This window comes from Pungitius pungitius, chromosome 15 (genome assembly GCF_949316345.1).
Source record: "Pungitius pungitius chromosome 15, fPunPun2.1, whole genome shotgun sequence".
Taxonomy (NCBI): Eukaryota; Metazoa; Chordata; class Actinopteri; order Perciformes; family Gasterosteidae; genus Pungitius; species Pungitius pungitius.
In genome coordinates, this window is record NC_084914.1 from 18,421,206 (window position 1) to 18,565,384 (window position 144,179).

Here is a 144,179-nt window from a genome sequence, read left to right on the forward strand (position 1 = left end):
CAAATAAAGAGAGGCTTTAGTGGAGGCCTCACGGCCACTTCACACACAGGGCGGCAGCTCATATCTCACCGTTTGCCAGCAAAATGATAAGTCCCGCCTCTCTATGGAATCGTCAGAGCCAATGGAATCGAGCCAGACCCACGTGGGATCGAGCGCACGCTTTCCTGGTCAGTAGAAGGAGGAGACGTGTGGAGCGAGAAATGACGCTCCGCTCTGAGGGTGAAGCCCCCGGGAATTATGGGAATTCTTTCATTGAAAACTCATAAAAATAAGGCAATTTATGTTTAAAAAGTCATAATGTGATACAGTTGCTTTGTGTTTGTTTTGTTTGGCGATTAGTGGCTTTAAGCCTGAACGCCCCTTTACGGTAACGCCCCCACCGGAAGTGCTTTTTTTTAATAATGCGCCGTTAAAGGCGTTGCGTAGCCACTCATTCCCAAAGAGACACTCAAATCTCCACAGAAACCAATAAACGGAAGGTCTTCTACAGTCTCTGATAGAAGATTATGAAAGAATAACGCATACTTCTCGCTAGAAATGCCATCGAAATGCATACAGATGCTGATGCTTTCTTAAAATATAGTCTTTTTCACAGATAATATGCCGACCGTCCGCCATGATTTTCTTTTCGCTAACGGGAAACCTGATAGTCACGTGACCTATTTGCAAAGCAATGCAAATGAATTGGCCAAAAGAAACGTAACATGGTAATGTTATTTTGGGGGAAAACGTAACACGACTACGTCTATTACGGTGGACCAAAGGAGCCATTTCACGCCTTTTTTTGAGACTGGGTTGTCACACCTCTGAATTATGGATCATGTGTTTTTTTGCTTGTGCATGCAATACCTACTGTCTCTATAGGGGTTGAAGGGAGTGGATTCAGTGTAAGGGAACCCCCCCACGTCATGGTTATTATCATAGTCATCAATATCAGGCTCTGTTTGGATCTTTACAATGTAGGTCCTGTCAATCACAAATACATCATTATGGGCGGGATATAAGTAACATACATTCAACATGCATACTGTTTGGAGTTGTTGTTGTAAAACGAGGCCAAAGGTCAGAAGTCTCAGTTACTATACTACCAATATACTGAGATTATTCTAAAAGACAAGATTTTCCTCAAATTAAATAAGGATGATGATGTTAAAGCCAGTTTATAGAAACGAGAAGGAGTAAGAGGTTATGTAACTTACTTAGGGAACCCACCTAAGAGATAAGCTCCAATGAAACGTTACAGAGCAATTATTCAGGGCTCGAAGTGACAGGGAGGTCCTACCTGTCCCAGGGCCGCAGCTCGTTGGTCAGATCACATTCTGAATGTGACATTGCAAAGCATTGTGGACTCTGATTCCAGTCCATGCCCTCACTGATAGACACAAAAACACAGAAAGACAGGAGAACAATGACACGAGACAAAGGCACAGACTTAATGATGCTTTCTGTTGCTGACATGTAGCACAGTACAGCTTGCATTACATTCCGAATAGATAACAAATGGAAGGAATACCTTAAATATATTAAAACCTTTGGAAAAATCCTATCAAACCTATTTCCTCTCTTGTGTTCATGACTTACTGAATGAAAAGGTTACATCGGGAGAATCTTTTGAAGCTGCATAAACTGAAGAAACTCGGTTGGTGGAGCACTTCGGCCTCCTGTGGCCAGAATAAGTATTGCAACAACCATTTTTTCCCCACATGTTTTCACACAGAAAATAAATTAAAATTGGTCCTGGCAAAACTTTTCGCCTCGTCTTCTGTCATAAGCTTTGGAGAGAAGTAACTTGGATCAGACTTTTAAAATAAAAGGAATCTCACAAGGCCCTCAGGAAGGCCTCTGTAGAAATGGCTTTGTGTTATTGGAAAGATCAAGTGAAGTTCAACACAATCCAAACAAGCCTGCCTTTTTCCTCAAAGCCCTCAGTGTGGGTCCACTACTGCGAGCACATTGTGGTCTCATTGAAATAAAGGAGGGAGTATTTCTACCATCTTTTTAGACCGCATCAAACAGCCTGAGGTCTGTACCCCTCAAAAGTAAAACTAAGTTTTAACACAATGATGAAAAACCCTTATATCATCCATTGTTTTGTGGAGCATCTAAAGTAGCATTGGTTTAAAAAGAATTATTGTCTAGTCCAAGCAGAACAATTCTAGGGTGCAATGTCTTTTTGGGTCACAACACAATGTTTTAAAATAATGAGCAAGAAGTGTAACGGGACCGCAATGTAAAGTGTACTTTAATACAATATAAGTGCTATTGTATTTTGTAAAATTGTCCAATGTCCAAAACATGTAAAAATTCTGAATAAGAGATGCATTGTGTGTGTGTGTGTGTGTGGACTTACCTATAGTACGACACAGTGTATTTGTAAGCAGAAGGCTTGACAGTCCAGGTGACGATGATTTTAAAGTCCACAGACACCCAGCGCACGTTCTCTGCTTTCGGCAAAACGTTCTCATCTTTGGAAACACAACATTCATTTGGATCTTTGTGATCTTCTTTCCTGGATTTGTTTTTCTAGTGAAGTATCACAACACAAACAATTCACATCCACTTCGATGGATGTGTTGGAGAAAACCCTGATCCCACCTCCCCTTGCTCCTCTTTCTTATAAACAGACAATAAATGAGCCAGAAGACCAGCTAGTGACCAACTTCTAAAGTTTGAGATACTGGGTGTCCCGCACCTTCCTGTGACATTTTGTTCTCATAACGTTCGTTTGTTGCATTGTCAAAAACATGTTGTGGAACATTTGCTTTGACTCATTCCTTGCTTCATCTTTTCCACACGTCTTGAGAAAAACGCTGCGTCATGATTAGCTAAATTCCATCATGCCACATTTACTGATTACAGGTCAACTGAAGAATTTCGCAACTGTGCAGGTTATTTTTTAAGAGCCTTGGTTGAACAATATGTCCAGACTTAATACATGACAACTTCACTACTTCAACATTAGTTTCCAGTATGAATAAACGTCTCACATGGATTTCATCTGCAGTGTTCACACCTGGAATTTTATTGCATTTGTCTTTTATGTCTCATAACCAAATGTGTACTACTGAACAGAAAAAAACAAGTGGTATCTTCCGAGGTAAATAGCTCTTCTCTGTCTATTATATATCTGATTGTGGTAAAATACAGCGTATTAGAATATGTGACGAGCTAAATAACGTTTAAGATGACCTATGGTTGCCGTGGCAGCGGAGACTCAAGTCTGACAATCAAACAAAGTCTAATACAACGTCAGAAGGATAAAACACTGGTGGTTTGGGGTGGGGACAGAACTTGACTCTTTTTTTCAAATTCGAACTTGCAGCATTGCTCTATATTATTGGTGACTGTTTAGCCAAGCCTGACGTATGTGTAGCCTGAAATACGGTAACATGTATCCGCACAGGCCCCTGTAGAGACATCATGATGCTGTGGGTGCCCTCCCAGTGGACAACATTTGATGAAGGGCTTTACATGTTTCCCATCTGGTGGAGAAAACGCAGCCTTTGGGTGCCCCTCCAGTGTAGAACACCTTCAAGAGTTTCCTTCCAGTGGACAAGACATAAAGACGTTCCCTCAAGAATTTCAAGTGCAATAACAGGAGTACCTTCTCTCCAGGGTGCCCTCCCAGTAGAGAAACATGAATCAAGTGCCCTCCACAATGCAGCAAGCCATAGGAACCGAGATGTGCCTTCCAGAGACATGTTCCAGTGGAGGAAGCATGATGCTCTACATGCAAAAACCTACTCCTACACCATTTATCTATCTATCTATCCATCCATGCATCCATCTACTTATCTATCGATCAATTTATCATGTTCTTTTACCTGCAGTAGTGACGGTCCAAGCAGACAAACAGACTCCCAGGTAAAGCACATTTTTTAAAGATGCCATGTTGAAACAACTCAAAACCTCCTTGAATGCCGGATGATGTCAGGGCTGCCTCTAAGCCTGCAGAAGTAGCTGTAGATGAGATGCTCCTCTGGCTTTATGCTGCTCAGACTAGCTGGTTGTTTTCCGGTGAACTGGACAGAGAGTCTGGGAGCCTCAAATGGGGGAACTGGGGGACGGTTCACGGTTCCGCCTCGTTCTGCCTACTGATCCCTCCTACTGGCCGGCATGCTGATGGGGGAGTGGTTACACCCACACTGAACCAAACAGTTGAATCCTGCTTGTGCCTCTCATGTAGTCCACTGAGTGTCTGTGAAAGCCAAACAGCTTGAGGCCGCGTTGCCTTGACGACGGATCCAAGAGGTTTATTCAAGATCTCTTCTTAGTTTTAGCTCAGCAGGAAACTTGCTCATGTCCTTCTAAACTTCAACAACATCAACATCAACACTTGAGACGGAACAATCTAGCCTGTTATGACGCAATACTAATACACATCATTAAAGGCAGACTGTGCAGGAATCTAATAAAAAAAAGTCCCTCTCAGTAATTAATCATCACTTTATGACCCACTTGATTTGGGTTCCGTCTTTGCAGTGTGCATATGATGTACCATTAGAACCAAAACTATAACCTAATTTCAAGTTTAGATTATTTTAGATGCATTAAAGATTTAAGAACTATTTGAGACTGGGTGAATACTTGGTTGATGCAATTAGTTTGTTATTGTTAAATGAACTAAGGTTTTTAATGTTTTGCTGTTGTACTCTTTAAGTCTGCTTTGTGTTTTCATGTGGTGGTTTTGTGAAACTTTTAGAATGTACCACAGCGATTCAAATTCTCATTGGGATTATCTCGGCTAAACAAAGGTTAAATACAAAAAATGTGCCGGTGCTTTTTTCTGCATCCCACACCCTACATATTCTCTTTTCTTCTTACTTTGTGTTTTTTTTTAATTATATACACGCCCTTTAAAAAAAAAACATTTCAAGGATTTTTGCATTTATTATTAAAAAAATAGCCCCAAACCCCAAAGTTTCCGGCCATAAGTGGATAAACCCTTTTGCATTTATGAAATATCCCTCAGCGCTATTGTCCCCTGGGACAGGAGAGCATCCAAGGAATGTGGGACTGAAGGAAACATACCAAGGAAGCATTTGCCTTCAAAAAAAAACTACCACAACACAAACTATACATCTGGATTCTGGATAAAATGATTGCATCTATTTAAGGTAATGGCTGGGTCCGAGGTCTGCAGTAAAACGTTGTGATCTGTACTGAGCGAGTGTGTGGGAACAGCGTCAGTGTGTGTCAAAGGGGGGGAAACCTCCTGGTAGCAATTAGAAACCATGTGACTGTTCTAGTTGGACACACACGTACAAAGAACAACACACGGTATCACGATTGTGTTACTCAACACTCATTCTTTAAAACTCCTTTTGAACTTGTTATGGCAATGATTTTTCTTAATGCTGCCCAGTTTTTTTAAGTCAACACATTAAAGAATGCATGCAAATATCACTATTGCAGAGAAATGGCCTCTGAGTCAAAACATATCTATTTTACTACATATTTGTATATACAGGTATGAACTATATAACTCAATAACTTTCTTTGCTCATATTTAAGCATTTAACTTAGTTGAGGTGCAGCACATTTTTTTCAGGCATATTAATCTGCTACTTATTGTCTCAATGTGTCCATGTTTGTATTATCCATGGGTAAATGTAGGGTAAAGTTTGTTTGGGCAGAATAGAATTAATATGAATAGGTCTGTTTTTGACCATCATCATGGTAAAAGTAAAACATGACAGCATTGTATACTGGAAATGAAAGCAAGTAACAGCTGCTTCGGATCAGTGAGGCATCTGGTTTTCTTACCACCATAAAGCATTTCCTAAGGCTAACATTTGGAGCCACTTTGCATCAACACTGTGGCCCCGAAAGTAAAGTGCATCAAAAAATAACCAATGCTGCTACCTTGCGTCAGAATACAAGCTTTATCCATGTCAGATCAGTCGTGTCTACCTACAATATCATCTACAGTTCATGAAATACCACACTATGCTATATATACAATTTATATCGGAATTGTCTCCCAAACGCTCATTTATTTTTGCCCGTTGTAGTTTTTTGAAAATATTTTTAAAGTTTCCCTTCCAAATGATGAACGACCTATGATGTAACCTGAGACCACATGCCCCAGAAAACTAATAGCGGATGTCTCCTCCACCCAGCCCTGTTAAATAAATACATCTGGTTACTGCCAGAAGTGCAGAAAGGTGGAAGTGTGAACAATTAAGAACTGAAAGTACAGTGAAGGTCTTAGTAGAATATTTAAACCACTCTCATGGTTTGGACCGGGCTAACTCGGCTGAAGTTGCGTTAGACTTAGTGATGAGCGTAGGTCAATGAGAGATCAATACTATAGATACCAGGCAGCAACCTCCATGTCTTTACAAGGGATGCAGGTACCTTAGACCTGCATTCTCACTACTGACCACCAGGGGACGAATTATACTCCATCTAGATCAGTGTCTGCAGTGTGGGTCGCAGACCCGTTTGTAGTGGGTCGCAAGCCTTTGCATGGGAAAATAATTAAAATGAAAAAAATTCATCCTGTGATTTTATTTTGAAGGGACTTGCAGCGGAGTTTCGTCTTTTTTTCCGGCTTGTCCGTCCATGTTTTCCGTCAGCGCGGCAATTAGAACGCGGAAGCACACCCCCCCCGTCGACACCGCTAGCGCAACTTCCCCCCCCCCCGACCGATCGTATTGGGTCGAGGCTTGTCATTAAGGGGTAAAGGTGGGTCCCGGAGCCAGACAAGTTGAGAACCACTGATCTAGATTTTAGAGTCAAATAGACCACTTTAGGGAGGGACTACTGTGATTGACAGGTCAGGAACTCAACGTTGTCCATTCTCAGAATTGTCTATGTGTTGGTGTTACAACTATCACCCTTTAACATTGTGTCTTAAAATAGGTTATATTTATGTTTCTTATGTTCAGCCTTTGTTTAAACTTCAAGCCCCTCCCACTTTTGGTTTCGGATGGCAAGGGACAAATACCAGGGTCGAAATGGTCAAAATGACAAACTCAAGATCTACAGACATAAGGATTGTTTTGTAAGGCACGATCACACTTACGTGTGAAGTTACAAAAGAAGTTGCACAAAAGGGTTGTTGTTGATTTAAGGCGGGACTTTGCTGGTCAAAGTGAACCAAAGCTGAATACTATATAGAAAGTTGCTTTGTCACCAAAAATGTGTAGCCCCTTTGCTTGCATTGCATGGAGGTGAGCGGGGAGGGGGGGATATTCACACACATCAGTTTTACGCTTGTGTGGCAAGGAGTCCAAATGCTTGTATGCACCATGTAGACATGGTTGTAAATTGGGCTCAATGCTAACACAAACATGCTTCAGCAACGGCTATCGTTGTAGAACATCCAGGAAACAACTAAAAAAGCTGGGTCTCACCTCCATCCTCGGGGATTCGGATCAAATGTCGTCCTGCTAAAGTTAAACAGACCGCCACCATCAGATAACAGGGTGTAAAGATGTCTGGAATCTATTGCCAGTCTGTACAGGATGGCGATTGGGATGGGACCCAGCACGCTGCTGTTTGTGTGAAACTCACAAATGTTATTGTACATCCTTTTCAGTTTTCCTATGTAATAAATGTTTTGTTTAAACTAAAACAGGTCACGTGCTGTGGACGACTGTGAATCAGTAGATGGTAGGTTGGATCTCCAAAGTCTGCATGGACCAACTGAGGGTGGACTGTAGGCTCACTCAAACACAGGAACCCGAGTCAATGTTTGCTTATTTACGCTTGCCAAGTAACTTCTCAACTAAAATGTTGCTAGTAGTTCAGTTGCAATTCTTGTTTCTTGTCAAGAACTTTGTTTCATGACTTAAATGTTTTTACAACAAAACAAAAAAAGTGGTTTCTGTGCCTGTCTTAAGACAGTTAAAAACTCGTCCAAACGTTCATCCCTAATTGAGCAGCTACCTTTCCATATTCCACCTGTGAACCCATTGTTCATCCACAGAGTCCCTGTTACGTCCCCCAGCTCTGGTGCTTGTTGCTACAAGAGTGTGTGTGTGTGGGTGAGTGTGTGTTGATTTGCAGATGAGCCACACCTGAGCGGAGCCTGTGTCAGGGCTACAAGAGGCTCCCTGGACCATCTGCACGGGGGGGGGGAACCCGCGAGAGCCGCAGCCCAACCGCGCTGGTGACGATCAAGGTTGCCGTTCAGCCGCCAACCCGGCAGCGAAGAACGTCCCGCACCCATCCATCTGTTTTGAGTAAACTAGTAAACTTCCGTTAATATGTATGAGTAATAATAAAATACCCCTAGTTAAGTGTTGATACGAGCTGATTTGTGCGCGTCTCTCCTTTATGTTAAGGGTGGTGTCCGACCGCCCGTAACATAGTGGGGGCTCGTCCGGGATCGGTTTGTGATTAAATCGGACTATAATGTTAGAAAGCTACAACATGGTGGGGACTATTCTGGTGGGCAATCATGGCTGTCTGTTTAGTCGATGTTTATTTTATTTTGGTGGATATCTCAGGAGAGGTACGCCACTGAAGATACATAGGTATTTAGAATTTGGTTTTGTTTTCTGTATAGTTAGTTAGGGTAGTTGGACAGCATTTTGCCTATCAGAATACCTGTGAGTTTAGCTGTATAGCTTGTGATATTGGGGCATATTGCCTAATTAGGGAGCGCTGGTATTCTGATAATACGAGCGTATTGGTTAAAAGTCGTGGTTGTTTGTAGCCCATCTTGGGCTTTTGGGTGACCACTTTCGATATTCGATATTCGCTACCTTGTAGCTTTGTTGCAGTTAAACTGCCCAGTGAGTGGTTTTTTTTTACTATTAAATTGTTTTCCTGATTTCGGTGCGCGTTTTAACAGTCGTTTTGCGTTAAAATGGCAACAGAGGAAGCATTTATTAAAGAACCCTCTAATGAGTTACTTTTGAAATTTTCGAAGGAGCAGTTGCTGAATTTGGCAGTGACTTATAAAGTTGAGCTCACTACTGCCGAAAAGCGCGGCAAAGACACAATCAAAGCCGCCTTACAAGCTGCTTTGGTTAATCAGGGCATTTTGCCTGTAAATACACAATCTACCGTGTCCACAGAAGCATTACAGCTGCAGATTCGGTTGAGAGAGTTGAGTATCAAAGAGAAGGAAATTGAGTTTGAGCGTGAGCGTATGCAAGCTCAGGCCCGTGAAAATGAACTTGGATATCAACTGGCTTTAAGAAAGTTGGAAATCGAGGCCCAGAGGGAAGGCGTTGCACCATCTGCCCCTGATTCATTTGATGTCACTCGCCACATCCGACCTGTGCCACCTTTTGTGGAAAAAGATGTGGAAAAATATTGTCCACACTTTGAGCGTGTCACAACCAATTTAAAATGGCCAAAAACTGCACGGGCATTCCTCCTGCAATGCGTTTTAGTGGGAAGGGCGCAGGAGGTTTACTCATCGCTAACAGTGGAGCAGAGCGGTGACTATGATGTGGTGAAAGCGTCAGTTCTGAGGGGTTATATATCGACAGAAGTTTAGGAACTTAAAACAAACTGAGCATCAAACTTTTGTTGAATTCGGTCGAAATAGAGCAGCTCTGTTTGATCGTTGGTGCTCATCACAGCAGTAGATAGTCAGGAGAAATTGCGTGAACTAATTCTCTTTGAAGAATTTAAGAACTGTCTACCAACCACTGTGGCAACCTATTTAGCTGAGCAGAAGGCAGAGTCTTTTTCTGAAGCTGCTATACTTGCTGACGAATACGTTTTAACGCATAACATTTCCAAAGAACGTTTTCGCTTAAGAGTTAAGACACGAAAAATAATGCAGTAAAACAACAAGAAGACAGACATTGTTTTTATTGCAAAAAGCCTGGACATGTTGTGGCAGACTGCTTAATATTGAAGAGAAAACCAAGAACATCCCGCACCCATTGATTTGTTTTAAGTAAACTTCCGTTAATATGTATGAGTTATAATAAAATACCCCTAGTTAAGTTTTGATACAAGCTGATTTGTGCGTGTCTTTCCTTGATGTTAAGGGTGGTGTCCGACCGCCCGTAACAGTCCCTCACACAGGCGCTGTGAGTGCTAACTATAACCATGTTTGTTGTACATTCATAATGATCATTTTGAGGGAGTTGCAATGGAGGAAGGCCTAAAAGAAGGCGAGGTCACTATTGCTGACGGTTCAAACCTCGGCTGATCCATGCCCCATGTCGAAGTGTTCCTGAGCAAGACACCCAACCCCCAACTGCTCCCCCCCGACGGCAGCCCACTGCTCGGTGTTAAAAGCGGAGAACAATTTCCTAAATGTGTAATGTAATACTCGCCAATTAAAATGGCTTGTGCACGAATCTCTTTTCTTTGAAAATGTGCTGGGAACCCTAGGATATGTTTTTGGGTTGTATACTTTTTAAAATCTATCTTAACCCTAGTAGTTTCTCAACATTACCAAATCAAGCTTAAATCTGCTAACAAGCCTTATAATTTTAATTCAAATCTTTATATTTCCTGAACATAATCACTACACTACATGTCATTTGGCTGATACTTCTATCCAAAGCGACTTACATTGCATTATAACACATGCGTTACATTTTGCCTGGGGCGCAATTAAGGGTTAGGTGTCTTGCTCAGGGACACTTCGGCATGGCACATGTGGCAGGCGGGATTCAAACCACCAAGGTTGTGTTTCCCAGTGCATCACACCACTCCATGCACCACCATCGCATACCTCACATACCTTTGTTTGATGTCACATCAACATATTGGAGCGTCATAGTTTAATGCAAGGTGTCGCATAGTATTTGACCCAGTTAAAATAAGACGCCACCAGGTTCTCGCCCTTTGCCCATGTGTGTCGAGTAGGCAGTGAGAACAGGTTGTACGACCAAACCCTGAAGTAGAACAAAATGTCCATGAATCTGTTCTGTTCTGCACTGCCTTGATTGTACTCCTGTGGGACTGAAGCTCTGCCTCAGTCTGGCTTGTTACAGAAGAGAAGGACAGATTCCAAGAAACATAGACAACCAGGGTGGAGAAACTCTGTCCTCCCTTTCTCTGTAATACTGTTGGAAGGTTCATGAAGGTAAATGCACTGTATGTATATACTTGTAGCATCCACATGGGCCAACTACAATCTAATCAATGAATTCATCTTGTTAACATAAACAGCCTTTGTATTGCCTGTGGTATCCTTTGTTGATGCAGTAACCAAAGTGAGCTTGTTGCATCGCAACGGAATGGCGATGAAATGTCCATAGCTGACCCTCCCAGTCGCTCATGCCTCTGACTCACACTCTGAATTACGCATCTATGTCTCATCTATGTAGTTTGACTACATGTGTACACCGACCTCAGCAGACATGACTCTGTGCAGTTCTGATGCTGTAACCTCGTAGTCATGGGTGGCTGTCAGCAGCACCTGGATTTTCCAGACAGTCAGGCCACTACAATAAATGACTGGTAGTAGTGGAATACTCATGTTTTAGCATACATCCTGTCACCGAGATAGAAAATGTATTTAGGTACAGATCTTTCAAAAGCAGCTTGTGTAATACAACCGCTAATGCCATATGGCGTTTTGAGAAGCCTCAAAGAATCCTCCAACCATCTGAATGAATAGAAAGCGTTTTTATGAATGAAAACGTGAGTACGGATCTCTCAAATATCTCCTGGCTAAGCCACAGATCTCCACTGACCCCTGACCAGCCTACAAAGTTCCCACACATGCAGCAGATGGTTTCTCCAGCGATTCATAGCAAACTAAAGCAAATATGTCATTTCTGGATTTGGGCTGCACAAAATAAAATTAGGTGAATTAAATTGATGAAAACTAACCCTGCAGCAAAGAAGTCAAAGAGTTGATAACATTAACAATATTACATATCGGTAAAGCACATCTCCAGATTACAGAAACCTCAAAGTTACCTAATTTACTTGGGATGATTCTGTGTAAGTAGATGCTTTTTGTGGTTGAGGCAGGGGTATAACCATAAGCATACTTTCTATTCAACTGTTCTGTTCTGTATCCCTTGCTTTTAGTCCAAACAGGCTCTGACACACACACACACACACAGACACAAACACACAGAGGAGTAAGAGACCTCATGACTGTATCAGATAAACAGGAACACGGACAAGCATGAGCAGGCCAAACCTACAGTATATTGAAACAGAAACTGAGCACTACTAACCAGAGGTGTGGACTCGAGTCATGTGACTTGGACTCGAGTCAGACTCGAGTCATGAATTTGATGACTTGAGACTCGACTCGACAAAACTTACAAAGACTTGCAACTCGACTTGGACTTGAATACCGATGACTCGTGACTTGACTTGGACTCGAGCCTTTTGACTCGAGAAGACTTGCTACTTCCCATGAAAACTGGGGGAAAACATTTTCACACCACCGCGCCGCTCTGATTATCTGCATCTGTCAAAAAAATGTGCGCCACCTGTATGCAGAGAGCGCTGCCTGCACGATATCCAATCACTGCAGTCCATTTCACCGTATCAACGAGGCAGCTCGTTCATGGTTACAAAAATCGGGATTTTTGAACCCGGATTCAGACTCCGATGGAAATCCTCGCCAACATTATGTCAACGTCCGTTTTAAAGTAGTGTAATGAGCTGAGTTAAAGTTATTAGTTAATCAGTTATGCAGATGTTGCATGTGTTCACGTTATGCTCTGTTACCAGCTGTAGTTACGCGAGACAACCCGAGTTTTGGGGGGCCGTGTATGCGGAAGTGTTCGTTCGGCGTGGTGACGGCCAACAGTGACCGAAGTTGAGTTGTTTTATATAAATAAATGCAGCGGAGTTGCAAGCCAGTCATCGCCTCCTTATTTACGCTGCAGCATTGGGGTGAGCGTTACAGTACTATAACACAGTCACCGTCGATCCACCATTACCCTTCCCTTCGTAGTCTAGGTCTGTGAGGCAGCGCACCATCACCCAGGGTTCCCTGTCCCCACTATAATAAAATGACTCGAAATGACTCGAAACTAAAATGGTACGACTTGTGACTCGACTTGAGACTTGTTGGCTGTGACTTGTGACTCGACTTGTGACTTGCTTCGTCTTTGACTCGACTTGACTTGGGACTCGAGGGCAATGACTTGAGACTTGCTTGTGACTTGCCTAACAGTGACTTGATCCCACCTCTGCTACTAACTAAATAACCAAACATGGCCATAAACATGGAGGTTTGGCAAACACTCACATTAACTCACATTATTAGTGCAATAGAAGTGTGAAATAGGCAGATCTATGATGGGTGATGGGTAAGATTGACTACTGTATTTTGCAACGTAATTTCGATGTGAAACATTTTACCAACATGGGGCATTTAAATGTAATATTGATTATGATTTGAAACCGTGACTGTAACAGTGAGTGGTACCGGTGGACAAAGGAACCCAAAAGCACGACTCGGACAACAATGGGAGATATAAGTGGATTTTACTAAAAGTTTAGGCAAGGTCAAAACCGGGAGATCCGTCAGTAGGCAAATAAATCCAGCGGGGCAGGCAGAGGATCCGTAGATGAGAAGACCCAGGGTCAGAACCACGAGGGTAATCAGACAGGCACCCGAATCCGAAAAGGAGCAGGCAGGGAACACGTGGTCAAAAGGCAGGCTGGGTCAGAACAGAAGGATCCACTCTCACTCTCTCCTCCCACAATCATCCATGTTTTATTAATGTACATCACTAATTAAGCTTCTTTCCGGGAGTTTTTTGTGCTTTCTCGCCTAGCAGGTCTTCGTGGATCATAGTTCCGTGTGGACCCCGGTTCTGACTCCTGGCATGGCTCTGCTGACACCTGCTGCTGCCATCATCATTACTTTAAATATGACTCATATTACTGTCATCATAAACCAACATCTTTCTGCTCTCCCTCCCCACAGAAGCCTCTGTGGATGGTGGTTCTATCTGATGGAGGTTGTCCCTGCAGTGGTCCTGCCGTACACTTGTTCTGCTACTTGCAATTACTTGTATCATTTATGTTGTAGGAATAGAATGTATTGTACATCTTTTACATTGTTGATTCTGTACACATGACATCCATTGCAGTCTGTCCATCCCGGGAGAGGGATCCCTCCTCTGACGTTCTCACTAAGGTTTCTTCCTTTTTTTCCCCATTGAAGGGTTTTTTCATATTTTGGGGAGTTTTTCCTGTGCCGATGTGAGGGTTTCGGGACAGAGGATGTTGCATGTGTACAGACTGTAAAGCCCTCTGAGGCTAATTTGTAATTTGCGATTTTGGGCTATACAAAATAAAATGAATTGAATTGAAGAACAGAATGCTGCAGGCTTTAATAGTGAGTGACTGACGAGGGGATGCGCTGCAGGTGAGGAGGGCAAGGAGAACCGGGTGAGGGTAATGAGCTGATGTGGGAGGATCTGAAATGACGAAGGAGGGTTAGTAATCATGCAGGTGAGACAAAAACAAATGAAGTCAAAGTAGTGACAATGACTGCATCAGAAGCTCAATTTCTCTTATGGGTAATGCAGCAACAGTGAGCAAATCCTTAAATATAAAATGGCAGGGTTTGCGATACTGGTGTTCCTAAACGGGAGGAAGTGTTTGTAGAATGATGAGGAATGAACCATAATTCCTCTACGTGTTTCTGGCATCATCGACGACTTCATCAGTGTGAGCTACTAAATACGCCTCCGTATGTACCTCACAGAAAACCTCCTGGATCATCCATCTGATCCCCAGATCAGTCCATGGTTCCTCGGGCTACACACAATCCTAAACCCCACAAGTAGGCTGCTCACCCCCTGGGCTGTGTGAGCGTTAGCTAATGATGGGCAGGTGTCACTGTGGATGCTAGCTCCTGTCATCAGGGTATTTTGGGGTTAGGAGAGAAGAGATAAACAAGGAAAGAGATACGAGAAAGACCGTTTTGAGAAATTGTGTGTTCAAAGAAGACCAGCAAGGTGATTTATAATAATTTTGCAAATCCCTGTCACATAAAAAATGAGCTGATTCCAAAGCTAAAAGAATAAAAAGGAAAAGGGGCTGAAGAGTCATTATGTGACCAATCTGAAACAGTTGTTGTTTTGGTTTCCAATGTCCCCAGGGAGAGATGACACATGTACCTTTAAGCTGACTGTAAAATATGAATCCATGACGTATTGAGCTGTAATAAGGGCTTAACCTCTCGCTGTCAGCCTGCTGATGTAAAACCTTTGCACACAGATCACATCCGCTCTGCTTCAGACTCTTCAAAGCACTTCATGGTTTTGGTCCCAGTTGTAGAGCAGAATTACTCTCACAAACCACATCTGCTTTCAGAAACCGCCTCATGCTGGTGAAGCTGTAACACCCAGACTGGGGATTTTGGTCACGAAGTGATTTTCTGTGTGTCTTCTGTCAATCACCCTTCCCTCTCGTTTCAGACACCGCCTACCTGTGTGCCGCCGCCCCCATGATTACAAGCCCCACCCTTATTGTTTACTCCTGTTTCTCGTTCCCCTGTGTATTTAGCCCTTGCCGACGAATTGTTCTGTGCCAGTTTGTCTCTTGTTCCCCATAAGCGTACCAGCGATCTTCTCCAGTGTGCCTTCCCGTATTTCGAACCTTTTCTGTCCACCCGCAAACCTTTGCCTGCCGACTTGAATTTATCTGCCTCCTCTGTCTGATTACCCGTGTACCGAACCTCTGCCTGAATTAAATACAAGAATTGCCCCTCACTACCGTGCATCGAGTCTGCTTTTGATTCCAGGTCCTTGTGGCCCTAGCCCCCCTGTCAGTTCCACACCGCCCCTGGTCCAACATCTCGCTGGATTTCGTCACAGGGCTTCCCCGGTCCGAGGGCAACACCACCATCCTCACGGTGGTGGACCAGTTCCCTAAGATGGTCCATTTCATTCCCCTGCCTAAGCTGCCCTCCGCCAAGGGAACCCCAGAGGCGGTGCTCTCTCACGTTTTTCGTCTCCATGGTTCCCCTGCAGATCTGGTGTCGGATCGGGGCCCCCATTTCGTGTCCAAGTTTTGGAAGGAGTTCTGCAGCCTCTTAGGAGCAACGGTCAGTCTATCTTCTGGCTATCACCCGGAATCTAATGGGCAGACTGAGCGTCTGAACCAGGAGCTGGAGACCAGCCTCCGCTGTTTGGTTTCCAAAGACCCAACCTCCTGGTGCAAGAACCTCATCTGGATTTCAGTATGCGCACAACACACTCCCCTCTTCGTCTTCGGGCCTCTCCCCATTCCAGTGTGCCTATGGCTATCAGCCACCCCTGTTTCCTGCCCTAGAGAAGGAGTCCAAGGTGCCCTCTGCGCTGGCCATGGTCCGGCGTTTCCGCCGCACCTGGGACCGAGTCCGCCAGGTCCTCCTCAAGAGCTCTGCACGTTTGAAGAGGACGGCGGATCGGCGACGGACCCCATTCCCTAACTATCGGGTCGGCGAGAGTGTGGTTATCTACGCGTGACCTGCCCATCCGCGTGGAGTCCCGCAAGATGGCGCCGAGGTTCGTTGGCCACTTCCCCATCTCTAAGGTGATCAACCCTGTGGCCATGAGGCTTAAACTCCCTAGACCTATGAGAGTGCATCCCACGTTTCATGTAGCCCGGTTAAAGCCAGCCAAGGACAGCCACTTGGTCCCTGCCACCAAAGCCCCACCACCCCCCAGACTCATTGATGGCGGACCAACCTACACCGTCAAGCGGCTCTTGGCAGTCAGACGCCGCGGCTGGGGCCTCCAGTATCTGGTAGATTGGGAGGGATACGGGCCAGAGGTGAGGTCGTGGGAGCCAGCCGGCAACATATTGGGCCCTAACCTCGTCAGGGACTTCCACCTCAAGTTCCCCGATGAGCCTGGGCCGTCTGGTGCCGGCCTTAGGAGGGGGGGTACTGTAACACCCAGACTGGGGATTTTGGTCACGAAATGATTTTCTGTGTGTCTTCTGTCAATCACCCTTCCCTCTCGTTTCAGACACCGCCTACCTGTGTGCCGCCGCCCCCATGATTACAAGCCCCACCCTTATTGTTTACACCTGTGTCTCGTTCCCCTGTGTATTTAGCCCTTGCCGACGAATTGTTCTGTGCCAGTTCGTCTCTTGTTCCCCATGAGCTTACCAGCGATCTTCTCCAGTGTGCCTTCCCGTGTTTCGAACCTTTTTGTCCACCCGCAAACCTTTGCCTGCCGACTTGAATTTATCTGCCTCCTCTGTCTGATTACCCGTATACCGAACCTCTGCCTGGATTAAATACAAGAATTGCCCCTAACTACCGTGCGTCGAGTCTGCATTTGGTTCCAGGTCCTTGTGGCCCTAGCCCCCCTGTCAGAAGCAACCGTGGAATGGGCTCCTTTATTGGTCTTCGTTGGGTAGCTGTGGGCGTCACACAGCGCCGGGATGCGTGCGGGATGTGCCTTCATCACTCCAATCGTTATCCGTATTGGTTGTAATGCTTCCCCTGCAAACAGGTGTTTTTAAAGGTTCAATCCGTGGTCATCACTTTTTCCATAACTAACAACCCAAACCTCTTCAAATGTACTGTTTCAGAGGTACACCCTCCCTTCCCGACTAGTGTTTTTTAGCTGCCTGATTGTGTGCAGTACTTCCCAATAAAACACATTCTTTCTGTTGATGTTGTCACCTAAGATGTATCACAACCTTCAAGTTGACTAAACAACTGTCAATGGATGGTGGACAAATGGAGACAATACGCACCTCACCTTTCAATTTTGTAAATATAAAATATGATTTTTTTTTTTGTGAAACCCTTTGTATTGTTAAAATATTTTTACCGTTTCAAATTGTTTTGATAACTCGGGATGAAGACTGATGGGCAGCTGAGTGCAATGCATTGAGGATGTTGAGAGATTCCGCGCTTGTATAAACAATGTTCCAGTCCAACTACAACATCAGACATCTGCTCCACAACCCATAAATAAAATGAAAAATGCGTGGGAAGACCTCTTACCGCTGCCATCTGACTATGTTACGCTTTCTGAAGAATACAAATGACCATTCACATTTAATCTCTGGACCTAAAGGGGGCCATTTTGAGTTACTATCTTCTATTACCTACCTATCTACCAATCAATCTAACTGTTATCGGGGTGACAATATGGTGGAGTATAGTTTCATTCTTTGATGTCCATATCTTTTGCTGAGTAACACTTCTAACGTTGTATCTGGTTCTCCACACACATCCATGGCACCTCTCTTCATACACGGTTACAATCATTAACCATGACAAGCGTGAGTCATTTTATGGTCAATCAGGAACATCTATTGCTAAAGTATGTTAGACAATGAATTTGAACATGGCGGTTGGTGCATAATATTGGACAATAAAATAATGAGACAATGGACAACAAGAAAAACACAAGAGAACACAGTGCAGGAAAATAGGACATACAAAGAAACAAAGACAAAGCACGTTGTGTCCCTGTGTTGGATCAGTCGAGGTCTTTACGATTACTTTAATTTGTGAACCATTTAATGACAATTTGACTTTGTATATAAAATTCCTCAATGCATCCTCACAGGAGGGAACATCACGAGTCACAAACAACTCTTCACTCAGCACTCAGCAGCCTGGGAGCTTTCCAAAAGCATCATTGACAGCATCCTGTGTCCCAAAACCCTCACATCGCCACAGGAACAACCCTTCGATGGGGGAAAAAGGGACACCTGAAATTCACATGCCAGCATACTGACTTGTGCACACAGTTTGGTACACTGGCGCTGAACATCGTCATCATTATGAGATCATTCCTGATGATGTGACCCGAAAATCTCAATTTATGTGCAATACTTAGTTCTAGAAAATTGTAGCTGCTGATCCTCCTTTGTTTTAGCAATAATAACAACACTGTCACTTACTGTCCTACTGTAACATGTCTGAATATATATATATATATATATAGACGACATTTGTTACCTACTTATATATATATATATAATATATATATAAGTAGTAGTAACAAATGTCGGATCACTGAATTCTAATTCTAATCTAATTTTAATAAGAATAAATGTTTTGTATATTACTTTCACTGTGAAACAATGTCTTATTGGATAAAGACCTATAAAATTCCAAAGAAATATAAGTAAGGACATTCAAAGACCAAAGATCGGTTTGGAGCCTAATTATGATTACTTCAAATGCTAAATGCCTTGGACACAGACTATATACCATTCATAGAAACATCTTAATAATTACAGTGGTTTAAGATGTAAAAAGGCCTCAATGAATGTAAATTAAGGAACATTATAAGGTAAAGCTGAATATGAAGGAGGAATCAATCGCCAACAATACATCTCATGTGAATTGATGCAAGAGCTGGGATGACACCACGTCCATATATTTCTCTGTGTTTGCTACACTCTTGTGGCTGCTCACTGAACTCCAACATGAGTATTTCAGTACATAATGAGACAGACACAAGTGGGTCAGTGACCGGGTTTAGCCAACCACTGTGTGACCTCGTGCTGTGTCCAAGCATCCTTCACTGTTCAGGTGGAACAACTTAAGTAAATACAACTAAATGTAAGTCAAAGGAAGTGATAGAGATACAGCAAAGGTTCGTGCCAAGTGAAGCAGTGACTCTTTCAGAGTCAGATTAATAAATATATCAACCAAGTAGAATAGCGTGAATCACCACAGAATTGGTGGCCTAATCAAAAGGTTCCGAAATAGAAATAACCAACTGTTATAGTGTGGGATGAGAGATGAGCTGTCCTAACCAATAGGGTAGCTCATTAAAGGGCTAATCACATACTCATCAACGCACACACACACGCACACACACACACACACACACACACACATACACACACACACGTGCACACACACACACTCATACACGCACACACGCACACACACACACACATACACACACACACGTGCACACACACACACGTGCACACACACACACACTCATACACGCACACACGCACACACACACACACACACGCACGCACACACAAGTTGTTTCTAGAGAGAATTACTCCTGGCCTCTCTTCGGAGCTTCTTTTTTTTGTGGTTGAGGGTCAAAAGCTCAGCTGTCATCAGCCTGTAGCAGCAGGCAGCGGTTTTCTATAAGAAAACCTTCTAATAGACCCACTTTACAGTTTTGCAGCAGTTAGCAGGAGGGACCGAACCAGCGATCCAAGAGAGTGAATGTTGGTGGGCACAAATAGGAATACTAAAGTATCTCTGTGTTTGCATCTCGTTCAGCAGCGGTCTCCTTAACACAAAACAATAACATCATAATAATTATAAGTATTTTTGATCAGATTTTGGTTCGATCCAAACAATCTAAACGTAAAGCTGATTGACAAGCGCTTACGCTCATTTCAGTAGATATCATTGTAACAAATTACATGGACATCTTTGACCCAACATGAACATTGTAGCCGCTTCACACTCTGCTGATCATGCAAATTCACTAAGCTTGTCGTTACTCTCAGGGAGTAATCAGCGTTGACCTTATAAGACAGATAGTGAACAACAGATGACACTGTTTCATCCCGAAATGGAGATGACGACTGTAAGTGTGTGGGTCTGTGTCTGTGTGTTTGTGTGTATTGACCCAGGACAAGCTTCACTCATCCATATGATCCCATTAATTCACACTGATCTCCCTGTATATATACGAGTTGAAGCACAGTGGGAAAACTACTAGGCAAGGGTGAAAGTTGTTTTACAAAAGCACAGAGAACTACCAGACCGGATAACACTGCTATAAAACCTGTCAATCACACAGTAGCCCCCCCAAAGCATACCATGCTTTGTGGTCTATTTGACTCTAAATAGACCACATCTAACTAAACCAGGAAAGGCATTTTCTGCAAAAAATGTGTTGAAGTGCTGAAAGCTGGAAAGAATTCTAAAAATACACAGTACACAATACACAACTGTTATAAAGAAAAGGTCTGAAAAAGCATAACAATCTGACAGTTCAAATACCCTCAAAAGCTCTAAGACCTGTGATAAAGACAGAGAGGAAGGGAAATAATGACTTACTAACTACCTCAAGTCATCTGTTTATGTGCATGAGTCCGCGCAGGCTAGTGAAGGCTAGCCACAAAGGCTAGCTAGCTCAGGGTACCCAAATAGTTAACCTATAGAGGCTGTCAGAGCCCCCCCCCCCCCCCCTGTCCCAGTCACCTGACTCTCACTCCCACCTGCCTGACTGATATACACACATGATCAGATATGTGGTCTCCTGGCGCAGATAATAACACTAACCAGAGCACGAAAATATGAAATACATAATAAAAGAGATGTTTTGCACACAGACGGGGGGTGGTGGGGGGGTGGGTGACTGTTCCACACCATGTGGGATGCCTGTAGCATTAGATCAGAGCATGACCGCGTGATGGAGGGCGCTCCGCTGCCTGTGCTTGTGGGAAAATCTTTTAAAATAATAAAATGGACTCCTGCCCCCTTGTTCTGAAGTGGCCCCCAGGAGCAGCAGCAGTGTCGTCCTCCTCCACACACACAGGCTTTTTGCACTTTATGTCCAAAACAAGCATCCACACGGCCTGGTCTTATGTGAGAGTCTGTGATGACAGGCCTAGTTTTCCACCGTTACTAGGTAACAGTGTGGGTGTTTGCCCACATGACAACACGGAGCCTCAGAAAGTGTGCACGTGTGTCTGGGTGTGCGCGCGGTGGCAGAGAAACAGCTCCGTCTTTGAGGGAAGCAGGCGCACACTCACCGACTCTCAGCTCCAGCTCCATCTGTGGAGAGCTCGCTGCTCAGAGCTGCTTAAGAAGGACCCAACATGAAGCTAGAAGGCTTCTAGTGGCTTCCAACCCGAGCTTAAAATCTGTTCCAAAAACACCTCCACAGTTGGGGAGAGGCAGGAGAGTGAAAACACAACCTAAAATAAAATATAGTTATATTTCCTTTTGAAGATGTGATTTGTTTAAAGGGAAAGGGGAGTGCGCGGACTTGACTTGGATTCTGACAGCATGCGCCTCAGAAAGCAGTCGAAGGGCTCCGTGCATTTTCCACCTCTTGGGCAGCTGTGTTGGATATTTTCATCCTAAAGAAAAGGACATTATTAACATCATTATGCTTCAGATGGGAGAAAATGGGCCAACTGCACCTAGCTTTTGCACAAAGCTACTCGTGTGTGTTTGTTGGTCCACAAGGTACTTTTCAACTAACCAAGTCATGGCTGACAGGGGGTGGCCGGCCGGTAAGTTGTAGCGGTGTAGCTCAAAACGAGCCTGGGCTGCTAATTAACGTGAAGTCATTTTACTTATCGACCTATTGGGCCCTGATGGAAGTTAACCTACATGACTTAAGTCAACCATAGTAGTTCATAAAGGACATTAAAACTGGGTGAACGTCATCTGTTTGTTTGTCGCGTCCTCCCCTCTTTCCCTCTCCCATCAGGGACTCCTTACAGTGTCCTTACCCCCCCACAGCCACTAGAGCTGTATCTGGGGATCCAGTTTACCAAAAGATGGCAGCCACAATCACAAGGTGGAGTCTGGCCATAACACCTCAAATCTATGCTCCCAATGACAACTACAAAGCTGGGCTGGTCATGTGACTATGCCGACAGCAGCCCATTTGCTGCTCAAGTGTCTACTGCGCATGAGGATGGAAGGAAGTTGGCTGAAAAGCAGGAGACGGGGTTTTGTTGAAAAAACTCGACCCTGACATATCCAACCTCCTCAAACTAGTGCAACGCAGTGCAAAAGCACTGGAGTCTGTTTCATGTGTTCCTCATGTGCTTCATTAAGGACAAAGACCACCATTCCTTTGTGCCTTGGCAGCTTGTAAGTGTGTGACAGAAGAGAAGGCCGATGTGCACATGGAACAGATGTATCTGTTTATCGTCACTGGAATGGAAAAAAAGGCATATTTGTATTTTTTTCTGACAGATGTGAGGCAAAGGTCAGCCCAGAATCTAACAAATCTCATTTAGCATCTATTTGTGAAATTATCCACATTGCAACCACACATATTACAGAGCAAAGAGCCTACTGTCCTTTAACCTTTCCTGTCCTTTCTTGTGGCTTTCTCTGTCTCTCTAACTTTCTCCCTCGGTGTGTCTCTCTCCCCCCTGTGTTCACACAGTAATTGATTTCAGAGTGTAAAGTCACTTATATTTTCCGTCCAAAGCATCCATCTCATTTGATTAGATTAACAGAAACACACACACAACCCCCTAAGGAGGCACATGTGATCACATTGGCTTTGGTTGGGCTCTCCGTAACACGTACAGCCGTAAATGCCTCCACATGGTGATTAACCGGGACTATGGGTAAGAGAGGGCGCCATGATGATCCAAAGCACTTGTATCAGGAGAGTAACTGAGAAGGCCCCCCTTCAAAGATGAATAATGACCTTTTGTCCACAGGTGCCTTTTATTTTTTGAAGGATGGGGAACAATATTTATGATAAGCTAAGCTGTTGCCAACTCTTTTACAATAAAAGTAATAGTACTAGCTCAAAGAGATGCTAAATCTAGCGAACACTGATGTGAGCCAGCCCTCTCTGCAGAACCGCTCCCCCTAAACCATCACAATGCACGCAAACAACATGGCTACTGCTGAATGTAATGACTGGAAAGGTGTATTATTGTGTGACAGCCAACTATCACATGGAAAGTCCTTAGTTTGCCAGGGTATTTGAGAACATCATTTGAATAATTATTTTCAAAAGATTTCTGAGGAAGATCACAAGCCTGCCTCTATATTACATTACATGTCATTTAGCTGACGCTTTGATCCAAAGCGACTTACAAGAAGTGCATTTCCACATAGAGATACACTGTGATTATATATTGAACTTTGGGATCTGAGGGCTGTGGACGTTTAGCAGACAGGGAGGGAAACAGAGACTGATTTTGGGGAGTAGAATTTGTGATATTGTTGCCTCATTGGCATTTTCTTATAAGGAGTATTCTTTAGGATCATTAAGTCCTCGCTAAACACATGAAAAACCAACCCAGAGCAAAAGGACATAATGATGTCCATTAAAAAAAACCAATAGTATTTGCTAATATGTTTTTATTTCCTAAACAGTAATGATTTGGCAAAGATGTTCCTCTTTACTCTGAGCTGTTGTCCAAGCTGTCAAAGACAAGACTTGCACTGGCCCTTTAATGACTGGACCAAGCCATCCGTCAGCAGAGGGGAGGATTAACAACTAGATGTACCTTAAATATAATGAAAAGACAAAGAGGCATACCGCTGTACTAAGAAGAATACCATAAAACATCCAGGTGTTGACATTGGAAATGCCTACAGTCGACATGTGACCTGCCGTAAAGGGCATCAGGCCCCGCTGCCCCCCCCCCCCCCCCCGCTCGGCTGCACCCACCCGTCTCATTCGCCTCATCGCAGAGACTAAGCTGGTGCCAGCTGTGTCAAGCTAGCCGGAGTGACTGGGATTTTAACCAGGAAATGTGCGATTTTTCAACACAAAAGCCTGAGCACTATTCCATTCACATATCGAAGGTAGTTTACTAGGTGTGTACACCATGCCGTAGGTTCTTGCATTAAAACCAAAATCAGTTGACTCACGTAAATATATTTTAATACCATTTTCCTTTTTGTTCAACATAGGAAATAACAACAATAGGCTTCCACTCAAATGTGTTTGCAAAATCCTCAAAAGTAGGACATAACTTATTTCAATAGTCCTACCAGCCATAATCGGCCTTTATTGTGAAAGTCTTGAGCGGAAGCACTTGTACTACTGTCCCGGAGCTTGATGGGGATCTGCAGGCTGGGAACAGGATGCTGACAGGCCGACCAGACGCATCAACGTAACGGGGAGAAACCGCAGCAGCATCCTTTGTTTTCCGGAGCTGGATGCCCAGGTAAGGACGCCTGACTGGCGGGTCCGCGGTGCTAACATGGCCCCCCCGTCCCACCGAGATGCTCTCGGGCGCCATTGCGGCCGTTGACGCTACGCGGTACCTGTGATTTCTTCTTGTTCTTCATTCCCAGACACGTCGAACACGGGGCTATTGTTCGGCGTGCGGTGATACACAGCAGCGTGGAGCCTTTGGGTTGGTCGTGTGGTTCGGTTCTGCAGAGCGGGCTGTGACACACATGCGTGCTGCTGAGTCGGGGAGGGATTGGCATTGTGTTGCACCAGCACCGGAGCCCGCGTGCACATGCACGCACGCACGCACGCACGCAGATGTAGTGTGGTGTTTGTGTCACCTGCTAATGTGCAGCTTCTGGCACGTGCAGTCTGTCCCAATCGTTGTTTTTCTCTTGTGTAAGAAATGGATTATCATACATTTCTTTTCTAGCCTTCTGTCTAAGGGTACATCCTATTTGTTATGATGGTGACAGTTATGTTTGTAGGTGAGTTGAGGATCACTACATCCATTACGCCTGGGCTTTGCTTGGAGAGGTTACAGACTGAAAAGCACATGAGATCGGTACATTGGGGGTGTTCTCCAGAGTTGAACCACATTCGCTCTCTAGTTCTGGTCAAAATGTAGCTGTAGATGACGTCCTGTATTCATTTTAGGTACTTGTTATAATGTCAACATTCAATATGTGAGCGGGCATGTGCACACAGTTTGATCCAAAAAACCTTTAAAGGTGCCAATCATGGCTGTATTCACCTGCTAGGGGTCCTGGGTAATGATTCTAGAAAACTAGAATTCTCTGTCTAATAGGCCCTCAGTACCAAAGAAGCTTCATGAGCATAATTGATCATAAAAGACCTTATGTAATGGATGCCTTACACAACTTACTCCTATCAGTTAATGTGCCCTAGTGCTTGATACTTCCAAACAAATGTCCAATGAGATCACCACAAGACAGTTGACAGACAGTGAGCCTGGAGTTGAGGGCCCGCGGGCAGTGGGAGAGTTTCTTGGTGACCGAGGCCCCTTTGACCCAGTTATTGAGTCAAGGAAAAGTCCTGGAATGTTTGCATCAGAGCCACGTGAGAACCTTGCTGACAGAGCACGGCTTCTGTCTGCAGTCCTGATGAGTAATGCTGGAGAATTAAGTCTATGCACCAACTGTCAGGCTTTTTCCTGGTTCTGACTGCAGCCCAGAGCCGCAGTATCCAGGAATACCACATCACAGTATTGTGAGTGGAGGATCAGAGGATTGTCAGTTCCATCCCAGGCCCGACTGAGCTGCATGTCGATGTGTCCATAGACAGCATTGCTCCTGTAGCTGTGACTAGTGTGTGAATGCTAGAAAGTGACGGGCAGGTGGCACTGGGTATGGTAGCTCCTGCTCCGTAGTCATCAGGGTGTAAATAGGTGAAGTGTTTGAGTAGTCAGAAGACTAGAAAAGCATAAGTGCTGTCCATTTATCATTGATAAATAAAGTTGTTGTCATACAGACACCAGTATTGTACAATGATGCAGCCTAAAGTGCTGGATCAGGTCAAGCCTGTGTAGCAATCTCATATCAGGTGGTCTCACATCGTAAAAAAGCTGTTTTGGGCAAAACAGGAAGCACAACATGTGTCTGCCTAATCCGTACCACCTGGTGAATTGCTACTGCATATAAGTCCTTACTACAGCTGGGCAGTATACCAGTATAAGATTCCTGTACAGTATGAATTGTACGTCTACATACCCGGCTCCACAATCAATTTCAAAGTAATTTAATCACAGCTTTTGATCAGGTTCCAACCTTAAGGTACTGTAATCATCCAGGGTTCTGTAGGGTTCCACTTAGTGTGTGTAATGTTTCATTGGTTCCAACTGAGCCTGAATAATGAATAGTGTGTTGTCTGAAGCAGGCTTGCTTACATACTTGTAATGGTTTGAGGACTGCAGTTCTGTTGAGTTCCTCAACTTTGCTTTGGTCATCTTAGCTTATTTACATCCGGTGAATAGAACCCAGTATGTTTGGAATTTGGAGGAGTGACGTGTGACAACACTAACGCACACCATGCTTTTGTGGTTTAGTTCACCCTAAATGGAACATCCTTTACTAAATTAACATGATGCTGTATTGAAGACTTTAAACTATAGACCATAAACTCTTGTTGGCAATAACTCAAGAGAGAAGTCGAGTCATTTAGACAAGGCATAGGCTTCTATTTGACCAGAGGAGTCGCCCCCTGATGGTCACTAGAGAAAATTCAGATTTTAAGTCACTTCCGCATCAACGCACTTTGTAGGGATCCCTGGGCCCTTTGGGGGGGCGCTCCCTGTGCGCTGGTGGGAGTGTGCTCACCTGTGTGCGTGCTTGTGAGGGTTCTGTTTGCCCATTGGGTGGATTTTCACCATGGTGACTGAACTCGCTTTCACTTCAGCTCAGAGACGTTTTTGTCCCCCACTTTCTTTCGAGTGAAGGGGATCATAGTTAGGCTTTAGTTCAGAAAAACATTCATCGAAAACTAAAGTTGACCAAACAATCATCAGCTCTAAAAACCTGACTCTTTTTGCCAGTTCTTCTAGCACAACACACCCTCCCCACACTGTTAGCCCGACTATTATCCCCCGGTCAGACCGGGTGGCTTTGGCCGATTGTTACACCCCTCCCCCCTGGAGTTACCTAGGAGAAACACTGTAATATATGTACAGTTATGTATTTCTGTAAATGAAGCCTGCATGAGCAGCTGTCTCATTGTCACTGACACCATGTTGTAGAGGACACATACAGACCGTTAGTCGCCATAAGTCACACAATGAACACACACAAATACACACTGGAGACTCGATGATGCTCTCTGGCCTTTGTGCTTTCAAAGGGGGAGTCTTTCAGATGGCTACCCCAATCCGATAAGAGACTTCTACTCTGCCACTGTTGCGCCGTGCTAAAGTGGGGCACCAAATGGTTACAGCAATTCTGCCTCCTTGACAATAATTGATGAAGAAATTGTTCCACCTTCCCCTCCCCAACTAGAGCTTGACACCAACTTAGTTAGAAATGCATCCAGAGGGACGTAGACTTCCAAACAAACAGAGGGTTTATCCCCTGGTGGACTGGAGAGAGAATGCGGCTTCATGGCACGTCAGCATCAGCTACAGCTGAAACACAGCTGGCCACTTGGGATGAACTGAATAGATTGTGTATAAGGTGTGTGAATTGATACAAGTCTAGTCTTGATGCATTCGAGTGTCTCTCCGGCCCTGGTAATGAGTGATGGTCAGCTACACAGACATTTTTAAGCAATAAGCTAACTACTAGCTAGCCAACAAAGCCCTCACTACTACTCGGCCACCTCTTGTGTGCTTAACAGTAAATGTGAGGGCATTAGCGTGGGGCCAAAGCTTGTAGGTAAGCTCAGAGAAGCCGTTTCTCCTTGGACACGTGGGACAGTGAACGCAGCTAAGTGTTTTAACCTCAGGGGATGATCCACAAGCTGTGACTTCCAGTCAAGGATCGCTGAGTTTATGAGTTCATCAGAGCGTGTTGGTGCCATTTGCGTGGCGGGTTAATAACGTTACATAAGACATTTTTTGTATTCAGTGACATCTGCCTTACGGTGATAGTAACATTTTTAGAAAGCAGGCTCTCCACTACGATTCCAGCAGCTGCCATATTTTTGGGAGGTTGGACTCAACTGCTACACTCAAACACTTTTAGGTTCAACCTGGATATATTGCACATAGACCAATCTTAATACATTGGATGAAGGTATTCCTTTATTTCCAAAATAAAAACATATTACTATTTCCTACCTGAATGTATGAGATATTATTATTTTTCATGTCATCTTTTATTTAATGAATACCAACAGAGGCTGTTGGCTTGTAACCAACAGACGAGTGAGAATTATTCTATTTTGACAGAGCACATCTAACTTAACCCACCAACCAATGATATATAATTATATATATATATAGCCATCAATGTTGTTTTACTTCCAATGCAAAAAGATCTGTGCGTCTTAAACAACCAGTCCTTCTGATTAGATATTTTTATTGCCATCATCTCACATCTGAATGAACTGAAACAAAAAACAAAAGCACACCTGAACAGTACCCCTAGTGCTACTGGGTCCAAATGTAAAACAGAAGAATTATACTACAAATCCTTTGAATTAGAATGATAGCAGCGTTTAAATCTTTAGCCATATCTTATTATAATACAAATATTAAAGTTACATGTAATAATCTATTATGATGACATGTTTCCATTTACAAAATGAGCCACTGATGTCACATTAAATTGGTAAGTAACCCTGGTACCCCCGTACACACGGCCCTGTTTACAAGCATGCTTTCATGAAATAAAGTCTTCTTTTGGAGAGTTGGCTCCAACGTGTCAAAGTCTCACTAGATTGTCATTCAGTCACCACCACTTATCTTTAGAGGGGGGGGCAGGAATCAATCCCAGCCACATCGGCGAAAGACCACTGGTCACCAGTCAATCGCAGGGCTGACAAAGAGGAGAACAACCCTTCTCTCCCAAACAGGCAGTTTGGAGTCACCAATTAACCGAACCCAGAAAGCATGTTTCTGGACAGTAGCATCAGACATTTGTTCCAAACCATTAAATAATAGGATTAGACACCAAGTGCCCTGAATCTTATCTTCAAACAAAAGGACTTCAGTTGTAATGCTGAATGTTGACATCATTTCCAGTTCTCTCTGACGCCACCGTCCCTAAAACGATGCACCAACCTAAATGGAAAGGAGACCACAACAGGTTGACACCTTTGATCGCAGTGCAAAAGCTCACAAGAAAGGCTCCTTGTTTCAGGACAAGACTACTAGTAGTTGTGACAAGATCATTTCAAAATATATATTGACATGGTAGATAATACACACAGAAACAGGAGGCTTTTCTTCCGTGACACAAATTTGAATAAGAGATAATTAATCTCACCATTGGAAAAAAAAATGTTTTCTCTATTTTGAAATGAAATATTCTTGTCCTTTTTAAATGTCTGAAAGTGACAAAAAATCCATCAAATCTTTTTAAACCTTCTATTCTCTGAATGAACAGACCATAAGAGATGAATTCAACAATAATGCAAATGATAACAACAAACTTTGAGAAGTTGGAAGCAAAGTAATTTGATTTATTATTGATCATTTTTCTTTGGTCAAAGAATTCTTCGGCCATCCGTCGTTAATAATGGTTCTCCGTGAAAAGTAGAGCGCTACATTAAAGCAGCGCATGTCACGATGCTGAGGAACGTTGATCACACTACGCCGTCCTGACAAAGCTTTGCTGCAAAGCCATAAAACATAATTCTGCACGGCAACCTGCTGTTTGCCAACCAAACACTGTAAAAAAACACATTCCTGGTACACAACTCCAACGTAATCTCTACTGTTCCACTTCGAATCGTAGCCAGGAGATGAAATGATTCTTGGAATCAGGAACACTTATTGCCAAAATATGTCAGCCATACAAGGAGTTTGACATGGCGGTTGGTGCTTGCTTTTTGTAGGGATTAGTGAACTGATCTTGGAACTGCTTTTTCTGGCATTCCAGCTCAGGCTCATGTTTCCCTGAAGGCATCCATGAGCCTGAGCTGCTCCTTCAGGCCTGCTCTACTCTCCTGCGCATCCCTTTTTCTAGTGTTCCAAGTCTTTTTATGTATTTCTAAACCGTTTGACTGGGTTCCACAAGAAGTCCTTAATTACTGTCATGATTAAGGCACTAGGGCAAATCTGTAAGACATGGTCTGTGGCTCTGAGGTGAACTCATTAACTCTGCTACACGTCAGCCTTGCTTTTAACCAGAGCTTGAGGGATGTTCCCCGGGGAGTCTGCACTAAGAACATCCTGTGACATTTTCATTCCTAAGGAATATTGAAGGATTCCAGCTTCTCTTCTCACTCTGTTGACATCCGCCTATGAAGCCCTGCTTGGTCAGTCTGGACTAACTAAGCGTATCGTGAGCTGGGGCGAACCCACTGTTGCCACGGACAACAATGTGCACCGTGACTGTGCATTATTTGTCCTGTGTGTGCTAATGTAGTGTCTCAAAGAAGAATCACCTATTCAGAAACCAAAAGTAGGCAAAACTAAACTCTTACTATTTAACCAAAATGAACAGGTCAGAGCAGCTTTCATGTTTGAAGATGACAAATCACATCTATTGGTGTATCAGGCAGTTTGATTAACAGCCCATGTCTACTCACTGTAGACACTGATCAGGTTAAAGGATTTTTAGGTACTGTTGAATCCCATTCATCCTGCGTACTGTGTGGTCTGCTGAAGAGTTACAATCTGCATCTAATGATTTAATCATCAAAGTCATGTCAGTAGACGATCTGTGTGGATAGATGTGTTCATTCTCAGGACTTCCATCCAGGAGCCTGTTGCTTGTGTCCTGCCCAAATTGCCGTGCTTAACTTGCTGGTTTAAAGCTGGAACATGCTGCTGTGTTCTTGGGTCGACGGACTCGTTTCAATTCGTGGTTCTAAAAGGCTTGCGCGTGTTGCAGAGCAATTCTGACCTTTCTTTGCACATTTGCACCTTAATGATAACTGTCGTGTTTTTATTCCTTATTTAAAAAAGACCATTCAAGCAGCATGTGTTTGAGAATGTACTGTAGGGGTGAACGCTGCAGCTGCTGCTAGTGTGGAGTGAATGGACAGCAACATTAAAGCAACAATCCCCTCAATACTAATGTGAACCCTGGTTGGATAAGGATTCAAAATTAGATATGAAGATTAAATCTGATGCATAGCTTCAGTGTTAAAACTGATCAAATAATTGCTGTCTGTGGTTCTGGGCTGTGGCAATGATAACGTATGGAAAAAAAGAACGGAACTAGTTGCAACTGTGAACTATGAACTGAACTAGTTCATTTTAAAATTTGTGAACTGAACTTTGAACTAGTTCATGTAGAAAGTGAACTTATGCCGAAATGAAAACCCTTCCATGGGGAAAAAGGGGAGAAACGTCCCGTTTAGCGCCTGTCTCTTTTAGCCCCCCCTTCCAAACCAAGCCTTTGCTTGAGTCCAGCGTTATATTGGCCCAGGTTGCAAAAACTTTTTCCCAATTTATTGCGTGACATAGTCTTCATATATGGACAAAATCCATTTGGTTCAGAATTTTGTGGAACTGTGCAGCTGAATACAGCGCATTCTGAGGTAGGGTTGGACGGTGTACCGGTACTAGAAAGGTACCGCAGTACCCTTACGTTTCAAACGGTACGGTTCTGACTATTATTAGTACCGGCACCCAGAGAGCACTCAGTGTTCCGCTCCCTGTCCTGTGCACGCATTGGCTGGGTGGGCGGGGCTTCCAGCTCACGTACAACAAGCAGCTGTCACTCACAGAGTCATCTCAGGGAGACATGTCCTCATGTGCAGGAGCTGCTGCTGACCGTCCAGAAGTGAGATCGAAAAATACTTTAGATACGAAGTATTTATTATTTTACGCATTTTTTGTTCCCAAAAAGAGGAAACGTCCGTGTTAAAGAGGACGTCTGCTTTGTCTTGTGTTGCATTTGCTGATGTTTGACTGTTAGGAAAGTTGTTGTTAAGCTAACAAAGCTACAGGGCTGCCACCTCTGTGACACACACATAGTGTACATATAGTACCAAAGTCAGAATTTTTGTATCTGAACAACCCTATTCTGAGGCTTGAGTCTGCTTCATGCTGCTAGCTAGTTTATTCGTGTTGGGGGATGTGGTGGAGGAGGGAGGCCGAGGCCATGTAAGGAGTTGATGACGTCGGCAAACCCCAGAACATCCAAACAAGTTGGATGATTTAGAATTAATTCAACTAATTAATTCAAATATTTATTTTATATGACATATTTCTAAACATACCCACTTGTTTTCTCTTCTTCCTGCGTCAAACCGATCGGTTGTTACATGTTGTCAATGTAATGTCTCAACAACATATTTGTTCGAAATTTATCTCAAATCCCCATTTGGACTCTCAATGAACTGATTTTGGTGGTCAAAGTGCACTTTGACCAAAGAAAACTCATCAACCAGTTAACAACTGACAAATAGGATGAAAGTGTAAATTCACAATTTGGAGCTGGCCTGTTTCAGTTCATCCATTTCTGCTCACTTGTCTCTGCAAGACTATGAACATGTTAATCACAAAACCTTAATTACAGCAGCTAGCCATGAATTCAAAGAGTCTAACAATACTGTATACCCCTCTGCTCCCGAGCAGCCTGTCCACCTCAGTGCCTGCTGAGAAGGTGTGGAAGGAGAACGGGAAGGGGGGATAAACAGAGCGTGAGGTTAGGAAGGGGTAGAAATGAGGATTAGAGGACTAGAGAGAAGAGGAAAGGATGACCTTGCTGTGTAGTCAGGATGGCCCCTCCCTCACCAGTAAGCTCGTCCTGGCCATCCTTACGCACCAGAAGCCCACGTTAGAAGACCCTCCCTGGTTTTCCCCAAACCACTTCTCCAATATGTGCTTGCTCACTGCTGCAGCTTGAGGCAGTTCCAACCTCCGTTCCAGGCCCACGCCCCTTGTGTGGCAGCTGGATTCTGATATTGCAGGGTTCAGGTTTTGCAATTGTGTTCAGACCAATCGGTGTCCTGTGAACAACAGAGAAGAGTAGCGGGGGGGTGGGTCCAGAAATTCTACAGGACCAGTTCTAGTGATGTAAAGTGTGTGTGTTTTAATATTGACAGAGAGAGAGAGAGAGAGAGTATAGTATAATAACTAACAGAAGCAATACAATTACAAAGTGAAATGCGTTATATGAGCATCAATATTGCTTCCCAGGAGGCTTCTGGGAAGCTCAGCTCTTCCAATCTCGCGGGGAGGGGTGGGGGCTCGTGAATTTCTTTCTGCTTCAAGGCATCACATGACTCCCTCCTGGCTCCTTCTGATGGCCAAACCCTATTCACTTAATACTGCAGTATATTCAATGATCACACCTGTGGCCTGAAGCTTCATGTAAACATAGCAAAGAATGCATGTTATCATCACACATAACACATCTTAAATCATTATTACATTACATGCAATTTAGCTGACACTTTTATCCAAAGCGACTTACAATAAATGCATTACAACCACAGAGATAAAAAGTGCAATTTCATCATATAAGCCGATTTATAACTTGTTATAGATAAGAGCCATTATCATCATAAGTACAATCTAAGTGCAAAATTTGTTAGTGTTTTCAGTGAAGGTTTAGTTTGAAGATGTGAAGGCTCTCTGCCGTCCTGATGTCATCAGAGAGCTCCTTCCACCATCTGGGAGCAGGACAGCAAAGAGTCGTGATCCTTCTCACGCAGCGTGGGTCGTGGTCTCCTGATGTTGTAGAGCGTGGACCTACAGGACCGTGTTGTCTCTGTCATGTTGGCCCTCAGGGAGAGTTGGGAGTCAAGTGTCACACCGAGGTTCCTTGCAGTCAAAGTTGTCGTTAACACAAAGTTGTCAAAGTTAACAGTCAGGTCCTGGGGAGGAGAATCTTTTCCCAGAAAGTAGTTCTGACAATCACCAAAGTGCAGCAGCAGGACCTGTTTGTGTGTTTCTGCTGTGTAGCTGTAGTACAGCGAGAAGGTCACTTGGTGAAGGTCCCGCTGAGTGACCATCTGGACCTCTGAGCTCCCGCAGGCACTACGCTGAGTCCTTAAAATAGAACCAATCGGTCGGCCAGGTGATGATGTCAGCTGCAAGAAATGGAGTTGAAAAGCTACACAAATAATTCTAACTGTGAAAATGACTTCACCTCTCTTGATTTATTCCCTCAGTAAACATTGTAAGCAAAGGTTTATGGCCTGATGGCATTACTGACGTTTTTTACCAATAGTCTCATTGTGTAAAAGTCTTTGTAAAACCACCAATGGTCAATCCTACCATTTTGTATTAATATCAAGATATCAAAAATATTGCCGTATTTTCTTTTTTCTCCACCCGTACTACACTGCCTACAGTACTTGGCTAAGTGGATAAGTGGCGTTAGCATGCCTAACGGGCAATATTGGCAACCATAATTACAATTGAATTTTCGCAGTGAAATTGTGAAGTGAAGTTTTTTACTTAAAACAATTTCCTGACTTATTGAACTATTGTTATTATCATTTTACATCATTTATTTTAAATTCTCCTTCACTTTCCGTTTTTCGCTTTACTATGTTCTTCGTGCAACAATAACATTCACACTTGGCCAAACTAAGCGTCATGGCTGTGTTCTCCACAGTACCTTTGTGGATGGACCCTGAGATTAATGGTGCTGCCAGCGGCAGCAATCCATTCTTTGTCAATTCTCCCCTGACTGTAATGGGCATGTTCACGCATACTTAGGCTTGGTGTGTTGTGGATTTGTGTCCGTGGGGAGATAAGAACTTTTTGAGCCATGACACATCATCAATAAAACCCTGTGTCATATCAGTAGGGAGTCACAATGTCCCCTGGGTGTCAGTGTCATGAGACAAATATCAGGGTGTGACATGCTTGCAAACATAGACATGGTTTTGATATCAGATGTAATGACAGTAGAAGGCCCCCATTGACTAGACTCATCAGTGTGGTTGTGTGTCACTCTGTGCGATTGTCGCAAATTGTGGACTAGTTTCCAACTGAGACATAAATACACAATATCTGTGAAGAACAATCCTTTTACTGTCAATAATTTGAATGATCATTAGAGACTCTTAATACTTTGGTCATTGGTTTTTGTTATAAAAGCTGTGACAGCCACTGTTAACCTGCAGCTCATGGGTGGGAGGTGGGAGGCGTCCAACCCCGACAGCTAACAGCAAACTGTGGCCCTTGTGCTAGCCAATAGGACAGCTGCAAACTAGTAATCAATAAGACATTGTGCACGTTCACCTCTTGAACTCTCTAAATATTTCCTCTCACGTCCACATCAAATAAAAACAGTGGTGTGCCGGTATTTCCATCCATCTTCAAACCGCTTATCCTGCACGCAGGGTCTCGGGGGGGCTGGAGTCCATCCCAGCCAACTTCGGGCAAGAGACAGGGTACACCCTGGATCGGTCACCAGCCAATCGCAGGGCAGCACCGAGACAAACAACCATTCACACTCACATCCACACACCTACAGGCACCTAGAGTCCCCAATCAACCTGATCCCCAGAGAATGTCTTTAGCTAAAAAAAGCTTTAGCTAAAGACATCAGGAGTTCCAGGGTTATAGTGTAAGCACACTGGTCTGTAATATATAAAGAAACATCAGCACTGCTGATTGAATATATATCATATAGTACCTGTCTACCTATGCTAGTACAGGGTTTGTGCTTAACCAGGTGATTATAAATAGAAAATTCAACCTGAACACTGAAGTTAGATGAAGACCAGTGTTGGGGGGCTCTGGTTGGTTTCTGAGCAGTACTCTGCTCCACACGCCACACACACAATAGAAAGAGCTAGAGAGGGTGCGTGTGCGCGCGCATGCTATAGATTCTTCGCTATATGCCAAGTGGTGATACAGGTGAAACACTACAAACGACACCTGGTATTGGAAGAGCTTGGTGTTTGGTGTGATCTGATCTGATCACCAGGTACGTCACTTCACTGCTGCTATCTAGGATTATTCACGCCATTCCCTTCATCGGCGCTAAACACAGCAGAGAGGGGGAGTGGCTTATCGCCATGGAACCCGTTCAACTCAGCCATTTATCTCTACCATCAACCGTGGTTGAAATAATCACTGTTTTTGCTTTGTTCTTGTTTATAATGGTTAGTTCTGTTTGCAAGACGACGTGCAAATAACTTTGAAAATACTTGTTTCTCAGCGAAGCTCGATCGGTATCAGGGATGACCTGCTGACCGGCTTCCATCACACAGCGCCACAAAAATTGGACAAACTCTCACTTACTGGCATATACACTCACCGGCCACTTTATTAGGTACACCTGTCCAACTGCTCGTTAACACTTAATTTCTAAGCAGCCAATCACATGGCAGCAACTCAGTGCATTTAGGCATGTAGACATTGTCAAGACAATCTCCTGCAGTTCAAACCGAGCATCAGTATGGGGAAGAAAGGTGATTTGAGTGACTTTGAACGTGGCATGATTGTTGGTGCCAGAAGGGCTGGTCTGAGTATTTCAGAAACTGCTAATCTACTGGGATTTTCACGCACAACCATCTCTAGGGTTTACAGAGAATGGTCCGAAAAAGAAAAAACATCCAGTGAGCGGCAGTTCTGTGGGCGGAAATGCCTTGTTGATGCCAGAGGTCAGAGGAGAATGGCCAGACTGGTTCGAGCTGATAGAAGGGCAACAGTGACTCAAATAACCACCCGTTACAACCAAGGTGGGCATAAGAGCATCTCTGAACGCACAGTACGTCGAACTTTGAGGCAGATGGGCTACAGCAGCAGAAGACCACACCGGGTGCCACTCCTTTCAGCTAAGAACAGGAAACTGAGGCTACAATTTGCACAAGCTCATCGAAATTGGACAATAGAAGATTGGAAAAACGTTGCCTGGTCTGATGAGTCTCGATTTCTGCTGCGACATTCGGATGGTAGGGTCAGAATTTGGCGTCTACAACATGAAAGCATGGATCCATCCTGCCTTGTATCAACGGTTCAGGCTGGTGGTGGTGGTGTCATGGTGTGGGGAATATTTTCTTGGCACTCTTTGGGCCCCTTGGTACCAATTGAGCATCGTTGCAACGCCACAGCCTACCGGAGTATTGTTGCTGACCATGTCCATCCCTTTATGACCACAATGTACCCAACTTCTGATGGCTACTTTCAGCAGGATAATGCGCCATGTCATAAAGCTGGAATCATCTCAGACTGGTTTCTTGAACATGACAATGAGTTCGCTGTACTCAAATGGCCTCCACAATCACCAGATCTCAATCCAATAGAGCATCTTTGGGATGTGGTGGAACGGGAGATTCGCATCATGGATGTGCAGCCGACAAATCTGCGGCAACTGTGTGATGCCATCATGTCAATATGGACCAAACTCCCTGAGGAATGCTTCCAGCACCTTGTTGAATCTATGCCACGAAGAATTGAGGCAGTTCTGAAGGCAAAAGGGGGTCCAACCCGTTACTAGCATGGGGTACCTAATAAAGTGGCCGGTGAGTGTATATCTGCAGCTTTCAATTAACCTTTTAAGTAATATACTCACACTAAAGGATTGCTTTTAATTCAAGTTCCCTCTGCAGTGTTGTCGTGAAAGACAGAAGAGTAAGAGTTGATATCGAGGCAATACAAAGTTTTCCATTCTCGATGATGGTGAGTTTGGATCACGATGCGTCGTAGTGGTTGCTGTCAATCTGTGATCCAATTGCCGAGAAACATTCAATACTTAGTGTGAGAGAGAGGTCTAAAGGCTCAAACCTCGTAATCTAAATACAGCCAATGTGAATACCAGCCACCCTGGTAAACACAATAATAGGCCGTTGCAGTTCATAAATGCCAGAAATGAACAGCCAAGTGTTCTCCGGGAAAGAATAGTCCTGCAGGCATTCTGGCAGGATCGCTCTCCCTCCCTCTGTCTCTCTCTCTCTCACATTACTGTCATGGGATTACAGGGAGAGGTAGCGTCTGTCTTTTTAGCTTATTTTTCACTTTGATTTTTGAAAGCAAGAGAAACGCGGCCTAATCCCACCAGTGTTTCTCTGGCCTGCCGTAGCATGATAACAGTTGAAGTCAGTTTGGGTTAAAGGGGAGAAGGAGAAGAAGGAGACGGTAAACAAGATTTACTGTTGGTCCACCTTTCCTCTCCGTCCTCCGTCTGGTAGAGAGCTGTGCAGGAAATGAGCAAGACACATGTTTCTAATCCAGATGAACTCAGTCCTTCACTGTGTGTAGTAAACTAGAGACATTTACTTGGTCAGTACATTTATCACAGATGATACATTGCATTCACAGATTCTTATAGTCTACATTTATATATTGGTAAATTGTAGAAGGGTCATTTCTCCATAAATACATATACACTACCTCCGCCATTCTGGATCGGATTTACAAATGGTGTTGAACCATCTCTCTCCAGAGCAACGCTTCCCAGCTCTTCCTGGGAATACCCGGAGCGTTCCCAGGTCAGATAAAATGTATACTCCCTCCAGCGTCATGTGGCTCTACCTTACCAGCTGTAGGAGCCTGGAAAACCTCTCCACAGAGGCCTCCAGGAGGGGTCCTTATCAGATGATAGGACGACCTCAGATGGCCCCTTCCCACGCTCCGAATGTCTGAGCTGCATAGCCTACATCGGAGACTGACCTCGCCAAGCTACCGCTTGTATCTGTGACACCCAACTACCCAGAGCTCATGACCATAGTTGGACGTCTGAAAGTCAATGGACTGCTAAATCAAGAGCGTTGCCTTCAGGCTTAGCTTCCTCTTTCACGAAAACAATCTGTCCATCTCGCACTCCATTTCCCCCTCCCTTGTGAAGAAGACCCCAGGAGACTTGAACTCCTATGCATGGGGCAGTGACTCACTCCCAAACCACCTTGAAGGTCACGTTCTGAAGTAGTCAACAGAACCCATCATCTGCCATGAGTAGTAATGCAATCCTGATGTCCTCAAACCAGCCCCCTCCCCTTTTTAAGGCAAATAAGAGTTATGTGGTTTGCCCGTTTTAAAATGAATAAGCTAGTCTGTAGGATTTGGTGACATCCAGTGGTAAGCTTGCAGCATGATCTCAGCTCACTCCTTCCAACGGTAAGAGGAGCTGCAGAAGGCAAAAGAGCAACAACACGTTCCACTTCCCCACAAGTGTTCTAACGCTGCAACAAGGGTTCCCACTCCTATGGCCACAGTTTGACCACCGTGGAGTATACAATGTTCTTAAGTGAAGTTTGTCCAGAGATGTAATAGCTGGTGACTAGGGTGGTGCAGTATGGCCAAAAATCCATGTCACGGTATTTAAAGATTCTGTCGGTATCCCGGTACGGGACAGTATCGCAAAAAGGACCTCTGCTCGCCGCTTGCTGGCCAACTAGCTCGCAACTGGCCGGCGAGTTAGCGTGTTAGCTTGTTAGCGTGTTAGCTTGTTGTGGCTGCTAGTGTTGCCACCAGAGACCCAACAGACTTTGCAATAAATATTTTTTCTGATCTCACGTAATTTAGGATTTTCCAAAACCAGACACAGCCTCTTGCTTGGGCACAAGTTGTGTCGTGCATCTGGTCTCTGGTCCGACCGCTGCAGGCTCCTCCGTCACGTGTAAAATAAAAATCTGCCGCCCGCCGAACTGCAACGTCAGTTGCTATGGCGTAACTCTTTGAACCAGTATACCGCACAGCCCAACTAGTGACCCTCACAGTCCACCCAGGTTCCAGCTTCACAGACACAACCTTGCTGATCTGCTGTTGAAGTGCTTCAGCAAACAAACGGCTCCCCAGTTTGCATCAGAGCTGGAATTATAGTCCAAAAGAGAAAATGAGAGGCCCAGCTGTGTGTGTGGGGGGTGTAAACCATCCCTGCAGGGTACAGATTGAACGGGCAGATTAGAGGATTTTTATCAATCCGACACACAAAGAAAACAGATAATGCACAGTACACAGGCAGCCACTTTCATTTGCATAATTAATATTCCATACAGATTTTTCAATCCAGTATGAGCAGCTTTATGTCCCTAGATTAACCAAAACATGATCCACACTGTATATTCCACCAGATTAAAGAAGACTGTGATAGAAAAGGGAACTTCAAATTTGAATTTGAATTGTGGAAAAAAAATTAATGACCATGTTGATGGAGCTCCTCCGTGCATTTGAAAGGCTGGAACGTGAGCAGAACACACAGTAAAGGCTTCACAATAGTGACAACCTTCAGTCCCTCTCCTCCACTCTCACTCGTAGCTAAATGAAGCACTCATCTTTCATTTGTAAAATACAAATGCAGAGACAAAATGTTATCTATGGTGAGTATATTTTGCATTTGCAAATGAATATGTAGTATGGTTCATCAAAAAATAGAAATAACAATTTCCTCTCCAGTTTTCTACATTGTTCTTCATTGTTTGAAGTTGGCGCTCCTTTAATCTTTTGGCACACTCTTGTTCTGCCTTGGTAAAACGTTTTTTCTCACTGGAAACTTGGTGAAAACAACCATTCAGTTGCTTCTTAATTCTTTTAACGAAACTTTTTTAACGTGCTGTTTCTGGACTGTCTAGTTTGAATGTGCTATTAGTCTACTAACATTTAACACCAGCTAACACAGCTGGGGGGCGCAGTGGGCCGACTGGGGGGCCGCGGGGCTTCATCACCAACCCTAACACAGCCACGACGGTAATGTCCCTGTATCCTCAAAGGGGGCCCTGACCACTGGGCCACCAACATCAAACATGTATTGATCAGCACCACATGTATTTGACTGCAAAGACTGACACTACACAAAGTAGGGGGGCTCAGTGGGCTCTCCCTGGGGTGTGACGATGATGTTTATGTCATCCTTTTCATAGAGGCACTATGTGTGTGTCCTAGATATTGTTGCTATTGCTGATAGGTGCATGATGTCACATTCTATCTCAACCCTCATTGGCTGTTCCTTTCCCGTCTTTCTCTCTTATTTCAGATATTGTGGGGAGTTGACGGGAGAGCTGAAGCGAGCGTGGAGAGGCGTCGGGGCTTTCCTCTCCACCGTCCCCCTCTTCTCCTCGGGCCCCTGTGGAAGCACTCATCCACACCACTGCACTGGAACACACCCTGTGTGTCCTCCTTTCCTCGCTCCCTCTCTTTGCATCCATCTATCGGTCCATCTTAGATGATCTCACCAAGAGGTCAGTTGTTGACTCTGGCGATGCAGTAGTGTATTTCGATACAGTGCTTCACCAGTCCCCCCCCCCTCACGAACCCAACGAGTCTGGCTCGGCCCCACCGGGCCCCACAAGCGATGAGGAGGGCCATGGGGTTCGTCTCTTTTTAGACTTTTTCCTTTCCACCTTGTGTCTCCATGTTTTGGGGGTCCTCCAGTGCCCCCGTCCTTTGTCGACCCCCCCGCACCCGCTGCCACCACGGCTGGCCACCCCAGTCGCCTCGTTGCCATGCCGACAGAGACACTGCCAGATAGCAAGGCTGCTGGCCCTGCAACGGCATTCAGTTCTGCGGTACCACTTCGCATACTCAACAAGGGCCCTGACTACTTCAGGAGACAGGTACTGTTACATCACTCTCTGTGTGTGTGTGTGTGTGTGTGTGTGTGTGTGTGTGTGTGTGTGTGTGTGTGTGTGTGTGTGTGTGTGTGTGTGTGTGTGTGTGTGTGTGTGTGTGTGTGTGTGTACACCCAGGCCCATATCAGAGTGCTTATGTTGACAAAGGGTTTACAACATGCAACAACAATTCTTTCAAACCGATTAGTATTTTTACAATTAACAGATACTAGACTGCAGGCAAGGTGGAAACCCTAAAACCTGTTCAAACACATGCAGGTGAGGCTAGTTGGTGACTCTTCTATATGCCAGTGGGGGAAAATGTCACAGCCACAACAGGACAACTGTGTGACCAACGACATACACAAAGACAGCCGTAGCCAAGGAAGGACGCTTCTCAAACTGATGGATGCACGATGGCTCCTTCTTCTCCAGGTTCCCTTAAACATGTGGCCTGATGATGGATCTGGAACTCCTAAGAGAAGGGACAAGTCATACCGTTATAATAATAATAATGAATAGATGAAATGTCCAGCTATTGGCATATGCCATTAAAGGCATGCACTGTATATGAATAAGACATGTTACTGACGTTGTTACTGATATGGCAACAGACCATTGGCATAATATCCAACTATGAGTGTAGTCCATTTCAAACAAATAAAGGCCATTTTAGACAATGCTTGTGATTGCACCCAAATGCATTTTAACTAAACTATAACCGCAAGTATTTGAACCATGTTGTTCATAACTAGATTTTTAACAGTATTAGTTTTGGTAGAAGCACACATATCAAGGAACAATGGCCAATTCCCGAGGAGGTCCTAAACTTTCCAAAGACGTGCATGTAGGTTAGTCTCTGAAGGTTGCCCCCCCCCCCCCCCTCTCCTCAATGCAGGGAGGAGTGCGCAGGCCATAAGTGTTTAGGATAGAACCATAGAAGTCATGATTTAGATGAATATATCAGCCTCTTTTGACATATACATGTTGAATGTGTGCCTCAGGTGGAATCCAACCCAAAGCGCCTCAGTGCTGTTGAAAGACTAGAAGCTGACAAGGCCAAGTATGTCAAGAGCCAGGAGGTTATCAACGCCAAGCAGGAGCCAATCAAACCACCCGTGCTGGCTAAGCCTCCTGCTGGTCACACCCTGTCCAAGAGAAGCTTTGGGATTGGTGGAGGAGGACATGGAGGCGGGACACCTTTCAAGGCGTCAAATAACAACACCAAGTCGGACACGTGTCCAACGAGCAGCGGCTCCAGCAAACGGGGGAATTTAAACCTGGAGATCCTTAAAAACCTGCTTAACTCCTCGTCGTCTCCAGGCGCAGGATCCGAAGGACATGGGGCTGGAGCCAAGAGCGCTGTGATGATGAGGTCATCCGGAGGAATGGCCAGGAGTTGGACACCATCCAGGTATTTTACTACTTCATTATTCAACCTTGACTTATATATTCCTAATTATCCCAATTATGCTTGTGACCCAAGAAAGGATTGACTTTTTTTCTGTAGAATGAAAGCGCTCGATGGCAGAGAGGTAGAAAAGGACAAGCTTACACATTTGACTTTGCTTTGATGGTGCACTGGTTACATTATATGAGCCAGTCAGTGGCAGCACCGCCTTTAACTGTCCTTCCAAAACCCCGACAGGCTACGTAATTAACTACCATCAACTTGTCATCTTTCTACCCACTGAGGCTGGCACCCTAACAATTAACAAAAATATATCAATGTTTTACACCATTTCAATTTCTGTGTGCTGCAGAAAACTCAATAAAAAGATGTCTTTTGAATATTAGTTTTCCTTTTACGAGGCTGTATTCCCAAAGAGGCACAATTCATAAGCGTTCTTAGGTCAGGGGGGAGAATATCTGGGTAACAATCATAAATCAATCATTGTCCTGGAGCTGCAGGGACGATCTGTGGCACAATCCTATTTCTTGTCTTGTTTTGTACTCCTAGGATGCCGTTAGCGTACCGATCCACAATGACACTAAATGAGCAACCACCAGACTCTGCTCCGAGTCCAAGCACCTCGCACTCCCTCCGGTCCTTCTCCCATTCCCTAAAGGTTCCTCCCATCCACAGCGGGGGGCGGCGCAGCCCACTGCAGGGTGGCAACCTTAACCTCAGCCGACGAGGCGAAGGAGGTGTGGACCGTTCTCGCTCCCCCCTCCCGCCTCTCCTCACCTCCCACTCCTCCTCAGACCTCCTGCGACTGTGCAACGGCAAGCCGCTCCGTGCGGCGCGATCCAGCAGCTCCTCGGCTCCGCCCCTCCCTCCCAAGCCCAACCCCGCCTCCCTCCCTCCCCCTGCTCTGTCTCTGTCGCTGCCGCCCCCCCGCCCGACCCCATCCCCTTTGCTCTGCGACAACACTGCCCCTCAGTCGCTACCTTGTGATTTGGGAGACCCTTCGAATGCCGACGCCAACGCGGAGCTGGGTTCTCTGGTGGCTCGGCGCTCCTCGCTCCACCGGTCCAAATCCGACCTGTCGGACCGCTACGCCCGGGCGGGGGCCGACGTGGAGCGCTTCTTTAACTACTGCGGCCTCGACCCCGAGGAGCTGGAAGCAGTCGGCCCAGAGAACTTTGCGAGGGCCAACTCCGACATCGTCAGCCTGAACTTCCGTTCGGCTTCAATGATCTCCTCAGACTGCGACCGGTCTCGCAGGTCTTCCAACGATGTTCTGTCGGACGGGGACGACGAGGAGGAGGAGGAGGAGGCGGAGGCTGGGGAGCGGGTTCCATACGGCATCTCGGCCGTGGAGCGAAACGCGCGAGTCATAAAGTGGCTGTACAGCATCAGACAGGCGAGAGACACGCAAAAGGTGTCACATGTTTAGGGAAAGCACTGCGGTGGGATGGATGTGCTACAGACCAACTGCCCCCAGCTTCAGGAGGGACCACAAGGTCAAGGGTTTTGGTGCTGAACTGAAAATGTGTCAAATTGTGGAGAAAGTGAGCAGAAAGGAGTCAACCTGGGACGCCTCACATGGAAGACATTTAGACTAAGATGGTCTGTCCAGGTCACAAAAAAGGACCGTGTCTCTGAGACAGTGGAGATGGACAGAATGTTAGGGCCGTCACTTTGTAAAACAATGAAGACAAAAGTGTGTGAACATATTCATACGATATTTCTGTAGAATGGATTTAACGATTCAGAGTGACAAGCTAACAGGAGTTTCCACGGTTACTGTGGCAACTGTTGTAAAGGCCAACCCCCCCCTCCCATGGCATCATGTGCTTTTCTATGTACCTCCCTCCACCGGCGGCTCGGCGCCAATCACGCCATTAATGACAAAACGTGTCAACGCGGGATCTTTAAGCCGTAGCAGAAGTAGCAGAAGTAACTTGTGTAACGACGTGTTTTCAGGGCGTTTTTCCACAAATCCACTCGTTACCTGCTTGATCTGCAAAGACAGCCACATCAGAATTACAATGATTTTTGCCCTCCGGACCGAACTCCGAAGTGACAGCCCTGACCACGAGGCCCTCACACACACCGGCTTAGTCAGCTGGACCGTGGTCTGCTGGGATCAGCATGAGTGGGTTGTTGGTGTGCTTCTCCTGACAGACAAAGGTCCACTTTGGGGAAGGCTGCTGTCCCAGTGTCGATGTCCCCGTCTGCACTCACCTTGAAAAGGCTTCCTGGCATCTGTCAAAACAGACACTGAACTGTCTGTCAAAACCCACTTTGGAAAGTCGTTGGCAAACCTTGTGAGTTGTTATAGATGACTGTAAAAGTTGATCAATTCAGCTCGATGCTGTTGCTAGGCTACATGTTGCTGAATGAGGCCTTGACGTGTGTGACGGTGACACTGAATGACACTGAATGACACTGAATGATCCAAACACAAAGAATATAATCTCGTTAAGGTTAGATAATAACAACAAGTCCTTCAGAGGCTGTTCCACACTGTCATTTAGAATGTAATTCAAGTGTCATTTGGCAGATTTGGTCAAATGTACTAAATGTTATCACTAATGGGGATAACACTATCCAATCATCCGAGCTGAAGTCAGCCTGGTGTTTTCCAATCAAAGCAGCTCCACCCACTCAAAACGATCAATCAATCAATTCTGTCCAAATCGGAGGAGGTAACCAGAGTTGGCAGATTTCCAAACGATCCAAATAAATGATTTATATTTTACTGTTAACATTTGAGAGTCTGAAGGTCAACTATTTGTATCATTATTCAGGATAGAAGATTTAACCAGCTTTAGAAAGTCTTACCTGAAGGTGTCAGATCTTCAGCGTCTCCACCTGGAATATTCAATAGTAAAGTGACCCAAACTAGGACATGACCATATCAAAGATATGTGGGGTGGTCTCCTCGATGACCAAGCACTACTCTTTGTCATCACGTTTGATTGATGGAGTGTCTTCATCCTCTTCAGAACGTCAACACTGCTTCTACTAGATGAAGGACATGAATAAACTACTAATACTCATTATCAATTGAATGCACTGACTTGGTTGGGAAAGTGCAGCACGACCGGCGTTCAATCACAAAGGAATGTTCCTTGTTGCTGCTCTGAGATGGTGACGTGTGATTATATAAACTATGGACACTAGAACTCTCCTCTAACATGTAGACCACCAGGCCTCCGTCTGCAATGAGAGAAACACCAGGACGCCGTCCCACCTGTACAGTGCACGGGGGCATAGGTGGGTTCAGGGCGATTATCCTCGGTATCGCCCACATGTTTGCACCTGTGTCTGTTTGCCACCTCCCACTCACTCTTTAGTGCGTCCACAGCAAGGACCCCCATAGGCTCACTTCACTCTCTGCATAAATACATTATGGACAGAAAAGAGCCTTGAAATCTGATCAACTGATCCACTAAACCTCAAGGCTTCAAAGGGGCCGCGTGGAGGATTTGGCGCCCTCTAGTGGTGTGGTTCCCTCCAACTATAATATAGTTAGTGTGAGGTGCTGAGTGTGAAAAGAGTCACAAGATGCAGTCATTGGATTTGAGAAGAACTGTACGTTATTTTGGTAGCGCTTCAAACTACGTTGTTTTTGGGGAACACATAAGGTTAATGAAGGTTGGGTTTCTTCATGAAACAAAGACCGTAATGAGACCACTGCCTCAGGAACAAAGGTAGTCAGACATCGGTACCACGGACTCTCACCCTGAGGCTCACAGAGTTCCTGTTTAACAATCGATACGATACAGCGCAAGCACAAGTAAGCACATACCCTCCTGAAAGAGCCTTAAAATGTGTCCCATAGGGATCACAGATCTGCCATGAACCAGTTGAAACTAACGTGGTGGGCGTTGTAGGGAGATTCATCTTGACCCATCTCTTTCTTGCTAACTGGACTGCAGTGGAAGTGAAGTGAGCCCAGCTGGGAGAGAGACTCGGGGTTGTTCTAGCATGTTCCTGTCCCGAACCCTGATCCTTCTCCAGACACCCCCTGCTGCTCCTCACTGTCCGCATTAGTAAAGGAGTCTCCTCGTGCTTCAGTTTCTCCTCTCGCTACATGCGGTTCCCATTCAGTTCTCCTGAAACTTTGGATTGACAGGTAGAGTTCCTCTGTGCTACTTGCTGTGTTTTTATTTTTCTGTGTAAATGCTGTAAGAACAAATGTATATATTTGATTTTAAAAAAGCCATGTGTTAGATTTCCCATTTTTTTGTCTGAAGGTTTATGTGTTAAAGATCGCAAACACACCCGTGGTGTGTTGCTCTCTGCCCTCGCTGCAGGACTCTGATCAAAGGGGGGGGGGGTCTCAGACCAAGTGTTGACCGTGTGTTTCAATGTGGAACCTGTTACATTTTGCTTGATTAAAAAAAAAAGTGTTCATGTTATTATTTCAATAAATGGCTTCTTTTGCTATGTCTCTCACTGCTGTCTTTTGTGTCCATCCCTTAAAGTGTGATGACCACTGACTATCAAAGTGTAAAGGGGGGGTCAACCCTCAAATCCAACATGCACGTTTTGCTCCTACGCGTCATGTTCTTTATAAACCTAATGGAATTTATTTTCTTCATAATGGGTACATGGTTATTAGCAGCTTAACATAAAGGAGAGACGCACACAAATCAGCTCGTATCAACACTTAACTAGGGGTATTTTATTATTACTCATACATATTAACAGAAGTTTACTAGTTTACTCAAAACAGATGGATGGGTGCGGGACGTTCTTCGCTGCCGGGTTGGCGGCTGAACGGCAACCTTGATTGTTGCTCTCGCGGGGTTCCCCCCCCCCCATGCAGATGGTCCAGGGAGCCTCTTGTAGCCCTGACACAGGCTCCGCTCAGGTGTGGCTCATCTGCAAATCAACACACACTCACCCACACACACACACTCTTGTAGCACCACAGCTGGGGGACGTAACAGCAGCAAACAAAAAAGGTAATTAAAACATAATGTCGAGTACATTTCTAGGATGTGTTTCTGGTTTTGAGTACATTTTCTATAAAAGTTATGTTGAAACAAGGTTTTTTCCTATCATACTCATTGACCCATTTATTCAGTTATAAACACAATGAATAAACAGCAAATCACCACTCGCTCATGTAAAGAAAATAAAGGAAAGGATTTTTTATTTCTGTATATGTTACCACAGAAGTCATATATTATTATAACGCATGACTCAAACCAAAGGTTTATTATAATTGATAATATTTTACTTGTAGGATTGATTGTGGTCCAATTATCAGGATTTATTGAGTCATTCATTGAGATGTATCAGTGTTTAGTGGATGGTAACGTCCTAATTGTAATGATTTCCTTATTGTGCATACAGTATATACAGTAGGCCTTCACAGCTCTACCGAGACATGTGCTGCCATCTGGCGGCTGTAGTGACACATGACAGGGAAACGACTAACGCAGTTTCGAGGTACATTTATTGAAACCTTTATTTAAAATATATCTTTCTTAACATTTAGAAAGCTTGTATGCGTATTCAACCCGTTTGTTATGAAGTTGTTAAATGATATTGATAGTCAATAGATAGATTGACGGCGGTAGTCACGTGGTCAGAAAACCCGGAAGTAAAGCGTCGCTGGTACCGCTGCTTTCCGGTGCCCGTCGAAGCGGTTAATGAGACTGTATATATACATATACATATATATGCATAGTAGTGAGTCTGGTCCGGTTCAGGAGGACACAGCCTGCCTTTAGGTCGGAACCTCATGTGAACAGGACGGTGTCCTCGGTCCTCTCGTACTCCCGTCGGTAGTAGAGGTTCGAGGGCTTCATTCAGAGCTACTTCTAGTTCTGCTTCTTCATGCTTACTTTTCACCACAGTTCAGAAGCTCTCAGCGCGAATGAGAGAAACGTTTCGAAATAAACCGATTACAAAACAAAATGCCTGCTTTGGAGTGAAGCAGATGATCAGAAGGCTTCTGTCCTGTCAGCCAGATGAGCTGCTGCGCGCTGGATGAGGAGGACTTCCGGCGCTGCTGTCTCCTCCTCTTGCAGATGTCCAAGCAGCTGGGAGACGGCTGGAGCTGGGAGCCCGTCCAGGTGAGGCGTTCTGGACTCTTCTCACGCCGCACACGGGGCCCCTCGGCGTGGTTAACGTGCCTTGTGACCCGGGCTGCAGGGATCGGAGGAGGGCTACCTGAGGAAGACCGCTGTCAGGTCGGTCTCCATCGACCCGGAAGGATCCGGTCCAGACTCGGAGCCGCGCGCCTCTGGTCCGCCCTGTCCTGATCAGCAGGGAGGGGAGGAAGGAGAGGTAGAGAGGAGCTTTTATCCTTTCTCCACCTTTGCTTCAGTGGTATTCAAACGAGCCTTTAGTGTTCCATGCTGCTTCCTCCAGTCAGCTCCTACAGCGCCAGCTGGTACCCACAGCCTCCGCGGGGTCACAGAGGAAGAGGACGAGGAAGAGGATGACGGGGTCTGCGTGGTGTCTGGAGGCAGCAGCCAGGTCCTTCAGTACGAGTATCACATCCTGCACTCCTGCAGCTATGCTGCTCCTGTGCTCTACTTCAGAGCCTTCACGCAGGGTGAGACACACACACACACACACACACACACACACTGTGCGACATGATGTTTATGGTGTGTTGAATGCTGAAACTGTTGCTCCGAGTGGTTTGATTGTTTCTTACTTGGCTGCAAATTTGGGGGCACAACTTCATCAACAGAAACCAACAGTGATAAGTGCCGGGTATAAAGTGTGAATTACATGGCACACCTGTAACAGGTGACGTGGCCACCAACAACGACACAAACAAAAGGTAAAGGTATGGCAATATGACGAGGCATATCTGTCTCTGGGCTTTACGGGCACTATGCCGCCAGACAGTATGAAGCCCACAGACCTGAAAAGCCACCACCCTGATCATGTGATCAACATGACCCTGCTGTATATCATTATTCAGCAGCTTGACCGAGCAATACGTTTATTTTATCATCATGAAACCTTCTGACTCTTAACTTTTAACACAGTAGCTTTCACGGACACATCATTTGACCCTTTTGGAGGCCCCTATGGAAAATGTCTCATACTTCTGTTTTCAGTCTCAGAGACCCCTCAAATAATCACACCTCTTGATACCATTATTCAAATCCAATCCCTTACCCCCCAGTGAGCAGGTGGATGGTAAGAGGTTAGCTCTTGAACCACCAAGAGAGAAACTGTAAAGTAGAGATGACTGATTCCATCCCATTGTAGTCCAAACCAACAAGTATTCTGTTTGTAGAGACGACTTGTTGCAGCATGTGCAAGCGGTTCTGAATAAGTATACAACATTCTCAAAGTACAAGCAAAACACCACAGCTGCTACAAACACAAAAACACTTTTTATTCTACTCATCCGACAGTAGTGTCCGTCGGTTTCTTTTGTAAAGCATGTGCAGTATTTTCCTCCGTGTCAGCGTTGCGTCATCTTGTTCTTTACATGCCATCACGCCAGAGGGGAGGAGCCTGTCACTGGAGGGGATGTGGAGCTCCGTCCATCCCAACTACAGGCTCCGGCTTCAAAGCAGCCCCCTAAACACCATCAGCCTGCAGGTAAGACCAGGACATGTGTCTTACCTGCCCCCCCCCCCCCCCCCCACAGAGCTCCACTGACGCCCCCCCTGTGTGTCTGTGTCAGGAGCATCCTCTGCTGGGTCAGCCCTTCTTCATGCTCCACCCCTGCAGGACAGAGGAGGTCATGAGACCCGTGCTGCAGGCGGCTCATGAACAACACAGGTAGGACACAACCGCTGGGCGTTTGATGGAAACCTAAGGTGACAAATGGATCTTTACCTGTGTGTGTGTGTGTGTGTGTGTGTGTGTGTGTGTGCGTGCGCAGACCGGTGAACTACGTGCTGTCGTGGCTCAGTGTTGTGGGTCCTGTGGTGGGTCTGGACGTCCCTCTGAAGTACTCGGCCCTCCTCGGTCCTGCAGCCTCTCCGGGCAGCAGCAGCGACCCAGACTGAGCTTGTGTGCATCGCGGGGAGTCTTGAGTACTTGGAATACTGAGGCTGGATTAAGAACCCCGAATCTTCCGAGGCGCCGAAGGCGACGCGTTGTTGGGATGAACCTTTGTGCTTATTTTATTGTGTTCTTTCAGCAATTTGCCCAAACCCAAAAAGAATGACTGAACTGTAATGAGTCTTGAGTCTTAATGGAGAGGCCCCTCTGTCCAAAACCAAGGTTGGATGATTCACTATTATTGACGATGTTCATGGTGCATATCCATAAATAATGTGGAAATACTCACAACCTCCACAGGGCGACAGTTAAGCTAACGGTGCTAAACACACGCTGATAACAACCACTCCACACGTTGATGATCTGATCATTATAAAGAGAACTTTTTAAAGAAACAGATTAGTCTCAATCTGTTTTGGAGGCGGCCTAAAGCAACACGAAGGTGTTCTTGTTCATGCGGAGGCTGTGATTTGTATATTCAAACTATACTTTTTTACTCACTGTAATATTGTCTAAGTTTGTACCAAAGCTTAACACGTCAAGTCTCTTCATGTAAGAAGATAAATAGAAATGTATTTAGTACCTCGCCTCAGAGATGGAAAGCAAGATGCACAATATTCAGTGACGTGGTCGATGCCAATGCAGAAGTGAGTTAAGCTGCATCCCCTCCACTGTCCACGGGGGGGCGTGTCCTCTGGTTGTATTCGGCCAATGAGATAATCCCCTCTTTTGAGGACGCTGCAGGGCGGGGCTACACCGAGATTCACAGGTCCAAATATGGTTGTTTTCGTTCACTTAGTCTACAAATCCAGATGGCTTCAGGCCGATCGCTGGACTCCAACCAATCGGTGACGTCCCATCAGTCTGTCCACTGCCCCAATGAGGGGAAGGATGCCCTGCACACCAACGCAGAACCACTGCACCATTGAGGGGAAGGATGCCCTGCACACCAACGCAGAACCACTGCACCATTGCCACATCATCCCAGATGAAACTAGTGTACACTGAATATCATATAAAGGATGACTTCATCATGGATTTGTCCACTTTACGAACTATTGGGACTGCTCTGAAGATGTTCGAATGCAGATCACTAGATGCAGTTTACCAAATGCTGATGTTCATTACAGCTGTGACATGGTTGTCGTTCCTCATCCTTTTGACATGGCTGCTCATTTAAAATGAGTTGATAAATACGTTTTAGGCTTTGTCTGCTTAAACAAATCAAACATTCATTGGGTATCTTTGGAAACCCAAAGTGTGACGCTCCTATTGTACAGATCCATTTTATCTCTTATTGCAAGACAAAAGAAAGCACTCAAGACAAAGACACTTCTTTTTTTTATCAAGATGTGAACATTTTATCATCTTTGAAGCAAGTTTAAAATAAAAAAAAAACACGTGCAAAAATTCCATGAAGCTTATAAAAATGATCAGGGGGTGTATCGGGGGAAGGGAGAGGTGATTTTTTGAAACATTGCAGATATTTTTGTGTTTAGCAGAGTAGAAGCTCCTGAATCCAGCAGCTTCCTTATTGTTGCAAAGATCCTCCCTTCTGATTGACGCGTTAGTGTCATTTCACCAGCGGCCCTCTGATCTCCACCGTTGACCCAATCTTTGACTGTTGGATGACGACCAACCAGACCACCTGCTCATGCAGGAGGATCGGTTATCAATGCAACGGACTGGATTTTCCAAGAATTCTATGCAGCTCTGGTGACATGAGGAAAGGTTTCTCTGAGCTACCATCATGTCTCTCCAAGTCATCACCTGGTTGGATCAATAGATGGAAGGATGAACAAGTGGAGGGACGGGTAGGACCCAGTGGGAGAAAGTCCAGGATGGAGACAATGATCAAATGGAGGTGTGTGGATGGGAAATAGAGACAAGAGAGGTAAGTTAGTGTGATGTGATTGAAGACTACAGGAGTCAAGCTAGCAATTAAGTCTGGTCCAAGGACGCTTGAGTTCATTTGCCCAGTTTGAACACTGGGTCCTGAGGTACTGGGACCTGTTTCATCTGAGCAAAGTTAGCTATCCATGACAACACAGCACTGTGTGTGTGCCTTCCATGATCCACACGCTGTGGTTGGTACAAAGAAAAGGGATGACGCTGTTTACTCACAGAAGCAGAGGAAGAGCGTGTCGACACACATGGCATAGACGCTGAAGAAACCGTGAGCGATCAGGTAGGCACCCATCACCACCGTCTGAGGTCGGAGTACAAACACTTCAACTTCATGTAGTTGTTATCAAAGGCACTCTTTATATTTCCTTATATCCCTGTGGATAATGACCAGATGTCTCTCAGGGGCAGATGAAGGCTGTGTGTGTGTGTGTGTGTGTGTGTGTGTGTGTGTGTGTGTGTGTGTGTGTGTGTGTGTGTGTGTGTGTGTGTGTGTGTGTGTGTGTGTGTGTGTGTGTGTGTGTGTGTGTGTGTGTGTTTGTTTGTTATGTGAGCCTCTGACCAGCAGGGGGACCCAATAGTAGTGGAGATTGGGAGCTTCCTCCTGGATAACGGGGATCTTCCTCGTTAAGAAGAGGTAAGCAACCGCACCTGGAAAAAACACACACACACACACACCGTCTACATATCTAATCTCTATACTCTGCTTTAGATTTTTCTGAATAGGAAATGTTGATATTTACACAACACAACCTGTTTTTTATGTGATTCATTCACACACCAATATTCTTTTTCAAACTGTTGTTTTTTAAAAATCTTTCTTTCATAGAGGCGTTGAATATTACACAGCAAAACAGCAACTGCTTTTTTTCCTAGCTTTTACTCAAGAATAAAAATAGAGACATCAAACCATGTTGCTGTGTGAAGGGATATAATCACAAGGCACACACAGCGTCCTTTCCACTCTTTCTGCTCTTAACCGCCACGATAAAAGCACTGGGCTTTAAAACTGTTAACCAGAGGGAACATTTCCCCAGAAGGAAACTCAACAAAGAACCTGCTCTGGGTCAACAGCATCCTGCCAGCTGCTGGTATGAAAGGTCCCCTTTCAAAACATCTGTTTGTGACTATTTTGCATTTGTTGTGTGTGTAAAGGCCTCCAGGCTTCGTTCTTGCTTTGTCACTTACCAACTCCTCCGGCTATCAGCACTTTGCCCATAAACAACAGGAAGTCTGTTACTCTGTCCAGAACGGCGACCCTGTGGGGACACACTCGTCTGAACAGCGTCCCACTGTCCACTGGTTTGATCACCACAAACAGCGTCTACTAGACTACAGCCATTTTGTAAAATTGGTGCAAACAATAAACCTGAGAGAAGGAAAAAGAAGCCTCACCTGACCACATTCCTCATCAGCAGGAAGAAGGCTTCTCTGGCCGAGGTACAGAAGTTCTTGCCATAAATCGCCACCTGGTGAAGAAGAGACACCACTCATCCCTCACAGCGTCAGGAAGCACTGAAGCTCCTTTCTTTAGCGCATGAACTCGCGTATGAAGCGCTGTGTGTGTTTTTGTGCCTGGTGCTGCACGTTATATGCTGCGTGTATTTGGGCAGTTCTTTGCTCTGAGGTCCAATGAGCAGCGAGTCTGGCTGTTTCAGCTCCATGTTGGTGATCCACTCAGGGGTCACGTGGCCTGAGGGGGCATTTAACAGCGGCCACAGTGAAGGAGGAAAACTCCTGACGTTTGCAGTCAATGTAAAGAGTTCCTGACTGAAGGGTCTGAATCCCCCCCCAGTGTGCGAGATTTACTGTTTTTGTTAATTTTCTGTAGATATCTATAATCACTTCTTATTACATATCATCATTAACCAACTCACCATGATGTAAGCGTTATGGTTCATGTAGCGTATTACTTTCTCCAAACACCAGAAACAACACTGCAGACAGTGCAGCATGAACCTGGAAAGGCTGTTGTCCACACCTACAGGGATACACATTTACGACATCATTATTGTGACAGACAGCAATTATAGTAACGGGAAGCCAAACCACATAAATGTGAGCTGCTGTGCTTGCTGGTAAACCTCTTAGTTTCTGCTCAAGGTATTCCAGTAGGATCCGTACCAGTTGGGCAACTGAGAGAATTAGAGCTCCAAAAGCCAAAGACCCTGTGTGATACCTGGAGATGGACAGAACAGGAGCTTAGTACGTTGCTACTGTAGCTTATTATATTAATTAAATGCATTCAGTGTAATACCAGTGTGCAGCTATGATTGTGAAACTATGTAATAAAGAAATGCAATCAATACAACACACAAAAATGGGGAATGGCCTGGAATAAAATGAAAAAGAGCCCTCTCTAAAACATGGAGATACCAGGCTAAAAGCACATCTCTGTGATGGAACGGTGTGTGTGCAGATTCCCGTTGATGGAGAGAGGATAACTGCACTAGAGGAGGCTTCTGGGAAGGCCTCACACCAAGAACACCATGTGGATGTTTTCCTCACTCCGCCTGTGGTTCGCCAATTTCGCCTGTTTCAACCACTTTTTTTAATCGTCTGATCCTATTGGACACAAGTAAATCTACGCGGAAATGATTGACAGTTACCGTAGCCACTCAGAAGCCCAAATGGGCGGGATGTAAAATGACACTCAAGGGTATTAGCTAATATCACTTCAGCGTAGTTTCGGTACATTCCTGTAGCTCCTTGCGTCGCTGAGGAAATGAGTTACAGATTGTGGTCCAACTTTTCTAACCGTATGAAGCATTCATACATTTGTTTGTTTTGGCTCGGTTCAGCCCCTTAAAGTGGGGAGCTCAGACAGGCGTTAAACCCTTTTGATCCACGGTGTCCTGTGTTTGTCTAAGAGTTTCTTCATTTGAACCCTACACACACCCGGTCCTGACCTGATTGCCCTGCTGAACGATGAAAGAAGTGGACACGGCGGGATGTCCTGAGGCTTCCTCCTGGCCCAGTAGTAGCTGGCAAACGTCCCAGCCAGGGTGCACTGCTCCAGGGCCAGGTGGAAGTTGACCAGCCAGAGGAAGACCAGAAGGTTGGACAGCTGCAGCAGGAAGAGGTAGCGGTGGAAGGCCGTCTCCCCGCCGTAGAAGGCGAACAGACACTGAGAACCCAGACACAACGCGGATTGGGACGTGTTGCTCGTGTTGAAGGTCTGACAGAGAAGAGAGAGCAAGAACAGAGGAGTTATCGTCTCGACCGGGAGATGCCTTTGCTTTTCATGACCGTTGTTTGAAACCTACAATGTAAAGTTAACAAATGAACATGTATTTTGCTCTTTATTTGCACTTTAAGGCAAGAAAACTGCCTGCTTCTATGTGTAACATCTGCTTAGCAAATAGCGAGCCCAACTACAACAAACCACATCTTCTTATGTCAGTAGAAATCTAGCTAGCTAGCTGTTACATGGTACCATGGGCAGCAAAATGTGTGTTTGGCTAACAGAGCTAACAGCTGGCAGGTGAGCATCCCTGACCCCACTATAGGGATCCTTCTGTATGACCATACCTCTGGGTTGCAAGTGCTGTTGGCATGGAGGCAGCCGACTTCAGGAGACATGACTTTGTAGACGGCTTGGCCTGAGGATGCTAGGTGGCTGGTCCAACAGAGGGCCAGTTAAAGATGATGGAGTACAAATGGCATTTCCTGTCCATTTAACTCTGAACTACGAGAAGCTAACGTTGTTGCTCTCTGGGAAGGATACACCGCAGTTACCGCCCAGTAGAAGAAGCACACAGTCAACAGGAGAAAGGTGATGACTGGAAAGAAGAGTGTGGACATCATGTGACCGATGGCTCTGCAACAAGAGAGCAATTACGATTCCCCTTTTCCTTTTTCTAGTATCAGAATTTGGGCTTTAGAGCTCATACTTGCTGGCCTCTCTGAGCATAGCAATGGCCACCTGCACCCTTCTTCTCAAGAAGATCAACATCAACAAGATGGAAGCTTCTGCCACCACCAGAGACACCACTGACGAGAGAAACAAACAGAAGAGTCAATGCTCCATGTGTTCAGTGCTGAGCTGGTTGGATCGTTTAAGATGTTCAAATGTAGCTTTCTACTTTGTCCTCTTGAGTTTCCATTGCATTCGGTCAAATTCAATGTCGCTTTGTTTGCTTCAAAGGGAAGAAAGACACATTTTTCCAAATCCTCAGAATAAAGAGGCAATGACAAATCAACAGTGTGTAGAAGGAAATGAATGATGAATGAAGAATCCAATATAAGGGGTAACGTTCAGAGGGGGCAAAGTCGTACACATAAAGTTGGCAATGGAAGGAAATCTGCTTTAACGAAATGTCACCACGCCGACAGACTTACGTAGTATGATCCATGTCTGTGTGAGCTGCAGATAGACCTGCAGGTCAGTCTGCAGCCCCACCTCTACGATGGCCACATTGGAGCCCGGCCTGTGCCTGAGCTGAGACAGCTCCACGGAGCACAGCCACACACCTGCACACACACAGGCAGCCCGTGAGGTTCTGCTCAAGGCAGCAGCGGGACGCGAATCACCCTGACACAACGTACGCACCGTATGCCAGCAGCAGTATGACGGTGGTGATGGTGGTCCACAGCAGCAAGCCAGCTGTGAACCTCAGCAGCAGGATGAAGAGCAGACTGACAGCCAAGGACAGCAGCAGCCCTCTGCCACGACACACAGGGTCACACCCTCACACGTCTCACCACTCCTAAAGGTCGCTCACAAGCCATTAGGTGACTACATCGACATGTGCAAACTGAGGTTCTTCACAAAGAATCAATTAAAAACAATAATCCATTTATTCTCCAATTAAAGTGCTTATTATTATTATATTATGAGCCAATTAAAAATATCATGTACAAAATCACCATCACAACGGTGAACGGTCCCAGGTGGAGAAATGACCAAAGTTACCCTTTAAGTTGTGACAGATTAGTGAGGCACGGATTGTTTGGTGGAGAGTTGTGTTGTAGCTTTTCTGTGTGTGCAGTTTGTTGTGTGTGTAGTTACAGAAGAATCCACGGCCATGACTTGGCATAGTCCTCCATGACCTTCATGCTCAGCTCCTTCGTGTCCACTAGTCCCGTTATGCCCCTGCATGGAGGAGAGGGAGAGGAGGACAGTGACTGGACCTGGACCTAAGACGAGGTTAGTGGCCCCACACACTCTTCTGTCTTGGGGAGGGAAAAGTGGTAAAACAATAAGTAGTAGAAGTTGAAGTACTTGGCAGCATGTTGGAGTTCAGTTACACTGCGAGCCATTTCCAGAGCGTCTTTAAAGCTGGTTCTGTTCGCTACGGTCACGGTTCCATTCTGAGTGATGAAGTCTGGCAGACATCTCTGGAGGACTGGCACACACACACACACACACACACACCGTAAGCAGTCCGTCTCTGAGGCTGTATTTACATCATGAGGCAAAAACATTTGAGCTGATTATCCACTTCATCTATTTTTTTAATCAAGTGAGATTTATATAATTAGGCCTTTGACATCATTTCGCTATTATTTTGTTCTTGGAAATCCATCATTCAGGAGCATTGACAAAAGTAGTTTCATTTTCAGTAGGTTTGGGAGCCGGGTCTCATACTCACATGGTCTACTGGGGACAATCATGGAGGGACAGTCCTCATCTCGGAGAACCTGAGACACTGGCTGGAGAAACAACAGTGACAGAAGGTTAGAATACACTCCTGCTTACTACTCGCAATGTTTGAATCATCTATAGCAAGTTGTAAATCGGCTTATTTGATGACATTTTACTTGTTCGTATCCTTATGGTTGAAATGCACTTATTATAAGTCGCTTTGGATCAATGTAATCATTTCTGTTAGAGGAATTGAATGTATTGTACATCTTTTACATTTGGGCATCTGGTAGGATGCCCCCTGGACGCCGTGTTCCAGGCACGTCCAGCTGGGAAGAGGCCCGAGGAAGACCCAGGACCAGGTGGACAGATGATATCTCTGCACTGGCCTGGGGACGCCTTGGGATCCCCCAGTCAGAGCTGGTAAATGGGAAAGGGAAGTCTGGGGCCCCCTGCTGGAGCTGTTGCCCCCGCGACCCGACCCCAGATAAGCGGTTGAAGATGGATGGATCTTTTACATTGTTCCTTCTGTGCCATCCTGATAGAGGGATCCTCCTCTGACGTTCTCCCTAAGGTTTCTTTCCTTATTTTCCCCATGGAGTTGTTCCTGTGCCGATGTGAGGTTTTAAGGACACAGGATGTTGCATTCAAAGTCATTGAAGTCATTGAAGAGGCATTACCAGATCATTTGTGTTTTGGGCTATTTCAAAATAAAATGAATCAAATAGAATGACAGCAGTATATAATAAAGGATGAAAGTAATTTGGGAGTAAAGGGGAATTGAACAATTTGTCTTGGTTATTTGGTTAGTACAAAAGAGGATGGCGATTGTTGTTGGTTGTTATGGTAACATCACACTTCAGTGGGGCCATTAAAGCGTTTTGCAGCTGGCCAGGAAGGAAAACGTCCTCCGTCCATTTAGAAGATCTACTTGTATGTGTTTATTATCTACATCGACCATTCATGTAAGCTATTAGTAGCCACAATAGAGGTTGACAGTAGAAATGTACAGCTGGGCTTCTATAGGTCAGGGTTGCTACCTTGTCAGGGTTATTAAAGCCAGGCTTGCAGAACTGTCTGTAATATTCCCAGTGACTCGTTCCGAGTTTGTGTTGAAGCTGCATCTCCGTGTAGGTGGCAAACCTGTCCGGGCACTTAGACACACACATCTGGAAGAAAGAGGAATCTGTCAGTCTGCTGTTCATGGACATCTGGATCCCTCTTTTACCAAACCCAGAGGCTAGCAGGGAGCGTCACATTATCACATATATTGAATTAAATGTGACGCTGTCACATTTAATTCAATGTGCTCCTGCACCAGGTGTGCGTCAGTAATGGTAAAGGGAGCACCTGTGTTGTGGGGCACTGCAGGTTGATGAGAATAGCTGGGTTGGCACATTTCAAGATGTTGAAATAGAAAAGGATGGGTTTCCTCCTGCAAAGGGAGAGAGGTCTACATGTTAAAGCCCAGAAGTACAGAATACACCGTGTGCACCATCTGCTTGTTTTATAGTTTCCAGAAAGTAACAGAAAGTTTTTTGTCAAAAAAAAGGTAAACGAAGAGGACGGCACACGTGTGTTCAGACTGTCGCAATAAAATGTATAAATGTAAAACATCAAGGATTAATATCCTATGGAAGAAAAAAACACATCCAATAATATTTAATATTTTCATTGAACATGTCATTTAGTCATCGTAACAATTTTGAGACCAAAAGATAAAACACTAGTCAACATCACCTCTCAGCTCATTAGGAAAGAGCCTGAAAGGTGTTCAAATCAGAGTATTAAACTATTAAAAAGTATTAACCCTGAAGGTTCAGCGCTTTATGGGGTCTTTGTCTCATTGACTCGTCCCCCTGAATCTTCTGAGACAGATGAGCAGTGTCAAATGGGACAAAGCTTGGCATGATTTATATTAAGTGCTCAGTGCACAGACAGCTAGCAAGTCTAATATGGAATTTAATTTAATTGAAAATATTGATCAACACGACAAGTAGCCCCCTTTTTAAAAGATGTTGTTTTCTTGCTGTGTAACATTTTAGCACAAAGTCTTTCATCCTTACAAATACACAGTCGCCATCTTTAACCGATGTAAGACACGGCTGAGATACTCAAAAATGCAATATTAGCACAAAGATATACTACATATTGAATATATTCACAGACAATCTCTGTCTTTAGCTAGCTAACCTTTGTGGCTTTTCTCATTTCTGGATTATCAGCATTTGAAAAAAAAACTCCCGCTTTTAGCTTTAATTAATATTATATTATATTAGTTGTAGCAGTATAGGTAGAAGTAGCAGTAGTATAGATACTACTACTGTTGTAAATACTGCTACTGGTAGTATTAGTACCAGTAGCAGTAGTAGTATCAGTAGTAATTATAGCAGCTCTTTCTCTCCCCCTCACATGAGCTGCTTTGGGTTGGAACCCTGCATGTCACCAGACTAATCGGAGGTAGAGTGTTACCCACAAGGCACTGCAGACATGTGGTCATGTGGGAGACTGCAGGGTGTGAATGGACCTGTGTGTGAACAGTACTATAGGGACTCACACATTGGACGTCTCCTTCTGACCACAGAAGTGGCCAGAGCTGTCGGTTGGGTACAGCACCTTCCTGGGGTCCCCATGTAGCCAGGCTGGATGCAACACACACACACACACACACACACACACACACACACACACACACACACACACACACACAGAAGCCTTAATACAATGCTAGTTCAACAAAAGCTCCATTAACGTGCATTGAAATAGCTTTTGCGGTTAATTAAACAATGCTATAGCACTGCTGTATGCTATATACATATCGTATATACAGTCAGGTCTATAAATATTTGGACAATATGTTTATCAGTTTGGATCTGTACACCACCATAAAGTCATTAGTATTATTATTATTATTATTGGTCTAACTCATTGTTACGGCACATTACAGCACACACAGTGTTGTTCTTAAGCATTATATCTCAGCTAAAATAACAACAAATATACACTACAAAAAGATTTTAAAGGAGCAGTGTGTTATATCTGTCCACTTGGTACAAACAGCAACTCCCCTCTGCTACTATAGGTCCATAAAAACAAAATCAATGAAATGCAACTACCAACTGGAATGTGTGTCGGCTCTGATGGTTCAGAAAGGAGACATCAACCAACAGCTTATTGTTGTTTCATCCTATTCACCCTGCTCCTCACTCAATGCATACAGGCGTCTTTGACAAATAGTCAACACCGTATGCTCTTCACCTCATGTGGATAATGTTTGGACAACATGTGCCGCTGTCGGGGCAAAACAAACAAACACGCACGCGTAGCCAAACCAGTAGGTTCAAAAACCAGTGGGCACGTAACACCGGCGTTTGGCGAGGATTAAACCTTTCTGCGGTACAACCCGGCTTCGTTCAGTTTACTTTTAAGAGTCCTTAAGCTGATGTTTACACCGTGTAGACTTGACACCATGTCCACGGTTACAGCGTACGAGTGACCCTCGTTAAAATATTGAACGCAATGATGCAGTATGTCTGGTGTTTCCGTCTGGTCCGCGTCCTCCAAACTCCAAACACCGACCACACGTAAAGCAAAACCGCGTTAGGCTGTTCAAAACGGGCAAAACATCCCTCCAATGAACGTCTTTGTCGCCATAAACTCCACAACCAATGAAAACACCGCGCTCAACACTTCCGTCACTTCCAGCATTTGGTACATTCCCTTTCCGTGAAGAATCTGTCCTTTGTAAAAGTGTTTCATTCTTTGTAATGTTGCTTTGCACTTCAGGGCCACCGTAGCCCTCTGATCAAAGACCATGAGCCTCCTTGAGCTCATCACTTTTGTGCATGACAAGGATCTATCAGAGATCTACCCAACTTTTGGATTGCACTTACTCTGCCAGTCACTGTGGCTCAAGCAGAGAGGAGCTTTTCCAAACTGAAGTTGATCAAGTCCTGCCTTAGGTCAACCATGTCCCAGAAACGGCTCACTGGCCTTGGTGTCATCAGCATCAATCATTCAATAGGGGAGCAGATTTCAAGACATTATTGATGATTTTGCATCAAGGAAGGCCAGAAACGTCAGGTTTTAGATTTAGTTTGTCTTTTCTGTTCTTCGTGCAATAGTGAAACAGTTAGATTCTCTTTAATGTGTTTTGAAGAATTTGTGCTATTTACAATATTTATTCTATATTTTATTTGTATATTGTTCCTATTCTCTCTGCTCTTGTTACATTTTATATATATCTGATTGTACATATTTTTGTACAATCATTATTTTTTGAAAAGGAGCTGATGCATATCGTTTGATCACCTGTCACCACAAGTTGTACTATGCTAGTAGTGGGTGAGATACATTTACCATCCTCTCTTAACCAAGGAACTAGCATCTGTGGAAAGTGGCTTCCAATCACTTGTCAATCAACATCTCATGTAGATATATTGTGAGGTCACGGGCAGTCCTTACCCCGGCTAGGCGAAAATTCGATATACAATTCAAAGAGAAGGTTTTAAAGTTCGCAGAAGAACATTTCAGGAGAAAAGGCAGCGAAGGAGTTTAATATAGATCCAAAACAAATTCGATATTGGAAGAAGCAGAAGAATGAATTCAATGCGACCAAAAAGAACAGAGCCCGGCTAGCAGGTGGAGGTAGGAAAAAGGTCAGCCTGGATACGGAGACCAGCCTGGTCGAAGGGATTTTTTCTGTCCGCGATAGGCATTCTAGGGTAACTAGAGAGATGATACAAAATAAAGCTTTGGAAACATTTCCCTCCGTGAGTGACAGTGCAGACTGTAGCTTCGTGGATCCAGAGATTTCTGGAGCGCAATGGGTTTTCAGTCAGGAGACGTACAACGGTGTCTCAGAAAGACTCAGACCAGGTGGTTGAAAAGCTGGTTTCCTACATGGACTACGTGGGAAAAGTAATCGCCTCCAAAAATATTATGGAGAGAGACATAATTGCCATGGAAACAGCATTCTGGTTCGATATGCTGTCGTCCACAACGGTGCAACTACAGGGCATGAGAAGAGCCATCTCACAGTGATCCTGGCTGCCAAGGCCGATGGTACCAAACTTAAGCCATACATCGTTTTCAACTCAGATAAAGAATATACTGCTGGAGGTAACATGAGAGCCCCTGCCCACCACCTGCTCCTGAACTGGGTAGTCACTGCCTGGGACAAGGACATAATCCGAAAGTCCTTCAAAGTTTGTGGACTGACACTGAAAGATGACGGGAGTGAAGATGATCTCATCCATTGCTTCAAAGAGGGACAGCCATGCGCCGCTGGTAGGGATGCGCTGGCGCAGCTCCGGCAGCGGGGGGGGGGGGGGGGGGGGGGAACCGCACGCAAGTAGCCCAGGATGAGGAGAACGACGAGGAGGAGCTGCTTAATAATGAACTTGTTGTTCTCGATGATGAGGATGGGGAAGAGGATGTTGAGGATGTCTCGGGTCGCCATTCAAAGACCGGGCCCAAGATCGGGGCCGATGGTCTTCTTACACAGCACTGTGTCTCACAGCAGGGTGCCGTCTCCCACTCTTCATCTCTTTTTTTACTCCCCTCTCTTTTCCCAATGTCTCTCCTTTCCTCTCCTCCTCCCAACCACTCGATGTGATCGGGCAGTGGTTGCTTTAGGATGCCTGGTATGAGAGTTCTACACACCTGTTGGCTCTCTGTGTGAACTGCAGTGGGTCCAGGTCCCAGTTCTTTGACCACATTGTTGATAGAACAAAAAGCTGCAGCTGAGAAGCTGAAGTACATGTGATGTCACAGTGGTTTGTGAGCTACCGTTTTGAAGCACCCCATTTTTGCATTTTGGCTTTTAACATCTTTGTGTTTTTGCAACGAGAATTGAAGTGTTGAGGTGCCAAAAACAGTGAGGATGTAAATTTATAAATTAGGAACACACTGACAGGTTGCAGTGTACAGAAGCACTGTTAGTTTTGTTCGGCGTATGGAGGGGACCAACCCGAACTCCTTGGTTATTGTCCTTGGGGACTTTAACAAAGGACATCTGAGCCACGAACTTCCTAAATATAAACAGTGTATTAAATTCCAAACTACAGAGAAGAACACGTTGGAGCTGATTGAAGACACTGATTGAAGAGACTTTTCCCCACGCTCACTGTGTGTCTGTGAAGGTGTGTGTTTGGGTGTGTAGACTCACTCACCCACTATCCCCAGGGCCGCATACGAGAAGACGACAACGATGAAGATCAAACAACATAAGATATCAGTACAGCATCTGAGAAAACAAGGAAGGAACAAGCTGTGAACAACTGCACTTTATTCTACTGTCACTTTTGGAATCAAGTGACATGACATACTATACTAATAATTGTTTTAAACTTTTACTCTTGTTGAAGGTCATCATGAGGCATGATAAGTAACCGTGAAGAGAACATATACTACATATACTGCCACCAGAGGTGTCCAAAGTATTCACATTCATTAGAAGTATAGATACTAGAAGTTAAAGTATCAACTCAAGCTTTTAACGCTTTTTGCTTTTAAGTAAAAGTGTAAAAGTACTGGTTAAAGTAGTAGTAAAGTAATGAATAGGAGAAAAAAATGTCCATTAAAGACAAACTTAGTGTGCAACCTCGCTCACAGAACATGTCACATGTTACAATATGATCGGAAGCAGTGTTCATTTTTGATTTAGTCTAAAAACGCATGTTAATTTTAGTCACATTTAGTCATTTTAATGCTTCTTAGTTTTTGTCAAGGGGCGCTGCTGGTGCAGGTTGAGGCAGACATACACAAACCACAGCATGTAACGTAGACAATGGAGCGACAGGGGACACCAGGCACACAGTGCTAAAATACACAAGGGAGGTGCAGGTGATTGGACACAGGTGGAAACAATCAGGCAATCACAGGACAAGACAGGAAGTGAAGTTACCCAGAGACACAAGAGACATGAAACTACAAAATAAAATAGGAAGGAGAACCAAACCGTGACAGTTTTAGTCTAGTTTTCGTCGACAAAATCTAATTACATTTTAGTCTATAGTTTTAGTCACATTTAATAGCCATATTAAACTCCTTTTCTTCCCTTCTAAGGCCCAGGGACCCCCTGTGTTGTACAACTGCATAATAGTCTAGCAGTACAGTAGTTGTTCATTAGATATGCCTCCTAGGATGGGTCTATAGCAGGGGGGGGATAAACTTTTTGACTGGCGGGCCACAATGGGTTCTAAAATTTGACAGAGGGGCCAGGAACAAGTGTTGTGTGAGCTAATATAAATGACATGTGAAAGATCATTACATGAAAGGATTTGGCTTTTAAGAAGTAGAAAAGCATTTATTTACAAGGCAATTTAACAAAGGGTGTAAACTTCATGAGAACCAGGGACCTAAACCCAACTCTTTGTTGTCTTTGTGTGGCTTTTGACATGTCCCACGGAAACCTCATGGTCCTTTAATGTTTCCACTGTGAAATTGCTTGTCCCAACAAGAGAGACCCCTTAACGTCCTACAATCGGTGCAATACATTCTTTTTTGGGCTGGATCATGAACCAGCCATTCTCAACTGGACCCCCACTTTTTATTGAACAGTCTTTTCGCTCTTTTTCTCTTTATTTTTTGGTTTCATTCCATTTGGTTTTTTCCCTTGTCTGTCCTCCACCTGTCACACGTGCTCACGCGTTCTTTGTTGCTTAGTAACAAACGTACGGTGGCCGAGGCGGTTTAACACGTCTTCTCAAGGTGTGGCATGTGAACTGGTTGAAGTGCGCGTGTCTCAAAACGCTGGCTACCGTCACCAGAAACGGAGCAGCCAGGTCCGCATGATAGTTGTCGCGGTCCGTATCGGTGACAAGAATCACCGCTGCCCCCACAGTGACCAAGCGGTTTGGGTCCATGGATGATGTCGTCATGACACTTAATAACCACCATACGGGGGCGTACTTTGTCTGTTAGGTGCATGCAAATTTAGGGGAAAAAGGTATTGTGACTTGTCTCACTAACGAAAGTTAGAATCGATTGTTACACTCAATCGATTTACTTCTTATTATTTAAGATCCGTTTTCGTCTCATTTTAGTCTTGTCTTAGTTTTTTTTAGTTTTCGTCAATTAAATTACCACTAATCGGAAGGTTCCTTCAGGTCATGTGACCTGCCTTTCGGATGATGGAAACATGGCGACATTCAGAGAAGCAACTCTAAAACAACAGAAGGACACATGTATCGACCCGCACACTGTATAACTTAAACTCCTCCTTCCTTCCCAGAGAGACATTCCACGTCCCCAGAGCCAGCATCTGCTGCCCGGGTGTGGTCCGTCTAGACCCCCCCACTGTTACTGCCAACCTTGCAGCAGCACACCCACAGATGATGAGCTCATGGAAGTTTGAGTTCTGGCGTGCCGCGTCACTACTTCAGGCGGGTGGCCGGTCGCCTGCGACAAGCCCCCGGCCACCAGGAACTCACTGTGGAGCCCTCCACCCCCTAACCCTCCGGGCTTTTCTCAGGCCGGGTATCCCCTTCCCTCATCCGTCTTTTGAACCATTCTTAGTCTGGCCCCTCGCCTGGGACCACTTTGCCAAGGGTAACCCTACCAGGAGCACCAGGCTCCAGAGACACACAGACCGCTGCACCACAATAAGGATGGATCCCGGAGAGGAAGACACAATATTGGTTGGCAAGTGTGGACCTTCATGGTATATTCATAGATACATTGATACTTCAGAACGAAATATAAATAATAAGGCATTGCTGCAGCTTTTAATTCAAAGTGGAGTTACCTTCTGCGGACTGGACCTCTGAAGGAAGGATCAAACTTGTGCGGTTCTCCTGGAAGAACAAAAGAAGCGAAGCAAGATAGTGAACAGGTGCTGAGGATTTAGTAAAAGTATTTTCAGCTTGGTTGTTTAAACAGCTAAAGCCTCTGTCTTCATGTTGTTGGTCATGCAGAAAGTCGGGCTTTAAAACTACAGAAATATAGTTACTGTCTCGGGGTTCAAATAAAATGTATCAGTTATAATGCAATAGTGAAATAATGTTGCATGATAATGCAGTTTTAGAATTCATTTAATTCTCTCACAAATTGTTGGTTTATTTATATAGTTTAAAAATTGGATTTGTCTAATAGTGTATTTGTGTTTGATTGTGGTTTTTCGTGTCATTTGGTGGTTTATTATGTATGTGGATATACATGCTTTGGTCCTGTGCTTTCTGCATTGAGACTAAATAATATCTTCCCACATCTCAATCTAATGGAACACTGCAGCATAATTGGTGACAACAGTTTCTTTGGATGTGCAAGCACATTGCATTATGGGATGTGTGGTGCTATGAGACTATTTGGACAGCTGAGGTTTACAGCTGAACACTTAAATGAGATTCTAATTTATTCTCTCTTTCCTCCCTTCCCGGAGACGCTGAATGTTATTGAAGATGGCGATATGCAAATGATCCATCATACTTCATAGATACGGCGGCAATGGTGGCGCATGGAGTAGTGTGATGCGCTGGGAGCTGCAAGGTTGGCGGGTTGAATCCCGGCTGTTCCATGTGCCGTGTCGAAGTGTCCCAAAGCAAGACACCCAACCCCTAATTGCTCCCCAGGCAAAATGTAAGCCATGGGTTACAATGCAATGTAAGTCGCTTTGGCTTTGGCTGTAGTACATTTTGCAGGCCCTTATCGTCTACCACTCCAAGGGGTCCACAGTCGAGTGCAATCCAGTGAGCCAGGCCGTTGGTTATTTTTTCAGACGTGGTCTTAGTTACCCTGGTCCTTAAACCAGTCATCTGGTGCAGTGTGGGTTGGGTGTGGGTCCTTGTACGTCCATGCTAGCTGCTAATTGTGTTGCGTTGAGGTGATACTTGAGGCTCGATGTGAATTCCTTGTTGCATAGCTTGCACACAACCACGCTCTTATCGACGCTTCCATCCGTGTGTTTATTATAAGAAGATTTCCCATTCACGGGGCCACCCGACACGGTCTCGTCAGCTTCTTCGTTCATGTTCACTGTGGTTTGTTGTTGTCTGAAGTCATGAACGCTAGTTGGTGCTCCAGTATAATCGGTCCTCCGTAAAACTCATCCAGTGAGAAACGTTCCGCGGTGCAAAAGATAAGTGTAAAAAAATGTTTAATGTGTTATTTTTTTGTAATTAATTAATCTTAATTAACACGTTAAAGTCCCGGCTCTAAAAATGTAATTAATTGAAGTAAGAAGCCTTCTTGTTAGAACAAACAGACCTGAGGTCAGCTGATGGTATTAGTGCACAGTAATACTCAGCTAATCTTAATTAATCCGGCTGCTGACCAGAATAGCCCCGGGCTGCTCAGAACAAAGCACCGACACCACGGTTTGAATGAAACATGTTTACATCGACGAGGTAAAGTTACGCTTTCTAACAATGGAGTTTAGTAGCCCTTTGATATTAATTGTTATGGTGTTTTGAACCTTAGTGAATATGAATAATTTACCAAAAATATCACATTGATCTGATATACCCGCCAGTTATGAATTGGTCTATATTGTTTTAGGAATTCAAAATGGAAATTGCTACTAGAAATTCCATATAGAAAAATTAAATTCCAGAAAATTAGACTTTGTAATGGCCAAGCGGTAATTTTACAATTTCCACGTCTATCCCATGATGCCACGGGTCCCAAAAATACAGACGTACTTTTGGAAAAAAAACTCTGTCGACGAGAGAAAGAAATGTTTTTCCTTTAGCCTTATGTAAAGCAGACAACCCAAAAGGTTACCAGATGCCCGGGTAGCGAATCCCTAGGTATTCCCCTATCGCTATGGGCCCAAAAGATCCAGAAGATTGACGCAAGAGGCCAGTTGTATCAATTTTAAACGTTTGCTTGACACACCACTGAGTAACTTTCATAGAAATGAACAAGCCATGATTCACACCAAACAGTAATGCTGGATTGGAATAGTCCTTTTTGCTTAGGAAGCTTCCTAACTGAGTGAAATGAAGTGAAGTAGTGTAAGTGGTTGCCATGAAAAGAGATGTTTAAATTCTCTAATGCTAAGGAAAGGAGCTTCAACGCTTCCCTACTTAGCTCCTTTAGCATAGGAATCACTGAACCATCCTTTACCAAAGGAAAGGAGATAATTCCCTCCCAAAAGTCCTTGCGGCAGCAATATTTCAATATTACAATAGTGATGAATCATTGGGCTGTTCACGAGGAATAATACTGACCGAGAAACGCAGTCATGTGAGTAACCGTTAGCATAACTCATTTATGTTGCAGACTTTTGTCCTTGCCTAAATCCTCATGAATTATCCTAATGTCCTTTCCTTGACCCCATGTTGGTATCCACAGAGGTCAAAGAATAGTGCTTTGGAATAGACGCTAGGAGGTCAACCTTTTGACAATTTGAATCCAGCCCAGGCCACAAGTGTCTTACACCTGTATTCTCTCTCGCGATTGAAGGCGTTTTATTGTATAGTGGTCAATGACAAACTTACCTTATTACCACTGGATCCAATGTAAGTACAACGCTGTGTTCTACTTATATCCTCCCAAAAACACAAGATAGCGACAGCCAAAGCGTGGTTGTCAACCAACCACTGATGACCTCACAGGGACAACTCGAGGGGAGGAAGCATCCTTGGCTTTGACACTTCCTTTCCTCTGCTGCTGGCATTTTGTGGGTTTACCCATTATGCAAACAAAATATAGTGTTTTTGCAAAATCTCGATGGTATGACACACACATGTCTAATCTAGGAGGGGCTTTTCTGCTTCAACATGATGTGCTTCGTTAAATACTTCAATGTAGTACTACTATATATCCATTGTGTTCATAAATATATATGAACACAATGGATTATATAGTAGTACTACATCGAAGCACATCATGTTGAAGCAGAAAAGCCCCTCATATAAATAACTTATATATTTACTAAGAAAAAGTAGAAAAGCATTTCCCCAGCCTACTTTACCATGGGTTTACGTGTTGTGCTTGTTGTCCATGCATTACGGTAACGGTAGCTGCTGCTAATAGACCGGGTACTCACCGTAGGGACCCCGCGGAGCGGCTCCCCCCTCCGGCTCGCTCTGGACGGCGGACGAGCTGCGGGCCGCGTACCGGCGGGACGCCATGGTGCGCGGACAAAGAGGCTGAGGAATGGAGAGGCAACGGGGGCGGGGGGTGTGAAGTACTTTAACAGTGCTTCTCGCCCCCCACCCCCCACCCCCCTCCCCTCTACTCCATGAGGCGCACGCAGATAGGCGCGCGCTGCCTTCGCGGAGACGAGTTCTGGTACTGTATCAGGATGCTACTTCACCCTTCAACTCATGTATGAGTCGTTCTAAAAGCAGAAAGCAATCACAAGACACAATTCTAACCTCTAATTGTATTGTCATTTACTCAATAACTAAAACCAACTAATGGTTCAATAAATAGAGAACTCACATCGACTGAGTTGTTTATTGGGCCCAGTACAGCTCGGATGGAGCAAAATGTCACCAAGCATCGCATCGATGTAACGTTAAGGGTGGAGGGCTCATCGTCTTATTGTCCTCATTCTGATAAAGACACACGAGCGTCACACACGTTCCACCTTACCGCCTCCTGCTGGTAGAACATCAGTAACACAGCCAGCCATCATCCTGCAGTCCCCTCGTGCACTGCTCACGCGATGCAGCGTGCGCGCCATTAAGACATTACATTACATGCCATTTAGCTGACGCTTTTACCCAAAGCGACGTACATTAAGACCTCCTCCTTCTTAACAGAAAATCATTTTATGTTGAGCTATTTGGTATTTTAATAATGTTATTACGGATATTTTGTTGCACGTGCATTTGAAATTGCACTTGGGACAATTGGGACACGAGACCACACGGCTTTCGTCGTGGTATTCGTGTCCCATTTATTCTACACCATCTCCCAACTCTTGGGGATGAATATAAAGTATTTTATTTGTGTTTTTACTTGTGTTTGGCCAAAAGTTGTGTAGGCCAACACTTTTTATTACTTCTTTCAACGAGTGAAATGAGAGGGAAGTCATTCTTAAATTGCTTAGTCACTTGATGCAGCTGGAAAAGAGGGAGAGAATAAATGACAAACGAGAAGTCTTCCTGAACAAACAAAATAATTAAAGATGTGGTCATTGAATTCATTTGTCAAAACGTCAAGTAAAACCTGCAATTCTGACAAACTGGCCGGCAGGAATCTGAACCAGAAATGGAGTGAGATGATGAGATTATTATATTGGAAGTAGTGTTGACTGGGCTCACACCAAAGGGCCCCCCCCCCCCTCCGGAGAAAGATGAGCTGGAGACCACCACAGGAACGTTTCAGGCCGGGCTGGTGATGCATAGAGCTGCCTTTGGATGGCAGTAGCAGTCCAGCAACATCACACAAGTAACATCGCGTAGGTGTGTTGCTCAGTCCGTTGTGTATAACCTTTAGAGGCCATGTACTATAGTACTATCTAATAAACACCATATGATGCCTTTACTCATTAGTTGTACTGAATAACACGTCAGTAATTAGAAATAAACAATGTTTCCTACACAGCTTTAAAATAATAGAAATGAAATAGCGCTGCGGTGAGATCAGCCTCACGTAGAAGGAGTGAGAACATTTCACACTCAATACAGAGCTGAATGGATCAACCTCGCTTGGAACAAAGTAGTTTTCTTCTGTTCCCTTGAAAAGGGGTGCTGGGTGCAGCATGATGCCTGCACACAATGGCTGTCAGGTCGTGTTACGTAACGTTTCATCCCACTGAGATCCCCTTTCACTGCTCCGACCCTCCGTGTCCATTCTCTGCACCTTCAGTTTGAATTCACTAGCCAGCCATCGCTTACTTATTGCATCGTACCAACTGGAGAAGATGATTGGAAGCTTTTTAGAACTTGGTATAGAGCCAAATCCTGGTCAAAAGATTTGATGATCTGAAAAAATAAACTCAACCTGGAACTACGGTCTTGCACCTTTAAAAATACAAAAAATATATTTAAAATAAAAAATAAGTGAATAAAAAGTATTTTGGGGTTGGATGACTCATTTCCTGGATGAAATATTCTCATTCTTAAATATTTTTTGGGATATTTCAAGTCTTACATTATTCAGTTGCAGATTTTATATCTTATTTTTTCAAGTTTCAAATATTTGGGCATCTCATTTTGGGTACAGACCCTAGACCCCCTGAGACCTGGGAGGCCTGGTCGGCTTGTGAACATGGTTTCAACTTCTTTCTCAAGATTCATTTGTTTGTTGTTCACACATTTGTTGACTGTCTGAAAGTGTGTGCTTGTTGTTCACATGTTTGAATATTTATCACTCCTCTTTTACTGCGGGTATTTGGAATAGCTACAACTCTCTGGCTTGGGGTATTTTCCAAGTTGTACGAGGTGGGTCCGTGTTTGTCAGTACAAATGTAAAAGTGTGTGTGGGCCGTCCCTTCTACATTCTGTGTGGTTAAGTTCAGAAGTTCTGATGTCTAATCTATGAGGGGCTTTCCTGCACTTATTCTTCTGGCCCACAGTCATAGAACTCTTAGCACAAAGAGCTTTTACTGGCTGCAGTGAATGAGCAACCAATTCAGACGGGGGTGGTGGTCTTAAGAAAATATCTCTGAGAAAATGCTTAAATATATACCCACCTGAAATTAAAAAAGGAAAATTAATTGTCCATTTAATTGCGAAAGATATTATCTGCAATCATTTAGAAATAAATGTAACGGAAACATTTTTTCTTTATTGACGATAATGGAAACAGGGATGAGAGGAGCAATCGTGACCCGATGAGATGACAAATACTTAACTAAGTTCACTCATTTCGGTCATAATGCGGAACAAGAAACTCAAAACACGGGATGAAACATTTGAAATGGGAATTTATTGATCACTATTCTAAGTGGTTTACACTGAAGCTAAGAGACGGCTCCAGGAACAAACACACCTTTAGATTGATGTCTCCATTGAGCTGTTTCCATGATTAAGGCAACACAAGTGTTCTTCATTCAAATCTACTCCGTATACAAACATGAGCAGCTTTTAAGACTTTTACAGAGGTTGTGTTAAAACATCAACAACATATTATGGTTATCGGTTAAATATCACATATTAATAGTGGAACATTGGTAATTAAATATATTATAACCTTTATAATATCATCATAACAAACTGAGGGTTGCGTGTTGGTAAGTGACAGGTAAACTTTTAAGTACAAATCGCATGCATTATACTTCAAGAAACCTAACCTTCATGTTGTAGAATGTGTTTCATTCACTGTGGCCCATGAGAGCAGGCTGCTCCAAGGCTCCCCGTGAGGTCTCTGCACAAGGAAAGAGCCGGAAGCTTTTCAAACCTCCCTTTAGCTAACATTAGCTAAATGACTCGCGGTAAAACAGGAATCAAGAATTAGCCGATAAAACTGAAGTTCAACGGCCATTGAGTTTTCAGTCTGCTGTCATGTATGTGCGTATTGTAAAGCTTTCCTACTCCGCTCCAAGAAGGGAACAAGGAGAGGCGTCTCCACTCCCTCCAGCTAACTGCAGCATGCTAGTACAATGCTAGCTGTTACAATGCTAGCTATTACAACGCTAGCTGTTAGAGCTTATGTGACAACAGTGGGTACATTTAAATGGTAAAATCTTCACAGTGTGAGGTAAAATATATCTTTTAATTCACTGTTCCTTAATATAATCGCCTGGGTTTTTTTTCATCTGAAATGACGTGGACAGAAAAACACTGGGCCAGAGGATTATTATGGCTACATGAACAATGCAGATAGCTGATTACACTTAACTGAGCGGAAATGGCGTCATTAGCACCTTTTCTTATTCTCTGCCAGATGCTCAGGATAGTCATTTCCATTCATTTGAACTATTAAGTAGTGAACACCGCATGGTTTGTGGTTAGCTTAATGTTAGCAGTATTTTCTGATTGTATAGTTGGACTAGACTAGAGACCAACAGCACGTACCCTGTTTCTAGGGGAGGTTCCTGCTGTAGGAAGCAGTTGTCCTCAGTACTCAGGGCTCTGGTTACAGCGCCTGTGGTTGGGAGGCTAGTTATGAAAAGCCTCAAACGAATAATATGAATTCTCATAAAATAACATGTCAATCATCAAATGATAATGTCAATTAAAAACAAGTACATTAAGAGCAATCAAATATGGATTAAACATTGTGAGCTGCAGAGAGACAACGCTTGTATTCCAGTTTGAGCCGTTGAAATGAAAGAGTCTTCAAACCCAATCCACCTTTTGGCAACTGCTGCTCTGCTCTGATTGCATTATTATTCTGGGAAGATTTAAAAATGTGCCTTTCCATTCCAGTCCCCGATGACTTTGCCTTCTCGTTCTCTTCAATCACTCCTGTTTTTTGGAGCGCCCCTTGAACGTGTCCATGAGGTTGAAGGCTCCGAGGTACTGGCCCAGCAGAATGCCCTGCTTCATGGGGAGGACGCTGTGGAGACACACAAGGGAGGATCAGACGAGTTGAGGGGGTACAGAAAATACTGCAGTGCTGAGGATTACATTTAGTAGTGTTGGGATTAAACCTTTTTGTTTTACTGTTCATTCATGTTGTTCCCACACAAAGTGGACGTTAGCACCTTAATGACGGAGGACTTATAGCCATAGTAGTACTGGACTGGAGTGTGTGTTCTCCACAGGTGTGAACTGTACCTGCTGCACTTGAGCATCTCCCATTTGAGTTTTGAACCAAGCAGACCCAACTTCCAACACGAGTCTCTACTCACCACGGACAAAGGAGAGAATCTGTAACGTTAACTACACACACATCCCAGCTCAAAGCAACCAATATCATTGAGATGTTTGCAGAACCCTTAAAACCTTCACGGCTATCAGAGAGTGGGACAAGGAAGGACAGTGGTGAGGAGTACAGGACGAAGCGTTAGTCAGTGACCTTTGTCCTCCTCCCTTTGTTCCCTCACTGTGGATTCAGTCTCTTGCTCTCGTGTCCATCACCTCCTCTTCGGTGCCATATCCCCCCCCCCCCCTCATCAAAGTCCTTTCATTCCCCTCAGTGTCAGTGACGAAGGAGCACATCTATGCGCCAACGTCACCGTCCGCCACGGGGATCATCTTGCAATGAAAATAAAGCCGTAACGGGTTACACACACACACACACACACACACACACACACACACACACACAATGAATGTGTGAAAGGTTTCTCTATGCTTTTTGTAGAGACACAAGGTCCATGTGGAGGGGTGTGGACTTGGTGTCTATCACTGCACCTGGGTCCACCAGCTACAGGCTACAAGCTCAGCTGATGGCAGACTCTGGAGCCTCATTGGCCCATTATATCTAGCAACTGATTCAAAGATTTTGGGACACAATTTCTCATCAACTGAGAGGCATTTTTGGGGCCCATGTGAGGAGAATCGGGGCCTTTTGATTGTACGTGTCTTCTTCCATCACTGCTATGTTTTAGTATTTCAATTTGGCTTTCAGCCGGGAGATTGGTCTGTTGACAAAGGCGAGATGGCACCTTAGAGAGCTCCCATTTTACCTTTAATAGTTTTTTTGTTTGTTGTTCCACATCTGCAGCTGTGAGTCAGTGCCCTGCTTTCCATCTCATGCCCTTCTACCTCCGGAGCAGAATAATCAACAATCCTTTAACAGACCCAAGATATCCACCCAGTCACAACCAGCAGTTAGCAACCTGGTATGAGGCACTACGTGATCAGAGGAATCATTTATTGTCATTATGCCACACGGGGGGGGGGGGGGGGGGGGGCGCACCAGCGAATGTGGGCCGTGTGAAAAACACGACCACGACAAAGCAGTCAGATGAGCATCAGGAGGAATCTTCAGTTGTAATTTCCCAGTTTGCCCACTTTGTCAAATTGTTTTCAAAGCGAGGCCCTTTTCCTGGAACACTGCTCTGGGTAGCTCAGCACAGCATCACAACCAACCAGCTGAAGAAAACTATGAACCCTCAGCGTGATGCAACAGCCAGCTAATCCCCCCCCGACCAATAAAACATTCAGTGCTCTCCCTCCGTGCTTTATTAGGACCATATTAAAAATGTGTCAGCACCATAAAGCAGCATAGTACACCGTCAATGAGGAACATCCAGCCACAACACGAGAAACAACCCAACAACGGCACAGCCACGATGTGGCTACATTTGAAAGCACGACGGTCTGTTCAGCAGGCTCTTTGGACGGGGGACGACACCGATTAGCATAGAGCGTTATTGCTGATTGCTTTAAACATCTGCATGCTTCATGAGTGGCATGGAGCCAGGCTGGAGGCCATCAGCACGCAGCGGAGACACAGCCGCCTCGCGTGCCGACCCGTATTACGTCTCGCCTCTGTCCCCGGGGCAGACATTAGTAAGTGGATCTCCTCCTCAGACGGGCTCGTGGTGTGCAGCACACCGGCTTCCACAGGAATCCATACGTGCACGTTGGATTGACCCGAGTCAACATTAAAAGAAACTATTTGGTGGATTTATTTCTGAGCAGAGGATGCACAAGCACTTAGACACATTTTATTGACCATTAAGGGTCTGTGATGAACTTTAATTGAGCATGAAGGGACACAAGGCATCTCTGGGAGAACGTTGAGGGGTGAGGAGATTTTTCCATGACTTCCACGACTGGATTCCCATGTGTGCCAAAAGCCCCACATCCACAGGACGAAAGACTGCTTTCTGATCCGTGGGCATAGCAACTGAAGAACTCACTCAAGCCCCTGTCCCACATCAAGACAACCCTTCCAGTCCCATTTGCTCTTCACCAGATGCTCCACCCAGCAGCCTCTGCGTCTCACTTAAACGCTTCCTACTATTTGAATTTTTGTTCTACTCGTGCTAAAATTGGTCTGTTGTTCTGCCGGTTTTTCATTAGATGGGGGGGGGGTTGTTCCCCTCTGGTAGTGATAAAAGATTGTAACCCAATTAAGCTGAACTCTACGTGTGTGCAAACGCTGAGGCAAACGCATGGCTTGCGTTTAGAAAAGATAAACGGACAAAAGCAAAATGCTTTGGAAAGTGAAGTGATGATTGAAACCAGTGCGGCACAAGGGCCCCACAGCGGCCGCTGAGTCACTGCACGCTGATGAAGTCAAAGCAGAGGTGCAGCGGAGACGGCCCCAGGTCAGGCTTTGATGAACGACAAGCGCCCACGCACAGTTGTGCCATAACGGAGCTCGTGGCCGTGGTGAGAGCAGGATGTGGGATCCACTGGTTTGAAGTGATACTTGAGAATGTGAGTCAGCGTCAGCAGGCACAGCGTGGACCACATGCATTCACCACGCTGAGAGGCAGCAGACAAACGCAGACATGTAATATTCATCACTTAATGGAGGAGAGGCCCTGCACTCCCATGGTGAGGAGCCCGGATGCTCCATCGCTTTAACGAGCTGCTCACAGAGAGAACGTATGAAGACAAGGCAACACGGCCTACTGGGAGCTGTATGCCAATATATATAAAGGCTAATAATATATAATAAGGTTAATATGAGGTTATATGGGTGTGCGCTACAGATGTCCATGTATTGCATTGCAGAGTTACAGAAATGAGCATGCTTGCTAATGATAGGGAGTCTCTTTAAAGCCCAGTGTGTCCTCCGTCCTCCATGAGGGGACAAAGAAGTAGAGCTGGTCCATCAATAATACTTCCATGGTCCATGTTCCTTGGAATGTTTGCTCATTGGATGAAATTGAGAGAAATACTTGCATCATCTTCACACACTGGCAGCAGCCAGAGAGGTAGACACCCGGTTAGCAGCAAGCTTATTATTATTTCAGTTTTATATTTACTTCATTATTCTCTTTGTTTCAATAGACGTTTATTCCTTAACAAAACCCTGTGCAGTAGGAGTGTGAATCACAAACTACAATAAGGGACTGTGTGGTGTGTCAGTCTGTAGAGACCTCTGGTATTTTAAGTCAAACCACACCCCCTCACTGATGCCCCGCCCCCCCCCCCCGGCTGAGGCAGGTGAAGCTGTCAGGAACGCTTTTATGATTCCGTATCTTCACAGGAGCAGTGTGCGCAGTGTGTTACTTCCAACAGCCTCCAACCTGCATGACGGGTGAATATGGAATTTATGTTCACCTTGGAATGATTCAATAATTTAAGTTTAAGCGTATAAAAAGTAAGGTAATTAACAATAATTCCACATGATGACGTGTGATCAATAGAACTGAATAACGGTGCAAACATGAACACAATAACTAAATCAATACAAAATTGAAATTCCCCACTTTTGAACAACAGTTTTGAATAAATGAGAAAATAGTTTTTACGTACTAACTACTCAAGCAAGGTCTTTATGAATAGTTATTGATTTATGAAAGGATCTCTATCATTACGGTAGACAGCAACGCTGCAAACTACTTCTTCATAAACACGATTCAAATGAAACAAACAATCTTTATTAAACACTTAGTCATCAATATGTACTTTGCAGGGACACTTGATCAGCATTCTGATTCATACAAGCCACACACAACTGACTTCTTCTTTTCAAGCTTAATGACATTTCTAAAATACCATTTTGATGTTTCAGTTATGCGTCTCTGAATGCTTGAGAATTGGATCAATGAAATGTAAAACTCAATTCTTACCCATCAAAGTGTTCATAGTGGAGTTCAGGTTTCATTATTATTCGTGGTAATGACGATATATGTGCATATTTTCTTACATCAAGATATCCATTCAGGATATTTCTAAATTGTGACTAGTAGAAACGAATTTATGGAAAGGTCAGCTTGGAATTCTAACTCGTGTCTTGTTAAATTACATTTCATATACTTGAGATACGATTGCAACAAGTGGAAATGATATTCTTAAAAAGCAATACGTGGTTATGTATGAGAGTTTGAACATCATAAAAGTTTAAAATGATGTACACACACGTCCAAGTGAGTATCTCAATATGGGAAATGACATTTCCACTCGTCACAATTCTTTTGAACATGCGGTTTTTCAATTGTTTGTATGTATATGCATATATACACACTTGGATTAAAAAATGTATTTTATTCAGTTTGAATTTTTGGTCAAAATGTCATTTCTACATGTGAAAACATTTTGACATGTCTAATTGTTTTACAGCTATCATAAATTAACATTAGAAATGTTGCAAACTAAAAGGCCGCTAGTCAGCCCTACTTGTTAAACAATACACCAGCAATTAGCCCGTTCCCACAGGCAGGGACAGGCACACAAGCACTAGTGCAACTTGCAGTGCCCACTGGTGTCAGTGTGGCACTCTACTTGGACCGACATTCCCAGGTAAGAGGAGAGGAGGTAGGTCAGCTTCCACTGCACAGCACTGAGGAGCAGGAGGAGGAGGAGGAGGAACAGGGAGTCAGCTCCACGTTGCATCCAGTGACTCGGTACACAGCAGACACGCCCGGCACCCTTCAGTGTTCTGCCACCTCAAATTCATTCAAAAACCTCGTCTCCCAAACCACTCTGTCACTAACAAACACACCGTGGTGACCTCTGCCCATGTGCCACACCCACACCTAGAAGTGCCTCAAAGCTTTAGTTCACAGCAATAACTACCATGAGCTCAAACGCAGTGTGCAGGGAACAGGAGAAGTGAATCGAGGACAACATGTGATTTAGTTACTTCATACTTTGTGTAACATGGCAGACAAACAAAACCAAACGCAATTATCTAATTTTTCAAGAGAACCAATCTCCATCATCCTGTCGAAATGCATCCAACGTGGACTAAAAGAACCTTGCTGTTGTACATGATTAGAGCCACAGGGGTAAAAGCCGGAATCAGCACCTCTGTGACCCCTTTCGCAATAACATCTGTACCCAACAAACAGCAAAATGGAAAGTGGGCTCGGCTTGTCATTACCACTGCACCCCCGACCCTCAAAAAGGAGTCATCCTCCGCTACCGGGACTTTCACAATGCCTTTCTGTATATAGCAGCAGTCACTTCTCATACCTCAGAGGCTGCTGTATTGAGCAACTACCACAAAACTCAACAGTTGGGAATAACTCAAAACCACTAATGCAGTGAAAATAATGCTAATGAACAACAAAAGCAACTCTGAAGACATTAAACATGTGGAGCTGAACCTCTGCTGGAGGAGCTTTGTGTCACAGATCAATAAGGGCACAAGAGGAGATGTGCTCTCTACTAACTTTCAGAGATTTCATTTGTTATACTTAAGCAAAGAATTTCAATACTTATCAATACTAAACAAGCATTTACAACCTGAAATTCTCAAAAGAGGTAGCCTGCATGTGACCTTGCATCTGTGGTACAACCATTGTTTACTTCACATTGGTCCCATCACAAGACCGGACACTAAGCTAAAGGCCACGAGCGCAGACTGCATGTGAACCACTTGGACCATGAGTGCAGCCATTAGGAAGAGGAGGAAGAAAGCACTCACTTCTTGAGAGCGGTGATGAGGTACATGCTCTTGGGCATGAGCAGGAAGACCTGGTCTGTGAGCACGGCGTTAATGATCTTCTTGGCCACGTACTCTGGATTTAGGATTGGCAGCAGTATTGGCCACCTGATGAACACAAGGGAAACAAAAGACATACAACTGTTAGCAGCACGGAAGAGTCCTCCCTCCCTGCTGTTACATGGCAGAGACTCTGGAACCACGGCGAGCGGCTCACAAGCCGTGTCACTAAGTCGTTATGCTGTATCCTTAAGGACGCTATGCTGCATCCTTAAGGACACATTCCTCGACCCCATACGTCACTTCCACTGCGACTCGGCCACGACTTGCCCGTCCCATTCCTTCGGCTCCTCTGAAAGCCCCACAGGAGCCACCAATCTGATCTATCCTTAGCAGCCCAGCATATCCCATCATGCAGTGCGGCTGACGAGGATTTAATTTATCCAGGACAGAGGCAGGTGCTTTTTTAAATTTAAAATTACCGGAAATCTCAAATGCATCATGCTCCAGAGGAGAAGCCTATCTTCCCTAAATGAAATGAGAATAAGTTTATCTTCTTTATCTGTACTTTCAAGGCTTTTTTTGTTAAGCTCAGCAGGTTGCTAGGCAACGGGAGCAGAGGAGTTAATGCTGATGACACAAGCAGGAAGTCCCCCACAGGCCAGACCGTCCCATTTCAGGGAGCGTTGAGTTCAGCCTATGCGGTTGTTGGAGGACAAGCCCAGGTCTAGGAAGGATGCAGGCTACAAGGCTGCAGGCTACAAGGCTGCAGCCTAGCGACTTTGAGACACAGCTACGGGGTGGTTTCAAAGGGTACGAGTAGGACGAGTGGAAAGGTACCGGCTTTGGCGTAAAGCATGTGTCCCGGTGGCTTCAGGGCCCGGATGCGTTGTGGAGGGCAGGAAGACAGAAATAGAGACAGACACAAGTCTCCAAACACCTCTGACATCTGACCCGGGGTCTGTGTGTGTGTGTGTGTCTGTGTGTGTGTGTGTGGCTGGAGGGCTCCTCTGGTAGAGTGGTGTTTACGTGTTACTCAACAGTAGGAATCTAGCAGACGCATTGGTTTCTATGACAACGTGAAACAGCTCACCAACGTAGAGGGACAAAGGAGCCCCTTGAATATTGGTTAGTGAAATAGTGACACCGATAAGCCAAAACATCATCATCAGAGCGACCTAATGGGAGTCCTGCGCAGTCTGTACGCACCGCTCTGCTCCAATCAGAAAGTCAGATTTTATTTACAGTTACATGTCTAGGGATTGTACAACTTTAGATGCTTTGCCTACTTTATTTGCTTCATGCATTGGGTGTAAAGAACAAGTCAAGTATTAAATGCGTTACAAGGAAACAAAAGGCTTAAAACCCAACAAACTATTTGATTTGGCTGCAAAGAATGTAAGCAAATGACGCTATTTAACACTTGCTGTTCCTAAAGCCTTTAAAGGCTGTGGCCGTGAAGCAGCTTAGTGGTGGTTGTGGGCACCAGCGCGTGGACATTAAATGTGAGTGGTTGATTTGAGCTGCGGCCATAATAGCCAATCATCTGAAGCCATCAGAGTGATGGAGAGAAACCTTTAGAGACGTTTCGAGGCATAGCCAGAGATGGGATTAGTGCTGCTGGCCTCAGCGCTCTTCATAAGGAATCACTTTCACCACTAATAGAATTGTTGTACCTTTGTTCGACGTCAAATGTAGTATTGTACAATGTCATCATTGGGATTAACATGAATGAATGAATGAAGGAATGAATTTGGATTCTTTTACTTTGAGGTATTAAAACTTTGAGTTTACATCCATGTCAGTGCGTAATAGCTTCAATTCATCGGTTTTATATAATATAAATGTAAAATTGTAGGTTCTAAATTATATTGAGCACAATCCTTGAATCCAGGTGGACTTTAGTGCAGATGTTGCTGCGATCTGCTTAACGGGAATGGACAGAGGGACGGGTGACCTGGAAAGGTAACGCCTGCAGATAGAAGCAGAAATACAGTGAAGCGTCACGTGGAGACACCTACTTGGTCTGACATCCATCGAACATGCCGGTGTTGATGAAGTATGGGCACACGATGGTGGTCTTGATGCCGTCCTTCCCAGTGGCCAGCAGCTCCAGACCCACAGACTCAGCAAAGCCTACAGCTGCAAACTTACTGGCACAGTAGTCTGCAGGCACAGGTGGACAAACTAAGAGTGACATCTTATTCCTGAGTACACTTGTGCTCACTTACTGAGGGGGCGGGGGCCCTCTGAGGAACATGTGTAGTTTTAGGCCAGACAAAATAAATGTAATTGAAAGAAACATGCCAACCACTAAAGCCTACTACACGTGAACACACCAGGGCTGCTCAACTAGGATCACACGCATGCTTAAATCATTCACTTTATCAACTTTTGGGCCATACAAAAGAAAATGCATGATAACAAATCAACCTGGTACACTGAGCACAAAAAAAGGTTGGATCTCTGAAGAACTTTGACCAATCATTATCACATTGGTTGTATAGATATGAATGGTGATGACATGCCCACAAAACCTGGCCCCTCACATTTTGCAGTAACTCAAGCTGACCACAGAGCAGAGCAGATATGAGAGCAGCGGGGTCAAAGTTCAAGGTGCCTTGCTATGTCCAAAGCTGCAGAAACTAAAGCAAACCACACAATTCATATTGGAACACAGTGCGTCTGATTGCATCATCCCTTCCCAAAGGCTCCGTGTCCCACATCCACCATGACAGCGCATTCATGAGGCCAGCCAGGAGTAGGAAAAGGTGTTCTGTCTGCTCTGAAGCTCCCCCCAAAATCACCTCAGTCCGACATTAAGGCACAAGAGAGAGAGAGCACCGCAGCCCCCACCTTTACATTACTGTCCCAATTCTGTGGGACAACAATCAGTAGAAACCATCCATGAGTGGAATGCCGTTTCCTGTCATCCTGCGTGACCTCACACACACGAGTGGAAGCTAAACCGCGGTTAGCACACCACCAACATCTACCAGGTGTACTGATAAGGCCACTAATTATCAGAAAGTTCACCCAGGCGCCTTGACCTCAGTCTGCTGGATGGGGCTGACTCATGCTCATTAATAACGTGTGCTTCTCACAATACTGCTGTTAGATGATAAGTGCAATGGTTACATCTATTACACAACCACTGATAAGGTTCACACAAACCTATGGGTAAATATGGGTGAGAGGGCATCTACTCACATATCATTCATTAACTATTCAAGTTTTTAAAGAAATTACTAAGAAGGAATCAGAATTAGAAAATGAAGACGAGCAGACATAACAAGCCCATGTGACCTAAGCGCACTGAACCAGGACTACGAGCTGGAATAAATTAAATAAATTAAGAAAGAATCAAATATACACAAGAAGCATGTATTTTATGCACAAGTATTGTAGATGATGATTTAATACCATCCAGTTCTCATTGTAATGGCGCCAACGACGCACAATTACTTTGAGTCAACTATTTTCTTATTTGCAGTTCAATCTGCTTTATGCAAGATATCTACCCTATAATTTGAGTAATTTCATCTTGAATATCAAGTCTAATACAATAGTCATGTTATTTAAACAAAAGGCAGCTAGACTTCACATCCAGTAGTAAATAGACTAGAAATTGTTAGCAGTACTATATAAATATAGTTACTAAAGTTGAGTTTGTTTGTAGTTTTCTTAGGTTCTTGTCATGTGCAGCACTCTGTGTTTGAGTTAGTCATGTTGCCCATTGGGTCTCCTTCAGGTCTGCTTGTAAAAACTGTCCAGTGACAAGTAGATGCTAATCCCATCTGCACTCTGGCTACTCACCATTCATCTTTCCCCAGTAGACGTGTTTGGTGACTCGGTGCTGTGAGTAATGCCCCCTGTGGGCAGCACAAGGTAAACAAGCAGCAGGCCACCGTTGGCAGCGTCATGGGGGGATTCAGGCAAAAACAGACACAATGGTTCTGCAACAGCGACACGAACCGGGTCTCCACGGTTCCTTTCAAACATCAGCGTTTCCATCATGTTGTGTTAGAAGAGGCTTCCTTGGATGCTCTGAACACGTTTAGTAAAGAATGACCATATTCACTTCTGCGTGGCGTTGCAGGGACGGCATGAATACCAATACTTACTCAATAAGTAGATGCCAAACTTCTGAAAATACGATATTTCAACAGCAACCCAAAAGGCCACAGAGTTTGAGACTAACAGCATCTAAACTCAGACGTGAAGCATTAAACTGGACTATTAGTATTTGTGGAAAACCTCAAAGTGCTTTCAATCACACACACGGGTGGCAGCAGTTACCCAACGAGGTGCCCCTCGTACTGAGAGTACTACATTCTCATGCATGCTCACAGCGACACGGTCCTACCCTGTCCAAAGACACTGCCTGGGGACACAGATCCACCTCCAGCCCTCAGATTGGTGGACAAACAGCCTACATGGACTGGATTTCAATAAGTCACCAATGAAGGCCCCTGGGCCGGTTTGGACCCCGGACCTTCCAGCTGTGCTAAACTAGTTCAACGCAAAGCCACAAAAACAGGGCATTTATAATGATTCATCTGTACATATGTATTATTCCAACAAAGAACTTCTGATGTTAAGTGTACTGCTGTCCTGCTGAGGTTAAATGCATTTAGATAAGTGATGGGTTCAAGCTCTTTTCAGTAAAACTGAGAATGTGCAAAGGTCATTTATAACATCACATGTTCAAATGTAAAGTTAGACAAATTAAACTAAAATGTTGCAGTCTTAGCAATTTTTGGGAATTGTTTTAGGAGGCAAACGTTTGAATATAAAGGTTGCTGTAATAAATGTGACATGCATGATATGGACAGAAGTAAACACACACCTGCCAATCCATTGACTCCGATTAGTCCAGCTGAGCTGGAAATGCTGACAAGATGGCCGTGATTGTTGGCAATCATGGCAGGAAGGAAGGCCTTGTAGGTCTGAGCAGGGAGACACAAACCTCATCAGCCATAAATGGACAAATGTAAGCATGCATCTGCATTGGCATAAATTAACTATGTCACCTTACCAAAAAGAACAGATCAAAATTAAGTTCCAAAAACTAAAAAGCAGTTTATTCAGTTGTGGCCGTGTGAGCGTAGTTTATAACGAGCTCTAAATGGATACGTTGCATCAGACAAAGCCTCCGTGAGAGATGACTTGTGCTGATGTAGTGGACTGACCCAGAAGTGAGCCATGGTGTTGACCTCCACCGTCTTCTCAATCAGGGAATCGGGGGCGTCCATGAACTTCTTTCCTGTCACGATGCCTGCGTTGTTCACCAGAATGGTGACGTCCCCCACCTCTCTCTTAACCTGGATGGGGCAACAGAAGACCCTCCATCACGTATGACACAGTCACCCTTGTGTAAAGGAAGGAAGGGAGAATATCCACATTGGTTCTGCTTTGATGCTAAAACATTGCAAGAAATGGATCTTTTTGTTGTTGGTCTCTGAAAAGCTTAAAGCAAACTACAAACTGCTTTTAATGTATGCATTCATTTGTACTTGGTTATCATTTATTGTACATTTTCAGATTGTGTATTCTTAAACATGGTCACACACTAAGCCAACGCGGAAATGCCAGACTGTGATTAGAAGTGAATACATTGACTTATGGCAGAGTTTATAACTGGTTAGACTCAATAAAATAGTAAATTAATTAAGTAGGGCGGTGCCTTTCAACCTCTTGAGCTGCGGTACATTTCTACAATGAATGAAAGACTTCAACCAAAAAGGTTACATTTTATTTGGCACTTCAGCTAATAGCTTGGAGAGCTCTCTGACACGTTTGTGGATTTCCTCACAGAGGGTGTAGAATGTTTATAATAATGTTTTACACGTGACCAAATCACGTCACCGTTAACCTGGCACGCATCGAGAGCGGGCCAATCATAGCGCTTCATAGTAAACGGGTCCATATAACTTACAATAATATGAGGTCAGTGACCAGATTCTCCTTCCTCCTCCTATTAGCTGCATAGTTTGGGCTAATGATTGACATGTCTGCTGCTTTGTGCCATCATTCCCTGATAACCCTCAGGGACACAGCAGAAATGAACACGTATGGTAGCTGCTGCAGATGGATCAAAGCATCAGGAACCGTGGCAGGCATGGCCATTTGTTTTGGTTTCCCATGTCCTCCAATGCTGGAGAGGGGGTGTACATACATGTCAAGTCACTGCTCCCCCCCCCCCCCCCCATCCGTCCTTACCAAAGAATACCATGAGAGCACAAAGAGGTTTTTAAAGCACTCTTCACGTGGTGCTGTCACAATCACCGTGTCACTCTCTACATGTCGTTCAACAAAAACAGAAAGACAATGAGCGTAATCACTGAAGTGTGAATTAGGGCGGTGATCGCAGCCTGTGTGCAGCGCTGCTAAACACATGTTGGTAGACAGGAAGTGATTCGACCTTTGTCCAGGTTATTTGGGCATTTGATCCGTGTGAGAAAGGAGGCACAACCTCAAGACATCACACGTGTCCATGTGCACACCGGGTTATCCAAGGTGACGCTTTTATATGCTGGCCCTTGGTCTTACACTCAAGTGGGACTGCTGATAAAAGGGAAAGATAACTTCAAACAGCGTGATGGTAAAACAAGGATATCCTGATCAAGATATCCGTAGACAGACTTCTACTAGCACATGTGGACTTCTACCTGGCTGCTCTGTGTACAGGACACACTTTGTTGGTGCACTTGGTTCCCACCTTTCCTTTGTCATTCATGGTAATTACGCTGTGTTGGGTATCAAAGTTTAGTTTGGGTTGTAGGAAGGGGAGGGGCTGAGAGACAGTCATACTTTTGTTGACAGCTGAAAACGACGCTATACTAATTGCTCCATTTAGTGATACTGCTTTCTTTACCATACAATAAAACTGGATCGTGGACACGTCCACAGGGTAATCTCCCCTACTCAGCCTGGAGGACTACTACGAAGTTTCCAACAGTCACACTGTTTGTGTTTTTATTTAATAAATATATTGAGGACATTTGGCTGCAAAATGTTTGGTGAAATGCATATATTTTTAATGGACGTGTATAATCCCTGGTGATGTAGTGTTCTTACTATTTAAACCATCTTGTTACAGTGAGTTGATTGCGTTTTAAGGCCGACCGAGCTGCGGGACGACTCGCCACGTGCCCCTGGACCTCTTGTTCATGAACCCTGTTTGTACTCCCATGAGCAGAGCTTCCCTCTCCCCTCGTTGGTGACTCAGAGGTCGAGGAGAGGCTTTGTGAACTGCTCCTCACTAACAAAGAGGACGCATGGACTGTTTGCGTACTTCATGTGTATATAGTACATATTTACTGGCAGCTCCTGACTGCTTGTCTTTGGTGTTGGCATAGAACACCCTATCGTCTCGGGGGGGGACTACACGTCTGTAACTGATTTGTTTAGGTTTCAGCCGCTGGATGAGGGCACTTTCTGTCTACATAGTAAAGTAATAGTTGGCCCTATTTTAATGAGATCCCATCGACGCCAAAGTCTAGAGCAGATGAAAATGCAGACAGTAACAACGCTGTGTCTTGTTCCTGGTTTTTGTGGGCAGGATGATTTCCCTTTACAGTTGTGTTCAGGATTATTCTCATTTTAAGCCAGCTGGTTGTTCAGATCCTGCTCTGTGCCCTTACTGTAGGCTTCGCCCACATCCAGCCAATCAAGTGTCTGTTTACACAACAGTCGTCCACTCCCCTGCCTCAAGTCCGTACACACACACACACACACACACACACACACACACACACACACACACACACACACACACACACACACACACACACACCCTGATTTACATACTGTATACATGGACACACAGTTCACTGTTGGTGAAGTCTGACCACGCCTTTATGACAACGTGAAAAGCAACACGTGTTGGCATATGCAGTGGTTCCAACACCACCTTCGTGGCATAGTAGCCAGCTTTAGTTCATTTAGCATAGGATCCTAGATGTTATCAGAATCCTACAGCCAAGTTAACCCAATGCCAAAGGAAGATTAATGATTAAAGCTTTTTAGTCATGACAGGTCTTTTACTAGGACTTGGATTAAGACCGTTGACTTTGAGCCTGCATGACCATCGTTTGAGCTTAGAGAGTCTTAGAAAACTACAAATTCAAAGAACAACTTCTCTCGCTGGAATCGTTATATATAACACGGTCTGTTGATTGAGACTGGTTGCTTAATCCTAATGTTTTTATTGCAATAAAATAAAAATAGCCAATGTAATAAGTCAATCCCACATTACTCATGTGATGTAATTATGAGGTATTCTCAGGCGAATAGCAGTTTGTACATTCTGAACTAATTCATTTTCAATGGCTATCACTGAAGAGGTGATATTTATTTTATCCTGAAGTCAGATTTTTGCCCTCATTGGACCAAGTAAAACATGTAAATAACGAGCACTCCCATGCTGCTCCAGACTGGTCGCAGTAAACCGTGGGGGCCCACAGGGGGGCAGCGAGGGTCGGGCCCACAGGGGGGCAGCGAGGGTCGGGCCCACAGGTGGATTTGTTGCAGCAGACACCCTTACCTGGTCGGCCACTCTGTACACCTCGTTCTTGTCGCTGCAGTCACACAGGTAGTGGTGGACTCTGCTGGCTCCGCTCTGCTTGGCCAGCCTGGCAGTCTCCTTCATGCCCTCTTGGTTGATGTCCCACAGCACCAGCACAGTGTCACGGGCCGCAAACTCCTGAGCCATGAGGCGGCCGATCCCGCTACCGGACCCTGTGATCAGCACCACCTCCCCAGCTATGTTCTTCTTCCTTTTAGGCACGAAGAGGTGGATGAAAGACTCCACATTGTACCAGATGGACAGCAGGAGGACCTGCATGGTCTCCAGGAAGAAATTCATGATGGATCTAGGACCGCAAGAAGGGAAACACAGAACACGTTTAATCTGAGAAGGATTCTTGTAGGCCAACCAGGAAGTTAACTCCAAAGGGATTTTTCTATTGAATTTGGAACCATTGCGGAAAACATTCACTATACTGATGAAGAGGAGTTTTTGACTGTTTGACTTCGTGTCATCTACAAAAAAGATTTATTGATTGATTTTTTCTTCATAAAGACCTAATTATTCACACATAAAGTACATGTACTCCTGCCTTGAATGCAATCACTTACGGGATAAAAAAGTACGGAGTTTAGTTATCACACACAATGAGGTGAAGTTAGACACTTTAAGTGTGAATAGCGGATCAGCGCGTGGGCACTAACGGTCATTAGCACGCGCACTGAGCGCGCGACCTGAGGGCTTATTAACATGCAAGGGTCCCGCTGCCTTCAACCGTTATCACCGGACAACCAACAAGAGTTTTACCGTGAAGGCGGTGAACCGAGGACTGCGCTTAATTGTCATTGAGATTCTAGCTTACCGGAACAGAAGTCCATGTCCCGCGGGCACACAAAGTAACGTTATCAGCTTAAACCGATACCTTTGCTCACCACTGAGAATAAAGTTATAAAACACTCCGCTACGACCAAACATGTGCTACCGCGGGGGCGTTGGTAAAAGCAGCGGGTGAAGCTGCCGCAGCCGGTCAACGTACCGTGATGTTGAGCGGAGTTTCCCGGATGAGGTTCTGCCGTTTCTGAAGCGTCTGGAGACAAAAAGCGGCTAACACATCAGAGACAGGACGCCACTCAGCGGGGAGATGCCGGATGTGTCGCGTGACATGCAATCATCCAATCCTGACCCGCCCCTCTCCCATTCCGCGCTAGGCATTCTGGGGCTTGAAGTCGGTGTGTTTGTCTTCACTCGTTAGTACCACTACAGCCAATTAACTACACAGAGTTCACGACGTTCATAAATCAGTAAAATGATTAGTAAATAGTAAAGTAACAAGTACAATAGTAGTAAACACTATAAAATGAGTATGAGCCATCTTTAAGATTGTTTTGCTCTGAATGTGGATCCAGGTCCAATTTCCTCAAAAACGCAGATTTTACTGGGCGTTTGTGACTTGATTTGAATGGAAAAATGAAAACTAAATTAAATAAATAAATATAAAATATTTTTTATTGCAAAAAAGACTGTGATTCAACTATTATGTGTTAAGTTAGCCTCATGAAACACCTTGAATGACAACCATCTTTTTTTGCATAATGAAAAGGAAATATGAAAAGAAATTTGTGAATATGCTAATATTAGTTTAGTAATGAAAATAAGTAGTGGGAAAAGAGGGAGTGGGTGTAAATTGAAAAAATGCATTTACATAAAATTAAATGCAGGAAAAAAATTATACATTTAAAAAAATAAAAGACTGAATGAAATGCCTTTTTTCGTTTCTAACAACATGTATTTATGAAGTAATAGTTATTATTTGGCCTCACACATAACTGCCTTAGATCTATCACATTTATAAATATGATATTATTACACAAAAGAAGTCATAATTTGGGAGACATTTTCTGATCACTGTTATTCAATTCATTTATATTGTTCAGCCCAAAATCGCAAATTACCAATTTGCCTCAGATTTACAGTCTGTACACATGAAACATCCTGCGTCCCAAAACCCTCACATCCCCAAACAAATGGAAAAAAACCCTTTGAGAATAAATGTTTGAGAAGGTCAGAGGAGGATCCCTCTCCCGGGATGGACAGACTGCAATGGATGTCATGTGTACACAATCAACAATGTAAAAGATGTACTCCTACAACAGAAATGATTTACATCAACAACAAAGCGCTTTAGCTGTTGAGCTTGCTTTGCGTCCTTCAGGATGTCATTAGTAGTTTACACAACAATAATATTAAGGGAAAATCTGACAAGTGGTCAATATAATAGGAATATCTTAATCGCAATGAAACATTTAAATAAACTAGCAACCAAAAGGCAGGATTGTGGGGGAATGGCACATATTGACTGAACCGACCCACTTGTGTCTATATGATGATCATGATCATTGCATCCAACATTTTAAAAAAGCTTTTATTTTGGTGAAACACTTGAAAGATCAGTACTGCGACTTGTGTGTCATTTCGCAAATGGTTTGGCACACATCCTGAAAATAGCACTCCCTTTCTAATTAGTGAGCCTTAAAGAAGATTCACACCACTTTAGGTGAAAGGGCAAACAAAGGCAGACGCTTCCAGGACACATGGTGTGACTGACACACCAGGGACTTCGGGGAGTTGACTTCTTATTGCTCGTTCTCGCCGATGATTTGGCAAGGACTTCCCTTCTCCTAGTCCCAAGACATTTGTTAATCTCCCTTGGTAAGCAAACTTTGATTGTCAAATATCAGGTGCTCCACAAAGAGACATAAAGACCAACAGAAATAGAGATGAATATGAGCTGCAGAGAGACTCACAACCACCACGGAGAGACAAACAACTTTAACACAGTCACTCAAAATTACAAGAAAAAGATAAACAGACACAAAATGTCCACACAGAGACAGAAAAGGCACAGAGAAATACATTAACAGAAAGATGAGTAACAACCACAAAGTTACACCAAACAGGAATTAAAATATACCAATAAAAATGAATAAAAAAGCCTTTTGCATGTCATTATGTCCCACAGGCCTATTGTCTCATAATCCATAGATAGGGCCATAGCTACAAAGATGTCTCAGATAGTCTGAGAAGTGAAGTACCTTAAACCTCAATTCTCTCTTATGACCATTGGGGGGCAACTCCTCTGGTTATATAGAAGTACATTAGAAAATTACTCTTATTCTCTTAGTAAACATTGCAGTTATGAGTTCATAGTCTCAATTTAGCTTAAAGTCTTCTTTAATACAGCATGATGTTTGTTGAGTAAATACTGGTCCATTTTGACTCCAATAAAGCACCGTATGCTTAATGGCGTGGCTACCTTATGATTGACAGGTTGTTGCCAGAGTGTTTCCATTACTAGCGTATTTTGAGTTCATTTACGGTTAATTGTGACATTGTGGTCGCCTAAAAATACCTCATTCAATGTCCTGCTTGCTTTACTTCTTGGTGCAAAAGCATCAAAATGCAAAGATGACAGCACGTGTGTTCAGAAAATGATATCTAAACATTAAAGTATTAAAGATGAAATATCAAAACATAGGGGGGAGGGCGCGTGCAAAACGAATCGATATAAAAAAAAGACACTCCCAGGCTCTCTCATCTGTCAGCAGCGGCGCGTATGCGTGGGGACCTTTAGCGAAGTCATCCGGCGGGCTTCCACACTACTACTGAAGCGTGTCTGAGAAATCCGGTGGAACCTGTGCTACACTTAGCCAAAGTGTGACAGCTAGCAGTGCTGCTCCTAGGTTTACGACTTCAGGGGGGGCCAAAGCCAACCAGGGGGGGGGTATTAGTCACTCAAACGGTTCTGCAGCTTTCTGTCAGTGTGAAACTGCTGTGCGTAGAAAAATAACCCCAAAATATACATTTTAAACTTTTTTAATTGCATGCTTGGGGGGTTGCACCCCCCTGTTATAATGGTAGGGGAAACACTGGCTAACTTGCAAAAGGATTAAAGACATGGATTCCTTTCCCAAATCAAGTTATGTTTCCAATGTTAAAAGGTACTTTAAAGTTAAGTTAACTTATTAGTGGAGACAGAGCTCATTAAGCCTTTTCAAAAAACAAGAAGTCATCACATGATGCTATGCTCAGACACCGTGTTAGTTTTGAGCAAATGTTGGCATCACTAGAAGAAGGACTTGCATGGTTACATATCCTTAAATCAATTTACATTATGCTTAACTATGTTTTGATTGAACAGCTAATAAAAAAGTGTATTTGGGGTGATGCCTGATCTCATCTTTCCTAACCCACACTCGATGGAAAGATAGAAATTAATATTCATTTTTAATGATGATAATTAATCTCTTGTACAGGTTCCAGATGTTATGGAAAGAGAGCTGACTGATTGATTTATAAGATACATTCAGAGGACGAAAGGTGCGTGTGTGTTCCTGTGTGAGGCAGAGAGAGGGAAAGTTATCTGGGCTTTTTAAACTTTGCTATACCATAGGAAGATATACTGTATATACATAAGAAATCCCTCTAAACAATTTGACCACAAAACAATGGCAACGCAGACGCAAGCAATTTATTGTTTTTTCAAAATGAATCTACTGTAATTAATTTGAACAGGATCTTAATGTATATTGCGTTTTATGATAATTTTACAGTATATACTAGTCTTTTACCCCCAAGGGAAATGCAATCCACAACTCGCACAATGACAAAAAACTAAAAATTAACAGAGTTTACTACTTGTCTTCAAACATTTATACAGCTGACTCAGTAGGACAAATAATACTTGGAACATTTCTATTGTAAAAGAAGAGGTACTGTGTGTCAGAAAGACAAATACATAATGAAATGCACATTTTACACGTCTAAATATGCTGCGTGAACCACATGAGACAGACAGGGAGAAAGAGAATAGTGACACACAGGATTTGACTAACTCTCACTTCCTCTTCTGTTCTGCTTCGGCTCCTTAGTATCCCACATCCAGTTATCACTACGGTTAAAAGACATTTATATGCAAACAATGCACCACTGTAAATTTACAGCAATTCATTATATTCTACACAAGAAATGTAATCTTTTTTACATTTTTATTTACTAACCCATGGAAATCCAATAAGAAGTTTGTTTCTCAATGCTTGATGACGTCCCTGAATGTGGCACTCTACACAGTACAGAAATACGTGGCACGTGGCTGTATGCTTATGCCAACGTGTCAAGTTGCAGTTCATATCCTCTGTCCAAAATACCATCCCTTAACTATGTCATCCTGTTAATTAAGATTATTTTATTGGGTCACAGTGACCTTTGACCTCTGACCTCTAATCAGTTCATCCAGATGAGTGTTTGTGCCAAATGTGACGACATTCCCTCCAGTTGTTCCTGAGATCTCACGTAGCACTCAGGTGTGTGAGGGCCACCTGGTCAGGCTGGAGGTGATGGATTCATTCCACAGCTCCCCAAAAAAGTGTCCTGTGTCACGAGACTCATTGTTGATACTTTTTGACGAGCTCACGTTAATACTATTTGCTCTATTTGCCTATGTGTAATATGTTTCTGTATATTTCTCATGCCATAACGACTTGTTTGCATAAGGATATCAATTAGTTAAAATATTTCAGTCCCGTTTTAAGGTGGGCTGTTTTCAGCTTTCATGAATAAAATCAAATTAGCACACTTTAAACGCTCACTCATCAAGTCGTAAAGATAAGTGATTAGATTACACTAGAACCGGGGGGGGGAACGGGTGTGGAATCACGGTTAATATTACTGCACGTCATAATGAAAAGAATGGATGAATGATAACGTATATTATGTTTCCTTATCTCTTTTATAATAAAACTTGTATTATTATAGGCAAGGAGTATTTCATTTAAAAGTGATGGTAAAAGTACCAGGCATGGAAAAAAGTTTTGTGGTATGTTAGGAAAAGACGACGTGACATTGTTTACATTACATTAAATCAAATGCACACTGGCGTGTTAAAGGCTCTGTCACTCTTCCATCAGTCCCATCTGTGTTGGTGGGATTTCACAGACAATAGAAACAATGTACTGGTGAGTCTTTGAAAATGGCAACACATTCTCACACCAGTGTGTCAAATGCTTTGAGTGCCTTCAACCACATCACCATTAGGCCGAATGATCTGTCCCACTGGGGGAGGACCCTGAACTTGCAAAATGTTCCCATTGAGGATGCTGTTGGAAAAAACATGTCTAGTCTTTATTGTTTTAGACGACAACGAGTCAGAGCTCTCTGAACAGAGATACATTGTGACTCAGGTCAGCTGGTTTGAAGATGCATCAGTGTCCAGATAATCTGGTGGGAACGCAAGTGTATGTCCTATGGTCCAAGATGAGCTCCACTAACACTAACAGCATAGCTCTTGCAAACGTACATCACAGGACGATCAATGTACACTGGGCATGTGCATTACGGTGTAGAAAGGTAGGAGATGATATACACACTGCGGTCGGTTTAGCTGGAAGAAGTAACGAGGAGTAGAATTATTACGAATAAGTGAAGGACACCTCACGACTGCTATGAACCAATCAAGTAGCAAATGCAGGTGTGGCCGTGATCTTTTCCAAACTTATCAGTTTCAGGCCGTCCACACAAAGACGGAACCCCTACATTTTCAAACTGGTCCTCCATCCGACCGCTCAGCGTAAACGTAGCAAAACACATGTGTTGTTTCAAACCAAGTTGAGATAAAAACCAAGGTTAAGACGGGAGTAACACAGTTCCTTTATTTGAGCATTTGTGTGAAGGCCTGTGTGACTGCCGTCCCTTACACAGCTGATACAAACAATAAGCACTCTTTTAGCATAGACTATGTTAGAACATATTTTACCATTACATGTCATGGGGTGAGCACAACCATCTGCAGGAGGACAACAAAAACAAGTCACCGTATTTCCATTTAGGGGGTCATTGTGGACATTATTTGGGGAGTGTGAGTACACATTGACACTAAACGTGAGCTGAGACCATTTAAGTGTTCTGGGAGAAGGGCCAGAGCCGTCTTTATTTCTTAGGAGGCCCTTCAACATATGCAGGACAATGCGCAGGATGTTTGATGATTCCACGGTGGGGGATGCTATCCTGTTTTTGCTGTGGGGCCGCAGGTTGAAGGTATTGTGGATGCCAATGGACTCAACAAAGTGATCCACATTTGGAAGGGGGGAGCTGCACTGCCTCACTGCGCGGTCAGATAGAAGGATGCCGCCCAAGGAACAAATCATCTTGGACATGTCTGCCACCAACTTCGTGATGTGCTGGGAGGAGCGCACAGGAGCATCTTCTGTGGGAGACCAGTTCCACCAAGATGTACCACAGAGCAGCACTGGAAGTCATCCCTGCCTGTGTCCTTCAACCTAAAGGACTTCATAAGTTTGCTTTGCAGCAACTGTGTTGCTCTTTCAAGCAGGAGATTGCTGGATTTGATCCCCAACATTTCTTATCTATTTAGAGGGTTTGTTGTGCAAGACACAACCAGAACTTTTCACCTGAGCCTGAGGACCTAATGTCCTTTATTGACGATCACTCATTTGGTCCAGACTAAATGAACCAAACAACCAAAACACTTTGTGTCAAACAGCAGTGTGTCAGCATCATATTGACGTACACAGAACCCATCTTAGTTTGTCAATAATGAAAAATGCACGTTACAATGCTTGTACAATAAGATCAAGAGAACCAAGCAGCAGACAGAAATATAACAGACCTTATTCCCAGATCCCTGTGAAGGAAAGAATTACTTAAATTTTCAACCAAAGAATTTTCTAGATCATAGTTTATTATTTGATCATATTGCTGCTTCCCAATTTTAAAAGCTAGAATGTAAAAATACGTTCTCCCACTGGGACTTATGGCCGTGTCAATGTTTGGTTGTAGCACAGAGATTCAAAGTTCATTTTAGTTACTTAGTAAGCCTGCACTAACTCAAATATGGTCCCAAAAAGTAAAAAAACATTTTTCTTCATGCTGTGAAGTGCCAAAGCAATTTTGGTTGTTAAAGATAGAAACACGTGGACAAATGAATAAAAAGGTAAACTAAATGACTGAGGCTACAATCACAGCAGAATAAACAAAACCCACACTGCTATGAGACACACACACACACACACACACACACACACACACACACACACACACACACACCTAGCTTGGGGATCTCTATCTGGAGGATTGATGTTATTGTGCAGTCTAATTGAACTAAAAGGCTTTTATTTTCCACCCGAGTGGATCTGGATTACTCTCCCATTTCACAGCTGAAAGCTAAAAGACAGCAAGGTGCAGAGAGATGAGGAGAAAGAGAGTCCATTATAATCTGGGATTGAAAATACTCCCTCTGATGTTTGGAGCCGTAATCAAAACAAAATCAAAGCTTCATTCTGTTTCTGCAAGACAACGCCTCGAAAAATCAAACTTTTCACATCACATTGTTGTTGTTGTAAAGAACACCGTGCAGGAAGTATCTACTATGTAGTACTGTGTCATTGAGGAGGATCAAAGCATTTTGCTATTATCACATTAAGATGCCTTCAACATTCAGCTGCAGCCGTCCAACTGAAAACTATTAACAGAAATATTTGTTGACCTTATTTTCTTGACAAAAATAAGATGAAAACTGAACAAGCAGCGGCTTTAACAGAGCGTGCAGACGCATAAACCCGACAGGACATGCAGGAATAACCGCAGTAGCGCCAAGTGGTCGGTGGAAGGATCCTTTTTCTGAGCAGCACAAGCCGATCTCAGTTGGGTAAGCATTCAAAGTCCACGTAACGTTAAATGAGTCTTCATGACCATGGGTAAACTTTATTGAGGATCTGGCACAACACAGCGACCTGCAAGTAGCGCAGAGTCTTACATAAAGGGATGTACGTCCTAATGCGAGGCTTTAGAATTTATCTCAAAGGGATCCTGTATTTGCTCGTAAAGTCTGAAACGAGAACCCATTTTTCAGTGACGGTGTTACGTACTGGTTTTTGAACCTACTGGTTTGGCTACGGGTGCGTGTTTGTTTTCCCCCGGCAGGCAGGTGTTGCCTTATGTCGTCACACATTTGCAAACATATTGCTGAAAATGTTCAAAATGCATCCCATATCCATTGCAGCGATTACGATTGTATAAGTGAGCACTAGTCACTGCCACGTATGAAGAAATACATAAAAGAACATTCATTTAAAGTTCGCCACAACCTGGATTCGAAACTAGTCGAGCAAAATAACGTCATGGCACAAAGCGGCTGCGCTACACACTCAGCCAACCGAGTTTGTAGGATAGTTTGCTGATTTGTTTACTTGTAATAAAAATGTATATCATCAGTGGCAAGCAAACGTTTTGGTTCAGGGTGAACATTATATGTTCTTTTATGTATTTCTTCATACGTTGCCACACTGATGGCATGAAGAAGAGTTAAAGCCCCGTTATTATTGGACATGGCTACAATCCGAAGCCCAAGGTGCATTGGGTGCTCGCTCCTTTAGCTTGACGCACGCTCCTGATGTTGAATCTAAAATCGATTGGTCTTCCTTAGTGTCCCGGATGTTGGTGTTTTTGCGGCTGAATATGTAACCATGATTTATTTTGCGGCTGAATATTTTAACAGTGATTTTTTGAAGGTTGAATTTTTTGCAGTATTTTAATGTTGAAAAACATTCAGATACATTATTTCAATGCTTAAATATTCAGTACTAGAAGTTCAATCACCTTTTTATTTCAACCCCCGATGACACAGATTTACTTCCATAATATCACCTTCACTGGTTCTTGTTACAGACTAAATTCCCTACAATCCACCGAGAAAGAGAAATTCTAACAATGGCTGAGACAAATGTGCATTCTTGTTAGGAACCCGATCTGCATATCTGTTGTTTTTTGCCCTGTCTGTTTTTTCCATATAGTTTCCACCTCTGTGCCCCACCTTCAGAGCTCAGCTGTGGCTCATTGCAGTGATCACTTGTGGCGGGTATAAAGCCTTCAGTGTTCCCATGCCCGTTGTCAGTTCGTCCCAGTTCCCAGGCTGGTCTCAGGTGCGTTTACATATAACTCAGAGTTTGTTCACTGGTTTGCATGTTTGTGTTTTTTGGGTCCTGCAGAGCCACGTAGTACCACGGAGAACACGGCGGTACGAGACTCTTGATTGTGGTGTCGGACCTCAGGCTTCCACACCAGAACCCTGCCCCATCTCGGACTACAAGAAGTCGTTGGAGTTGCCCTCCCGACCCCTGTTGAGCCTGAGGAGCACTTTGTTTTACCTTTTGAAAGATCTGCTTTCTGCAATTGTTTTGATTTCGTTCACTTCCTTGGCACAGCGCAAAATAAAGGTATTGGCTGACATAGTGCTGTTGTGTGCGTGCTTTTGGGTCCACCGACTACACACTCTAACAATTCTGACCTCAGATATACAGATATAGATGTGTGTGTGTGTGTGTACACTTTCTTTATTTCATTGCTAAAACACTAAGCCTACATGTGAAACAAATTGCCTAAACCCATTTATCTATTTTGTTTTTTTCAAGATTCTAAACACATAATGAAACACATGTAAGAGGGGTGGAGGAGGAGGAGGAGGCGTAAAGACCGTCATTTCAGATGAAATTGGAGCGACTGTTATGGACCATGTCTTTGTTCATGGGATGACAGGTTCCCTGTGGCCTCTACAATCAGGACACAGTCAGAAGGAAAGGGTTATCTCTTTCTGTTTGGTATAGATTCAGATTTAGTTGAGTTTACAGATGTTTTATACTCCACAGAGTGAGGACCAGGATAGAAAGAATAGAATGTTTTCCTTTGTAGCGTTTCAGCGGTGATGCTTGCGGGGAATTATCCATCTGCTGTCATCAAATTAATATGAGTCAGTCATCCTCCATTATCCAGGCCGCGGGGGGGGGGGGGGTGACAACCCCAGCAAACATTGGGCAAGAGACTGGTCGGCAGTCAATCAGGTGGCTGACACAGAGATCGACCGTCACTCTCACATACGCAGACCTACAGGCTGTGCAGGGTGATGGGGACTGTGGAGCCATTATGAATATTACTTTTAACAAATGATTTATATTAGGACCTTTCTCATCATAATTCTGCTTACTGCTGTCATTTTATGAATTATTGATATTAAATGAATTGGATGTGTTAGAACTCTGTTTAGTTGTTGCAAAAAGAAGACTAGTCCATGAGGACTCTACTTGTCTCTTGATTTATTCCCTCAGTAAACATTGTAAGGATGACTTTATGGTCTCAATTTCTGGTTCAAGTCTTCTTTAACACAGCAGAATGTTCATTTAGTAAATAAAGGTCCATTTAGAGAAAATGGAAAATGAGCCATAAAGCCGGGCGGGGTTACTGTGATAGGCGCTACAGCTGATCTTCCACAGTTAACTTTCACCACGGCAATGCTCGTATTCCAAGATGTGACCAGTGATGCAGTGAATACGTTGACTTCTTATATTCATTCTACTGAGCTGCTGTATTGACCCCGAAGAATTAACTTTTAGACCCAATCCCAATGTTCTTGTTCACAGAGTTTGAGCTCTCGTAACGTCTTTGACAGTCTAGAGCTGTCATACATGAAATCAAAGATTATACAACACACAAATATTTCATTTTGTCATTGAAACTGAAACAATATTGAGTTTTTAGATTATTCAATTATTTTGAATGATTTCTCTCCACTGGAATGGTTGGTCAGTGCTAGGGTATAAACCTTGAGAGGTTACACCACTCACTTGTTTATGAAAGTTTTAAAGCAGTGTTTAGAAGAGTGATGGTTTCACTGACATAAAATAATTTATTCTTTATCACAAAGTAGTGTGTCATCAGACAGACGGAGGGACACTTACCAGACACAACTGGATTATTTGATATAATTTATATCAGTGAGGGATTCAGGTAATCTTATAACAGGGGATTGTGGCTGTGAAGGATGATATGCATAATATGCGTAATCTTTCATTTGATTAAAAATGTAAATGACTGAAGGTATTACTAATTCTAATTTGGTATAATAATAATTGCTATCAGGCAAGGGTATGAAGGAGCTGGCGTTTTTGAGTCTACCACTATGTTTCTCCTACATGTTTGGCACATACAGAGAGGTGGTATGGTGCAACTCACTATTAGATGTCCTTAAATTCTACACACTTGGCCGTCGAAGGCAGACTCTGTGTACAAGTATGTGCGTGGAGTCAGATGCAGCAACCATAACTGCCCAGAGTGGGATCATTCCCTTCATCTCGCCTGCACATCCCAATCCCAAAAGGCCTAGATGACATTGGCACCTGTTGACAGAGTTATGTGGAGTACATGGTATTAAGAGGGTTTCACATTTCTGAAGAGCTTTGTGCATGACATTATGTCTTGAGCTGGGCAAGTGTGCTGACCACTTATACCCATTCATCGTTGACTATGATTATTGGCTTGGAATATCAGCTATAAAACTTTTTAAATGGTCAAAATGGTATATTGATTTGCCCGGCACCCTCTTGAACTTGCCTCACATTTTCTCCATGAATAGGCACCGTTATTGCTCACCATATGGATTTTATACATCCAATTATTTCCAAGATACATAAGTGTTTCCTCCAGCCCAAAATATGAAGAGATGATTGAGGACTCAATATAAGCTGTTATAGATTACTGCAACCACTGAGTACTGAGGACTGAATGTAGTTACGGGCGCCGATCAATACACAACAAATCAACAATATTTGCAAGTCAACGAATTCAGAAAGGTGAAATGCTACAGAATATTTGTGGTGTGGTATGAAGCCGCAACACAATGGACTTGATATGCCAAACCCTGAGACTAGTGCTGTGCCAAGATGGAAAAATGTAATTGATTAATCACATGATTTTCTGTGATTAACAATTAATCGCATTGCACCTTTTTATTTTAAAGTAATATTCTTAGAAAAATATAGCAGACACTCTTGAAGGAACAGCATCTTAACATACAAAATTTTAATCTGTTTTTCAGGTCCTAGAAGAAACGTTTGTCTTTAATCAGGGAACAGCATAAATAGTCTATGTTCAGTACTAAGGGCCTCTTTTTAGTGGCAGGTAAATGGGTGTAGCACGAAAAAAAGTACACAGCTGGAATTGACTTTGCCGGGGTTTAGTCTGTGAAGCCTGTGGATTTCCTTTGAACACTGAGTGTTTTTTCAATGTCGACGGCTTTCCTGCACACCGCATCCAAAGTAGTCTGTCGAAGTTTCACTCCACTGGTGGTTTGGATCAATGCTTTGCAACTTTTAGGTGGTATTTCAGGCTTGTAGTATTGCAGTGATAAGATCATTCCAGCTTACAGTGGTTACCAACAGCTTTACTATCAACTACATAAATAACTACGTAATAAAAATCTCCATTTAAAAGTGCAGTACCTTTCTCAATATTGTCGGTTTATGTTAGTTAGCAGTGTTAAGCCCCTCGCAATGCTCAAAAAAAAGGCATGATAAAAATCATTGTCAGAGTTAATGGACATTAATGTATTCATAACACGTTCACGTGCCCAGCCCTACTCAAGACCCAAGTCATGTTCCCAACTGCTGGGTAGAGACTGCAGTCTCTGAAAGTCTTGTCACTTGGAATTGACTCATTTCAATCCCAACAGCTTTTGAAATTATGTTTTGGTGCCAAACGAAACTGCTGAAAAGCATTCTAACAAAGACAAAAGTCTTGTCGCCTTGATGCAACCAATCCTGTGATCAATAATTGATCAATCAAATAGTGTGTGTGTGTATAACAAGAACCCCAGCACACCAGACCTTCACATCAACAGCAACTTGACCTCTGACAACATGCCTAAGAGTCACTCTGAGACGAAAGCGTTGATTATCAAGAGACTGAAGACCAGATCCACTGCTGAGGTGGCTGACACCTTCAATGTGTCTCACCGTCAAGTGCAAAGAATAAGAAAATTATGGACTGGAGATGTTTTTGACAAGCCCAAGTCCGGCAGACTCCGCAAGACAACTGCTCAGGAGGACCGTTTGTTGGCTAGAAAATCCAAGGCTCGCCCCTTTTCCACTGCAGCAGAGCTCCACCAGGCCAGTTTGTAGGATTCTGTCTGGAAATGGCCTCCATGGGGGAATCGGTGCCCAGAAACCAGCACTAAACAAAAGGCCCACAGCCTGCTGAAAGGATGGGGGCTGGAAAAGTGGCAGAAGGTGGATTTATCACACAAATCTTTGGTTGAATTACATCACAGACGCCACAAATATTGCAGGAGACCTACTGGAGCCTGCATGGATCTGAGATTCACCCAGATAACACCCAGATAACACCCAGATAACTCTACAACCAAGTTCCTCTAGGTTCTCCAGGACTGGCCAGCCCAGTCACCAGACATGAACATCATTGAGCATGTCTGGGGTACAATGAAAGAGGAAGCATGGAAGATGAAACCAAAGAATCTTGGTAAACTCTGGGAGGCATGTAAGACTACAATAAATTGTATAAATCATTGTCCAACAGCATGGATGTAATCCTTTAAGCTCATGGAAGTCTTACAAAATATTAAATATGGATCTCACAGCACCACTACTTAATTCACTGATGTTATGAAACATACAGTATTTTTGTATTTGATGTAAATTATTTGTTCAATTTTCATTACTCTCTGTAGGCGACAAAACTTTCGTCTTGCAAAAATCTGACCTTCTGTTCATTAAATGATCAATATTTCTTTAGTGAAGCAAATTTATTTTAGTTTATTAAACATAATTTGGGAGAGTTTTAGCTTTCATATGAGCCATTTCTAAAACCAATGGATTAATTAAAAGCCAGGTTATAAGCGGTTGTTTCTGCAAAATGGATAAGTGACAAGACTTATCCTTAAATGTAGTCAATATAGCACAGTCTGTCTCTAGGATTTAAAAAATGCTATGCTGTGCAGATGTTGCACTTACAGGCCTTAAATACTAAAGAAGCATGGCTTACCAGCAATCCATTGCATCAGTGTCACCCACTGGACTCCTCAGAAAGGCCTGCACATGCAGGTCCACTCTGGTCAACATTGTCTTCGTTCGCAAAACCGAGTGTACTCTAAAATACTTCAGGGGTTAACATAGCTGACATTTAAGTTAATGCGGTGTACCCCGTCTCTCGCCTGAAGTTGGCTGGGATTCACTGTGTGCAGGATAAATGGTCTGAAGATGCCAACTTTTAAAAAGTCAGTAATAGTCTCAGTTCAGGTGTCATGTCCAACTAATTGTACTAACTGCAAAATACATACAAAAATACAATGCTTATTGTCTCTTACTTAACTTCTCTCCTGCTTTTGATAAAGTAGTCGTTTTATGGACGCACAAGAGCAATCTTTGGCTGTTATGCTATGTTGATACAACATGTATATTCTATAAGAGCCTTTCATTGAGAATTCATTGTATGCCCGCTTCTAAAATAGTTATTTTAAATCATACCCTGACCAATACACCTTGATCAACAAATTAGTTTAATAAATAATACATCAGGAAAAATAAACCAACCAAATGAAGTTTGTGCACATCTGAACAACATATATTTTATCTTTTTTTATCATTCCAGGAGCAATTGAACCAATGAAGTAAGCAGCAGCACATCATACAAAGCAGAGAGAGCGAGTCCAGATTACAAGGTGGTGGCTGAACACAGGGGGTTGGAGAGATGCGTGGGGATGAAGGGTTATAGCTGTCGCGGTCTAGTCCATGAACCCCCCGTACCTCTTCTGTAACTCGCTGCCGCTCTCCCAGGCCCGTTTCAACACCCCCCCGCTCTTGCTGCTGTCCACCAGCCACTCAGGCCTGCCCACGCGTCTCATGAACCCTCCGTAGCGCTTCTTGAGGCCGCGGCCCAACACCGCCTCTAACAGATCGCCCTGTGCCACCCCTCCCCCGGCTCGGCGCATGAAGCCCCCGTACCTCTTCACTGCCTCCCCTCCCTGACCTTCGCCGCCCTGCTCCGGCGCGGCATTGAGAATCTTTAAGATCTCCAGGCGAACGTTCTCTTCTTCGTCTTGGTTTCCAGGATCCTCTAGTAGCCCCTCCTGAGAGGGGGAGCGGCGAGACATGAAGCCGCCGTAGCGCTTCATAAAGCCACCGTACTTCTTGGCCAGCAGGTGCTGTGGTGATGGGGAGTCGCCGTCGTCAGCCGTCGCTTCGTCCGATCCCTCCTGGTCCTGTGGCTGACGGGAGTCGGCATTCAGAGGAATGTTGTCTTCTTCCTCTAACAGGAAGTCCTGGCACAGGCGGAGCTTCTGGGTGTCCAACCCACCCTTGCACTCCAGTGAGCAGGTCTGGAAAAATCAAAATTATATTTGTGACTCTTCACAATCTTTTCAATACAGTGGACAGTGAAATGTTTATAATAGAGTTGAATATGGTTTTATCACTTGTGATGTTTCTAAGCGGGGTTACATGGCACTCATCAGCACTTTGAGTGGTTGGATTTAAACAATATACCAATGCACAGACCCGATTGAGGAAGCCAATAATTTCACCTCACAGAATAAGGAGTTGCTGCCTCCATTGGCCACTCCTGGTGGCTGTGTAGCTATCTCTTAACAAGATATAGGGGCAAAATTGTTCTAAATACAGCTTACACTTCTCTGATTTCTTTGGGTGTCTAAAAGACATTCACAGCAATACATTACTTTTCACCTCTGCTGGTTCTCCAAACTGTATCTACTGTATACATGTCACATGTTTACTCCATTTTGATTGTTTTCCGTGGATATAAGTCTTTTGGTACATTTTTTAAACAAAATAATATGACTATACATCACGGGTGGTCTGTCAGTCACCAGTTTTGAAACTTCCGCTTGTACAAACTTCTCATTTACTGAGTGATTTCCCTGATTCAGTAAATTCAGTTGATATTAGATATGAATTTGTCTTGCTGCCATCTTGAGTTTTTTTCTATTATCTCAATGAATATTCGAGAAAGCTGCATTTAGCCAATTATCAAAAGCAGTGTGTGGAGGTCAAAACATTGTGGTCATTTACCATGCAGAAAAAGGCCTGATGAGTAGTTACCCATATAGGATATGTAGGAGCCCCCATTTTGAATCTCCTCCCATATTACGTAATAAATGAGGACTTGTTGGACTGTTTTAAACCAGACTGTAATAATAATAATAATAATAATTTAATTTTCTTAAAATCCCTTTAGGTCACAGAGTGTACTCATCTCACTCTTAGAAGTAATATAAACGTAATACAATGTATTATAGCTATTTTATTAAGATGGAAACAAAACATCTTGTATTATTTATCTATGAGGTTAAATCAACACCATTAAATTCAACTGTGCTTTTAATATAATTATTTCCCACTTATGAACTTAATCTTGACAACAATAAAAGGTGACGATTTGGACCTGAAACAGTCAGTCAGTATTGATTGAGTATGTCAAGACTGTTTAAAGATAATGATTTTTTCTCATTGTGTCTTTTTAAAATACATGTATCCTCTGTCTGTTTGTGGGTCGTTCAGCCCTCCAAATACACATATGTATGTGTGCAGAAAAAAAGTGTTTTTTTCATCATATGTACCCTTTAATTCCAAATAAATGAGTGTTCTAGCATTGGGGTTGGACTGCTGGTTGCTACTAAGCACTATGGTCCTCAATGTAATGTCTGTGGTAACAGGTTTTGCCAAACTACAATATGGAAATAAGTGCCTACTGTGAGGTCATGCTGATCACGATGCACAACTCGACACCAGCATTGGTCGTGTTCATGGTGCCGTCGATTCCTTTCAACTGAGAAAAATCTGTCAACTTGAGCTCTTTTCCTCGAAAAACACCAGCAGCAGTCATCTATTGATACAGTATCCTATTTATTTAGTTGAAGCCACCCCCACCCGTAATAAAGCTGTAGGTTTCCCCACTCATCCCAGTCATCCAACAGGAAACATCTGGGGGCTATACCTGGGGGCTGCATACTGGCCACATACTGGTCCCTGCCTCATATGCGTCATTGGGTTTCACTCGTTTGATGGAGGAGGGATTCTCGCAGAGCTTTCAGCGCTGCCGGCTTATGAAGACAGAATTAATGAACAGGAAAATCGAATTGAGGACATATTGGCACCCAAGGGCTAGAAGGGTGGTGGGCATTAGCAGCCCCTGGTGGCCATGGTGGGAAGTTTATAACAACTAATAGGGAGAGCAGCGACCAAGCGTGCATACATTACAGGTGTTGGGGATTCGACCTCTGGGATGCTGATTTATTGTAGGACATTAACCACTAGAGGGTTCCTGTCAGAGAACACGCAGACATCTGGTTTGTTCCACATTATCCGGTATTTACCCGGTAATGCAGGCTCACAGATAAATAGACAAAATGAGTGAATTGAAGGCATTTCCAAAGGATTCAGTGTCTTTTCTAAGGATGAAAACACTCGCCGTTGTTTAAAATTAAGGAATTATAAATGTGTACTCTTCGATACATTGACACTTACATTGCTCTTATTTTTGAGAATGATGAAAAATATATTAGTTTTAAAGTTGTGTCATCGTGTTTAATATTTTAAGCAAGGAAGACTTTTTTCATCTACTTTACATAGATCAAACAAAGATATTGATATCGTTTTTTTTGCAAATAAGTAGGAGACGAGGAGGGAAGAGGAAAGAAGAATGGATGGAAGAAAATCACCCCACCAGATTCTACAGTATTATCTTGAAGCCTACAGAACCATATCACCATGATTACAGCCACGGGTGGCGTGACGAGAGGGAGGGGGTCAAATTGGAAAAGATGATAGGTGAAGAAAACAAGAGGCGAAATGGAAATCAGAGGGAGAGATAAAAGTAAAAAGTAATAAAATGGGTGAGGTGAAAGCCCTTCAATGAAGTAACAGCGGTGACATGGTATGTGACAGTATCATCATCATTAAACACATTAACTGAGGACACGGCGATGAAGATATCAAGAGGAGGAGGGTAGAGATAAAAGAGGAGCAGAGGAGTGGGAGAAGGGAACACAACGACTAACGGAATGGATCAAAGAGTAGAAACTGGAGGTGCCATAGCGAGAAAGTGTCGGGAAAATATTCAAATATAGTGACAGGATAAATATTTGGCTTCATATATTATAAGAGCAGCCCTGGGGTAATATAAAGCTGAGGAACGATCCTCATGATTTCAAAAGGAGGAGAAACCAAACTACTGGGCTTTTCAACCACACCCCGTTTATTTGTTTTCATTTATTTATTCATGAGCACATGTACCACGTGTAGGACACCAGACGAGCCCCATTGATATGATCATTATTGGTCTGTAGGTCTATTAGAAATAAATAGGAATTAATGAAAGGTGGTGTCGTTACCAGGGAGGAGAAACCAGACTGCTGTCCCAGCAGACGGTAAACGCACAGTGCGCACTCCTTCCCGCACTCCGTTCCCACCACTTGAGACACGCACGCGCCCAGAACCAGAACCAGAATCCACATGTCGCTGCTGTGTGCGCGGCCGGCCATTGACTACAGAGAAATTATACAAAGCAGAAACTAGATTAGTAACATTATTCTCAAAAGAAGAAGCAGTGAGATTAATTTGTGTTGATTGTATAAATAACTGTAAGTGCTACTGTGTCAAATCCACCATTTGAATACATTTACAGTTCAACATGCTGTAACACGGCAGGAGTAAAAGTCACCAGAGTAGAAAGTTGCCCAAGTCGTCCGCCTCTTACTTACCTCGGTGTTGTTTCACGCGCTAAAGAAGCTGTTGCGCGCGGTCCCCTTCGGCGCGTGGCGGCAAAGCTGGAAGCTTCGGAGCGGCGCGAGCGTGCGAGCCCGAAAAATCTGGAGCGGTCACGGCTCAGTCAGTTGGAGCAGCTGAGAAGGCGCCTCTTTCTGGGTAAACGTTTGCCGGCGTTCAGGAGGGAGAAAACAATCGTTACCCCGTTAAACTCGCGTGCGCAGTCCCCTCAGAGTGCTCGGTGAAGTGCTCCGGCACCGCGGCTTGTTAAAGTAGTTTGTGCGCATACGTCACCGGGAAGGATGGGGAGGGGGTGGTTGGGTTAATAAGCGTGACGATGTGACGTGACATCACCCCCTCTCTCTTTACCACACATACACACACGCACACACACGCCCACACACCTGTTTCTAATATCATGCAATAAATCACAGTCTACCAAGCAGAATTCTGTGTGGGAACATTTCAATTCAGCATTTGTGTTCGTTTGTGTGCGTGTGTCATTGTTTTCTTGCGTGTGTGTGCGTGAATGTAGATGGATCAACACACACACAAGTCTTGCTGGTGTTGTTGGGTCAGTGCAAGCAGGGTTCGTGGATTTTTATTTTATTTTAAATCCAATTTGCTCTCCTGATCAAAGCAACTCATTCGTTTTTTTTGTGGGAGAGGGGGTGGGGGGTGTATATCTGATCAGTGTGTAAAGCTGAAACCAACTGTCCTCCACTGTCTATACATCTGCAGTGGGAGTTCTTACGTGGCTGCAGCATGATTGGAGTGTGCCCAAGAAGGTCAATAATTTAACACAATTTCAAACGTCACATGGTCTGCTCATTTCAAGTGAAGTCATTATACTGGGGCAATTTTGGCCATAACTAGAAAAACACATTTGCAACCCAGCCCACAAAAAACGTTATCCATTTTTGTTTGCAATCCATATTGTTTGTGTTGCTCAGCTTTTTAGAGATTGGTGTTTACGGCAATCTGACAAATGTTGTAAGGGTGAGGGTTCTGTGTGGTGCAGCTCTGCTTCTGCTCCATTGGTTTCAACTGTCACGAACTGGAGAAAACCCCCACTACAGCATTTGAACAATATGACTCCAATACACAGTCTAAACCACTTAATTATGAAACCTCAATGATGACGATGGATAACACCGTGGAAACTAAGTTTTTACTAGCACAATATGTCATGCATTATGTGCACATGCAATGTGAACAACACAATCAGACATTAAATACTGTACAAAAATAAAATTACATACTACTTAAAGGAGACATATCTTGCTCATTTTAGGACTCAAGCTTGTGAACGACGGGTGCTGAAATATAGCTAAAGGTGGGGGATGCAAGATTAGGGACAAGGGGAAGTATCACAGGAAATTTTGTATTTAATTAACACCTGAAAGCGTAATTTCCGGGAATGCAGAGCTTTCAAACACAACCCGGCTTTTCACATTATAACAGTGGCAGCTGGTGGATTTCTTTTTTGGTAGAGCTAGTCAATCTAGACTGTAAAGTTAACTGCATTAATCGAGTGAATAAAGAAAATAAATTGTTCCAAGACAGGTTGCTGGAAAAGGATAAGGACAGTGGTGCCAAGGACAAGGACAGTGGTGCCGGGAGCCCGGTCCCTATAAGTATAAAAGTAAGGCAGCAGCTGCTCCTGCTGTTCCGTCATTGAGACGCCTATGGACATGCCACAAAAACAATACGACACTAGGATTCATGAATAATGATGAGTTCACAAGATCTCACACATGCTGATCCTGTCAATATCTTTCAGGTGTAGAGATCGTACCCATCTCAGATCAAATATGTTCTGCACAGGGAAGACTGAAAGACTATGAAAGTGTCTCCAGCTGACATGAGGTATGGGAACCTAGCATGATGGTGCCAGCGCTAGGGAAACTTGTGGTTGCTGAAAAAAGGTGGTGTTAGGTGCTGGCCCCCAGTTTAAGGCTTAGGTTGGTGTTCTGTTCTTGTGTGTTGGGGCTAGAGTTTGGTGATGCTGCGACCGTGCAATGAGAATGAGGGTAGTTGAAAGGGAGTAGGAGAATTGGGCTAACAAGCTTTCTGTAAATTGCCTCGTCCTATTTTCTTTGGGGACAAATGACTTGCTTTGACTTGCTAGTTTCACTCTTCTAAACTTTTTTAGAATACAGTAGGGCACAATAATAGGAAGGCCCTAGTCAAAAAAAGGACAATACTGAGCTGTTAAGGATGCAAGTCTTGACCGTGTCCACTGGAATGGGTCATTATGCAGGCATTATTACATGGCCAAGGACCACACACACACACACACACAGTCTTGTTTCTAGCGCTCCCGCTTATACAAGCCCCACTTTACAGCTTATCTCCCTGACTCAGAAAGCTGTTATCATTGGTGAAGGTATAACAAAGACATGCTTTTTAATTAACCAAAGGCGTTCAGCTAACATCACCACGTACGGTGACTGTTTGTCACCATAACTGCTTGTTCCCAGCACATGTTTGTCAGGAACAATAGCCTCAATAAAGATTAACCTGCCTCCCCAGTCATGAGCTGTGTGTTGTGTGTGTGGGTATTAATGTGAGCATCTTCTTGCGTGTGTAAGTTGAAAAACAAAAACAAAGTCAAGAGTAAATTTCAAATTTTATTGAGGCTGGTGGAACTGGAACAGGAGATATTAATTATAATAAAGAGCATTTTTTCTTCCTTCAACTTTTTCCTTCAGGGGAAAACACATCCTTCACATGTATCTAAATGTTTCATATCTTTGTAATCATATGGAAGAGATCAGTTAATGTAAACGTGTTCAACAATATACATATACAGTATATATATATATATATATAAAACCTTTTCATATGTCCATGCATGAGTGATTCAGATAGATACGTATTAATGTTTATAGTATTTCATATGTATGCATATATGACACTGAAGTATATATTGTCGCGGGAGGAGTCAGGACGCAACAACTACACCCCATGGTGTAGGGTCCCTGCCAGGAGGGGAGGAACTTGCAGGCCGACGAGGGCACCAAGACCAGTACTCTATCCCCCGGGAGGACGCTCAACCAGGCTGTACGTCTGGGATGGTAAACGGAGGTCCAGAGCTGCTTTACTTGGAGGAGGTGGCAAAGGTCCGCCATCAGCCGAGACATGAAGGGGGTACCCTGGTCGGTCAGGATTTCTGCCGGGATGCTGACCCGGCTGTACAACATGAAGAGCTCTCTGGAAATGTTCTTGGCGGTGGCTTTCCGTAGCGGGACTGCTTCCGGGTACCAGGTGGCGTAATCCACCACAACGAGGATGTACTCATGGCCTCGGGCGGACTTCGGCAGCAGACCTACGTGATCCATCCCGATGCGCTCGAAGGGCACCTCGATAATGGGCAGTGGAACGAGCGGACTGGGGGGGGATTCCGAGAAGCGGTAAGTTGGCAGGTAGGGCACGCAGCACAGAGCCTCTTCACATATCCCTCGAGGCCAGGCCAATGCAAGCGATCCCGGATCCTTTGGACAGTGTTCTGGACTCCGAGGTGGCCGGCCATTGGGGTGGGCATGCGCCAGTTCCAGAACGACGTCAGTTTTTGTTCTCGGCACCACTAGGAGACGTCTTCCCTCCCCCGTCGCTTGGCGACACAGTATAGTAGGCCCTCTTTCACGAGAAAGTAGGGGAGGGTATAGGGTCCGGGTTGTCGGGTCTCCTCTTCCACGATACAAACCTTCTCGCAACAGTGCTTGAGCCGGTCATCCTTCCACTGCTCTCGGCCAATGGATCCGACGGTAGAGATCTGTTGGACAAGATCAACAAATCCGTTAGCCAGTTTAGACTCACCCCCTCTGTCGCTGTCCGAGGAGCACCGCTCACCAATCCCTTCGCTTCCGTGGTCTTCGTCGGCGTCCCGATGTTACACGGGGGGGTTTTGGAGCCCAGGTGAGTCCCAGCCCAGTAGAAGGGGGACCGGCAGATCCGCGACGATCCTGACCTTCAGTGCCCAGGTACCATGGGGTGTCTCGAAGGTAGCCCTCCTGGCCGGAACGCTCCGGGTGTCGCCGTGTACACAGGTGATCGGGATGGAGGCCTTGCTGTGGGGTTTCGGGGTTAGCACATTGGGGTGCGCCAGGGTCACCGAGCTGCCGGAGTCCACCATCGCCTGGACACTTTTCCATTGAGGTTTACTGTCGTCATTGGGGCTCCCAGGGGGGGTTTCACAATGGAGGATTCAGCCAGCCCACCAGGCCTGAACGGCTGGTGTGACAGGCTCGGTGGGCATGGGCTCAGCGGCTGGCGAGGGGATCCGGGGTCTGCTAACTGGTCGCGAGGCACCCTCTGGCAACCGCCACGGTTTCCCCTCCGGGCCAGTGTAGGTGCTCGCTCTCCCCCGTCTTTAACCCAGGTGGCTTCTGCAAGCTCCACCGCGTCCACCAGCTCTCCCAGGGTGGTGGGTCCTCCCATTCCGTCCGAGCCCCGGAGCTGTCGGGGAAGGGCGTGTAGGAAGTGGTCCATAATCACCCGGTCCGCTACCTGCTGCACAGCCGGGGCTCCCGCGAGGAGCTATAGGTGGGCGAGACGGGAGAGTTACACCCTGGATTTTTTCTTTTTTTTCTGTTGGATCGTACACTAGTGTGCCGGTGGCATCCTTATTCCTGCTTTGCCCGGATTCTCACCAATATGTCGAGGGAGGAGTCAGGACGCAACAACCCGGGTAGTGTGACTCATCACCAAAAGGACCTTTATTGATAACAACTCCAACGGGTAGGAAAAACAGGGTGTCCACAGTGTGCAGGTTGACGGTAGGGCTCCTCTTATGCTCGATCTTCGCTTGGGCAGCGTGGGTGTATGGCTCAAGCCTCAGGCGCTGGTGTCTGGAGAGAGGTAAAGAATAGTTAGGCAAAATCTTTATCACTGGTACGGGAGTCTGACCCCCGTCTGCCCTGAGCCTGCCCCTTAAGTGTGGTTTTATTAATCGTCACCAGCTGCCGGCGATCAACCCGCAATTGGGATGCGGTCGGTTCCCATGGTGCCTGATTCGTTATAAAAAAAATTCTAAAATAAGTACACATCCCTTTTCCATTTTTAACGTATTATATTATTATTATTATTATTAACTAAAAACAAAATAGCAATGATAATCATTAATAATCATAGGGACGTTCACAAGGATCCTACAGTGTAAGTAGAATTTAGGCATATGGGAAAAAAGCATAGTGTGAAAGTCGCGGTTAGCTCCCGCCTGATGCACCCTGTAATTTGGGGAACAGATTGGCCATGATTTGGCCATGATTTAACAAGCTAACGACTGACAGGGTCATTTGGTATGTGTGTTGGGCTCTGCGGTGATGCAAGTTTGTCTCACACTGCAGACGTGGAGGGGTAACCGGTAGGGCCTCCCGTGGAGACTCCACAGCTTCCCAAGTTTCAAGTTGGCCAGGCCTGGGATCAAACTGCCAACCCTCTGATTGGAAGACGACCGTGCTCCCCACTCAACCACAGTCGCCCCAACCAAGTTGCCATTGGTGGAGATTCCTTTAGAGCGAGGAGGCATGGACTTCATCAGGCTATTTCACCGGAGCGCACGCAGATATTGCTATGTGTTAGTCATTGTGGATTGTGCAACATCTCTGCAAAGACTGCTTCAGGTCATCTCCTGGGTTGGAATCCCGAAAGAGATTGACGGACCAGGGCACCTTGTTCATGTCGCGTACACTCAGAGAACCTTAAGAGTTACTGGGCATTAAGTCCATTCGTACTAGTGTGTACCACCCACAGACCGATGAGCTGGAGGAGCGTATGAATAAGACTCTCAAGTCCATTATACGTAAATGTATTAGCGAAGATGAACGTATTTGGGATAATTGGCTTGATCCTCTGTTGTTTGCTGTGCGGGAGGTTCCCCAGGCCTCCACAGGGTTTTCTTCCTTTGAACTTTTATTTGGGGGGGAAGTTCCGAGGCCTTGCAAAACAAGATCCAGTACGTCCTGGACCTGCGAGCAAAACCATTTGCACTGGAGTTGCCAAAATCTAGCCATTTGCTGATGTGTTCTCTCCCCTGCCAGGCCGAACCAACCTTTATTGTTCACGGACAGAGTGGGGGGGTGGCTCGGGGAACGGTGCCAGGTGGAGATGTAATTGGCCTCAGCTGCATTCAATGTTATGAATTGTTTGTCTCCCTGTCTACTTAAGCAGTAGTGGTGATCCGGTGAGAGACAGAGAAGTCAGGAGAGGGATCTAGGCGACAGGAACTCAATTACTACTTCGAGTTGGAAAACTAAAGTTGTTTACAATCCAACACCCGTGGTGTACGTTGTCTACTTGAGACCCCCAAAGCCCAAATTAGCCCAAGGGGTTTTATGGTCTGTACAGTTTAGGAAATGTGTAGGTGCTTGGGAAAGATGACAAGTGAAGTGTAAGGTTGTACACACTTTGAGCCTGCTGAGCCCTTACCCTGTTCTCAAGGATTCTTCAGCAGGAGCTGATGTGACACACATCTTTTCCAACATTCGCTATTAATGCAGACCTCCAGCCAATCAACCTGGCACAATCCAAGCAGCAGCACATCCGCTGGCAGGTAGGAGAGCACCTGTCACAGGTAAAACTGTGGGGGGTTTGTATTGAGGGGCAAAAACCCTGGTTGAAGATGATACACATTAAATAAGGGCAAATTAATGAAAAAATCTTTTCATTAAATTACACTTAACTGTTTGCTTGTTTCCTTTCCAGAAACAACTGAAAAACAGAGTTGGATAGACGGGTAAATAGGGTAGATGTCGGATACACAAAAAAATTGAAAATTTGCTTTTGACATTTGTGTAAACAGACATAAATTATGGAGGACTAAAAATGATTAAATGTATAAATAAATGTATAAATACAGGAATAAATATTTGGTAAATAGATGAATAAGTAAATTAATGCAACTATAAATGAATAAAAGTTGATAATAAAACAGATCATAAACAAATACCATATATTTATTTCGATCGTTAGCAAACGATTTAGAGCAGCACGTTAAGAAAGACACGCTTCAGTTTTGCTGGATAAAATGAGGACTTGTCTCAGCTTAATGAAGACATGGATGTGGAAGTTGACCAAACAGTGTTCGATCTTCCTTCAAACAGGAGCAACCGATGGACGTCAATCGTATATTTTATTCTCTTTTGGGGGCAACATGGCGCAGCTGCTCACAGGATGCTGCGGTACGGAATAAGGTAATAATGTCAAGTGTTTTATTTACTATTGTTTAAAAGTGGCTGTATATCGTTTTGCAAATGTACGTAATATTTACTGATGGAAACTTTGATAAACTTCTTACACAGTTGGCATGGAATATCAGATAATTTGAGACCCCATTAATTAATAAATGGTTAAATGTGGTACGATTTTGCATGGCGCCGCAGATGGCTGCCTCGGCGTTTCGGTGCCCTTTGTTTTTTGTTGTTTTCTTCGTTAATTGTGTTTTCAGTTTCGAATCCCGGAGCTCTTCCACCAGAGACGAGCTCCGACAGGAAGCAGCACGTGAAGCTGGGGAAACACGTCTCTGCCTCTCGGCCCATCAGCACCGGTTCCTCACAAGGCTGCGTTCTTTCCCCTCTGCTCTTCTCCTTGTACACCAACAACTGCACCTCCAAGTCACCGGTCCGTCAAGCTCCTGAAGTTTGCTGATGACACCACCCTCATTGGACTGATCTCTGGTGGGGATGAGTCCGCCTACAGGTGGGAGTCTGACCACCTGGTGACGTGGTGCAACGAGAACAACCTGGAGCTTAACGCCTTGAAGACAGTGGAGATGGTCGTGGACTTCAGGAAGAACGCAGCCCCACCTCCCCCCCTCACCTTGTGTGACTCCCCCGTCACCACTGTGGACTCCTTCCGTTTCCTGGGCTCCATCATCACCCAGGACCTCAAGTGGGAGCTGAACATCAGCTCCATGACGAAAAAGGCTCAGCAGAGGATGTTCTTTCTGAGGCAGCTGAAGAAATTCAACCTGCCAAAGACGATGATGGTGCACTTCTACACGGCCGTGTCACCGTGTGGTACACTGAGAGGGTGATTGGCTGCAATCTTCCGTCTCTCCTGGACTTGTTCGCTGCCAGGACTTTGAAGCGGGCCGACCCCTCCCACCCTGGACATGAACTGTTTGTGCCCCTTCCATCGGGTAGGAGGCTGAGGTCCATCAGGACTAAGACCTCCCGCCACACGAACTGTTTCTTCCCTTCGGGCAGTCGGGCTCATCAACAGAGCCCGGGCCCCCTCTGACTGACTCTGACTCCCATGTTCATTCATTCGCTGTGTGACTTTCACTCGTCACTTTGTTTAGCTGGTGCACTTTATCCTAATTCCTTATTCCTAATTTTATCTTATCTCCTCTAACTTACTAACCCATAGCTTATATTTTATTTTATCTTATTTGCACTATGCCGTCATTATTGTACTGTCTTCTGTCATGCACCTACCGCCAAGACAATTTCCATGCATGTACAACATATTATGGCAATAAACGTTTCCTGATTTCCTGATCTTTTTAATTAAGCACAATTGCATCATTTTGACCCTTATGATGGTGCTGCATTTAGAAACTCAACAAGTGAAATATGTTCAACTTAAAATATAAATTGCAGTAAAATGGATATGGCCAAATGTATTTAGGCAGGAGGTTCAAGTTAAAGCTCTAGTTATATTTAATTTATTTCTACAGCGCATAGCTGGGTTCAGACTAACACAGGAATGTCTCTCGGTTACGTATGTAACCTTCGTTCCCTGAAGGGAACGAGACGCTGCGTAAAGACGCTGTGGGAACGCCCCTGCGTGACCGCGTCATGAAGCACATGTGAAATCTAACCAATGGCGAGCTGGTACGTCATAGGCGGGGGACGCCGGGACCAGGGCGCTATAAAGGGATCGAAGGGCAGGACCAATCATCTATGAAAGGCCGAATCGAGTGCCACGGGCAGGCCGGGAGTATGGCAGAACGTTTACGCAGCGTCTCGTTCCCCTCAGGTTACATACGTAACCGAGAGACGTTCCCTCTCAGGGAACTCGAGCTGCGTAAAGACGCTGTGGGAACCCTGTACCCACTCACCATATGAGCAAGTGACCGTGGTGTGAAGTTTTAAGGACGCACACTCAGACGAGAGCACCTGTGCTCAAGGCGAGGGTAAGGTGCCCGACAGGAGGGCTTCTCCGCCATACCACAGGTAGAATGGGCCCGGACAGCCGAGGTGCGGGCTGGTGGGGATGGTGTTCTTAGGGTTGTAGGCTTCTCCTTTTTTACGCCAAATAAAGGCTACATCATTGTGGCCAAACAATTCAATCTTTGTTTCATCGGACCATAAAACAGAAGACCAGAAGTCTTCTTCTTTGTCCAGATGAGCATTTGCATAGGCCAAGCGGGCTTTTGTGTGCCTTATCTGGGGAAGTGGTGTCCTCCTTGGTCTGCGTCCGTAGAACCCAGCGGTGTGCAGTGTCCGTTGGACTGTCTGCCTTGAGATGTTGCCACCAGCAGAGCCCAGATTCATCAGAATGGCCTTAGTGGTGATCCTTGGATTCTTTTTTACCTCTCTCACTATCCTCCTGGCCAGCACAGGTGTCACTTTTGGCTTCCGACCACGTACTCCGAGATTTTTCACAGTGCGGAACGTCTTGTATTTTTTAATAATACTTTGCACTGTAGCCACTGGAACTTGAAAACATTTTGATATGGTCTTATAGCCCTTTCGTGATTTGTGAGCAGCCACAATGCACAGCCGCAGGTCCTCAGTGAGCTCCTTTGTCTTAGCCATGACTGTCCACAAACCAACAGCAGAGAGCTTCTGTTTTTCACCAGTTGAGTTGATTAAAACATCTGTTCCAGATGAATCAGGGTAATTAGGATGCTTTAGAACAGCTTTGACTATTTGGAATGGTATAGAACTTTGGACTATCCCATATACTGCGACAGTTTGCAAAGGGTATGAATAATTTTGGACATGCCACTTTTTGTTAAAATGTAAATAAAAGCTGAGAATTTTTTTTTCCCACAATGATGCTTCTTGTACATCGTCTTATTATCTTTTGGGAAAAGCCTGTGTTATTTCCGGTCCAAAAAAAACTTGCTGGTTGAATAAAAGTAACTTAAGTCAGAATTTGCCAGGGGTATGAATAATTTCGGGCTGGACTGTATTTTCATAATTTCTTAGTTTTAAAAGACCGAACTCCTCGGGATTAAACCCAATTCTTTTAAAATTCACACAGTGTGCCCTTGAGACCTCGGCCTCTAAAAGTTGCATTTTGCAGGAAGAAATATTAAACTATGTGCGTAGGGCACAATAAACAAAAATTAAAATAAAAAAAAAATGTCATGAAAATTCATCATGTGATTTTATTTTGAAGGGACTTTTTCTAATGCAGCGGAGTGTCGGTTTTTTTTCCGGACCGTCCATGTTTTCAGTCAGCGCGGCAATTAGAACGCGAAAGCACCCCCCGTTGACCGATCGATTTGGGTCGCGGCTTGTCATTAAGGGGTGATGGTGGGTCCCGGAGCCAGACCAGTTGAGAACCACTGCTTTAGCCTATTGGTTATTTACAATTTTTCCACAGAATATGGTGATGCAATGAGGTATTAAGTATTAAATGCATGCATTATTTATTACATTTAATTTAATACAATCATTATGCATCGTTATTACTGTTGGGAAAATTCAAATAAGATTCAGAGTGAGGCGACAGAAGGTCTGTGACCTCTTATACTGGGACGTGGTTTCCTGTGTAAAACAGATCGGTTTTGATAATTGAATCAATTCAGGATCACAACAGTATTACCGGAACTCATGTTGTAGAGCGAATTAGGTGTAAACAAAGTGTTCTCTCCTATCTTCCTCCAATCACAAATGACAAGGCTATCTCTCGCTTTCTGTGATGTGGAAGTGACCAGTGGGAGCTCATTTGGCATCCCTTCAGGAGGGCACAGATTGTGATGTCACGGGGTGGACAATTGCATGTTTATTGGTTTATTTTATTGATATTACTGCATGGTTTTTTGTTTGCTTGCATGATTTGTGTGGCAATTTGTGTTTGCAGTTTTAATTGGCATGGTGTCCTTAATTGACAATCTGCCCCAGTGACACACCAACAATCAGCCGCTAATTGGCAAAGGGACCAATGGAGAACTGCCAAGGGCGGGGCTGTTCCCTTTTTAAGACAGGTGGACAGAGACTGGAGGGGGCAGAAAGCACAGAAAGAGGACACGTGGCAGTGCGGAGCTGGAGCCGTGGTGGCAGCAGGAGCAGCAGAGGGCGGCTGTCAACCCAGTGTTGTAGCTGGTGGGAGATCTACGTGCGGGACTCTGCTGTGGTGGCCTTGGATGGACTATTTTAGGTTTTAGGATACATTTTAAGCATTTATATTAAAATAAATACCTTTTTATTGGTATTTCCGCCCTTGTCTCCTTTCGGTCATTATGTCACTGCTCTCCCCCAAATATAAAGAACCTGGACTTTTGTTTTAGAGTTCCTAGGGCTCTTAGCCTTTACCTAGGTGGCGTTGTTGGCAACATAACTTATTTTTTCTTCACCTCGGCCGCTGACAGTGACACCTACGATTATACGATTCAAAGCCAAATGAGGAATCCTAATTGTGGCGGGGCTTTGGGGAGAGACCAACAACGCCTTAATAGCGCTCAGGGGTAGGGATGTATGGCTCATGGGCATGCGGGCAGGTAGTGTCACACATTTGACCATATCCTAGTTGGTTTTCATCTCACCTGCATATTTACTGTCTCACATTTGACCACATCCTAGTTTGTTTTCATCTCACCAGCATGTGTACTAACTGTCATGTAATTTCAGATCCTTACCCTTATCATCAGCTCATTACACTCACCTGGTTCTTCTTGCCCTTCTCACATGCAGCACATCCCCTCATCAGCCATTCACTATTTAAGCCTGTAGCATTCTGTTCTTCCCTGCCAGATTTTTTTCAAAGTTTTCCAGAGTTTCTGAATTACCCCGATATCCTTCTGTCCAAAACTGCCTTTTGACCACGTATTCCCTGCCTGCTCCTTTTTGGATTTGTTTGCTTGTCTGATTTCCATCCTGGTTCTGATCCCTATTCTCGTCTATGGATTTTAGGTTACAGCTATGGTGGAATGCAGATAGGGTTGCCATCTTTTGTACAGAAAAATAAGGGACGCTACAGCCGACGGGGGGAAAAGGTGGCGGCTGACAATGCGGGCCGACCAAGGGGGAGCGCCGCTGCGATTCCCAGGTGCTTCACTCTCGTCTGTACTTTTGCATACTTCAGATGGACGCAGGGGGTATCGAGAGCTGCCTCCGTCAAGCGATGACCCGCCCTCCTCTGACTGATTGGTTTGTTTCAGGTTCATGGCTAATAAAACCAGCGATGGCCACAACCCACCATTGAACAAAAAAAAACAGAACCATCTCATTGATTTTAGAAAAAAGGAGGTGAAGACACACTTATCACAGACACGCATACATAGGGCGCGCCGTCTAGCACAACATACTTAAGCATACAACTTTGATTAACAAAATTAAATTAAATAAAACCATGATTAAAATAAATAGACATGGCGTATATATGTTTGGGGAGGCGCGACAATCACGCGGAGCTTATGGTTGCGTCCATTGCAAGCCAATGGGCACAATGTCTTCAGGCTAATTTAAATCAAAAGATCCAAATTCTCTGGTGCAAAGGGACAAAAACGAAGAAAAGCAGGAATAGTAGAAGAATGCTCTGTTTTAGACAAATCATTTCATGTCACACATAGGATGCTTTTGATTAACACTCTGTTTGTGGGCTATTGTTTACATAGCTAGTGCTGGCCTTGTTAGCCAAACTGTTGTAAGACATAAGGCGCCTTCCAGCTAGCATAGTGATGGTGATACATTCTAATCACTAATCAAAATATGCCTCTTCAGGGCTCGACATTAAGACTTGTCCGGGACACTCATTACACTGATTATACCGATTTTATTTTACCGATTAGAAACAAATACATTTTTCACATGTGACATTAGCTAGCGTCAGCAGCTTTGTACCTAGCAAGCAAGCCATTATTAGCATCATTCATGATTGTGTAATGTTTTAAACATGTTAATAATTAATAATATTTGTTTATTTATTTATTAATTATTACCTATATTTGCACAATATTACAGGTCATCTTCGTTGTCAAAGGGAATTGTGCCTAAATAAATTAAAAATGATTAAGCTGTACCCAGACTTTTGTGCGTAGACTAATTCAATTCAATTCATTTTAGTTTGTATAGCCCAAAATCGCAAGTTACAAATTAGCCTCAGAGGGCTTTACAGTCTGTACACATGCAACATCCTCTGTCCCCAAACCCTCACATCGGCACAGGAAAAACTCCCCAAAATATGAAAAACCCTTCAATGGGGAAAAAAGGGAAGAAACCTTAGGGAGAACGTCAGAGGAGGATCCCTCTCCCGGGATAGGTGCTGATGTACTTGTTCAAATGACAAGTGCCTCAAATCATTAATGTTCTCTTTGCACATGAAATGTTATATTTTATAACTGGTTTTATGTTTTTTCCATTAATAATGCCTGGTTCGGTTCGTGTTATATCTGTAGTGGTCAAAGTGCCTTTGAGTACCATGTAAAGCGCTATATAAATAAAATGGTTTATTTATATTATTACTGAAAGATTTGGCTGACAAATTGTATTCTTAATCTTAATGTACAAACTGCTATATATATGCATTCCACCCAATATGTTGTCTGGATTGTATTTACGGTAATGTAACTGTGAATAAATGTGTAATGGTGATGAGGGGCAGAGGTGGAAAGAGTAACAAAATGTTGTACTCAAGTAAAAATTTACTGAAGTACAAGTAAAGTTACCAGTCTAAAAATGTACTCAAGTAAAAGTAGCTCATTAAAAATGTACTCAGTGTAAAGGTTACTGAGTAACAGCTGGGTGGGGTGCGGGATTCTAGTGTAGTTAAAAAAAGACAAGGGAAAATAAATCTCAATCTAGTTGTTTTTAATTGGGAAGGAAGACCTTTATAAATTAAAGTGTAATAGCAAAAATAATTAATGATTTTAGTGCAGATTATCCAATAAAACATTTTAAACATTACTACAGCTTCGTATTTTCATTCGATTTCAGCATGGTGTGCGTCTGTTTTGTCCGTCTCCATCATTCTTGTTTAGCGCGTTCGTTCTCATCACTCAATCAGTGCAGTGACGTTTCCTGGGCGCGATTTCTTTTTCTTTGCATTTTTTTTACTCAGTTACAGATATGATTAAAAATATAGCGAAGTTCAATACTTCAAACCAAAAATACTTAAGTAAAATTACAGATTAAAAAAAATAATTTAAAAAGTAGAAGTACACAAAAAAACTACTCAATTACAGTAACGCAAGTAAATGTAATTTGTTACTTTCCACCTCTGATGAGGGGTGTTATGCAAATGTTTGCAGAGATCTTCAACTCCTGAAGAAAGTTAAGCTGGTCCCCCAGGTTCATGTAACGAATGGACCCTGGAGGCAGACTCAGACTCAAGAGCAGAGCTCTCAACCTTTATTTAGGACGACAGGTAACAGTTGAATCCAGGGACAAATCAATACGGGAAATCCGGGCACAGGCAGTAGTTCGGAGACACAGGAGACAAAAGACAGATCTGGTCCAGGGGATCGGCAGGTTCGTAGTCAGGAGAAGGCGGAAGGTCGATGCACGGCGATTCACTGGTTCTACGGGGATTTAGGGGCAGCAAAACAAAGGGGTTCCGCAGAGAAGCGTACTTGGAACACCTCACAACTTGCCCGCTGCGTCGGGCTGTTCTTATAGGGTTCTCTCTCTCTCGCAGGTTTTCAGAATTCCGGTGATTGGCTCCCTCCTGCCGTCACGCTGGTGTTCACCTCTCTCTGAACCTTTTAAGTTTGTTTATTTACAGTTTTTCTCAATTGTTTACACACAAATTCTGGTACTTGACACACAATGACCACAACATGTTACTCATGCACAAACCCCCTGAACCAATTCTGCTAAACTACAAGCTTTACACTCAAATTGCAGTTTTAAAACACACTTTTTTCAAAACACTACACACAATTCTCTGCATTCTCTGCACAATTTTAATGAAGAAAAACACTGTCATTCAAAATTCTAAAGTCAATTGCCCTACTAAGCACACTGACTAGTCACATGGGAAAACACCTGTCACACAGTGTTACAATTAGGAATCAGAGCTTTAGCATAAAAGGGCAACAGGTGAGCGCTTCTGTTTTGGAGCAAAGGATGCCAACATTAGAAACAGCCAGAGGAGTGAGAGTAAGAGGAGGAGGAGGGGAGGACAGGGACGAGGACGAGGACGAGGAAGGCCAAGGACCGTAAACTTTGGTTGACCTAAGCTATGGAGGAATTCTTTTCTGCCTGGAGATGGAAAGTGTGTGACCGAAATCCACAAACACATATCCCCCTTCTCTAAGCTATGGAAGACGCATGTGGAGATAAAGCAGTTGATGCTTTTCATGGCTGGATTTGACATGCTGAGCGATATTTCCCCCGCTGCAGGGCCAGGGAAAACATTGCTTGTGATGTGGATGAGGTGCTGTGGAACGAACTGTATACAGTAAATTCTTCTGTGGTTTTGGATGTAGACCACTGTATGTGCAACTTTGTGTTGGTTGGGATGTACAGTACACTGTGTGCATTGTTTTCGTAGGGAAAATATATTTGTTACCATGTATTTGTGTTATAAAAACAATATTCTAAAATATTTTACAACACACGTATGTATGTACTGTCTGTAGTAAGTGTAAAAAAAAAAAGGTCAAAGTCATTATGATGAATGGAGAAGTGTTTTCCATTCATCATAGTGTTTTAAATTGAGCACATCAGTGTTCAACTGGTTCTTATAAAAGTCTATTCATATGATGGTTTGTGTGTGTCATTTGAACACACACAAACCAGTATTGAGGGGTTTTGCCCATTGTGTGTGTTTTTGATTTGTGTGTAGAGTTCTGAGCATACTCAATACTAAAATGTGTGTAAACAATCGAGAAAAACTGTAAACACCTGTGTGGTGGTGGGGTGTGATTAGCTCAGCTGCAAGGGGGGGGGAGCTGGGAGGAGGGGTGCAGGGAACGGTGCCGGCAGGTAATAAGCACGGCTGAAAAGCGTTGAACTAATTGTCTCCCCTGTGCTTATAATAGTGAACAGGTGCTGAACACGAGAGGGGGGTGAGCAAGTGCAGACCGGACGCGCTGAAAGCACGAGCGAACGAAAACCAAAAAGAAATAAAACATATTGAAACTCTCACTCTGGCTGTCGTTACTGGGGATCTGGCACGACCGTGCTACAGTGGCGCCCAACTAGGTATGGAACCCGGCGATCAGCAGGCGGAGGGGATGGCGCAGCCGGCGATCGCGCTCGGGCGGATGCTGGGAGAGATCGCCGCGATGCAGCGGGAGCAGGCCGAGGTCAACCGGCACTTTCTGGGGGCGCTCCAAGCCCAGTCGGATCGGCAGACCCGGGTGTTGGAGCAGCTGGTGGCCCGGCCAGCCGCGGCAGCACCGGTACCGGGTCCCCCGGCGTACGCGGGGGTGGTGCTGCATAAAATGACGCCGGCGGACGAGGTACAGTCGTACCTGGAAATGTTCGAGGCGATGGCGGAGGCATGCGGGTGGCCGGCGGACGAACGGGCAATCCGCCTGCTGCCACTACTGACCGGAGAGGCGCAGACAGCTGCCCTGGGTCTGCCGCCCGGGGCAAGACAGGACTACGCCGGGGTAAAGAGGGCCATCATGGACCGGCTGGGGCTCTCCCCCGAGGACCACAGGCGGCGTTTCCGGGAGGCGAGGCTGGGTCCGGAGGACCGTCCGTTCGCCTTTGCTCAGCGGCTACGGGACGCGGCCAACAGGTGGCTGCAGCCGGAGGGCGCGGGCGGCGCACCGGCGGTGGTGGAGAAGGTGGTGGCGGAGCAGTTTCTGCAGGGGCTCCCGCCGCGGACCTCGTCGTGGGTCCAGTACCACCGTCCGGCGACGTTGGAGGCTACCGGAGAGAGTGCCCACTGATGGAGGTGGGCCAGACGGTGAGGGTTGCCGGACCTCCAACACCCTCCCCCGGTCCGGGAGCGACGTACTGCGTTCCGGTAAGGATCCAGGGGGGTACATACCAGGCGATGGTGGATTCGGGCTGCACGCAGTCCATGATCCACCAGAGGCTGGTTCGACCCGGGGCATTGGTAGAGGCATCGCGGGTGTGTATTAAGTGTGTGCATGGGGATGTTCACGACTACCCAGTGGTACCGGTAGAGATTAGGTTTGGGGGGAAAAAGCATAAGATAAAGGTTGCGGTTAGCTCCCGCCTTACGCACCCCCTAATCTTGGGGACGGACTGGGCAGGGTTTCATAAGCTAGCGGGGCAGTGTGCGGGGGTGCGGTCACGATCAGCAGGGACATGCGGGATGTGTGCGGTGCTCAGTGGTGACGCGAGGTTGTCCGACGCTGCAGACAGGGACGGGGAACCGACGGAGCCTCCCCCGGAGACTCCGCGGGCTCCCGAATTACGCTCCATGGAAGATTTTCCACTGGAACAGTCTCGTGATGATACTCTACGCTCTGCCTTCGACCAGGTGATACGTATTGATGGTCATATGGTGCGCCCTGACACAGCATTATCATACCCGCACTTTTCATTGATCAGGGACAGGTTATACAGAGTGAGTCGTGACACTCGTACAGGGCAGGAGAACACCCAGTTAGTAATACCGAAAAGCCGTCGGGAAATAATTTTCCAGGCGGCTCACTATAACCCGATGGCGGGCCACATGGGTAGTGACAAAACTATGGACCGGATAACGGCCCGATTTTACTGGCCAGGCATTTGGGCGGATGTGCGCCGATGGTGCGCGTCCTGCCCGCAGTGTCAGCTAGTGAACCAGCCGGCCATTCCGAGGGCGCCGCTGCGACCGCTCCCGTTAATGGAGGTGCCGTTCGAGCGCTTAGGTATGGACCTTATCGGGCCGTTTCACCGGAGTGCACGGGGATATCGCTTTGTGCTAGTTCTGGTGGATTACGCAACACGATATCCCGAGGCAGTGCCATTGCGCAACATCTCCGCGAGGAGTGTTGCGCAGGCGCTGTTTCAGGTCATCTCCCGCGTTGGAATCCCGAAAGAGATTCTGACGGACCAGGGCACCTCGTTCATGTCACGTACACTGCGGGAACTTTACGAATTACTGGGAGTTAAGTCTGTTCGGACCAGCGTCTATCACCCCCAGACCGACGGGCTGGTGGAGCGGCTGAATAAAACCTTAAAATCCATGATTCGTAAGTTCATTCACGACGATGAACGTCATTGGGATAAATGGCTTGATCCTCTGTTGTTTGCAGTACGGGAGGTGCCTCAGGCCTCCACGGGATTTTCTCCCTTTGAGCTTCTGTTTGGCAGGAAACCACGGGGGGTGCTCGACCTGCTTAAGGAACACTGGGAGGAGGGTCCGAGCCCCGGTAAGAACGAGATTCAATACGTCCTGGACCTGCGAGCCAAACTCCACACACTGGGTGAGTTGTCACGTGAGAATTTGCTCGAGGCCCAGGAGCGTCAACAACGGCTGTACAACAGAGGAGCAAAGCTGAGACAATTTACACCGGGAGAAAAAGTCATTGTATTGCTTCCTTCCTCCAGCTCAAAACTCCTCGCCAGGTGGCAAGGACCCTTCGAGGTCACACGGCGGGTGGGGGACGTCGACTATGAGGTGGTGCGATCTGACAGGGGCGGAGCTACGCATATCTACCACCTCAACCTCCTCAAACAATGGAGGGAGGCGGAGTCTGTTTCGCTGGTGTCCGCAGTAGCTGAGAGAGAGGAGCTGGGGCCCGAGGTCCCTAAATCCACCGATCCGACCCGGCTCCACTTCGATGCCCACCTCTCTGCGGCCCAGAAAATAGACTTAGCCCGGTTGCAAAGCCAGTTTAATGATGTGTTCTCTCTCCTGCCAGGTCGCACGGACCTCATAGCGCACCATATTGAGACGTCCCCGGGCGTGACCGTGCGGACACGGCCCTACCGGTTACCTGAACACAAGAGAAAAGTGGTTCAGCGGGAATTAGCGGCGATGCTGGAGATGGGGGTAATAGAGGAGTCCAACAGCGCCTGGTGCAGCCCCATCGTCTTGGTAGCTAAGAAGGATGGGTCTGTGCGGTTCTGTGTGGACTATCGCAGGGTGAATGACGTATCACGTTTCGATGCCTACCCGATGCCCCGGGTCGACGAACTCCTGGACCGATTGGGCACCGCACGTTTTTTCACGACACTGGATTTAACCAAGGGCTACTGGCAGATTCCCTTGTCACCAGAGTCCAAGGAAAAGACGGCTTTCTCCACTCCGTTTGGGTTATACCAATTCGCCATGCTTCCCTTTGGGTTGTTCGGGGCCCCGGCCACCTTCCAACGCCTCATGGACCGGGTGCTTCGCCCGCATGCTGCATATGCTGCCGCCTACCTGGATGATGTGATCATACACAGCACCACCTGGGCGGAGCATGTGCGGCAGGTGGGCGCGGTGCTGGAATCCCTGAGGCAGGCCGGGCTCACCGCCAACCCCGGGAAGTGTGCAGTTGGACGGAGGGAGGTACGGTATCTGGGGTACCACTTGGGGGGCGGGCAGGTGCGCCCTCAGGTAGACAAGACCGCGGCTATTGCGGCCTGTCCGCGTCCCAAGACAAAAAAAGAGGTGAGGCAGTTTCTGGGGCTGGCCGGGTACTACAGGAGGTTCATCCCGGGCTTTGCGGAGCTGACCAGCCCCTTGACTGACCTGACCCGGAAAGGTGCCCCAGATCCGGTCCAGTGGACCGAGCGGTGCCAATGGGCGGTTGAGGGGGTAAAACAGGCTCTCTGCGGGGAACCTCTTCTCCATACACCTGACTTTTCTCTCCCTTTTGTCTTGCAGACTGATGCGTCGAGCAGAGGGCTGGGGGCCGTTTTGTCCCAGCAGGTGCAGGGGGTGGACCGCCCAGTCCTCTACATCAGCCGGAAGTTATCGGAGAGGGAGGCCAGGTACAGCACCGTGGAAAAGGAGTGCCTGGCCATCCGGTGGGCGGTCGACTCCCTGCGGTACTACCTCCTGGGACGCTCATTCACCCTCTGCTCGGATCACGCTCCGCTGCAGTGGCTCCACCGCATGAAGGATACCAACGCCCGGATCACTCGGTGGTATCTAGCTTTACAGCCTTTTAACTTCAAGGTGATCCATAGGCCCGGGACGCAGATGGTCGTGGCCAACTTCCTCTCCCGCCCTCCGGAGAAGGAGGGGGGGGAGTTGGTTCGGCCGGACGGCTCCCCGGCCTAAGTCGGGCGGTGGGGGTATGTGGTGGTGGGGTGTGATTAGCTCAGCTGCAAGGGGGGGGGAGCTGGGAGGAGGGGTGCAGGGAACGGTGCCGGCAGGTAATAAGCACGGCTGAAAAGCGTTGAACTAATTGTCTCCCCTGTGCTTATAATAGTGAACAGGTGCTGAACACGAGAGGGGGGTGAGCAAGTGCAGACCGGACGCGCTGAAAGCACGAGCGAACGAAAACCAAAAAGAAATAAAACATATTGAAACTCTCACTCTGGCTGTCGTTACTGGGGATCTGGCACGACCGTGCTACAACCTGATCTTATTAAAAGGAAAAAATTTAGATGTATTTACTGCCTGTCATATTATGACACCCAAGATCAGTGATAAATCTCAACATATGAACAAGAGTAAAATTCAGTCATTGTATTGCATACTGCCAATGTATCTGTCACAGTTTGGGCTCATGTTTCTTGTGTCCCTGGGGTAACTTCACTTCCTGCCTTGTCCTGTGATTGTTTCCACCTGTGTCCAATCACCTGCACCTTCCTTGTGTATTTAATCCCTGTATGCTTTGTCCCTTTGGCATTGTGTAAGCACTGCAAGTCAAAATGTTTAGTTGTTTTGTCACTATGGCAGAGGACCATTGAAATCCCTCATGTCCACCAGTCTTAGCCCAGTTCTTCATTGACAATGGTTACTGTACTGTTTTTTTTGTCTAGCTAACAGAATACAATTGTTTGATAAAAATTAGGGCCGGGACTCGATTAAAAATATTAATCTAATTAATTAGAGGCTTTGTAATTAATTAATCAAAATTAATCGCATATATTATACATACAAATATATGACCTGAGAACAGTGAGAAGTCATTTTTTTCACATGGATTTTTATTTTTGTTCAACCAATTCCAGTGTAGCAATAGCATATATAGAAATATAGTACTTTCAGAAATTCAGGTAGCCTATAGGTAAGTAGACCTTCTGTAAACTATGTTTTTTTAAGTAGACCAATACTTTCAAGTACATTCAGAACATTGGTTATTTTTTCAGACGTGGACTTAGTTACCCTGGTCCTTAAACCAGTCATCTGGTGCAGTGTGGGTTGGGTGTGGGTCCTTGTACGTCCACGCTAGCTGCTAATTGTGTAGCGTTGAGGTGATACTTGAGGCTCGATGTGAATTCCTTGTTGCACAGCTTGCACACAGCCACGCTCTTATCGACGCTTCCATCCGTGTGTTTATTATAATAAGATTTCCCATTCACGGGGCCACCCGACACGGTCTCGTCAGCTTCTTCGTTCATGTTCACTGTGGTTAAGTAATATATGCTTATAACACATATCTAATTAGCTAGCTATCATTGACAGTTACTGGCGAACTTACCGTGGCATGAATTTCAGGATGGTGGGGTTTCGGATGCCTTTTCAGGTTCATCGTGTTTTTCCCACTGATTTTAAAACCGCATGATTTGTCTCCAGTTATTACGGCGCATAGGGTTATCTTTTCCGTCACAATATATTTGAAGTGTGTCCTAATATCCATTTTTTTTTTCCTGTCCAGACACTTGACCATGTCCTTGAGCCATGTTGAACCAGTCATTAGGGCTGCACTTGCATGTCTGGGCACTCAACCAATGCTGTTAGGTGCATGCACATTTTGGGGGAAAAAAAAGTATTGTGACTTCGTCCAACATCGAAATGTTCGTCTCGTCTCGTTAACAAAAGTTAGCATAGATTTAGTCAGTTTTTATTTTTCATCATCTTTTTGTTTCGTTTTAGTCAGGGGAAAAAGGTTGTTAGTTTTTCTCCATTGCTTTGGCTCAGGATCGTGCAGCAACTTCTGACGATAGGCCAGGGTTAGCCTAATTTTCTCCTTCACTACAACTTCATCAGGGCAACAGCTTCTTGACACTGCTGGAAGTCTTCTTTCAATGGATCCCTGTGTGAAATTGGTCCACCTGCATTCACCATGAAGTACGACCGTTAACTCTTTTAAGAGTAGAGTACACGCAGTGCACCTGAATCACAAGCCACTCCCTTAAAAATAGTCTCCCTGCAGTCAACCAATGTGTACTGGACACAAACCAACAAAAGACGATGTTCCATCTAGTCTGCTTACCAAGTTTCCTAAAAGCACAAACGTGAATTACACTGCATCGGTGTGGTGCACAACCTATGTTTACTCTTTCCAGAGTTACGTACATGTGGTGCTAAATCATTCTAACAAACCAGTCATTGATACACTATGGTAAACAAAATTCTCTGCAGTGACTAATGTGTGCATTAACCAACAAAAGACAGTGTAACATATACTTATAAATTTTCCTAAGAACAAAAACGTGAATTGGTCAAATGACAAGCTAACGTGATACCTTAGCAGCATCTGCATATAGCAATGACCAGCGTAACTTACATGTGCGGCTTTGTTGAGCTTGTATTTGGGAAATATTTTAACTCATCCTCCCTCTGCTTTAATAACCCGTGAATTTCAAATTTTATAAAAGGTGCGAAGCGACGGTCATTTTAAGCCACACATTTGAAAATAACACAAACCAATTGTAATTTTACTGTGCACCGTTGCCCGGTGGCAGACAACATTCCGGCCACGCTGTATTCCTTTGGCCAGGTTGAACCCAGCTTCATCAACAAAAATGAAGGTGTGAGGGTTCTCATTCGCCTCCAGCTCCATTATTCTCTACAATACAGTAAACACAATATTACTGTAAATTGGTTATGCAGTAGAATCAGACAACAAATTACATGGAAATGTTCTGTGTTCTCTGCAAGTTCAATAAACTGGGCTCTATGCTCCACTGCAAACAGGTCATAGTGATATACAACGCAAAACACTGTACAATTTACTAGCCGTAGTGCACACCACTGCTTTACCTGTACATACTGATAGCGCAACTCCTTGATTCTCTCAGAGTTCCTTTCAAATAGAACGCTGTACAGTTGCTTCATGCTCATCTGATTTTTAATCAGGACCCTGTCAATTGTCGAGATGCTGACAGCGTTTACGTTCTGGAAGATGCCAACATTGTTCTCTAGGATTGTGGTCCGGATTTCTCGCAGTGTGATGGAATTTTTGGCCACGACAATATTGCAAATTTCCTGTTCCTGTTGGCTGAAAATTGCTCTTCTGCCACCCGCACCAGGTTGTCTTGCAATCCTAGACATTAGAATTCACAAAAAGACACTATTACCATTTGTATTTAGTTTTACTTTAGGTCAATACATTTGAAAACTACAGTTAGTAACTCTACCACCAATAATTCCATAGTTGACTGAGCACATACCTGTTTTCCCTGCGGAATGTTTGGATGATCGAGGACACTGTAGAGCGTGGCACATTAGGCTGAACTCGACGACCTGCCTCTGGCACAGCCTGTTGTCTTCGTCCTCTTCAGCCTCTTCTCCCTACTCCACCACCACGCACCCTTGCTCCCCTTGCTCCTCTTCCTCTTCCCCCTCCTCTTCCTCGAACAGGCAGTTGCCCTTGTTCGTTTACCTGGCCAGGTGCTTCCATGTTCATAAACTACTGAACTTGGTCAAGCCCTAGATATTTGATGGAAGCATTTATACTCCTGGATAGCACCTGTCAGCTAACTAAAATTACTGTGTGATTGGTGATCGGATGTGAGAAACTCCCCCTTGATTAGTAAAGTTCTAGTTGCACCTGAAAATGAAACGGATGATCCAAGAGATACATATTACAGTATATACCATGATGTTTTTCGTGGTATTATGTGCCTCAACGATTGTGCAGGTGATGATGTACACAAGGAAATTATGCCAAGATGTTTTGCAGAGAACAGCCACTTGACTGAGAAGCAACAGTCAGTTTAGACCAGCAAGATGTATTCAATTGGTAATTGGGCTAACTGAAGGCAATTGTACCTAACCGTTTGCACAGATGTCCTAAATCATTTAAAATGTGTGCAAGCTGTAGGCAATCGTACTTGTCATTTGCAAGGAGTTTCTAAAACAATTGCAATTTGATTAAAGGAATGAGACATTCTAATCTGTTGTGAGCAAGTGCCCAGTGGTTTGGAGGTTTGCACGAGTTGTTTTGAGAATGTAATTTCTGTTTCAAGAATTGAGCCAAAGCAATGGAGAAAAACTGTAACGAAAAACTTTCATCATCGTTTTCGTCAACGAAATTAACACTACTACAGGGGGTATTTGACAGAAAGGGGAGGGGGGAAACCATCATTGACTAGACTTACTGAAATGTTACAGTATACCCACAGTATTAGATTTACATGGGAGGCAGTAATTGCAGCTATTTGACCACTTTTCTTACTGTATTGTATGTTCTATTCTTCAAAATAAGGATTATAATTACATCATATAGTAAATTGCAGTTTTGGGGGGAAATGTTGCTGTCAGATAAATCAAATACTTTCATACCTGTATTACATGGATACACAAATCAGGTAAAGATGGTACTAAAGCCAAAAAAGTTTGGAAACCACTGCTTAATTGTAAAAAGGTTATAATGATGGACAACCAGTAACTGACTTATATGTACATACTGGTACCGCAGCTCTTTCACTCTATCAGAGTTTCTCTCAAATGGTACCCTGTAAATTTGCTTCATTGTCATATCATGCTTCTTCAATATCCGGTCTATTGTGGAGATGCTTATAGAGTTGACATTATGGAATATGACATTGTCTTGTAGGATTGCAGTGCGGATCTGTCTCAATGTAATGGCATTATTCGCCATCACCATGTTACAGATCAAACAGATCAAATGTTCCAAGGGATTCATACATAGTATTCATGGTATTATGTTCTTGAGTAATTTTGACAATTGAACAGACTATTGTGCATGTGATGACTTATACAATGAAATTATGCTTTGAGTTTTGGAGTGAAAAACAATTAGACTGAGAATCAACAAGATCTATTCACTTGGAAATTGTGCAAACGTAGGCTACATGTACTTAATCATTTGCAAAGATGTACTGAAACATTGAGACATGTATTTAGACATTTGCAATTTAATCAAATGAATGAGAAATTCAATTCTGTATTGAGAAATTGCCAAGTAGTTTGGAGGTTTGTCCATGTTGTTTTGAGATTCTAATTTCTATTTCAAAAAATGAGCCAAACCAATGGAGAACAACTGTAATAGATAAATATCAATTGTATGTATTTGGCTTCAGGTGAAGGAGCAACACACACAACCCACCCTGATTCTACACTACAGCCCGCAGACACTTTCTCCCCCACAACAAGTTCTGATGTCCACAAGTCCATCAGGGGAGAACCGATTGATCAGCTGACCGGCCAACTCTGTCTGACACAGTGGGAACTGAATTAGTCAGTAGAGGACCATCCTACCAATCCAGATTTCACCTTTCCCAAACGACAGGATGGACGAAGTTGCCATCACAAAATTTTTACCTATTTTACCCATTCATTTTTAGTTTGTTTTTATTGTTTTATTTATTATTATTTATTGTTTATTGCACTTTTGTACTAGCAAATATGCCTACATTTTATGGTATTTCATATTCTAGTTTGATAAAGGTCTGTGCTTTCTAATTTATTTTTTGACTTGTATTTGTATTTATTTGGCAGGGACAGCACAGAATGTATAAATGAGGGGCACATATAGCCAAATAGCTAAGTTCCAAGTTACTACAAATTAAAAAGTTCTGAGACCATTATATTGCTTGGAGTAGATTTATCAAATATAAACGTACAGTATAGTGTACCTATAATGTATATCAGAATGATAACATGTAAAGGATGTGGTTTGGAGGGGCACAAGGGGGCAGCCAATGAGCTACAGCCAGCCCTGTGCACACACATCCTCTCTCATCTGATTGAATATTCACGAAGGCGTCAGAGTTGGGTTCGTGCCTCCCCTTCTCAGAGACCTACATTTACCAAGTCCTTCTGCTCAAAATGACATCTACTTGAATGCCTTCAGAGTATTGTTCTAATGAAAAGGATGGTTAAACTCATCGAATTGTGAATGGGTCTTGTGAGCTCTCAAACCACAGATAGCAACAAAACCTTCTCAATTGTTTGGAATCGCACATTGTGGAATTATGTTTTATGGTTAATACATTTTGTAATACAAACGTTGCATAGAAAATGCATAGAAAGTAAACAATATTGTTCAACCACTTGAGTCATTACTTGGGATGTAAACCTCACAAATGAATTTGATCCCCCCCTCTGTGTCTACAAGAACAATAAATCTTGATTTAGGTTTGAATTAACTTTTCATTTATGGCATGAGATAATAATGCATTGTCGTTACAATATAGCTTCTTGTCTTTTTTTATGACACCTGGAAGTGAGTCCTTGGCTAAGTAATGTTTGTTATTCCCGTTGTTTTCTTTGATTCAATCTATTTAGAGTGTATTGTTCTGCATTTTTAAGTGACAGCATATCCACTCCAAAAAAGATAACCTGGCTACATGTCCTAAAATATGTGCACCACCCACCTCCACATTTTGATGGGCCGAGACACTTTGGCTACTTCAGAGTCACAGAGACACTGCTGTTTCTGCAAATCCGTTTTCCAAGATGAAAGTAAGATGATCCCTCAAGGGAGATTGGTCAGAAAATGGTTATAGGAGGATAAATAATAAATATAATACATAAAAAAATGTCCACTTTAAAACTTATATGTAGTATATCCCAAATCAACCTTGAAAACAATGTTTTAGAGAATCAGCTATTCATTCACGTCTAACTTTCAACAACTATTCCCTAATTCTTAGTTATTATCCCCATCTCATTCCCTCACGTGAATTTAGTATGAAAGCAGAGTCAAAAGTAGAAATATAATTGCAGATGTATATTCAAATTCATACAATTCAATTCATTTTATTTTGTATATCCCAAAGTCGCAAATTACAAATTAGCCTCAGAGGGCTTTACAGTCTGTACACATGCAACATCCTCTGTCCCCAAACCCTCACATCGGCACAGGAACAACTTCCCAAAATATGGGGAATAATGGGGAAAAAAGGGAAGAAACCTTAGTGAGAAGGTCAGAGGAGGATCCCTCTCCCGGGATGGACAGACTGCCATGGATGTCATGTGTACAGAATCAACAATGTAAAAGATGTACAATACATTCAATTTCTCTAACTGAAATGATACAAGTAATTGCAAGTAGCAGAAGAGGTGTACGGCAGGACCACTGCAGGGACAACCTCCATCAGATAGAACCACCATCCACAGAGGCTTCTGTGGGGAGGGAGAGCAGAAAGATGTTGGTTTATGATGACAGTAATATGAATCATATTTAAAGTAATGATGATGGCAGCAGCAGGTGTCAGCAGAGCCATGAGCCAGGAGTCAGAACCGGGGTCCGCACAAAACTATGATCCACAGAGACCTGCTAGGCGAGAAAGCACAAAGAAGCTTAATTAGTGATGTACATTAATAAAACATGGATGACTGTGGAAGAAGAGAGTGTGCATTGTGGTTGTGTAATGAGCAAGGGCGTAACCACGCATTCTTTGGGAGGGGGGGGGGGGGACACGACCCCCCCCTCCCCAAAATACGGAGTCTTGATGAATGATCAAAGTTGCAGAAAGTCCATTTATTGCTTGCAAGCAGGAGGTCAACTACACAGGCACGTATCACGGTGCTCTGTGGAGATGGCGTCTCCGAGCAGTGAAAATGCTGAGTTCTTATACACACACATGAAGGTCATTTCTGGTGGTATGCAGACACGAGAGATACTGAAACCTGAAACTCTAAACCACCTGTGAGATAACACAAAGTTATAAATCAAAGGTAAAGATGGGAGTAACAGAGTTCCTTTGTTCGAGCATTCGGGTGAAGGCCAGTTTGACTGTCCTCCTTCACACAGCTGCAAAAGACAACTTTTGGGTCTCCCTTTTCTTCTCACATTGCTTCAACACAGACAATCACTCTTTTAGCATAAGATTATGTTTTAACATATTTTACCATTACAAGTTGTAATTGTGGTAGTATCAGTAGAAGTCAGTACTAGTTGTACTATTTGAAAGAGCAGTTCGTATTTTAACAAAACAGCTCCATTCTGTGCTTTATGGTTGAGGTACAGATAATCATTCAGGCATTTATTTTTAAATAATGGAATTGGGTTAGGCCTGTGTGACGTATCTTCTCACTCCCCTTTGGCCTTCTATAGTCACGTTTTCAGTGCCTCCACCACCTGAGGGTTGCCCAGAAAGGGCCTGTTACATCCCTGTAGCCTGCACTCTCCTACATAATATTGCCTGTCTGAGGAAGGAAAGGGGTCCTGCACTGGCACCAGAGATTGGGTGCAGCTATATTTCCAGATGACATCAATGGCAGGCTAGTCAGCTATGAATACATAAATCATTTTGAATTACAGATTTGATTTGTATTTTCTCGAGCTGGGGGGAAAGAAATAATATAAATACATTGTTTTATAGATATGCTTAAAGGGTGGATTGAAGTCACTTACTTCTTTTCTAGTTTCTTTATCTCCAGATCTGATTCCCTCAGTGTTCTTTTCTTTATTTCTATACCAAGGTCCAGATCGTCAAGACTGTCTTTCTTGATCTAAATATCCAGATCCAGTCCAGATCCTCAAGATGTCTTTGCTGACTGCAATCTGTGCCTCTGCCAGATTGATTTGCTTTGTCAGATGTTGTGTGTACAGACATCTGACAGTTTGTGAATTCTGTAAACCACAGACCTTCTGGAATACAGTGACACCGTCTCCTCGTCATCAGCTGCAGCCCCATCCCAAAATGCAGACGGTCCTTGCACCTGCCGTATTGATTAGAATATTTATTGACAGGATGTGCCAAGCCATGTATTTTTAATGAATAATACTCACTAGATCTTCGCCTGGTGGCAGGAGTGTAAAAAAAAAAAAAAAGTATTGTGACTTCGTCACCACCAACATTTTCTTCTCGTCTCGTCAACGAAAGTTAGCATAGATTTAGTCATTGTTTTTATTTAACATTAACAAATTCACACTGCTTAGAGAAGCATGAGGTAGTACCGCCGATCCACTACCACGACCTCTTGGTGGCCCTCGCCTGGCTCCCCCTAGCCATGTGGGGCACTGCTCACAGTTGTCACAGCTTGTCCCCCTTTTTGTTTTCTGTGGTGCGTGTGTGTTTGTGTGTGGTTTTGCCGTGGCTGCAATCAGCTGGCTTCTGGGCTCTTCATCTGTCCATCATTGGACCTTCGTCACCGCCAGCTGAAATATCCTGGTTTCCGGCTGTCTCATCACTAGATCCGTTTCTCGGCCCCTTTTAAGAGTGCAAACATCAGTTAATCTGTAACTTCTGTACTGCTGAATCTAAAACGTGTTTCTCCCAGCTCAGTGGATCTCCAAATCACATCGCTGCCCAGCCAGCGCTTCTTCCACCGCCTCGCTCTGCATTCTCTACTGGATCCGCATACCAACAGAATAAATGGCTTTTTCCACCTATTGTGCTGTCTCTGACTGCATTTAGGCCGAGAATAAACCGACCGTATCAGAAATCTTACGAGTTTGACCTTTGATCCCCTGCAGATTTCGAAACCCAAACTGATATTTCTTTTTATTAATTGACCACACAATTTCTTGAATGCAGACATATTAATATGTAATAGCAGAGTTGGTTTAGACAAATGACTATGCAAACTAATCAGTGTTAGCCATGCAAGTGAAATGTACTAATAATACACTTTCCACGGGGAGAGCAATAGTCTCCATATACAACATGAAAAGTATTCTAAAATGTTTAATCGGTCATTTAAATGGGATTTGATCATTGATCATTGTAAGGTGTGTGTGTGGGCCTCCAGTTGAGCTCAGGCTAATGTATTGTGTAAAATGTCTCCTTTGAAGTTCCTCTCCTTCAAAATAATGAGACCCTTCAATTTCTGCACACTCAAATGCTCATCATCTCTCTCTCCTCTACACACCTTTTTCTCAGTTAAAATCCATTTTCCCCTCCTTTATTCCTGTGCACGCTTGTTTCTTATCTCATCTTATTCTTTTTGTCCCACCTGTTTCTTTGTCCTCCCCACACCTCCACTCAAAAGCTTCATTTCAATGTGCTGCTTTCGATATCAAAACCTAGAGACTAATCCAAGTATAATTTTCTTCACACACACACACACACAAGGTGGCTATAGTTAGCTGGGTACAGATGATGATAATATTGTCCGTATTTACTTTCATTATAAATTATACAGTATATAACTTTGCAGAAGCCAGTCCTAAATAAAAAAAAAATATTGTTTATTTAGTAGTTCAGAATGAGCATTTTGACCAATTAAATTGAAGAAAAAAAGCACATCCTGTAAAACACTGTCTATGGTTTTAGGTATTGGAATCTGTAGATCAGTATTGGCTTGGAAGCGGGGTCCTTACGTGTCTTAACCAATGAGAGCATTGAGGAGGGCACGGCATGGTGGGAGGGGGAATTGTAAGACAGCTACAGTGCTGGGATGAACTCAAACAGAAAACAACTGGCGTAGAAATAGACAAAGGTAGGAAACTCTTACGTGGACCTTTTCGTTTTAAATCTCATCCAGACAGTCAGTTGATAGAAGTTATATGTAAGCTCTGCTGTTGGGTTTCTAAATACACGTGAAAAACAAGCTGCTCTCTATTGTAACTCTTAATTCAGGTAACCTTGCCATGCCTACCCCCAGGTTGATCCCCTCACTTGAATCCCCCCTGGGTCCTAAGTACTGCTACTTATAAACATCAATGTACCAACATATATTTAAGGCAAATACCACAACTACTGAATATGAACTACTGAGTATAAAACATTTGGCCTCACTTCCTGTTGACAGTGTATCTGATACCATCGTACTTTAACAGCTCTAGCTAAACTAAGTTAATTGTGTGATACACTCATAGCCCTCTCAGTCTTTCAGTCCAATAGTTATAACAGCTGCTACTCCCCCGGGCTCAGTGTGTGTATATATATATATATATATCTTATCTTTTTCCAAAAATCGATCTGCATTGAAAGTTGACAAGATTGAAAATTCCTGAAGAAAGATCTCTAAGTTGAATATAGAGGTTGAGAAAAATCACCCGTAGGCTGACTTTTAAGCAGACTGACAACCCGTAAGCATATATTTCACGCACATATCTTAATTTTCAAATATTACCGGGTATTTAATCCACTTTTCAAAAACACAAATATTGACTATTTGTAAAATGTGTTTTTGATATAATAAACATTACTTCATCACTCATTGCCCTCTATGAACTCTAAAACCCTAAACTGCAAATCCAAACAATCTTAACAACTTCCCCCGAACGTCCTTCAATTTCATTGCCAATGCAGGGTGCATGCATAAGGTACTCTACACTAATAACTTCCATTGTAGAGGGCAGCATCTTAAGGCTAGCAGGTGTGAGATGTATGTTCCTGTTTGTGTGTCTTTTATATTCTTTTTCTAGTTGAACAAAATTGTGACAATGTAGGAAATAATGCTGGGCTTCGTATGACCATATCTGGTAAACATGCGGACCGGGGAATGTAGAAGTGGGACAAGTGGGACAAACCACTAACAGCTACCATTATATCGCACCTAATAAGGCAGAATGGGAAATTAACCGTTATAGCGTACCTACTAAGGCAGAATGGAGAAGTAATCTTTACATTGCACCTAATAAGGAAGAATGGAGAAGTACAAAAAAACCAAACGTTACTTACTGATAAGTAAATAATTATGAGGCTTTATTACTTTCTGGCATATTTAGTAACTTACCGTGTCAGACTACTGCCAGCTCTCTTTCTATGAGGGACGATTCATGGAATTTCTGAATCCGCCACTTCAGCCAATCAAATGACAGCAATTTAAATGAAAAAAATGTTAGTTGGTCATGACTAGTCCCTAGGGACCATATGCAAGCCAAAGCCCTTGCTATAATTCCCTATCTTGCACACTAAATTGTAAAAACAAAGTATTCGCCATCATAGATTCTCCCTCCTCTTTCATTCTGAATATTACTCTAAATGTATTGTGCATTACATAATCCAGGCAGTGCAGTTTGTCAAATTATAAAGTCGACTTTGCTGTCGTAATGGAAAATGGAAATATATTCCAAAGTGAAGTGGTGCTTCTAAGTGCTTGTTTCTGGGCTAATTAATGTGTTATTTTGCTGAGAGCAAGTGGTGCAGTAGATGTTTTAATGCTTACAAACCAGTTAAAATAATTCAGTTCCTAAAATCTCATGAACAACTTGAATATAGTTTAAAACAGAATCAATTAAATATTAATTGCATTTTATGAATAAGTATGAGGATACTGACAAGGTTTTCTGTTTAAGTTTCTAATTCATTTTGGCGCAGCTGCTGAGCACGCAAGAGAAACACCAGTCAAAGGGGTCATTCCGAGGACCATTTGCATATTAGCAGTAAAAACTCATCCAAGATGAACCATCAAGCCCATTGAAAATAAAATCTATGTATGTATGTTACTAAAATAGCAGCAAATTGCACATAGAAATTAGTATGTACATTATCAATATTAGTGCTCTGGTTCAATTTAATTGTGTGTTTAATTAAATAATGCCAAAATCACAGGGAAAGTGATGTCAGGGCACTTTCAATTTTAAAGAGTAGGGCTTGTAATGGTTCGCAAGCTACTATTTAATCAACCAAGTAGTAGGGATATAAGCACCCCACCTCCGTCAGGCGGTTCAGCAGACTACTAAATAAAGAATAAGGAGGAGTAGCAGTAACCAAACAGAACGACAACGCTACATATCAGGAGCGCCAAACAAATTGATATAAAAAGAAATTGAGCCTCTTAACTATCAGAAGCAAGGAAACCGTCACAACTCTTCCATACATTCTTGGTCATTACCTTAGTCGGAAGACATGCACTGTTTGGAGTCAACTAAGATTGCTTTTGAATGAAATCAAATTGGTGAGTTAGTAATTAAAAGGACCGCTGATTAGCCCTAAGTTTTACGTTAGCTCCTGCGGTTGACCCGCAGTTGTGGTGAACCGACGAGTTTTTCTCATTGGCATAGTCTTGTAGAGCTGCAACAACAAAATCAAGAGCGTCAATTGCGAGAAATTGTTGACATAGATTTCTATATTCGACATATTGTTATGTCCACGAAGCGGTGTTAATTAGGTTGTCTCGTGTCTATGTTGTCTCATGATATTCGGTTTCATTTAGAAAATTAACCCCCCTCTTGTTTCAGGCCACATTGCTCCTTCCAGTCCGATTATTTTCCTAGATCTCTTTTTGTTCTGACATGTATTGAGTTTTTTCTTGTAATGAACTCATTTTGAACTTTTGCCTTTTGAGTCATGACACGTATCGCATTGGGTATCAGTATCAGTATTTTATCAGCACAAAAAAGAAGTACAATGCAGCATATGCCAAAAATATTCGGCATTTCACAACAGCAAATCAGCCCATGACAAACTCTAACGCTACGTTTACACTGAACGCTCTAAACGCGCCGCAGGACTTTCTGGGTCTTTTTTGCGCCTGACGCAACAAAGAGGGGGCGTTTATCACCCTGAAACAGTTCAACTTTCCACCATTGTTTTTCCTTCGCATCAACTGTGGAAGACACAGCGACTCTGTACCTGTTGTTGAAGTCCTACTCCCGTCAGACCTTCAGACTGAGTCGTGTTTTCGTACTAAATAGCATCCGTAGGCGCAGACAGCTTGGTGAATTTCACGACTTCTACAGAAATTGCGTCTGGATGACTGCCGCTTCCAGCGATACATGGTGCAAGCCGTTGACTGTTTTGATTGGCTCGGATAGGATACAGGACTTCACTGCCTTCGCATTATACTTCCATGCAGAGGGAACTGCCCTATGTGTAAACAGAAAAGTGTGAGCAAAGTCAGAATCCGGCTTTACAGCCACAATATTCACTTTTCAGGCTTTATGGCTAGATTAAAACGATGCCGTGCTTGTGCTGGTCGGACTCATGAGTATGTAATCCCACAGTTATTTACTTTTTGCGTGAGGAGCCCGAGAGTGAAAAATCAGTATAGATAAAATATATGAGCAGGCATCTTGTAAGTTATTTCTACACCATTCTCAAACTTTTAAGGCACTCACCATGCAAAATGATTTTATATTTTATCTTGACCTGTTGCCAGGATCTTCTCCTGTCATGTTTGTTCTGTGCACATGTTAGAAAGATATTTAGAATTAGACACAGCTTATAGATTTGTGAATATTGTAAAACATATTCTTGCATTGTCTTTAGTGTAAATTTCCAGAGGAACATTGTAGCCGACTCTGGCTATCGGTTGCCGGGTTCTCCGGAATGAGGGCACGGACACTGTCGTATTTGCGGAACACGGTTTTTATTTGGTTTACTGACACAGCGTTGTCTGCTTTGCTGTCGGCGCTCCAGCCCGCTCTGTCCCCCGCTCACCCCCGCCTTACTGCTCAAATAGGGGGAAAAACGCACACAATTATCCCCAGCTGGCTGTTATTGTCTCCAGCTGGCCCCGTTCCCCGAGCCACTCCCCCGCTCTCCCACCTGCAGCCGGGCTGAAACCACGCCCGCCACCACATACCCCCACCGCCCGACTTAGGCCGGGGAGCCGTCCGGCCTAGCTTACTCCCCCCCCCCTCCCTCGAGAGGGCGGGAGAGGAAGTCCGCCACAACCATCTGCGTCCCCGGCCTATGGACCACCTTGAAGTTAAAAGGCTGCATGGCCAGATACC

General features: G+C 44.2%; 6 protein-coding genes across 12 annotated transcripts in view; 2 read left to right on the plus strand and 4 right to left on the minus strand.

Moving 5' to 3' along the window:
* The window catches only part of LOC119209288 (tissue factor-like), a 6,589-nt gene extending 2,489 nt beyond the window's left edge, over positions 1 to 4,100 (minus strand). Inside the window, exons 1-4 of one of the 2 annotated variants that reach the window (XM_037458501.2) lie at positions 3,825 to 4,100; positions 2,351 to 2,523; positions 1,283 to 1,372; positions 854 to 966 (exon numbers count right to left, since the gene is read on the minus strand). In XM_037458501.2, the coding sequence (XP_037314398.1) occupies positions 854 to 966; positions 1,283 to 1,372; positions 2,351 to 2,523; positions 3,825 to 3,875 (427 nt within the window). In that variant the 5' untranslated portion in view covers positions 3,876 to 4,100. The remainder of the gene's footprint in view (positions 1 to 853; positions 967 to 1,282; positions 1,373 to 2,350; positions 2,524 to 3,824) is intronic. The other variant, XM_037458502.2, reaches the window with a different exon arrangement.
* Positions 4,101 to 24,575: 20,475 nt separating this feature from the next.
* fam110b (family with sequence similarity 110 member B) lies at positions 24,576 to 47,563 on the plus strand. The gene is made up of 4 exons (XM_037458486.2): positions 24,576 to 24,738; positions 41,249 to 41,828; positions 42,827 to 43,236; positions 43,783 to 47,563. The coding sequence occupies exons 2-4, from the start codon at positions 41,718 to 41,720 to the stop codon at positions 44,660 to 44,662; spliced, it is 1,401 nt and encodes a 466-aa protein (XP_037314383.2). The 5' UTR covers positions 24,576 to 24,738; positions 41,249 to 41,717; the 3' UTR covers positions 44,663 to 47,563.
* A 542-nt stretch (positions 47,564 to 48,105) lies between these two features.
* atg10 (ATG10 autophagy related 10 homolog (S. cerevisiae)) lies at positions 48,106 to 51,558 on the plus strand. Of its 3 annotated transcripts, XM_037458511.2 has the most exons (8): positions 48,106 to 48,185; positions 48,580 to 48,675; positions 49,196 to 49,304; positions 49,384 to 49,518; positions 49,603 to 49,789; positions 50,702 to 50,799; positions 50,885 to 50,982; positions 51,086 to 51,558. In XM_037458511.2, the coding sequence occupies exons 2-8, from the start codon at positions 48,614 to 48,616 to the stop codon at positions 51,210 to 51,212; spliced, it is 816 nt and encodes a 271-aa protein (XP_037314408.2). In that variant the 5' UTR covers positions 48,106 to 48,185; positions 48,580 to 48,613; the 3' UTR covers positions 51,213 to 51,558. The 3 variants fall into 3 exon arrangements, with proteins under 3 accessions (XP_037314408.2, XP_037314409.2, XP_037314412.2); XM_037458512.2 differs by lacking the exon at positions 48,106 to 48,185 and having other exon boundaries at positions 48,495 to 48,675; XM_037458515.2 differs by lacking the exon at positions 48,106 to 48,185 and having other exon boundaries at positions 48,583 to 48,675; positions 49,200 to 49,304.
* Positions 51,559 to 52,458: 900 nt separating this feature from the next.
* Positions 52,459 to 70,815, minus strand: LOC119209272 (choline transporter-like protein 5-A). Its single transcript, XM_037458470.2, has 22 exons — positions 70,692 to 70,815; positions 67,449 to 67,497; positions 64,873 to 64,946; positions 61,257 to 61,341; positions 60,050 to 60,134; positions 59,740 to 59,868; positions 58,707 to 58,767; positions 58,337 to 58,460; positions 58,124 to 58,207; positions 57,665 to 57,777; positions 57,454 to 57,585; positions 57,006 to 57,105; positions 56,840 to 56,932; positions 56,644 to 56,731; positions 56,022 to 56,290; positions 55,197 to 55,291; positions 54,990 to 55,093; positions 54,508 to 54,581; positions 54,301 to 54,371; positions 53,675 to 53,763; positions 53,332 to 53,416; positions 52,459 to 52,977 (listed from the first exon to the last, which is right to left on the minus strand). The coding sequence occupies exons 1-22, from the start codon at positions 70,774 to 70,776 to the stop codon at positions 52,880 to 52,882; spliced, it is 2,187 nt and encodes a 728-aa protein (XP_037314367.2). The 5' UTR covers positions 70,777 to 70,815; the 3' UTR covers positions 52,459 to 52,879.
* Positions 70,816 to 73,505: 2,690 nt separating this feature from the next.
* On the minus strand, positions 73,506 to 90,770 carry LOC119209286 (epidermal retinol dehydrogenase 2-like). Of its 4 annotated transcripts, none has more exons than XM_062557678.1 (7): positions 90,451 to 90,576; positions 89,607 to 89,934; positions 86,251 to 86,382; positions 85,908 to 86,007; positions 83,080 to 83,224; positions 81,041 to 81,166; positions 73,506 to 75,097 (listed from the first exon to the last, which is right to left on the minus strand). In XM_062557678.1, the coding sequence occupies exons 1-7, from the start codon at positions 90,561 to 90,563 to the stop codon at positions 75,001 to 75,003; spliced, it is 1,041 nt and encodes a 346-aa protein (XP_062413662.1). In that variant the 5' UTR covers positions 90,564 to 90,576; the 3' UTR covers positions 73,506 to 75,000. The 4 variants fall into 4 exon arrangements, with proteins under 4 accessions (XP_062413662.1, XP_037314395.2, XP_037314396.1 ...); XM_037458498.2 differs by lacking the exon at positions 73,506 to 75,097 and adding an exon at positions 79,051 to 79,951 and having other exon boundaries at positions 90,451 to 90,579; XM_037458499.2 differs by lacking the exons at positions 73,506 to 75,097; positions 90,451 to 90,576 and adding exons at positions 79,051 to 79,951; positions 90,396 to 90,419.
* A 14,211-nt stretch (positions 90,771 to 104,981) lies between these two features.
* Positions 104,982 to 109,521, minus strand: LOC119209300 (proenkephalin-A-like). The gene is made up of 3 exons (XM_037458525.2): positions 109,219 to 109,521; positions 108,850 to 109,002; positions 104,982 to 105,819 (listed from the first exon to the last, which is right to left on the minus strand). The coding sequence occupies exons 2-3, from the start codon at positions 108,997 to 108,999 to the stop codon at positions 105,226 to 105,228; spliced, it is 744 nt and encodes a 247-aa protein (XP_037314422.2). The 5' UTR covers positions 109,000 to 109,002; positions 109,219 to 109,521; the 3' UTR covers positions 104,982 to 105,225.
* Positions 109,522 to 144,179: the final 34,658 nt, after the last annotated feature.

Excerpts from the sequence above, each read along its gene's own strand:
- atg10 (XM_037458511.2), top strand. The coding sequence starts at position 48,614 with ATGTGCTGCCATCTGGCGGCTGTAGTGACACATGACAGGGAAACGACT. Across the intron at positions 49,790-50,701 it reads CTTCAGAGCCTTCACGCAGG|AGGGGAGGAGCCTGTCACTG; the intron begins GTGAGACACACA and ends CCATCACGCCAG. Across the intron at positions 50,800-50,884 it reads TAAACACCATCAGCCTGCAG|GAGCATCCTCTGCTGGGTCA; the intron begins GTAAGACCAGGA and ends TGTCTGTGTCAG.
- LOC119209300 (XM_037458525.2), bottom strand. The coding sequence starts at position 108,999 with ATGGCCGGCCGCGCACACAGCAGCGACATGTGGATTCTGGTTCTGGTT. Across the intron at positions 105,820-108,849 it reads AGTCTGGTTTCTCCTCCCTG|ACCTGCTCACTGGAGTGCAA; the intron begins GTAACGACACCA and ends TGATTTTTCCAG.
- LOC119209272 (XM_037458470.2), bottom strand. The coding sequence starts at position 70,776 with ATGGCGTCCCGCCGGTACGCGGCCCGCAGCTCGTCCGCCGTCCAGAGC. Across the intron at positions 55,292-56,021 it reads TCGTTCAGCAGGGCAATCAG|GTATCACACAGGGTCTTTGG; the intron begins GTCAGGACCGGG and ends GTCCATCTCCAG. Across the intron at positions 52,978-53,331 it reads CACGCTCTTCCTCTGCTTCT|GTGATGACTTGGAGAGACAT; the intron begins GTGAGTAAACAG and ends TGATCCAACCAG.
- LOC119209286 (XM_037458498.2), bottom strand. The coding sequence starts at position 90,563 with ATGTTTGGTCGTAGCGGAGTGTTTTATAACTTTATTCTCAGTGGTGAG. Across the intron at positions 86,383-89,606 it reads TGTACAGAGTGGCCGACCAG|GTTAAGAGAGAGGTGGGGGA; the intron begins GTAAGGGTGTCT and ends TGCCCCATCCAG. Across the intron at positions 79,952-81,040 it reads CTCATCACCGCTCTCAAGAA|TGCTGTGCAGTGGAAGCTGA; the intron begins GTGAGTGCTTTC and ends CCTGCTCCTCAG.
- fam110b (XM_037458486.2), top strand. The coding sequence starts at position 41,718 with ATGCCGACAGAGACACTGCCAGATAGCAAGGCTGCTGGCCCTGCAACG. Across the intron at positions 41,829-42,826 it reads CTGACTACTTCAGGAGACAG|GTGGAATCCAACCCAAAGCG; the intron begins GTACTGTTACAT and ends TGTGTGCCTCAG. Across the intron at positions 43,237-43,782 it reads AGGAGTTGGACACCATCCAG|GATGCCGTTAGCGTACCGAT; the intron begins GTATTTTACTAC and ends TTGTACTCCTAG.